This window comes from Moschus berezovskii, chromosome 11 (genome assembly GCF_049115385.1).
Source record: "Moschus berezovskii isolate FMDL1 chromosome 11, NW_MosBer_1.0, whole genome shotgun sequence".
Lineage (NCBI taxonomy): Eukaryota > Metazoa > Chordata > Mammalia > Artiodactyla > Moschidae > Moschus > Moschus berezovskii.
The window spans coordinates 34,191,674-34,295,683 of NC_142470.1; the positions used below are offsets into that span (position 1 = coordinate 34,191,674).

The window sequence follows — 104,010 nt, forward strand, 5'->3', positions numbered from 1 at the left end:
GTTCTCGGGCCGCGCCCTTCGTCCCCTCTCGGACCCTGGCCCCGCGGCAAGGCCTGTCGGGAGTTGTAGTCCCCAGGCGGTGGCCGCGCGCGGCGCCGAGGATGCAGAGCGCCGCCGGTCCCCGCCTCCCCCTAACCTGCTAGTGCGAGGTGGGGAGCGCTGGGGAGGAGCTGTGGCTCCCGTGATTGGCGGAGGCCTCCTCCAGCCCCCACCCAAGTCCCCTCCCCCGCTCGCGGCTTCGGACTTCGGAGCCCCCGCGCGCCAAGGCGGCGATCGAGCGAGCGCGCGTGCAGCCGCGCCGCCCAGAGCACCCGCAGCGCCGGCGCCGCGGCGAGACAGGAGGAGAACCCACCCACCGACAGAACCCCGCAGCCGCGGCATCCCGGAGGAGTGGGTGATGGCAGGGCGGGCGGTGGGCTTATTCTTCCCGGGCTGGGACGTCCATCTCACACAGTCTGTTTCTCCGGGAGGAGCACAATAGGGCTGGGGTCGGAGTGCGCCTAGGGAACCGGCTGCTGGGAACGCGGCGGGAGGTGTGGTTTGGAATTCGGGGCAGCCTCTTCGGGCTAAACTGGGACCCGAATCGGTTCCTCTTTGTAAGCCCACAGAGCTCCCGGAGCGCCGAGCGGTACCTTATTCATAGTAGGCGTTTAATAGATGCTCGTGGGATTGCAAAGAACTGGGGTGAGGAGGCTGACTTGGTGGAAGGGGTTCGCTCCTAGCACACAGTAGACGCCCAGCCTCGTCGAGGTGCAGTGAATGGCTGGAGGGCTGGGCGGGGGCTTCTCTGGCCGTGGGCCCGTCCTGCCCGATACCTTAAATCGGCCCCGTCCTCTGCCCGCACGGATCACCGCCCACCCAGCCACCCCCGCCATGCCCCCAGCATATACACACACCCACTGTCCCTCTCGCCTCCGGGTTGGAGTTTGCCCAGCCTGGACCGGACCCAGCGGCCCGTCCACGTCCGGCTCAAGGGTGGACTATTCGCCAGCCGCCTCTGGAGGCACCTGTCTGAACCACAAAGGCCGCCTTTCGCTGCCCAGCCCAGAGCGGGCGCCAAGCTGGGTCCCTTCGCCCGAGCCCAGCGAGGGAGCCCTCCCGGGGGCATCGATCTTGGCGGGCGACGCCCCAGGCCGGGGGAGGAGGCAGGAGTCCGAGTTGGAGAGGAGCTGAGATGGAGAGAGGCGGAGGCGAGGCCTCCGTTTGAGCAAAGATGCGAAAGGATGGAACATAGGGATGGATGGGAGGAGGGGGAACTGGAGACAGGTTTGAGGAAAGAGAAGGGTCTGAGCAGGGAGGGTCGGAGCTCGGAGCAGGTGGTGCGAGCCGAGGCTGGGGCTGATGAAGAATGTGGAGGGGAGGAGGGATGCGGGAGGGCGGAGACTGCCTGGGTTAGAGAAGAGTAGACGCGGGGGAGGAGGAGACCCACGCGATGAAAGGCAGGGGTCTCCCTGGGGAAGGAGGTCTCCGGGGAAGGGAGGGGCAGGCAGCTGGGGGGTGGGGGGAGGCGAGTCTCGGGTCCGAAGACCCTCAGCCCCGGCGAGGGGCCCGGCGGTCCTGTGGCTGGCTGGGCGTGGCTCTTGGACCGGGCGACGAACTCGGGATGGCGGATCGGGGACCGAGCCGGCTGTCCCTGCGAGGAGCTTTGTCTCCCGGCTTGACACCAGCCCTTAGGGACTCGTTTAGGGTTTTGTGATAATCCGCAGCGCCACAGGCACACCCTTTTCTTCGCAGAGCTGAAAGGCTTGGTCCAGCGGCAGGTGATGCCAGGGAGGGAATGGGGGCCGTCTCCCGCCCGGGAGACCCGGAGAACAATAGCCAGCACTGGTGTCCTCCACACCACGAGCTAGGGCACCCCTCGAACTCGACTGTGCAGTTTTCTGGTGCAGAAAACACTCCCGGAGAAATCAAAGGGCACGTGCTCTTCTCTTGGGGTTTGTGTTAGGGCAACAAACCCCACTGGTAATTCTCTGATGTGAGTCGCTCATCTCCGCCCCCCAGACTGTGGGATCCGCAGACAGACGCCGCCCCTGGCTTTGGTACCTTCTGGCTGCGGCGCCGCCCCCTGCCCCTTTCTGCTGACCAACCACCGAGACGGTCGGGGTGGGGGAAGACCTGTGGAGGTCGCCTTGGTGCCGAGCGGGCTCGCAGAGTAGCCGGCTTTGTCTGACGAGAAGGACGCGTGTGCTGTGCGTTCTTAGCGGGAGCAATCAGGGCTGGTGCGGCTTGTGATAAAATGGAGAGAAGCAGTAGTGGAGATCACCCTCTATGGGTGCATCTCCTGGCCTTAAAGCCGGCAGCTAGGGGACCAGTGCTTCCCTTTGCCGGTGACCACACCCAAGCCAGTGTATCCATCCTTTGCAGATTTCACTTGTAGTGTCTGCTGACCTAAGAGAGGGACAACTCTGTGATTGGAGGCGTCTCCTTGCCCATGGGAAAGCAGATGGACAGAAATGGAAACACAAAAAGGAGCTCAACAGAGCTTTCCACGCGTTCAGTCTTGCTTGCTGTCTAAGCATCTTTCACACCAGGCCAGCAGCGTCTTAACATGTGAGATGACAGCCAGAAACCAACATTCAGTTTTACAGGTTTTCTTTGATGATTGTTTAGTTGATATTAAAGGTGACTCTTTAGCATAGACTTACACTTTTAAATGGTCGTTCATTTTAAAAAGACAAAGCAAATAAAAACCAAGACAGACGCATTTTTATTCCAAGAGTGAAGGAAGAAGCTTGGCTCAATGACAAGCAGACCATCATAGGAAAAATCGCTGTGACATATTTGGCCTGATGTTGACTGATGTGCGTTTGGGCTCTCATGACCTGGCTTTGAAACCTCAAGATTTTACTCGGATTGATGTATAAGGTGAGGGACTGTGATGTGACTGTTGCCTATTGCCCGGCACATATGGTAGCTGCCGATGTGAATTCTTCCTACCTGGGCTATACCCAGCAGTAGCAACAGTAGGCTCTGTCCTGATACTTTTATTCAAGGATGATGCTTTGCGGAGGTGCCTCGCGGTATTTACAAAAGACTAGCTGGAATGTTGTTCATTGGATGTATTTAACTAAAATAATAGAACTATCTATCTCCAGAGTAAGTGAAAACCAGGAATCTCTATATTGGATCCATGGTGGCTCAGACAGTAAAGAATCTGTCTGCAATGTGGGAGACCGAGGTTCAATTCCTGGGTTGGGAACATCCCCTGGAGAAGAGAATGGCTTCCCATGCCAGTATTCTTACCAAGAGAATTCCATGGGCAGAGGAGCCCAGAGTAGGTGAAAACCAAGAATCTCTATATTAGAATACCCAAAATCTGGTACTAAAGGTTTTTTTCTTATGAAAAAAACTCTCAATGAGACGTATTTTGTTGGTTTATTCTTCTTGAAAGAATTTTATGGACTTAAGGTGTAATCCTATTATTTTGGAGCACTGTGTGAACATCCAATCCAATTTTTTCCTCATGGGGAGTCAGTTCATAGATAAGGAATATTAGTATGACTGGCCCATTTCTGCAGGGAAGATAGAAAGCAGTATCCTTCTACCTGCCCTGTGAAAATGCCTGGGAGACAGTTAGGAGAGGAAGGTGGCCGTAGAAAAGGACTTTATGTCCCTAGAATTCTAGAGTGCCCACGTGGGCAGCATGTAAGGTCTTAGTATCCTGACCAGGGGTCAAACCAGCACCTCCTGCAGTGGAAGCATGGACTCTTAACCACTGGACCACCAGAGAAGTCCACAGAGTGCTAATCTTAACTCCCATCCCCCTGACTTTGGGAACCTCAGCTAGGTATACAAAAGATGTTTGTGGGACATGAACACTTGGCCGTTTTCAACATAGCCTCTTCAGATTTAAGTCAGGGTAATAGTATTCCAAATACATTGCAAGTTTCCACCACTGGAAGCAGTTACCCAGCTAGGCAAGTGTGTACAATTGGCCAAAATCAGGTTTGAGGACTTGGTATAGGCTTCATCTGTGGTACCTCTAACTCTTCCTGTCTTTCTGCCATGGATATCTGAGAACTCTCCCTCTTTGAATTATCAAAAATTCAAAATTTGACAAAAATTCAGCTTCAGGGAATGGAACTGTAAGTCAAAGACCATCACAACTGTGGATAATTTTCTGGAGTAAATCAGCATTTAGTTTAATATTGAGAACCAGGGAAGTTGGTACTGTTAGAAAAGAGTATGTAAGATCTAGTCTATCTTTCTGGTGTCAAAACTAACCAAATTCTGATAGAATATAATCCTGTTCACACAATTTTGATTTCTGAGTTATAAGAAAATATTTCAGAAAAGTTTTCTAAAGACTTAGTTGACAGTCACCTAGAGAAGAACGATAATACAGGAAACCTTTGTCAATGTGAAAACCTGTAAGGAGAAGTTGGTATAAAATGAAATCAAATGAGAGTGAACAAGTAAGAAGGTAATTGATTTTCTTGTACTGCTAGTGAACAAATAAGAAATAATTTCAAGATCACTTTGTCTTAAATTTTTATATGAAAATGAAAGGTGCAAATACTGTGGTATGACTCTTTAATGAACGTTGATATTTATGTATAAAAGCAGACACATTATATATTTAAATGAATTTCATGAAACAATATTGTATATGGTTTGTTCTATTTCAATCTTGGAAATTTCTTCCATCTAAAATAAATGGACTTAACCATAGCATCCCCTGACCCTCGCACGCCCTCCCATCAATCACAGCCCAGTTCTGTGCTGTTCCTTTGCCTCCTCCCACATGGACTCCCTCCTTAAGATCCAGACTTAGAAGCAATGTACACAGGAAGGAGAGCCTGGCTCTGAGCCAAGAAGCTGCAAGTTGAGTCCCAGCCCTGACACTTGCTGTCTGTCCATCCTTGAACCACTAATTTTTCTCTTAAGGACTCAGTTTCTTCATTTGTTCAATGAGGTTTATATGAGTTAGCATATGGATAGCCTGAGAACAGAGTCTGGCCCCTAGGAAGTGCTCAATAAACGTCAGTTATCACCATCAGCACCATCATCATACTCTCAGAATGTGTGCCTCTAAAAACATTTCGATTCCCTGTTTAATCTTTCATCCCTAGAGGTCAAGGTAAGCTGCTATAGGCGTATCAATAATGGGACTAGAAAGAATGATTAGGACTCTATTCTGAAGGTCCCACTCTGTAAATAGTAGGAATAGCTCTGTGTTGACTGTCAGCCTCCTTAAGCACAGCTGTTTTGAGCAGCTGAGGACTTGCAGAGTTAAGAATGTTCCAGAATTGCTTTGACCCAGCTTTGCCAAAACTTCCTTGTGTATAGAGTTGGCCTGGCAACTGCTCCTGCTCCTACATCATCTAAAGAACAATCAGGCATCCATAACTGGTTGAGACGGCTGTTGTTCTGAGACTGTTCTGTTGTTGGTGTGGGAAAGAGTGATCATGTTTGGTTGATGGCAAATTGTTGGGAATAAAAATATCTCAAGTTTTCTAGCTAAGAAATAAATTCAGCAGCACAGAATTACCCATTTAACAAAAACTTTCAAAGTACTTGCTCTGTGCTAGGGGTTGTTCTAGTTCCTATGAGTTGAGTACAGTACTGTTATTATCCCCATTTTACAGATGAAACAAATGAGAAGTGACAGAGAAAAGCTTTGCACCCACAGACTCTGCTGAGAGTCTGTATGAATCAGGGTTCTCCAGAGAAACAGAACCAATAAGGGTTGGCTTATGAGACTGTGGGGGCTGGCAAGTCTGATGTATTGTATGTAGGGCAGGCCAGTGGGCTGTAAGCTTTCAGGTGGGAGCTGATGTTGCAAGGACCCCATAATAGTTAGTCTTAAAGCAGAATTTCTTCCATTTCTGGGAAACCTTGGTTTTTCTCTTAAGGTCCTTCAGCTGCATTCGACTACATTGTATGAGGCCCACCTACATTATTGGGGGAAATCTTAGTCAACTGGCATAACCATACCTATAAAATACCCTCCCAGCAACACATATAGATGTGTGTGTGACTGAATGACTGACTAGCCTAGCCGAGGTGACACACACACAAAAAAGCTATCACAGGGTCCGTGCTTTTTTAAACACTACCCCAAGCTAAGAGCCTTACTTGCAATAAACTAAAGAATTAGCAATGGCCTATTTATCCCACTACAAAATGCTGCTCCTTACCTAGTTGAAAATACAGTTTGGATCTCTCTTTTTCACTCATGTATCTTCTAGCACAAATTGTTGCCCACAGCAAGCATTTAATAGATAATATTTCATTTGACTCAAGTGAGTTTGAGATTTTACGAATGACTAGATTCTAGATTCTCTTGAATCAAGGTAAGAGAGGTACTTCCCTGGAAGTCCAGTGGATAAGACTCACTTCCCCAGCAGGAGGCACAGGTTCAATCCTCAGTTGGGGAACTAAGATCCTGCATTCAGGACTGGCCAAAACACAAAACAAAGCAACAGGAGAATATCTGCATTCTGAATTAGGTATTGTGTCACTCTTCACCTCCCAACAGCTGTCCATTTTCATTGGCTCAGCAAAGATTTTGGGGTCTGTCACTGTCTCCACTCCTTGTGAAAGTGTCTTGTACACAGTAGCAGTGCCCAGGACTCAGTCACACTACCTTTGTGTCCGTTCAGTGTCCCCTGACAGGCACTCCCTTTGTTGATTTCAAATTCACCATGGGCTCCCTCCAGTTTCTCAGGCCTTTGGTCTTTATTCTCCCTGCCTTTGTCTGGTCCTTTCCTTCCCTTTGTCATTCCCCAGAGCATGACCCACTACTGATGGAGAAGTCACCTCCTTTCTCATTTTTAGCACTTTAACCAGATTTATGTCTTTGTGGATCGATACATTCATTCTGTTATAAAATGCAAATGTAGTCCGCGATTTTTTTCCTTTACTGCTTTTTTGTTCCTTTACTGCTCTTTTTCAACAGATGTGAAACTCAACTTTAAGGAAGTTACTCAGAATGTTTTAAGTTTGGCATGTTGCCGAATATGTGGACCACACACATACATAAAATGGTAGTTTGGGGGGCTGAGTGTGTATTTTTTAAGTATTTTCGTTTTTTAAACTTTTTAGTAAAGTGTAACAGATATATATACCTGGAGTACTGCAGTCCCTGGGGTCGCAAAGAGTCGGACACGACTGAGCAACTGAACTGAACTGAACAGATATACAGAAAAATATACAAATCATAAGTGTCTAGCTTACTGAATTTTCACAAACTGAACCTGGCCATGTAACCTCACCTGATCAAGAAACGGGTTACTAGCACATACCCCAAAGCCCCCCTTCAGTCGTCTCCTAGTCACTACTCTTCCTCCAGGGTCTCTAACCACTATCAGCATAGATCAGCGTTGCCTATTTTTGAACTTTTTACAGATGGAATCATGCACTGGGTACTCTTTCAAAAAGTGGCTTCTTTTGCTCAGTGTTACATTTGCTGCATTTCATATGCTCATTTTCATCGCTATATAGCATTCCATTGTGTAAATATACCACAATTTACCATCCTTTATGTTGTTAATGGGTGTTTGGCTAGTTTTTGTTTGATGCTACTGTGAATAGTTTTATTGTGACTATTCTAGCACACATCTTTTGGTGAACAAACATGTGTTTCTCTTGGCTATATATTTAGGAGTAGAATTCAGGTCAAGGATATGCGTATGTTATGTCTTAGTAGACCATGCCAAGTAGTAAGACTAATGGTGAAATTTTTTTAAAAAGTCAATCCCAAGGCATGCAATGCTGTGATTAAACTGTTTTTAGAAGCCCTAAATGCTGGCATAATTTTGTGGTTTGATTAGAGATTGGTTTTAAACTCTTACTCTTTGGTAAAAAATAGAACTCTGGCTGTGTCTGACTCCACAGTAGCTGAAATGAACATTTTAAAACTAATGGTTGTGCTTGGGCTTGCTACAGCTACTTCCTTACTTCTGTTTCTTAAGGATAAGCTGAGAATCAGTTTATAGTTGCAGTGTGGGTCCAAAGATCATTTGGGAGATGACCAGTCAGATTTGAACAAGATTAACAAGTGATTTTTATTCTGTTAACTATTCTTATATTGGGTCAAATTGCAATTTTGAATTGTGTGATTTTGGTGACAAAAAATTCCTCAAAAAGTACCACTTGGAATCAGAAAGTCCAGATTTTTTTTATTACAACTATTTTTTGGTATTTTTCTGTTTTTCTTTTAATTCTATTTATTTATTTATCGTATTTATTTGGCTGTGCTGAGTCTTTATTTGTCTAGTTGTGCAAGCTAGAGGGGGTTACTCTCTGCTGTGCTCAGGCTTCTCATTGTGGTGGCTTCTCTTGTTGCAGAGCACAGGCTCTAGGTGTGCAGGGAGAAAGTTCAGATTTCTTATTTGGGAATAAGAATTATAGCATATATCCCATTTTTGTGGGTTTTTAAAAAAGATTTAAACTGCACAGTTTTGGAGGGATGTTAATCTTATTTAGGGTTTCTCTGGTGACTCAGGTGGTAAAGAATCTTTCTGCAATGCAGGAGACCTGGATTCGATCCCTGGGTTGGGAAGACCCTCTGGAGAAGGGAATGGCTATCCATTCCAGTGTTCTTGCCTAGAGAATTTCATGGACAGAGAGGCCTGGCAGGCTACAGTCCATGGGGTTGCGTAGAGTCGGATACAGCTAAGCAACTAACACTTTCACTTTTCACTAATCTTATTTCTTTTTTCTCTCTTTTTAATTCAAGTATAGTTCATTTACAATCTGTGTTAGTTCAGGTATACAGTAAAGTGATTCAGATAGATCTCTATCTGAAAAATATATATATATATAATATACATATATATTCTTTTTCAGATTCTTTTCCTTTATGGGTTATTACAAAATATTGAATATAGTTCCCAATGCACATTATTTTTACAATAGGATTATAATGGAAAAAAACCTCTGTAAAACTGAAAAGCAATACAGATGAGGCACAAAGGCATGAACAGTAGCCTCCAGACTGTGGGTATAGGCAAATCCATCTCTTCTCCATAGCCGGTCTTCACTGTTGGCCCAGGAGAGATGGCAATGATAAATGTGGCCAATGCAGATCAATGGCAGCAGTTTAGGTACAATTAGAGGATGGTGGTAAGAAACCTTTGCCACCAAAGGAGTGTGACGATGTGGTCATGAACCCCTAACTTGCCTGGTTTTTTCTTATGACACTCATTCACAGCCCAAGTTGTTCCTAAAAAAAAATTTTCTCTTGCCATGTAGCCTGCCATGTTTGATTGGTCCTCATACAAGCAAGTGAGATCAGATTTATCCACTGCTTTAAAATATAGATTTACTGCTTAATCTCTGAGTCCTGTAAGCACTTGGATATTTTTCATATCTCTTTTAATATAGGACATAGTTTCACACTTTAAAATGTATGCTCCTCCAATATTTAATCAGTTATAAAACCACTTGTTGACCATTTTGCTGATACAGCTAGTGAAATGTTTGCTTGTTTCATCCAACTCTCATCCATATACTCAACATGATTTTTACAGAGTTGTAACCACATCATGGATCCGCTATTGTGAATACTGTATTTTGTTCTTTCATTTGACATGTGAAACATACTTTTCTGTGTCTCTGCCTAATTTAGAAATGTAAACTTTCGATGACTGCCTGTTGTTTCATTGAAATGTGCTATATTTGAGTGTTTACTTATGAATATTTAGATTATGGTTGATTTTTAAATTTTTAGGTAGTATTTACATCATTGTGAACATCACATACATGATTTTTTATTACCCAGCTGATATGTTTTTGAGAATCAAGATTCCCTTTAAAAAAAAAAAAGGAGTGGTGTGGGAGATGCAATTTTAGTCATAATACCAGATAGTTTTCACGTGAGGAGAAATGCATAAATGCATTTAATTCCTGGAAATGAATAATACATGTCACAGAATTCCCTGATGAGAGAATGACTTCTAATTAGTCTTAGCTGGCAAGTTGTTTATCAAAGAATTTGTATAAAGGTAGGAATAATGTAAGAATTTGTATAAATGTAATCAATCATTTTACAAACAGTACCTGTAACAATAATTTGGAAGACAAGACTCCAAGTAAAGCCAATTTTACTAATAAATTTTATAAAATTGAATTATCTTTTAGTAGCAGATAGCACCAAAAGTTGGCCATTGTGGAAGAAATCAAATGGTCACCAAGTTGCGAAGCGATGAAACTGTTGTGAGAGGCATCCAATACGTTAAATTCTAAATATCTGCCAGTAGAGTGCAAATAACCAGGACCCAGAAATGACTGTTGGAACAGCCTGGCAAGTGAGAGGTTTACTCACAACCCAGTAACTGTACTTAAATTGCACTGAACTGTTATTGGAGGTGGGCTCAAACTTCCTCTCACGTATTTTCTGAGGGCCTGCAAGAAACAGTGCAGTTTCCAGGAAGGAGCTTGCACATGGAAGAGAGATGGAGTTTGAATCCTGTTACTTTCTAGACATGAGAGACCTTAGACAAAGTCACCTGATCGTCCCAAGCCTTGGTTTCCTTGTGATTTAACGATCATAGGTTTATGAGGAAGACTCGGGAAAATACGCAGGGAGCCTGGGGGTCACATTGTAAGTAGTACTCAGTAAGTGGAGCTAATGTATTCTCTGGATGCTCAAGTTAGGTGCTTTTGGATACATAAAGATATATAACAATATTGTCAAAGTACATGCTTGTCAAGTGAACAGGCTGGACAACATGATAGCTGGTGCAGAGGGAATAGAGAGCACCCGAGAAGTTTAGTCACAAAGGCTCAGTTCCCTCCTCTGTTCAGTGAGGGGGTGGAGACTAGATTCTATCTGGCAGCTTAGATGTTCTGTGCCAGCCATACTGTGCTGCTGCCGAGACCACTGTGATTCCTTCCCAACTCAAACTAGCAGACTTGCAGCACCATCTATCAAAACGAAAACTGCTTACACCCTTTAACCCAGCAATACCGCTTCTGGGAATTTATCCTAAAGATGTACAAGTGTATGTGCACAATGAAATACAGGAAAGGATATTGTTGCAGCAGTATTCAGTTCAGTTCAGTTCAGTTCAGTCGCTCAGTCGTGTCCGACTCTTTGCAACCCCATGAATCACAGCACACCAGGCCTCTCTGTCCATCACCAACTCCAGGAGTTCACTCAAACTCATGTCCATTGAGTCGGTGATGCCATCCAGCCATCTCATTCTCTGTTGTCCCCTTCTCCTCCTGCCCCCAATCCCTCCCAGCATCAGCATTATTAGTACTAGCAAAAAAAAACTTAGACCCAATCTAAATTCTCAAAATTGGAGAGCTAGTTAAATACATCATGATCCATCCTTACAAAGAATTTTTTCGTCCCTCCATATGTGGGATCTTCGTTCCCTAACCAGGGATCAGATCCATGTCCCCTGTATTTGAAAGGCAGAGTCTGAACCACTGGACTACCAGGTAAGTCCCAAGGCAGATAATTTCTGATCTGATAAAGAACAACCTCTAGTACATATCACTGAATAGGAAGAAAGCAGGCACACCAATATTAAAAGCATGTTGCCATCTATGTAAAATGTATGTGTATATAAATATATGGACTTCCCTGTAGCTCAAACGGTAAAGAACCTGCCTGCGATGCAGGAGACCAAGGTTCAATCCCTGGGTTGGGAAGTTCCTCTGGAGAAGGGAATGGCAATCCACTCCAGTATTCTTGCCTGGAGAATTCCATAGACAGAGAAGCCTGGCGGGCTACAGTTCATGGGGTTGCAAAGAGTCAGACCCAACTGAGCGACTAACACACATGTCAAATATAAACATATGGGCTTCCCTGGTGGCTCAGTGCTAAAGAATGTGCCTGCCAATGCAGGAGTCATAGGTTCTCCTGGGTGGGGAAGATTCCCTGGAGGAGGGTGTGGTAACCCACTCCAGTATTCTTGCCTGGAAAATCCCATGGAACAGAAAGAACCATGGGGGCTACAGTCCATGGGGTTGTGAAAGAGTCAAGCACAACTTAGTGATTTAAAAAACACCACTACCATGGTTGGCCAGGTGTCAGCATAGGATATTAGGGCTAAACAGAACCATGCTGCTGCTGCTAAGTCACTTCAGTCATGTCCGACTCCGTGCGACCCCATAGACGGCAGCCCACCAGGCTCCCCCGTCCCTGGGATTCTCCAGGCAAGAACACTGGAGTGGGTTGCCATTTCCTTCTCCAATGCATGAAAGGGAAAAGTGAAAGTGAAGTCGCTCAGTCGTGTCCGACCCTCAGCGACCCCATGGACTGCAGCCTTCCAGGTTCCTCCGTCCATGGGATTTTCCAGGCAAGAGTACTGGAGCCATAGACAACACTTAATCATTTCACAGAGGAAGGGCCTCCAGGGCAATTTAAGTCCAGTGAGCTGCGTCAGTGCAGACGGTTTCTGATAATCTTTGGTCTCCAGTGACAGACTAAGAGATCGCTGGATCCTCCTACAGAATTAGTTCCCTTGTGTAGACTGTTCGTTCCATTCTGCTTTGCATTCTGGTTACCTGTGGGCATGTTTTCTCTGCAAGGACCATAAAGACAGACTCCTTAGTTCACACCTTGGTGTGGTCTCTTCCTGTGACTTGCTTTTAACCAAGAGAACGCAATCAACATGATGGGGATATCATTCCATGACTGTTACATGATTTAATACCCCGTCTTGTGAGCAGACTTGCTCTAGAGACATGACTTGATGAGTAAGTGGCTGTGCCGGGAAGGCCCACTTGGCAAAAATTATGTAGCCCCTGGGAGCTGAGTGGCCTCTAGCTAGAAGCCTGTGACCATAAGGAAATGAATTCTGTCAACCTGAGTGAGCTTGCAATTGAGTTCTTCCCCGGCAGGCCTCCAGATGAGAGCACAGCCTGTCCAACACCTTGACTGTATTCTGTGAGCCTCTAAGCCAAGAACTTAGGACTCTTGACCCACAGAAAGTGAGGTGGTAAATAGGCGTTGTTTAAAGCCACTATGTTTATGGTAATTTTTAAACAGCATAGAAAAGTAATTCACCACTCTCCTGTATCCCTGTTTCTAGTCCATGTTTTCTTCACCCATCTTACCCACCATGAACCCACTGCTTTTTTATCATTATCTTTCTGAGTCTTTGCTCCCCACCACCCTACCACCCCATGCCTCCCTCCCCCACTACATGTGGAATCTTAGTTCCTAGACCAAGGATTGAACCACGTCCCCTGCATTGGAAGGCGGGTTCTTAACCACTGGGCCACCAGGGAAGTCCCTTTTCAGTTTTCATAGTTAACATTTTTCCCTTTGTTTATTAAAAATTAGACTCTCCCCTCCCCCATTTCCTCTCTCTCCCTTTTCTCCAATTAAATACCACCTCCTCACCCTCAGGTAACTCCAGTGTTTTCTCTCATATTTCATTCCTTATACATTACTGTGTATAAACATATATGTGCCTGTATGCTAAGTCATTTCAGTCATGTCCAATCTTTGTGACCCTATGGACTGTAGCCCACCAGGCTCCTCTGTCCATGGGATTCTCCAGGAAAGAATATTGGAGCAGCTTGCCATTTCTTTCTCCAGGGTATCTTCCCGACCCAGGGATCAAACCCTGACTTAGGTCTTCTGCATTGTCAGGCAAGTTCTTTACCACTAGTGACACCTGGGAAGTCCATATTAATATATATACCTAGGTATTTTTCACCTTTGTTCATTTTACAAGAGGATCCTTTTATGTTTATGTATATGTGTAGATATCATGGATAGATAACTTTTATTGGTAAAATATATCATCTATACAACTTGTCTTATTACATCTTGGAAGAATCTTTAAGCCAATTGGTATAGATCTGACTTTAAAAACTGCATGATATTCTATGGCATGGATAATATGATATTGTGATATAATAAGAATATTTGATTGTCATTCTTAGTTGGCACAAAGTTCATAAAACTCTTAATTTTCTGAGTGATTGGGGTAAGAGGAGTGTCTTTCTTGTTATTCATAATAAGCCCCTTTCAACCTTACCTGAGTTTATGCTAATAAGGTAACTCTGAGGCTGGGAGCTGGTTGTCAAGGGAACCAACTAGGTGATTGATACTGGAACTTTCAGTCCCACCCCTCAGCCCTCACCCCACTTCCAGAGAGAGGAAAAGGAGCTGGAGACTGAGTTAATCACCAGTGCCCAATGATTTATTCACTCATGCCTTTGTAATGGAACCTCTGTAAAAACCCAGAGGAGTTTAGAGAACTTCCATATCGCTGAATGCATTGAGGTGCTGGGAAGGTGGTACACCAGAGAGGGTATGGGAACTCCAAGTCCCTTCCCCAGACCTGGCCCTATGCGTGTCTTCCATTTGGCTGTTCCTAAGTTATATCCCGGAGAAGGCAATGGCAAGCCACTCCAGTACTCTTGCCTAGAAAATCCCATGGATGGAGGAGCCTGGTAGGCTGCAGTCCGTGGGGTCGCTAAGGGTCAGACACGACTGAGCGACTTCACTTTCACTTTTCACTTTCACACATTGGAGAAGGAAATGGCAACCCACTCCAGTGTTCTTGCCTGGAGAATCCCAGGGACGGGGGAGCCTGGTGGGCTGCTGTCTATGGGGTCACACAGAGTCGGACACGACTGAAGTGACTTAGCAGCAGTAGCAGCAAGTTATATCCAGTGCTCTGCTGTGCTGTGGTTAGTTGCTCAGTCGTGTCCAATTCTTTGTGACCTCATGGGTTTGCAGCCCTAAAGGCTCCTTTGTCCATGGGGGTTCTCCAGGCAAGAATACTTAGTTGTAAGTTAAGTGTTTCTCTGAGGTTTGTGAGCTGTTCTAGTGAATTAACAAGCTTGAGGAGGGCATTGTAGGAACCCCAGATTTATATTTGGATGGTCGAAAGTACAGGTGACAACCCAGGACAGGGGACTGGCGTCTGCAGTTGGGGACAATCTGATGGGACTTAGCCCTTAACCTGGGGAGCCTGCACTAACTTCCGGTGGTTAGTGTCAGAAGTGTTTTAAGTAGAGACACAGTTTTCCTTTGGAGAGTACCACAGGTTTTTCCTCCATTCCGCACTGCTGGGTATTCAATTTGTTTCCAGTTTTCTTGTTTCACCCTACCAGCCACGCTGCAGTGGACTTTCTGTATATGTCTCCTTGTGTTCTTGTGCTTTTATTTCTATGGATGAAACCCTGAGTGAAGTTGCTGAGTCAGAGATCTTTTTAAAATTTTAATAGAGACTTTCAGACTGTTTCCCGAAAGCATGTAATAATTTACATTTCTATCAACAATGTCTGTCCAAGCTCTCCCAGCCTGCACCCTCCACCCCCAAGTCCTGCCAACATCAGGTATCACCCTGGATTTTTTGCCAGTTCTAATGAATGTGAAATGACGCTTTACTGTGGCTTTTATTTACATCTCCTTGATTACCGGTGAGGTTGAACATCTTTTTTTAAGTTGTTGGTCATTTAGATTTGCTCTTCTATGTCACTTATCCGTGTCCTGTGGCTATCTTTCTCTTGGTTGTATTTTGCTTATCAATTTGTAAGAGTTATAGCTGTCATATGCATTCCACATGTTTTCTCAGGCTATTTACTGCTTATTGACTCTATTTCTCTATCATTTCTATATCAAATTATATCATTTTCTGTAATATCACATTTAAAAATTTTTGTAAAATCAGAAATGTGACTTTTATGGCTTCTTGGTTTCTAGATTGATATAAAAGGTCTCCCCTGCTACTAGGTTGTACATGTATTTTCCTGTCCTTCCTTTTAATATTTTTAATTGCTTAATATTTTACATTTAAATTAAAACCAGATGGATTACAGATTTGGATATATGCTGTAAGGTAGGGAGCCTGCTCAATTTTCTTCCAGACAAATAGCCAATGATGCCAGCCCCATCTATTATCAAGTAAATCATATTTCCCCTGCTGAACTGAAATATCTCTTTTGTTGGATTTAATTGAAACCTGCTACCAAGCACCTTACTCTGTTCCACTTATCTGTCTCATCATATGCTGATACCATACAGCTTTAATTACAGTAATTTCATATAGTATCTTTTATTATTCCAGTGAAGTCTTTTGTCTACCCCATAGTGTTTCTTTTCACAATTTTTTGACTCTTCTCAATTCCATTGTCTATTTCAAAATAAACCCTTTGGGAATTCTAATAGGAATGCTGTTGCATTTATCTATCACTTTGCAGAGAATTGACATTTTATAATATTAGCTTTACCTGTCTGAAAATATATTTGTTTCATTTTATTTAGATCCTATTTTATGTACTTTGAGAAGTTCTACAGAAGTCTGTGCCTTAGTTTTTTTATTCTTGATCTCTTTTTGTGTGAATTTATATTGAGATATAACTTGCATACAATAAAATTCACGCATTTTAAGTGTACAATTCACTGATTATTAGTGTATTTAAAGAGTTACGCCACCATCAGGCAATTTAATTTTAGAAAATTTCTATCACCCCAAAAAAATTCATGCCCATCTGTATTTACTCTCATTCCCACCCTCAACGCTGGGCAGCCTCTAAACAAAATAGATACAAACAAATAAAATACTTTATATTTAGATTTGCCTTTTCTCAACTATTCTGTCTTTTTTTTTTTTTTTTATGCTTAAGTGTTTTCCAGTGTTTTTCACTACTGTGAACACAACATTTTTTCTTATTTCTATTTCTGGCTGGCTGGCTACTAGCATAGGAAATAATATTTTACTTTTATTATACTTGCCTTATAATTAGTTATTTTCCAATTTTCTTAGGCTTTCTAGGTATACAATCATAGTATGTGTGTGGTCACATCAGTCGTGTCTGACTCTTTGTGACCCGAGAAACCTGTATGCAGGTCAGGAAGCAACAGTTAGAACTGGACATGGAACAACAGACTGGTTCCAAATAGGAAAAGGAGTACGTCAAGGTTGTATCTTGTCACCCTGCTTATTTAACTTCTATGCAGAGTACATCATGAGGAAGGCTGGGCTGGAAGAAGCACAAGCTGGAATCAAGATTGCCGGGAGAAATAGCAATAACCTCAGAAATGCAGATGATACCACCCTTATGGCAGAAAGTGAAGAGGAACTAAAAAGCCTCTTGATGAAAATGAAAGAAGAGAGTGAAAAGGTTGGCTTGAAGCTCAACATTCAGAAAACAAAGATCATGGCATCTGATCCCATCACTTCTTGGGAAATAGATGGGGAAACAGTGGAAACAGTGTCAGACTTTATTTTTTTGGGCTCCAAAATCACTGCGGATGCTGATTGCAGCCATGAAATTAAAAGACGCTTACTCCTTAGAAGGAAAGTTATGACCAACCTAGATAGTATATTAAAAAGCAGAGACATTACTTTGCCAACAAAGGTCCGTCTAGTCAAGGCTATGGTTTTTCCAGTGGTCATGTACGGATGTGAGAGTTGGACCGTGAAGAAAGCTGATCGCCGAAGAATTGATACTTTTGAACTGTGGTGTTGGAGAAGACTCTTGAGAGTCCCTTGGACTGCAAGGAGATCCAGCCAGTCCATTCTAAAGGAGATCAATCCTGGGTGTTCATTGGAAGGACTGATGCTAAAGCTGAAACTTTGGGCACCTCATGCGAAGAGTTGACTCACTGGAAAAGACTCTGATGCTGGGAGGGATTGGGGGCAGGAGGAGAAGGGGATGACAGAGAGTGAGATGGCTGGATGGCATCACCTACTCGATGGACATGAGTTTGAGTGAACTCCGGGAGTTGGTGATGGACAGGGAGGCCTGGCGTGCTGTGATTCATGGGGTCGCAAAGAGTCGGACACGACTGAGCGACTGAACTGAACTGAGACTGTAACTCTCCAGGCTCCTCTGTCCATGGGATTCTCCAGGCAAGAATACTGGAGTGGGTTGCCATTTCCTTCTCCAGGGGATCTTCCCAACCCAGGGACTGAACCTGCATCTCTTAAGTCCTGTGCATTGGCAGGCAGATTCTTTACCACTAGCGCCACCTGGGTACCACATAGATTGTGTGATTCCAGTTATACAATCATAGCATAGCTTACCTCTTTTTCCATGTAAATCTTGAGGATTTAATTATCTTATTCGCATTCTTTAGGAAATTGCAAACATCATTCAATAACTGTGGTCAAAGAAGCCATGCCTGCTTTTTACCTGATTGTAATCTATGTGTGTGTTAGTCACTCAGTCATGTCCGACTCTTTTCAACTCTATGGATTGTAGACCACTAGGCTCCTCTGTCCATGGGATTCTCCAGGCAGGAATAATGAAGTGGGTTTCTATCCCCTCCTCCAGGGGATCTTCCCAACCCAGGGATTGAACCCAGGTCTCCCACATTGCAGGCAGATTCTTTACCATCTGGGCCACGAGGGTAGTTTTCTTTAATTTTGGAACAATAAGCTGAGGGGAGGGCGGTGGGGAGCATGAACTTGGCTTAGGGATGGCTGGGGATGGAATGACCTAACTAGAGGAGCAATATTTAGACATCTTCCTTACCATTACCAGTTGGAGGATGTCCAATATATATTTGTATTCTTTTTTTAGTGTAGGTTAGGGCACCAGATGTAAATTTATAATTGGACTATATCACTTTAACCTCCAAAGAAATGTCATTGCTAAGTTGAAATTTAATAGTATTTCCCCAGCCTTTTATTGATGTTTGCTCTATATTAAAAATGGCCATTGGGAAAATATTTCTGCACCTTCTGCAAAACTACAGCCAAATACATCTACGCTTATTTTCCTCAGAGTAATCCAATAAATTCCTTCTAGAATTATCTGCATAGAGAACAGAACTGCTTTCTGTAAAACATTCTGACTGAAGCCTTCTTTTGACTGTTCCATTAGATAGAGGGGAGCAAGAAATTATGGGGGATTCAAAGTGCCTTTCCTGGTGGGTGAATCTGAGCTGCCCTTTTATTCAATAATGAGAGTTTTCACCTTCCCTCCCAAACCATTTCCCCAGTTACTTGAACTGCCAGGAAGCTTGGCATTAAATATAACTGCTACTAAATTACATTGCTTCTTTTTCTGAGTTCCCTTTAGCAGTCCTCTTTTTTAATGTGTTTTGTTGCTTTTAGGTTAACTTTGCTGAGGTGTAATTTATATGCAATGGACACAACCATTTTTAACGTTCATTTAACACATATTTATGTACCTGAGTAATCACTACTAAATTGAAATATGAAATATTTCTATTACTACCCAAAGTTTCCTTATGCCATATATATATATATACTTTTTTAGCCACACTGCATGGCATGTGGCTCTTAGTTCCACACCAGGGATTGAACCCATGCCCCCTGTGTTGGAAGCAAGGAGTCTAATCACTGGTCCACCAGGCAAGTCTCCCCTTGTGCCTCTTTCTATTCAATCCCCTTCCCCTCTCCTCCCCAACCAGTGATGTGCTATCTTTGTAGATCTGTGTTTCTCTACCATGGGAGTGGAGAAGGAAATGGCAACCCACTCCAGTATTCTTGCCTGGAGAATTCCACGGACAGAGGAGCCAAGCAGGGGTCAGTCCAACTCAGGGTCACAAAGAGTTGGACACAACTGAGTGACTCACACACTCACTCACTACCATGGGAGAGTTTGCCCCTTTAGGGGCCATATGGCAATGTCTGGAGACATTTTTTTAGTTGTCACAACTGTGCAGGTACCACTGGCATTAGTGGGTAGAGCCCAAGAGTACTGCTGAATATCCTACATGCACACGGTAGTCCCTACAACAAACAATTAACCAGCCCCGAATTTCAGTTGTGCCAAGACTGAGAAACCCTACTAAATCTAGAGAATGGGCACACAAATGATAGCCCACTGCTCAAATCCAGTCTCATTGCCTGTGTTCATACAGCCCATAAATTACAAGTGGTTTCTGTATGTACTCCAGTATGAGTACTGCCTTCACTAAGCATGATGTTTTCAAGGCTCACCCATGTTGTATCATGAATCAATATTTCTTCTCTTTTTATTGCTAAATAATGTCCCACTGCATGGATTTGTAAACAGAATGCTGCTATAAACATTCTTGTGTGTAAGTTTTTGTGTGGCCATATCTCTTCATTTCTCTTGGGTATAAACTTAGAGTGGGGTTTCTGGGTTGTAGGGTGATTCTTTAACTTTTTGAAGAATCACCAGATTGTTTTCTAAAGCAGTGCATCACTTTACATTTCTACTGCAGTGTATGAGGGTTCCAATTGCTCTCCACATCCTTGCCAACACTTCTTATTATCTGTCTTTTTTATTATAATCATTCTAGTGTGTGTGAAGTGGTATTGCACTGTAGTTTTGGTTTGCGTAGCCTGATGGCTAAATGAACATCTGTTCATGTATTTATTGGCCATCCATGTATCTTCTTTGGAGAGATATTGATTCAGATCCTTACCCCATTTTTAAACTGGGTTATGTCTTTTTATTACAGAGTTGTAACAATTCTTTCGGAGAAGGCGATGGCAAGCCACTCCAGTACTCTTGCCTAGAAAATCCCATGGATGGAGGAGCCTGGTAGGCTGCAGTCCATGGGGTCACTACAAGTCAGACATGACTGAGCGACTTCACTTTCACTTTTCACTTTCACACCTTGGAAAAGGAAATGGCAACCCACTCCAGTGTTCTTGCCTGGAGAATCCCAGGGACGGGGGAGCCTGGTGGGCTTCCGTCTGTGGGGTCGCACAGAGTCGGACACGACTGAAGTGACTTAGCAGCAGCAGCAGCAATTCTTTATATTCAGAATTTTCTTCCATTCTCTGGGAGTTAGTTTCTTTATTATTATTGTTAGTTTTATTTGGAATTAGTAGTGTATTCACAATTTGTTTGTCCATTCACCTCCTAGTAGATACTAGGGTTGTTTCCAGTTTGGGGCTATAATGAAAAAAGTTACTACAAGGATAAGTCTTTGTGTGCACATATCTTTGTATCTCTTGGGCAACTACCTACAAAGTGGGCTTGCTGAGTACTGTTAACTTTATAAGAAATTGCCAAAATATTTTCCAAAAGAGCTGCACCATTTTAAATTTCCACCAGCAATGTACAAGAGTTCCAGTTGTTCCATATCCATTCTAACCTTCATACCATTGGTCTTTATAGTGGGCAATGATATTTCATCATGGGCTTCCCTGATAGCTCAGCTGGTAAAGAATCCGCCTGCAATGCAGGAGACCCCAGTTCAATTCCTAGGTCAGAAAGATCAACTGGAGAAGGGATAGGCTACCCACTCCAGTATTCTTGGGCTTTCTTGGTGGCTCAGCTGGCAAAGAATCCACCTGCAATGTGGGAGACCTGGGTTCTATCCCTGGGTTGGGAAGATCCCTTGGAGAAGGGAAAGGCTACCCACTCTAGTATTCTGACCTGGAGAATTTCGTGAATTGTATAGTCCATGGGGCCGCAAAGAGTTGAAAATAATATAAAAACCTTCATATTATTGGTCTTTGTAATGGTCAATGATATTTTCTTATGGTTTTAATTTGCATTTCCCTGATAATCAATGATGTTAACATCTTTTCATGTGCTTATTTGCCATCTGTACCTTCTTTGTGATGTGTCTTTTCAAATCTTTTGCTCATTTTAAAAAAAAGTTATTTATTTGGCCACATCAAGTCTCAGTTGCAGCACATGGGATCTTTGCTGTGGTACACAGACTCTAGTTGTGTGCTCTGGAGCGCGAGAGCAGTAGTTACCTCCAGCTTAGTTGCCACCGCTGGCAGGGAACCCAGGCACATGGCAGAAAACAGCAGGTAGGGGACAGTGACCGGAGTGTGGGCATAGGTGGTGAGAGGAGGCAGTTGGCGGCAGGAGTACCAACGGGCGGAGGGGCCTCAGATGCAGGTGAGCAGGCCCCAACTCCCAGAGAAGGTGATAGGCAACAAGAAGGATGAATGTGCCAACCTACTGGGAGTGAGATAGCGGGCCCTTGACCAAGCCAGACTTGGGCATAGGGCATTGAGTACCTAATGTGGAATCTGGGGTTCTGACCTCCAGCAGCAGAAGAGGTGGAGCACACAGTCAGGGCTTGTCCCGAGCCAGGCGTCCTAACTGGGTGCCTTAGCATGTTCAGCTCCAGTCTTTAGTCCCCAGAGGTAGCCAGGGACCGGGAACCTAGGGAATCTGGCCAAGCCTTCTGGGAAGGAGACGGGGAGATTAAATTGTGTTTATAAAGGTAATTGGACATCTATCATCCGTTCCAATCCCTCCTCTTTTCTAGAAGGAGCAGGTGAACAAGAAAAAGAGGAAATGCTGGCATTCAGGGTGAATTAGATGGGCAGACAACCAGACTTCCACTACTCCCATTTATTTGCTTTCAGAGATATAGACTTATTCATCCCTTTTGTTGGCAGCTACTCAGCAGGTGCTCCACAGCCCAGCAAGGGCTGAAGGAAAAGCTCATTACCTCTTTTTGTTTAAGTGAATGAAGGTATCTCTACTTTTTCAGACTCAGCCACCAGGAAAAGCTTTTGAACCCCAAACAATCCATCATTCCCTCTCTCCAACTGTTCATTCAAAAAAGGCAGCAGCCAGATGGGCTGGGTTAGAGAGGGTGTTGAGCTCCTATTTTGCAGCCATTTGAAAAGATGCTGTCTTGTCTGGGGCCCAGGTGAAAAGAGTGAAAGAAGGGGGCCATTCACTATTGCCTGTGGAGGTGGCCCCCATCTGCTCACCTCCCTGAAGATGCTGCCCCTGATGCTGGCTTGGTCCCAGGGTGGGAGATGGGGTGTCTTTCACTGAGATGGGGGACACTGGGAGAGGAGCCAGGTGCCGACAAAAGTGTGATGAGTTTTAGATGCAGTGAATTTGAAGGGCCAGTAAGACATCTGAGCAGAGCAATCCCATAAGCCACAATATACTGTACTGATGAATGGTAGTTGAATAAATGTACAAGAGATGTTGACTTGCTCACAGATGGCCCTGGCACAGACTTCCTCCAGTGCTCCTGCCCCGTTGACCAGGGCTATCATCATTTCCACAGCTAGTTTTTTATTTTAAAAAATTTAATAATCAAATAGTACAAAGAGATTGAGTCCTGATACAATTCTCTTTCTCTAAGACTGTAGCAGTTAATAGTGTTTTATGCAAAAAACTCATTATGTGTGAGTTTATGTACATATATATGAATATTTATAGGTGAGATTTCATATATATATATGAAATTTCATTTATATGTAAATACAAGTAAATAACATACTATGGTCCTGTTCTGTAACCTAGTTTTCTTCACTTAATGCTGGATCATAGACAACCTCCCCTGTCAGTGTTTAGAGATCTACACAGTCCTTTACAATGGCTGCATAGCCTTCTGTTGTGTGAAAATGCCATTATTTATTTAAACAGTCCTCATATTGACAGACCTTCAGCTTGTTCTTAAAATATTTGCTATTATAAAAACAATGCAATGAAATACCCACATTATACATTTTTGTGCGATGGTCCAATTATTTTCTTAGAAGAAGTTTTTGGATGTGAAATGCATATTTCAAGTTTTCATATAGATGTTCAGATTTCCTTCTGGTAAATTGTACCAATTTGAACTGCTGTCTGAGTGCATGCTTTTCTCATTTGTTCGGGGCATTGTTCTCCCTTATTTGTGCCATTATAGTAAGTGAAAAATGTGATTTCATTGTTTTAATTCACATTTCTGTGATTATTAATAAAAATGAGCGTCTTTTTAGCTGGCTGTATTCCCTCCCTTCTGTGGGTTACCTATTCATATCCTTTGACTATATTTTTATACTGGAATACTTGTCTTTCTCTTAAGATTTATAAGTGCTCTTAGGTATTATAGGTATCCTTGGTTATATGTTGCAAACATGACATAACCAGCTTTTATTTGTCTTTATCATGATATCTTTTGCTGCAACACAGTTTTTCATTATTTTAGTCATATCCTTTTCAATCTTATGTTTTATAGTCTCTGGCTTTGAATTATGCTGAGAAAAGCTTAACCTATCAAAAAATTTATAAAAGTATCTTTCTATATTTCTTCTATTTTATACTTTTATTTTTTATGTAAAATGCAAATATAACGATGTCACTTCCTTGCTTGCCATATCAGCAAGCCTTCCTGCTGCCCTCATCATCTAATCCACCCTCTTGGCATAGCCCACCAGACGGTGGATGATCCCAGCTTTGCCTCTTCTTCATCCTCATACATCACATATATAAACCATCCCAGATGTACCTCTCTGCTTCTGTTTGGAATTCGCATGCTTCTCTTCTCCCCCACCTTGCTGGTGAACTCCTAATTAACTATCAAGACTCCCCTCAAAGGCACGTCCTCTGAGAAGCAGTCCTTTATCCCAGTCAGTGTTAAGTGCTTCCTGCCCCTCCTGGCACTGACACAGCTATCCTCTTAACTCTTATTGAAGTTATCCATTTATGAGTTTCTTTTCCATACAGCCTTGTGAGCTCTGGGGTTGGAGGGTGGGGTTTGGCATCTGGCACTTTAATACAGTACTATTTAGCAGGTGCTAAGCCTGCCCCTGTGATGTGATTGGCATCTTAGCAAGCTCAGTTCACCAACACTGTGAAGGCTGGGGGACCAATTAGAAGTATTCTGGTAACAGTGATGGCCCATCCAGGTAGCTGACAAGGGCCTGGACTCAGGGGATGGGTTTGGAGAAAAGAGGATTAAAAATAGACTTAGTGGTTAGAATGGACACTGTTTGAGTAGAGTGTTTTGTTTGCCGTGTCTCCTAAAAGTTCAGCACACAAGTGAATGAAACTGTTAGCCCATTAGCATGGCCCACACCTTTTCATTCTACCATTTTTCAGTTTAGATTTACTCCTATCCCAATTCCTTTCCAGGAAGCTGTGTCACCTAGGCTAATCATCCCCTCCAGTCTGTCTAGGGAGGTAGCCTATCATCTCCAAGGGCAAGTGTGACATTGTTTTAACTAAATGCCCTGTGTTAAGAGCCTTCACAGCCCCTATCACATAGTACTATTGTTGCTGTTCAGTCATCAAGTCATCCGACTCTTCACAACCCCAAGGACTGCTGCATGCCAGGCTTCCCTGTCCCTCACCATTTCCTGGAATTTGCCCAAGTTCATGTCCATTGAATTGGTGATTCCATCCAACCATCTCATCCTCTGTCACCCTCTTCTCCTGCCTTCAATCTTTGCCAGCATCAGCACTCAGTAAATATAAACTCACACTCTGGGCTCCTCCACCTCCTTACCTTGGGTGACTGGGTCAGTGGCCATCTTCTGACTGATCTAAGAGATTCCTAGAGAGAGAGGCTGAAATCACTGTTTATTATTGTGTTTCCACAAAGCACAGGCGTGCCCTGACAGCTGGGCTCCATCTGTCCACAGCTCTCTGCTCGTGGTTTGCCCAGGCTGCCATTCTTACTGTCACCCCCACTCTGTTTTCCTTTTCCTCCAGAGACCCAGCATTTGGTCCTTTCCGAGCTCTGCTCCTTCCTTTTCTATTCTATGAGCATCTTGTAATTAACCTAGTGCATCCTCATGCCAAAATCACCACCACTATCACTGTTCTCCTAGCCTCCATTTAGCCTGTGACAGGTAAGAAGCAGGAAGACCAGCCCCCACATCATGGTTCTATCCCCCAACTGTATTTGGCACCCTTCCCTGAAGGCTTCAGGGCCCCCCAGGCCCCCCAGGTCTCATTCAGAAGCCAGAGCCTCTTCCTCTACACTCCGTGACTTCACACCCTGGCTCTCCAAGCCGCTTCCTCATCCCCACCTAACCTCTCAGCCCCAAGGCAGTTCCCCAAGTGCCATTCCCAGCCCATCCTTGCTTGCTTCTGCCTCTTGTCATTTTTTTCATCCCCAAGAATGCCCGCTTTGTTCTTCTGCCCCCAGGCTTGTGCCAAACACCCTTACAACCATCACAGAACTCTCTTTTGAGACCTTTCCTTGCCATCGCTAGCAGCTGGTTCCCGTGGCTAACGCTTCGTACTTGTAAAATGCTTTCCCACCACTATCTCGTAAGACCAGTCCTCCTGCTTTCCTTCAACTGACATTTAATGAGACCGCTCTGCGTCCCAAGCCCTGGGAAGGATAAAATAAGGTATAGGCTTTGCTTTCAAGGCGCTCCAGTCTAGTCCGTTTGAATTCCAACCCAATTTCCTCTGCCATATAATGGGGATGATAATGTTTAATGACCTCATAGGGTTGTTGTAAGATTTATATAAAATTGTGTGTGACCCTGACACAAAAAGAGCTTCATAGCGCTGGTGTGTGGGTGGTGCTGATGGCCACTTTACAGCTGGGAAGAGGGGCTTGGAGCAGTGAAGGATGTGCCCGCAGTCACACAGCTAGAGGGACAAACCCAAGTCTGGTACTTGTGGCACTGCTCTACCCATTCCCCACTCCATCTCTTCTTCATACCCTCCCGGCCTCCTTTGTGTCCTACTCACTCTCAGTTGCTGGTCCCTTAAACAGGTCTCTGAAATGAGGACACAATCAGGTTAATGGGGTCACTGCCCCCGTCAAGGGGAAGTTGGTCCTTTCTTTTAGCCTCCTAAGTAGGCCCACTTGGCGCAACACTCGTAGTGCACGGTGCTTCCCGCAAGTGCCCAGCTGTTTCACCCATGTGAGCTCGTCTCCAGCAGGGAGTTGGTAAGCTTGTAGTGGCTCACCCGCCCTACTGTGCCCATCTCTGCAAAGTTGGGTTCCCTTAGGCACTCACGTCCACAAACACTGATGAGCTTTTCTTCTCAGGTTCCAGGAATTCTGGATCGGGGTAGAAAAATCCATTTGCCTCATGATGGTGATGAGTTGGGTCCTTGAGAAGGCAGCTGGCAGAAGCAGGCACGGGAGGGGTGAGCTCATTGATTGAGCGGAAGCACTAGTGGCGTAATTCAGTGGCTGGTAAAAGCATCGCGTTTGGGAGAGAGGGCTGGAAGCACATTTTAAGCTCAAGATGGAATATCTGACTCCTCTTTAAAGGAGTCAGAAAAAAGAAGTGTATGTCCTTCTGAATCTACTTAAGAGTCAAAATAAAGGAGGAGATTGGTTTGCCCTAAAGCCTGGTCATTTTGGGCTTTAGGTGGCAGGTTGATGGCAAGACTTCTTAAAAAGAGGAACTTTTTCACCTTATGTCAATTTTTTTTCAAACAATACAGAAGCATGTTTTTTAAATTACCATATTTATTTTTCATTATAAAATTAATATGATATTATATAGAAAATTTGAAAAATTAGAAGGGGAAAATCACCTATAATCCCATAACAAACCTTGTTGTTTATTTTCATCTGGTCTATTTTTTGTATATATATTTTCACCCAGTTGTAATAATTCTTAATATATCATTTTTGTGTACTAGCATGCAGTTCAGTTGTTTATTTTTTTTTTAATTTTTAAATATTTTGTGAGATACATCCAGAAGAGCACAGAAAATACATGGACGGTTTAAAGAATAATTTAAATTGTCTTAGTTCCCACCTTAGTAAAATACTAGAGTGTTTATAGCTCTCAAGAAAGCTTGTGGTTGTCCCCACACATAGCCCCTTCTCCAGGAGTTCTTCCCGACGCAGGGATAGAACTGGCTTCTCTTGCATCTCCTGCATTGGCAGGTGGATTCTTCATCACTAGCGCCACCTGGGAAAGAGTCTACTACTATATGCTTATAAATCATTTTTGCCTGTTTTTGAATGTTAAGTGACCTTACTTTATGTGTCTTGCTTCTTTCCTTATTGTTTTCAAGACATTGTATGTGGCTGTGGTTAATTCATACTTATTTTCAAAAAGAAAAAAGCATTTTTATTTTCCTGCTCTATTTCTCAATCCAGACTTTATTGGGTAGCCCAGGTCTGTGATGCTTTTACAGTTGGGAAAACTCATTCCTTTCCTCTGTTTTTCTTTCCCATCCGCCGCAAGAGAATCTTGGTCTCAGTGAGAAATGCACTGCCGCCTTCTTCTGGCCACAGACCTGGCCCTCTCTGCCATTTGGCTAGCATTCTAGGCAGCAGCCACTCTGTGGGCCACTGGACACCCTTAAGCTGCAGCTGCTGTCCTTCCACAGGAGCTGATGGAATTATTTCTGGGGACTAGAGACAGCTGGCGAGAGCATAGACAGCACAGCAGAGCTGAGGAATCTGCCAGAGAGGGGCGACCAAAGCTGGGAGGGTGGCAGTAGCGGTGGTGACTCTACTGGTCATGAAGAACCAGGTGTTCTCTGGCTAAAGCCTCAATCAGGAGGCAGGAAGTCATGTCTCCAGTGGGTGCACCCCTTCCTCTGCCCTTCTTCCAGGGCCCTGGAGCAGCTGGGCTCATGGAAGGGAGATTTTCATATACTTCCTAGTGGATCTCACATGAACTGCCTGACCTCAGTGAGTCAGTGGGTGCCTGAAAGGAGCTGGGTTGTTGCCCAAATGCAAAGACTGGTCATGCCAGGCCAGGATGCCCACAGCAGGCACACGGAGAAGCCCGTCCTAGATCATCAATACACACAATCACATGCGCACTCGGCTTTGCCTTCTAACAACTGCTCGATTCTCATAGCTAATCTCATTGAACAAGTGGCCTGTAGCTCCATTTCTTACCACCCTCTCATGGCTAATCCTTTGGAATTTCGCTTTTGCCCTCTTACGCCACTCATGGTGCTTGATCAGTAAGCCCACCCCGCAGGGCCAGGCTGGGCTGATGAACCTATGGGATTAAAAAGCACTTACTTGATCTTAGCTTGTTAAGGACTCACCCCTGTTGGATTCATATATGCCTTCCCAGAAGCCAGGCCCACCCCTTAGCTCCACTCATGGCACCTTCCTGGTCTAAGCTGGTAATTCACACTTTCTCAGGAGCAAGCCCTTCCTCGGTCATCACATTCACATCCATCACTTGACAGGTTGCTTACTGAAGAGGGTGCCCTGGTGCTGGGCTCTCACCTGTAGTCTTGCCCTGTCCTGTCCTACCTGTCCCGTGCCACCTTTTCTACCACATGGTGACCAAGGTGGTGGTGGTATTCCAGATGCAGATGCTTCATGGTCCCCAGTTACAAACATCCTGGGCCAGCTGGCACCTGCCACCCAGAATCTAGATCCTGCTCAGCCCTTGGGTTATAGAGTCCCTGGGTTGTTAACAACTTCCTGCCTGGCCAGTTAGATGCAGAAATAGTGTGTTGCTACTGGATGAAGGAGCCATTGTGTCTTGGTGGGAAGGGGGGGTAACAGCGGCTACAACCACTCTAGCCTCTGCCCTCCCTGTGCTACCCCTCAGCCTCACTAGCTCTTCTTCCTGTCCAGGCCTGGAGGACCCAGCCTCCAGGTCCCCACTAGTCTTTGATGAGCCCCAGATGAGAGATGGAGGACCTGCCCTTTTACCTTTCCCAGTTCTTCTCCCCATGGTTGGCTTCTACTTCCAGAATCCCGCAAAATATTTTGCACAAAGCTCCGAGCTGCACACCAGCCCTTCTGAACACTGATACTGGCCTAGGTTGGAGAGGAATCCAGGAGAAGTCCCAGATTTCTGGATGGGCGATGGGAACAGTGCAGTTGGTTTTGAACTGATTGGGACTGAGTTGCCTTGGGACAACTCAGCAGAATGGTCCAGTGGGCCTTTGGATGATGTTAAAATGCCCCATGTGTGCCTGCTCAATCACTTCAGTTCAGCTCAGTTCAGTCGCTCAGTCGTCTCCGACACTTCGCGACCCCGTGAATCCTAACACACCAGACCTCCCTGTCCATCACCAACTCCCAGAGTTTACCCAAACTCATGTCCATCGAGTCGGTGATGCCATCCAGCCATCTCATCCTCTGTTGTCTCCTTCTCCTGCCCCCAATCCCTCCCAGCATCAGGGTCTTTTCCAGTGAGTCAACTCTTCGCATGAGGTGGCCAAAGTATTGGAGTTTCAGCTTCAGCATAAATCCTTCCAATGAACACCCAGGACTGATCTCCTTTAAGAGGGACTGGTTGGATCTCCTTTCAGTCCAAGGGACTCTCAAGAGTCTTCTCCAACAACACGGTTCAAAAGCATCCATTCTTTGGCGCTCAGCTTTCTTCACAGTCCAACTCTCACATCCATACATGACCACTGGAAGAACCATAGCCTTGACTAGACGGACCTTTGTTGGCAAAGTAATATCTCTGCTTTTTAATATGCTATCTAGGTTGGTCATAACTTTCTTTCCAAGGAGTAAACATTTTTAATTTCATGGCTGCAATCACCATCTGCAGTGATTTTGGAGCCCCAAAAAATAAAGTCTGAGACTGTTTTCACTGTTTCCCCATCTATTTCCCATGAAGTGATGGGACCACATGCCATGAAGTGATGGGATCAGATGCCATGATTTTAGTTTTCTGAATGTTGAGCTTGAAGCCAACTTTTTCACTCTCTTTCACTTTCATCAAGAGGCTCTTTAGTTCTTCTTCACTTTCTGCCATAAGGGTGGTGTCATCTGCATATCTGAGGGTATTGATATTTCTCCTGGCAATCTTGATTCCAGCTTGTGCTTCCTCCAGCCCAGTGTTTCTCATGATGTACTCTGCATATAAGTTAAATAAGCAAGGTGACAATATATAGCCTTGACGTACTCCTTTTCCTATTTGGAACCAGTCTGTTGTTCCATGTCCAGTTCTAACTGTTGCTTCCTGACCTGCATATAGGTTTCTCAAGAGGCAGGTCAGGTGGTCTGGTATTCCCATCTCTTTCAGAATTTTCCACAGTTTATTGTGATCCACACAGTCAAAGGCTTTGGCATAGTCAATAAAGCAGAAATAGATGTTTTTCTGGAACTCTCTTGCTTTTTCAATGATCCAGCAGATGTTGGCAATTTGATCTCTAGTTCCTCTGCCTTTTCTAAAACCAGCTTGAACATCTGAAGTTCACGGTTCACGTATTGCTGAAGCATGGCTTGGAGAATTTTGAGCATTCTTTACTAGCATGTGAGATGAGTGCAATTGTGCGGTTACAACTCAGCGGAATGGTCCAGTGGGCCTTTGGATGATGTTAAAATGCCCCATGTGTGCATGCTCAGTCACTTCAGTCATGTCCAACTCTTTGTGACCCCATGGACTGGAGCCTGCCAGGCTCCTCTGTCCATTTTTCTAGGCAGGAATACTCAAGTGGGTTGCCATACCCTCCGGGAGTCTTCCTGACCCAGGGATCAGACCCACTTCTCCTGAAACTCCTGCATTGCAGGCAGATTCTTTACCCACTGAGCCACCTGGGAAGCCCTAAGATGCCTCACTCCTTTGTTATTAGCGTAGTGGAGGTTCTCCGATTTCTGCTTCAAGCAGAGAACTAGGTGGTAAAGCAAGCAGTCAGAAGTAGGTGAAGCGTGACTGCAGGATATGGGGAGAGGTAGTCATGGGGTGGGAACATCTGTGATCGTGTCCTTTTTTTGTTACTTGTCACCTAATTGTTATTAGTCATTAGTTCATACAAATCCACTAGAGGAGTAATTACCTCTGAGGAAGGGGATGTGAGCTGGGATGAAGGAGGGACCAGGATGAATGGTAATGACGATACTGAGTTCATTATTCTTTATATTAATACCTTACACGTAGGTTATAAAATTGCTTAAAATCTACTGAAGAGTTTATAAAGCCAGTTAAGAATTAGTTATAAAATTATACTGCACTTTAATATTAGTTAAGAATTGTTTAGTGCTTTACTATGTAGAAAGCAATTTACATTTTTTTAAAACCAAACTTATTAATGTAAACACTTAGCTGTTTCCCACTCACCTCAAACTTCCCTTTTTGGTTTTTGTGCTGTGTTGAACCTTTAATTTGTTCTCATTTTTCAACACCAAGAAACCAACACCCCTTTCAGAATCATCCCAGGATGCGCTAAGCCCAAACACCCCTCCAGGGTTGGCTCTCTCATTAGTCTGTTTCTCTTCCCCATGTGCTGATCAGAAAAAGAAAAATAGCTGCACGGTTTTCTTTTCTTTCCCAAACCCCTCACTTATATTACCTTTTGATCCTATAACAAGTGTTATCAGCTTGGAGCAAGGGACCAGCCATTGCTGTTCAGCATGTCCCCCATGACCTGAGTGGCTTCACCGCCCTTCCAGCTTCCACCCCAGGTTGCTCTTAGGGTCAGCTTAAATGCACAGGACCTTCATGTCACAGGGCAGTTGTGTAACTCTTGTATATTACTGGCTGTCACAGTGACCAATTGTCTCTAAAGATCACATGGTTTCCTGTGGATTCTGCCCAAAGGGGAAATGTGAGTCTTCAACCAATGCCTGTTAAGAGGGAATGTACATCCTAAACCAATACCTGTTGGGTTAGTTTCAAGGTCTTCCTGTAAGAAGTGTCCCTTTGCGGTGTGTCTTTTGGCTCGGATGTTTGTGCTGGGAGCCAGAGCCACTCAGCTTCCGCCGGCTGAGCGGCTGGCAGGAGGCAGCTGTGCCGGACAGACTGCCACTCTCCTCGTCTCACACCTCCCTGCAGGCTCGGGGAACTGTGGAAGGTGTTGACAGAAGCAGGCAATTCCAAACGCAGTGTTGGGGTTGGCATTTCCTTGGCAGGACTTACACTGTGCACCTTCTAGGAGTGTGGGATGTGTGCATTTCATGAATGAGAAGCAGAGCTGCTGTAACCTTGACGGTCCACTTGGCAAAATTCCCCCCCTACCCCTCACCCAATCATGCATTTCTTTGCTGGAGCTGCTCAATGACAGTAAAAATGGCAGGAAGGTGGGCAGTGCAGGAAATTTACTGTCATCCCGAAAGACTGTTGTGGGAGAGCAGATAGCAATAATTGTTACTATTTTAAACATGAAGAAGCTTTCTTAAGAAAGTCTCGGCTCCCAGCTTACAGCATTTTCCCTCCCCACCCGGAAGTCCCTCTTTCCCCAGCCAGCACATCACTTAACTCTGACCCACTACTGGTTCAGGAACATAAGGACCAGGAAACTGGGGAGATACGAGCTGTGTACACTTGGATAAATCTTTACATGTTGGAGATATCCACCGTCTTTCTGAGGAAGGCATCACTGCTTCCCTGAATATACTGTAAAATTCTTAAGATCTCTGATATTTGTAGCAGAACACCACCCCTTTAGTCCTGGACTGATTCCCTTCGATTCAAGGTCCCTGTTGGTAAAGTACTGGAGGGAAAGTCAGGGTCCACTTGATGAATCTGTACAGCTCTAGAATTTCATACCTCTGAATTATTTTTTCTAGTAGCATTTAACTATCTGGTGTTTTTCCCCATTTCTTTCTGGGAGGACAGAGATGTGATTTGAATGTTTTTGTTTGAATAGACAGAAGAGCTAGATGATCAGTTTTTGGTTAAACCAATGGGAGTGTAGGATATAGCCAGAAGTCTTTAAAGGAGGTGTATTTATTTTAAGGCCCAGTTGTTACTTAATGATGATTTGGCTGTAATGTTTATTACTATCTAATGTATCTTAGTCAGCTTGAGCTGCTATAATAATACCATAGACTGGGTGCCTTGAGCAACGGAAACTCCTTCCTCATAGCTCTGAAGGCTGAGAAGTCCAAGATCAATGTGCCAGCCAGTTCAGTTCCTGGCGAGAGAGTTTCTTGCTTGTGGACAGTCTTCTCTATGTGTCTTCATATGGCAGAAAGAGAGATCTCTTGTGTTTCTTCTTATTAGGAAACTACAAGATCATCATGACCTAAGTAGCTCCCAAAGACCCCAGCTCCAAATACCATCATGTTGGGATTAAGGCTTCAACATATGAATGTGGGAGTTCAGTGTGGGAGAGGTGAGCCTAAACATTCAGTCCATAGTGTGTAATAAGCCAGTGGGCCAGACTGGGTTTCTTTATACAGTTATGGGGCTTCCCAGGTTGGTGCTAGTGGTTAAGAACCCACCTGACAATGCAGAAGACATAAGAGGGTTCAATCCCTGGGTCAGGAAGATCCCCTGGAGGAGGGTATGGCAACCCACTCCAGTATTCTTGCCTGGAGAATCCCATGGATAGAGGAGCCTGGCAGGCTACAGTCCATAGGGTCGCAAAGAGTCAGGTTTTGGAATAAAATCAGTGACTCAAAGCATCATAAATGAGTAAAACCAATCCTGACCTTTTTGACCATGACCATTGATAAGGATGTTCTCTGAATATGCTGCCCCACTAGAGCAGAGGGAAAGACCATCATGGCCTGTAGTATTTGCACTGTTTAAAAGCATGAGTTTGAACAACTGTGCTCAAATCCCTTCTCTTTGGGGGGACTCTCCTAGGAGGTCCGAGGTATCTCCCCATTCACACACCCCCTCGCTTTGTTATGTACATATACATGTAGTACACACATAGACAGCAGGAACACTGGGAAAAGATGCCAGTATGTCTTTCTTTCAGCAAAGACTAGCTGGGAAAACTCTAGGAATGAGGTGCTAATGAGGCTACTGGAGGAGGTGAGAAGCATAATGAATGTCAACCATCACACAAGTCAACAGCAAGGGGGGACCAGGAAGAATGAGACATCTTGGTGATGCAGACCATTTGGAAATGTGGAAATGTGTGGGAGGACACTGGTGTAACCAAAGACACCCCTCCCATCACCAACCTGCTGGTCTCACCCAGTCACAGCTCTGGCATCTGGTACCTGGTGAGAGACACCTAGTCTAAATCAAGTTAGATTTGAGGTCTTTACACAAGAAATGTCCCCTTGACACTTTAGCACTTAGTAATGCAATTATCTGTGTCTCTCTCACTCACTAGACTGAGTTTCTTTCTTTCTTTTTTTAATACTTACTATTTATTTATTTGTAGCGTGTGGGATCTAGTTCTCTGACCAGGGACAGAACTCAAGAGCATGAAGTGTTTGCCACTGGACCACCAGGGAAGTCCCAAGACTGGGTTTCTTGACAGCAAGGCCTGTGTCCTTTCAGAGTTGTCCCTAGTGCTTGACACTGGGGAGGAATGAAGTTATAGAATATTTTCATGCACACAAACATTCATTTTAAAAAGATATTCTACAAAAACACCTTGGGCAGGGAGCTTTAAGCAGCCATGCTATATTATTATCCAAACACACCAGTCTAGGACTGGAGTGTTCCAAGGCCTTGGTAACCCCCAAAACACTGAAGATTTTCAGGTAGTTGAGATGACAACACCCCCCAATCTGAAGCTGTAAGTCCACCAGAGGGTTGGAGGGAGCTGACACTTCTGTGCCAATCAGACCCATCAGTCGGGACACTATTTACACTGAAGCCATTATTTACAGGGTTGGTTTCTGGTGAGGACTCTTTCTGGCTGGTAGCTGGCTGCCTTCTCGCTGTGTCCTCACATGACCTTTCTTCTAGGCATAAGCACGGTTTATGGGGGTGAGAGTGGGTAGGGGAGAGAGGGAGAACCTTCTGATGTTTCATCTGATGAGGACACTAATCCTATTTGATCAGGGCTCCACCCTTATGACTTCATTTATCCTTAAAAGCTTCCTTGAAAGCCCCATCTTCTAATATAGCCACTCTGGAAGTTAGAACTTCAGCACATGAATTTTGGGAAGACACAAACATTCAGTTCATAACTGCTCTAAAAATGATTGTCTGGCTTTCAAGCCCTACTCTGTTATAAATTAGCTGTGTGACCTTGAAGAAGTTCCTTTAACTTTCCTAAGCATCAGTTTCTTTGTGGTAAAACTGGGGGCAATAATAGTATCTATCTCAGAGCATTGTAAGAATCAAATAAGATAATGTATATGGTGGGCATTGGGGAGGGTCCAGTATATAGTAGATATTTGCTAATTGTTAAGATTATTATTAGAATCCTCTAAATTCTGAGAATGAGTTTCCTCTAAGGTAGTCCTGGGAATCCAGTCCAGTCTGGAGTTCCAGGACTAAAGCAGGCTTCTGTCAGTGGGATCCCCCAACCAGAGAGGCTGCAGGGCTCCCCAGATTTGTGGGAGCCCAGCCTCTTCAGAGCCTGGTTAGCCTTCAGGAATTTCCAACAAAGAAGTTTAAAACGATAAGGTGAGTCATGGTGGCAGCCGGTGTTCTAGAGAAGGATTCAGCATTACAGCTGTCGGGAGCAGGTCTTTTTTTCATCTCCTCACATCGAGGATGGCAGAGGGAGGGACTGACCCCACTGGACATTAGTGAAGGGTCAAGTTGGATTCTTTCTGGCTTCTTTGTAACTTAAAAAACCTTTTTAACACAACATTTTAGATTTTAAAAGGTAATACAAGTTTAATGGATAAAATTTGAAAAATATAAAAAACTGTCAAGAATGTAAAAATCATCTGAAACTCTTCTACCCAGAGTAACTCTGATAACCTTCCCTGTAAGTCCCAGACCCTGGAGTTGTATGACCTCTGATGGGTTACCTGTTGTTTCAAAACCTCTATTTCCTTCTCTTAAAATAGGGCTAATACTTCCCGCCTTGTTCTTACTCCTTGGGGTTGCCGTGTGAATTAAATTCCAGGCACAGGGTGTTAGCTTACTAAGAGCCTTGTTACTATTGAAGAAGACGCCCTTCCTTGGCTTATGATGATTCCAGCATCACAGCTCAGACAAGAAACCCCGGTAAATCATTATCACATCACTCTTCCGGGGTCTCCACCCTCCAGGTGTGTGCTGTGAGTATGTGTTGTGGATTAATAAGCAAATCAATATTCTCATTTACCACACTGACATAATGACTGTGCAGCAATTTTCCCAGCAGAAATAGTCCTATTTTCCATCTTACTTAAAGTTCTTTTTAAAGGTGAGGATTATATATTCGCACAGAGGATTGTGTGTGTCTTATCACAATTATTTCTTGCTGAGAACTTGCATCTCTCCTTTTGTGGTCACTTCTGGCCTTGGAAGAAAGAGATTGCCTCTCTGAAGGCTTTCTGGGCTTCCTTTGGCCAGAAAGGTTTTGTCCGTCACCTAAGAACCAGATTGATTTCTTGATTATTCTGTATTCAATTAAAATTCCAGTTTTCAGATTTTAGGACAAAAGTTCTCCTGACATATGTCAGCTTTATCCCAGCTTCAGACAAAGGGCTTGTTGCTGTGACAGTCCCGGTCTCCGCATCCCTCTGGCTTCCCTGATTCCTCCCCACTGTCTCTACCCAGTTCCTTCCACACTAGGGGAGGGATCCCTTCTCCCCAAAGGTCAGAATGATGCCTGGCAGGGACCAGATGTTCATGGGAGACAAGGTAAGGAAAGGAGGTTTACTCCCAGTCACTTGTCTTATTTCTCAGCATCTCCCAGCAGCAGACCCCAGTGGACCGACCTCTCCTAACAGCAGGAGGACCTGACAGTCTAAGCTGAATTCAGACTGTAAACTTTCTTGGTGTGGAGACTCCATGCACTCCAGCCTGGTCAATTTGACAAAAAAAAAACAAACAAACAAACAAGCAAAAAACAACTGCCTAACCAAGTGAGTTCAGGAGAGCAGGTTAAGCTCTCCAACAAGCTGACTTATTTTCTTACAAGAGTTATTCCTTCAGCAAATTGTAAGACCTTTTCATCCTGGGACACAGGCTTCCTGTACCTTGGCTGGTGGCAGGTAAAATAAAATGATGAGGATGAGAGATAGTGTGTCACTTTCTTTGCTCTGTTCACAGTGATGTGCCGCATTGGAAGAGGGATGAAAGTTGAGCATTATCACATATACAGAGTTGCCAAATGTCCCAGACAACAAATGTGGAATTGGCCTAATGCTTTAAACCATTTGATTGTTGGGTGCACAAGTATCAGTAGAGGTGGTCATTCATTCTTTTTTTTTTTTTTTCCACAGTTTGAATTTCCTGTACTGGATGCTGGGGGTGAGGATTGGGCAGATATAGTGCTCACTGCTATGCCTTTGATTTTGAGGACTTAGTCCAGAGGTGGAGACAGATTCCAGTGCCGTGAAGTCAGTGAAGGTACAGAGGGAGTCAGGGAAAGCTTCTCAGAAGAGGGGACAATTGATTGGATCCATAAGAATGTTTACTGAGTAAAAATACCAGCTTTCTTTGAGCCCACAATGACGTTGCAGTGTCATTGTGGGAGGGAGGTATATCTCTCTCTGCTTGGTGAGATTTATATTTTCTAAATCTAAATGAAAATAATTTTTATTCAGATACTGAATGGTCAAGAGAGTTGCCAAAATCAACCTGCATTAAACATGTGTATCAATTAGGGGAGAACTGACATCTTTTCTATGTTAAGTCTTCCGATCCATGAACATAGAATGTCTCTCCACTTATTTAGATCTTTGATTTCTTTCACCAGCATTTTGTACTTTTCATCATACAAATCCTATATGCATTCTTAGATTTATGCCTAAGTATTTCAATTTTCTTGAGCATCTATGTGTTCATTGCTAGTATGTAGAAAAACAATAGCTTTTTGTATGTTGATCTGATACCTGTGACCTTGCTGAATTCACTTATTTGTTCTAGGAGATTTTTTTGTAGATTCTTTGGGATTTTCTGCATAGCCCTTATCACGTCACCTGCAAATAAGAACAACTTTTTTATTTTTCATTGCTATGTCTTTCATTTCATTTTCTTTTGTCATATTGCTAGCTAGGATTTTCTCTATTGAATAATAGTGGTGAGAGTCAACATCCTTGGCTTATTCCCAGTTTAGCGGGGAAAATGTTCAGTCTTTCATCATTAATTCTGATATTAGCTACTGTTTTTTTGTTGATGTTCTTTATCAACTTGAGGAAGTTAACTTCTATTCCTACTTTCCTGAGAGTCTTCATCACGAATGGGTGTTGTATTTTGTCAAGTGCTTTTTCTGTATCAATTGATATGATTGTGTGATTTTTCTTCTTTAGCCTGTTAATATGGTGGATTACACTGATTGATTTTCAAAAACTGAGCAAGCTTTGCATTCCTGGAGGTAATCCCATTTACATGGGTGGGATTTTTAAATTCTTTCACATATTGCTAAATTCTGTTTGCTGAGGTTTGTTAGAAATTTTTGTATCTACATTCATGAGGGATATCACTTCAGAGGTTTGTTTTTTTTTTTTTTTTTGGTACTGTCTTTGTCTATCTTTGGTATCAGGGTAATACTGACTTCATAAAATGACTTGGGAAGGTTTCCTTCTCTATTTTTTGGAAGGGATTGGTGTTAATTCTTTATGCGTATGGTAGAAGTCTGTGGCTTTTGAAAAACAGAATCTGGGGGCACAGCCTGAACCAAATAAAACTGAGTCTTCAGGGGTGGAGCTTGAGCATGGATGCTTTTCAAAAGCTCCTCGGATGAGTTTATCAATATGCAGTCAGCTCGGGAGCTTCAGTGTGGTAGTGGACTTCTTGACGCAAACCTAGGAGGGTGAACTGCAGCAGAATCCATCTGAAGAATGGCATGAATTAAAGCAGCTGTGAGGCCTGGAGAATTTGGCCCTCTGAGACATGCCCCAGGAGCCTCCAATATCTCCAGGACCATATATGGTTTAGTGGGCACATTCCTCATGGAAGACCTTTGGGTTTGACTTGGGTAGTTAGTAGCCATAAATTCCTTAATAGCAATTTCACTTTTCTCATCTGTGAAATGCCACTTTTTGGACTGTTGTAGTAATAAAATGAGAACCCAGGTCTCCCACATTGCAGGTGGATTCTTTACAGTCTGAGCCACCAGGGAAGCCCAAAATGAGATAAGAGATATGAAAATTCTTTACAACCCCCACAACATCTTGAGAAGCTGAAAACTGATGTTTCTTTGGGTTCTAGCTTCACCTTAATTGCCACAGTGTCATGATTCCCAAGTAGTCCTGCTGTGAGGTTAGCGGGAGGCCTGTGACCCCAGCTGGCTGTAGGACCAGTGTCCTCAGGCTATGGAGAAACTTCTTCCCCATCTCTGCTCCCTCAACTCTGCCCACTTATTTTAGGCTCTCACAGGAAGGGGTGGGACCTTGGTGACCATGATAAGGGACTTTGACTTTGACCAATGCCCCCCTCTCACCTTTCACAGGAACATGCTTGCCAATTCAGCCAGCGTGCGGATTCTCATCAAGGGAGGCAAGGTTGTGAATGATGACTGCACCCACGAGGCTGATGTCTACATTGAGAATGGCATCATTCAGCAGGTGGGCCGTGAACTCATGATCCCTGGAGGGGCCAAGGTGATTGATGCCACGGGGAAGCTGGTGATCCCTGGAGGCATCGACACCAGCACGCACTTCCACCAGACCTTCATGAATGCCACGTGCGTGGACGACTTCTACCATGGGACCAAGGTAATGCTTCTGGGTGCTGAAGTTTCTTCCTCGGTGGCTTCCTCTGTTTCTGGGCCTGCTCCAGGCTAGACCCTCATGAACAGGGTGCTCCCACCGTATTGCTCAAAGAAGAAATTTGGCCTTGAAAGGGGCCACTGTGCAACTGAAACAGGAAATTTTGGGCTAAATGTCATAGATTTCCATGATTGTGGAAGAAGGAGGCATTTAGGCCCATTTTGCCCATCACATCACTTAAGTGAGGTACTGAGGCCAGAAACTGATTTTATTTTTATGTTCTTATGTCATGTAGTGCCGATCTAGAGGAAGAGGAGAATTAGCTGGTGTTTGTTATTGTGCGTGTATGTGGGGAGTGGGGGGAAGGGGGTTGGTCTAATGGACTCCTTTATGTATGATAAGCTAAATTAATTTCCCCCAAGTTGTGAAAAAATAGATATGCTTCTTCTAGATGATTTTAATGGTAGAAATTATGAAACAGACATAGTTAGCTATCTTCGATTATCTTTCCTAGCTTGTTATTTTTAAAAACAGCTTGAAAACCACTGGTGGTGGGCCCTCTTTCCAGAGGGAATTATCATGGACAATATTTAAGAATTACTGAGCTGGGCTTGAGCTGCTTCAATGCAAAATACAAAAATTCAGACCTGTGAAGTAAATGAATCAGAACGAACTTATATTTTCTCAAAAGCATCACAAATAGGTTTTTTTCACCATTTGTCTGTGCTCCAGAATCCTGTCATTGCTGTCATCTCTGCATTGTAATTATCTGTCACATGCAGGCTTCTTTCTGAAGCTCAGACTATGCGCTCCTTAAGCGCAAGGCCTGACCATATTCTTCTGTGTTTCTAGAGCCTGACCCTGACCTAGAATTAGAGTAGCTGACCAGTAAATGTTTGTTGGATGAATAAGTGATTGATATTTATCCATGTGGGTCTCTACATCCAACTGTGCATCAGATTCATCTATGAAGATTTTTTTCAAATGCAGAATTGAATCAAAATCTCAAGGGCCAGAAGTCCCTAGCCTCGGCAGCAACCCTTTGTACAATCTGATCTATAAAGGACTTAGCCTCTAATGTTCCCTGGATAAAAGGAGTCCACTGGCCACTGGCCCAGTGGCTATAGTCCTATGTCCTACTTTGGCCCACTTCTGCAAATCCCCAGTGGCCCTCTACCCTAAAATCTCACCTTTCTTCTCTCTGGGGTCCTCAGGGAGACCCTCTCCCATGTTCAGTACTCTCTCTGGGATCCATATTCCTGGGGGCTTCAGTGCTCCTCCTGCTGCTGCTGCTGCTAAGTCACTTCAGACTCTGTGCGACCCCATAGACGGCAGCCCACCAGGCTCTGCCATCCCGGGATTCTCCAGGCAAGAACACTAGAGCTCCCCAAACCCACCCTGAAGAGCCAGGTTGGGGCAGGCAGAGGCTGACAGGCTAGCCCACCTCAGGCAAGTGGCCCTGAAGATCTCCCTGAGGATACGCCTCCTTCCCAGTCCTGGAGCAGCAGATCAGACCCCTGAAGGCTGAGCTGTGAGGAGTCACAGTGGCCATAGCCCAGCCTGTGCTGAGGCGAGGATGATATCCCAGGCCACAGCTGCCCAGAGGTGTTTTGTGAACCCTCCCCAGTTTCTCCTCTGAGAATTACTCTGGGGCCATGCAGGTGATACCTCACTCATGAAGTGGGGAGCCCCAAACACACTAGCAGTGTCCTCTCAAGGGGACCCAGGTGGCAGACAGGGCCTTTCTGAAGTGAGTGAGCACTTTCAGCTCACCATGTCCATGCACTTGAGCCCTGCCAGGCCAGGCCTGCTTTGTTTGTGGTTAATTTTTAAACTCCTTTTAGGTTTTTTTTTTTCTGCACTGAGTCTTTGTTGCTGTGTGCAGGCCTTCTCTGTTTCGGCAGGTGGGGGCTACTCTTTTGTTGTGGTGCCCAGGCGTCTCTTGTTGCGGAGCACGGGCTCTAGGTGCACAGCCTTCCGTAGTTATGGCACGTGGGCTCAGTAGTTGTGGTTCATGGGCTTAGTTGCCCCACAGCGTGTGGAATCCTCCCAGACCAGGGATCGCACTCATATCCCCTGCATTGGGAGGCAGGTTCTTAACCACTGGACCACCAGAAAGCCCTCTGGTTATTTTTATGGAAGTATAGCAGACATATAGAGAAATGCACAGATTCTAAGTACCAAGAATTGTCACAACTGAACACACCCTGTGACCAGCACCCAAATCAAGAAACCAACATTGCCAGCACCCAGAATTCCCCCTTGTGTCCCCTCCCCAGTCACTACTCCTCACCAAGGAGAACCACTGTCCTGACTTCTAACACCAGAGTCTTTTTGTTTTGTAAATAATGGCTTAATTGAGATACACACGCCATACAACTCACCTATTTAAAGTGCAGATGTCAGTGGTTTTCTGTATATTCACCATAGGTTGGTTTTGACTGTGCTTTATGTAAATGAACTCAGGCAGTCTGTCCCCTTGTGTTGGCTTCCTTTGCTCAGTATTATTTTTGTGAAATTCACCCATGTTGTTGCACATCAGACTTACTCCACTTTCACTGCTTACTAGTATTCCACTGTACGAAAGCCGTATAGTACCCAGCCATTCCACCATCAACAAGGTCATTAGTTTGGGGCTATTACAAATGCTGTGGCTGTGAATATCGTGCACATGTCATTTAGCAAACATGTGTACATTTCTGCTGGGCATGTTCCTGGGGGTTGAGAGTGCCGGGTCATAGAAGACACACATGTTTAGCTTTAGAAGATGCTGCCAAATCACTTTCCAATCTGGTTGTAACAATTGATACTCCCAGCCCGATTCTAAGAGAGGACCCCGTACTTATCATTAGTATAACTCTGATTACCACACCAATCCATGTCAGGGCCTATTCTGCAGTGTGTACCAAAAATTGTGTGCAGGGTGCTACCTTGCTCTAAAATTTTAACTTGCTGGTTACTGCCCCCCCTCCCTCTCCTTGAGAAATCTTTATTCCAGAGTCAGATGCCATGCTGTCACTGCGCTGCCTACCAGCCTCTGGGAGGGCAGGCTGGCCTTCTTTGTCTTCTTTTCCTCATTGTCATCTGCCAGGGCCTCATTAGCCAGGAGTGACAAGTTTTCCTCTGAGAGCCTGCAGCTCTTTATGGCCAGTGAAGACCTTTGCACGTGTATCTTTGCACAAGGCGGTGGGTAACTTTTCATCTTTTCCAAGCTTCTCATCCATGGAAGCAGCTGCCTCTGGAAAAACATATAAAAGTCCCTGTGTGATGTAGAGGTCCCACTTCTCCCAGTTCCTGCAGGTTCAGGCACCCCCAATCCATGCCAGGTGCTAGTTATAGAAAATGTAAGACCCGTAGACTCCAAGCCGGTCTGACTGCTTGTGTCACCTAAACTAGGCCTTTGTTATAACCACCCCCTAAGCAAGATCGGACTTTTTTGCATGTTTCTTCTTTTGCCCCAGCTCGTATTAAGTGTCTGTTTCATAACACAGCCCCTGACCCAGTCCTCCCCAGACCCCTTCAGGAGACCCTGCCCAGAGTCCTTCCTCAGACATCCCAGCCTCCTAAGACCTGGCTTCCTGCCCTGGTCCTCACTCCCCTCCACTCTTGGATTGCTCCTCCCTTTTGGTACACCTGCAGCTGGATTTTTTGGCTTCCTCTTACCTCTAATTCCTGACAGTCTTCTAGGGCAAGAAATGCTCTGAGGCAATGCTGATCTCCGGGATGTGTGGGTTTAATTATTCATATAGCCTGTGGCACTCAAGCCAAGCCTGTGTACCCAGGTAGATCGTCACTGACCTACTTTGTACCTTCTAAAAAGGTAGCAGTTGATTTGCTGTAAGCAGCTGGGTTTATAATAGAATAATAACCCAAGGAAAAGCTCTCCTGTGTGATTAGCCTATAGAGAAAGAGAGATCAAGTTGCACCTTTTTGTTCTTGTCCGACAGATCCGCAGGGCCTTGAACTGTGCACCCCCTGAGCTACTGCATGCTTGTCAATTTGGCGGCAGCAGCCAGGGCTGGGAAAACAAAACAGTTGAAAGGCTGGCTTTTCAGCAAGCATCTGGGACTCCATTGTATTAGGTCTAAAGGGATTTCTCTAGCACTTCTTTAACAAATGCTTTGCCCGCCTCTGCTTCTGTTAGAGGCTGTGGCAGGCTCTGCCTGGCTCCCCAGCCTCTGCACCCCCTTGCTCACAGCCCCGTCACTTGATCCTCTTGATCCTCCTGTCCGCCTCCTCCACACCCTCCCAACCTGCAGGCCCCGTCCTCTCAGAGGCCCAGGACCCCCTGCTTGTTGAAAATGCCCCCATTGAAGAAGGAGGTTATCTCCTTGGGGAGCCCGGGACAGGAGGGGAGGGAGGAGAGCCAGTGATACCAATTGTGTTAACAAAGGTGTAGGATTTCACTTGGGTCATGGGGGTCTTTTATTATTATTCTGCTTAGCCTACTTATACATTATATTTACTCTTTTGTGTGACTCTAATATTACATAAGAAGAGTGTTAATGCAGGCCGTTGGGCTCCACCCCACCAATGGCTCTCCATGGTCCGGTGGGAATATCAGAATCAGGCTTTTTCAGCTACAGGCACAGCCCCTTCACTGAGACGGTGTTAAAGGGGGCAGCCATGGACAATGGGAAAAAGCTTCCTGAATGCCTTTTCTGCCTTCCACTCCTCCAAAGATATGTTAAGAACCACTGTCCAGGCCAATGGTTTTCAACCTTTGGAAGCAAATTACAGTAAAACTACTCAGGGAATTTTAAAAAAATATATGTCCAGGCCCCTCCGTTCTGCTGCCCCCCACCCTCCACTGCAGACGAATGATATCAATGTCTTTGGGTCTGCCTCTCCCCCATCAGTATGTTTTTTGAAGCATTCTTGATGATTCTAACACTAGCATGTGGATTATTAAGGAACTTTCTCAGCTGTTTTAAATGGCATGTTGTCCTGGCTATTAGCCCTGTTGCCTATCTAACCCTCACCTTATGTGTCAGGCTGATACCTGAATCACCATGGAAAACTTGGGCCTGCCTCGCCTCACCCTTCACAGTGTTATTTATTTGTTTCTCTCCTTCTAGTTACATTATAGGGTCCCATGATTAGGCTCCCAAACCCTAGCCTGGGGCCTAGAACCCCTGTACTTGCTAAGTGTCCCTTGTGCTGTGTTCTGCCCTCCTGTCTGTATCCCAGGAGGCAGCATCGGTGAGCTGGGAGCTGGCCATAGTCAAGTATTGTCACCGGAAGTCCAGCTGGGCCTGTCCCTTTTCTTTGAGGACCCAGAATCTCCCTCTTGTCTGTGCCAGAGCCATCTGGTCACAGAGACTGCCTCCCACGAACTCAAAATCTGCAGCAGCAGGATATCTATTCTTGTAGTCAAGCCACAAGGGGAGCCAAGTCCTAACTGGACGAGTGCTTGGCCAGCATGGACTCAGCCTAGTAGATGTTCAGTGGCACAGGTTAGAATGGCCTCTCACGTCCCGCCCCCCAGTGGAGGGTCCTGACCCTCTCCCCTTCTCCCTCTGCAGAGGACTAAACCTGTCAGAGTCCTGAAATACGACACACTAGGACATAAATAAATTCCCTTTGGCGTCCAGCCTGCCAACATTCTTACCAAGCAGCCCATTTATCCATTGGGCAGATTGTTTTCACTATTATGCCATTGAAGTTTGCTCCTTTGGAAACCTTTAAATGCTGCTCACTTCCTTTCTTCTTGACTCCAGTATTCTGTCCATTTCTGTTTAATTCTAGTTAAAATGTCTTTCTAGTCTTTTAGCTTTGCAGTAACACTTCCTGCTTGTTGAGATGCAGACTCATATGGTCTTGCTTATTAATTGATGTTCCCAAGTTCACTTCATTCCTCTAAAAAGCTGGAGAGACCTTAGAAATCTATCTTAGAAATCTTAGACGTCTCCTACCCTGCTATTGTAGGGAGAGAAAGTGAAGGAGTTGCCCCAAGTCCCAGACGTAGTTGGACCAGAATGTGAGTTTCTTAGTCTGAGGCCCTTTTTACCCTATCAATCAGGGGCTCCCGAAACCCCAGATCTAGTCAGTCACCCCTTTCAGACAGCCTAGGACCTCTCTGTGGGCTGCATGCAAATAGTTAACTCGACAGTGTATGGCTCCAAACTTGCTTGGACCAGATAAAGGCATCACAGAACTGACACATCAGGCAGACCGTGGAATGAGATTTCTGCCTCTCTGAGATGGTGGCTTTACTAACACGCCACTGTCCCTTGAGGAGTAACATTGATGCCAAGGCCTTAGAGCTGACTGTTTTTACCATCTGCAAACAGTAAACAAGATGATGCATGAAAAACACCTCACCCAGACTCTGGCACAGAGGACATGCACAATAAATGTCAGCTCCCAGGCCGTGACTTCCTGCTTCCACCCTAGGCCTGGCCTTGGCTCTCTCTGGTCTCTTGGGTTAGTTGATCCAGCCACTTGGACTTTGCAGTGAGACTATTCTACTGTCCGTGTAGTGCCCATGCTGCCCGTGTCCCCGGTTTAACCAACATGTCCTGCTTGTCCTGCTTGAGAGCTTGCAGTGGCTCCCTGCTGTCTAGTCTGGAATCCTAGATCTTCACCCTGGACGGCTTCCCCCATCTGACCTTCCTCTCCATTCAGTCCTCACTCCCAACATGTGCCCATTCACCAGGAAAGGGGTTTTCTCAGCCCCCTCCCCTATGGACATCCCATGCTCCCCGCTGCCACCCCTTCCCGCCCATCCACAGAAGACCTTCACCACCTACCAAGCTCATGTCATGTCTTTCCTCCAGCTAATTCAGCTCCAGGAATCCACTGTTTTCTCCCCAGCTGAAATAATGGGTTATCCTGGGGCTTTCTAATTACTTCCCGTGTAATGTTTGTCTCTTGACTGATTTGAAAACTTCAAGGGGCAGAGACCACAATTTGTATCTAACTCGTGACTCAGCACAGACTCATTTAGCTGTAAACATGGAGAAGATGCTCAAGAAATAGATGAATGTCAGCATAGAGTGGCAGTAGTGAGCACAGACTCAGACACATCGGAGTCTGAGTTTGAATTTCAGCTCCATATTTACTAGCTGTGTGATTTGGACAAGTTAATCTCTCTGTGTCTCTGTCTCTGTTTCCTGGAAAGTGGAAATTATGAAAATGCTTAATGGGTGTTACTACTGGTAAAAAATTTAAAATATTACTTCATAGTTCCCTCGTGGTGCAGTGTTTAGGATTCAGCGCTTTCACTGCCGTGGCCTGGATTCAGTCCCTGGTAGGGGAACTGAGATCCCACAAGCTGCCTGACCAAAAATAAAAAATGAACAGAATAAAAAATATATTTAAAAGATAGTACTTGGTGCTTGCTGCTGCTGCTGCTAAGTCACTTCAGTCGTGCTTACTAAGCACTATATGACTGTTTGTTCAATAGATTCTGCCAATTGAGGACCAACCCCTGGAAAATCCATTTGTACAGTCTCCTCAGAAGCTGTTAGACATCAACTAGGAACCTAAGAAAAACTGGTTTCCATCTCTATAGTCAGGGTTGACTCTGTGTTGCAGATTTCAAATGCAGCCTATATAGTACTGGTGATGACTTTCAGATCATTTTCTCTCTCCTTTCTTTCTCTTAAAAACAGAGACAGCTAGTCATAAACTCAGCAGGTAGCAGACGCTATTTAAAGATGTCCTGCTTCCAATCAGGTATCTCCTGTTAGGAAAATTAGCTGACGACTTTCATTCTAACATCTACATTAACCAGCAGGCCAACACGTAGGCCAGGTGACCCTTCTTAGAACAAATGTGGGAGAAGAGATCTATCGTTTCTCACACATTTTTACATCTAGTTTGGGAAGAAATCTCCTATGGTGACCAAGCAGCTCCTCAATTCCTAGAATAAGAATGTTTGCAAAGAATTGATCTATACAGAGAGATTGTTGCTTTTTAAAACCTTTGGTTCAAGAACAGAGATAAATGTATCCTTTGTGATTAAACCCACGCATATTGGAAACCTTTCATACCTCATACAGGTTCTGCTTTTATACTCTCATCCTCTGGGGTTTAAAAAAAGATCAAGAAAAATACATCGTGTATTATGTGTATACTTTGGTGATGCTATAGTATATGTATATGAATGCTGTCTTTTTCTTCTTCCTTTTTTCTTAAAGCTTGCATATTTTTTAATATTTTAAGAAATATTTAAATATGGTCTTATAGAATGGTTCAAAAATCTCAGCGGGAAATATCTCTTCTCCCAACCCTCACTGAGGTTGCCTCCAATCTGAAGTTGCCATATGTCTATGTTGAAGGTCAGGTGCATGTCTTAGAATGGTCCATTGGCAGGTAGAAATGTGTGTAGACACCACATTTTTCCCCTTGGTTGTTTCTGCCTCATTTTCCCCTAAGCCTATCCCTGCCACCAATACATTTTTCTCTCCTTCAGATCCTTTTTTTATTTCTTGTTAATTAAAAATTAGGAGCTATAAGATCCCTAATTAGTGACTACATGAGGATAAAGCTGCAGGCCAACTATAGTTAAGAACTTTCTCACTTACCAATGTTTATCTCTTATACTATACACACACTCACACACTTAGACACTCTCACATACTCTCACACAGTATCACACACACACTCACTCTCACATACACACTTTTAGAGTTGGAAGTGCCATTGCAGATGAATTCATCCTCTATAAATAACTTTCTGCTGTAGATTTAAACTCTCTACAAGCAGAGACATTATTTTGCCAACAAAGGTCCGTCTAGTCAAGGCTATGGTTTTTCCCATGGTCATGTATGGATGTGAGAGTTGGACTGTGAAGAAAGCTGATTGCCGAAGAATTGATGCTTTTGAACTGTGGTGCTGGAGAAGACTCTTGAGAGTCCCTTGGACTGCAAGGAGATCCAACCAGTCCATTCTAGAGGAGATCAATCCTGGGTGTTCATTGGAAGGACTGATGCTAAAGCTGAAACTCCAATACTTTGGCCACCTCATGCGACGAGTTGACTCACTGGAAAAGAGTCTGATGCTGGGAGGGATTGGGGGTGGGAGGAGACGGGGACGACAGAGAATGAGATGGCTGGATGGCATCACCGACTCGATGGACATGAGTTTGAGTGAACTCCGGGAGTTGGTGATGGACAGGAAGGCCTGGCGTACTGGGGTTCACGGGGTCGCAAAGAGTCGGTCACGACTGAGCAACTGAACTGAACTGAACTGGTGGTTCAGTGGTCTCAATATTTAAAAATAAAATTAAACTTGATATATGTTGGTGAACTTTGTTCTTGGGAAGAATATGTATAGAATGAAGATCATGATTGGGTAACCCAGGAAGCCACTTAAAAAAAAAAAAAGGAGACACAGATGCGATTCCCTATCCAAGAAGATCCCACGTGCTGCAGGGCAACTAAGCTTACTGGGCACAACTATTGAGCCTGTGCTCTAGAGCCTGGAAGTCATAACTGCTAAGCCCATGTACAGCAACTACTGAAACCCGTGTGCCCTAGAGCCCGTTCTCCACAACAAGAGAAGCCACCACAATGAGAAGCCCTCGCACTGCAACTATACAAAGCCCCTGCTCACTGCAACTAAAGTCCACCCAGCAACGAATACCCAGCACAGCCATAAATAAAGAAAAATTTTAAAAAGAGAACTAATGGAGAATATACCTTGATTCCTTTCCCACTTAAAAAAAATATCTGATAGAAAAATTATTTTCAAAAATTAAAAAAATTTTTTTTTTAATTTTAAAAGTGTTTAACCCTTTTTTTTCCAACAACTTGATTAAGGTATAGTTGACATATAATAAGTCTCATATGTGTTTCTGGCCATGCCTCGAGGCATGTGGGATCTTATTTCCCCAACCAGGGACAGAACCCATTACCCCTGCATTGGAAGCTCAGAGTCTTAACCACTGGACCACCAGGGAAGTCCCCACACATTTTTTAAATGTATACTTTGATATGTTTTGAAATATGTATATACTGTAAAGCCGTCACTATAAATATAATAAACATATCCATCACCCCCCAAAAGTTTCTTTGTGTCTCTTATAATCCTTTCCTGCTCCAAGTAACTACTGATCTGTTTTTTGTCACTATAGATTAATTTCCATTTTTAATATTTATATATAAATGGAATACTACAGTATGTATTTCTTTTTTGGTCTGGTTTCTTTGATTTAGCATTATTAAGTTTTTGACTATTACAGATAAAGCTACTGTGAATGTCTGTATCCATATGTTTGTGTTGACATATGCTTACTATTCCTTGTGTAATTAGAATATATGGTCAGTATACATTTAGCTTTTTAAGAATTGCCAAACTGGTTTCCAAAGTGCTTGTAACATTTTCTGTTCCTTCCACATTTTGTCATCACCTAGTTATGGTCAGTCTTTCTCATTTTAGCCGTTCTAACAGAGGTATCAGTGGTAGTTCACTGTAGTTTTAAACTGCATTTCCCTAGTGTTGCATGTCTCTGCATTTGCTTATTTACCCTCTGTCTTTGGTGAAGCATTTGCGTCTTTTCCCTATGTTTTGAGTCATTGGGTATTTTTTTATGAAATGTAAAGAATTGGTAAATATATTTTTTTCTTTCTGAACTTAGTTGATCAGTCATGTCCTACTCTTTGTGACCCCATGGACAGTAGCCGCCAGTCTCTTCTCTCCATGAGGGATTCTCCACGCAAGAATACTTGAGTTGCCATTTCCTCCTCCAGGGGATCTTCCCAATTCAGGGGTTGAACCCAGGTCTCCCACATTACAGATGGATTCTTTACTGTCTGAGCTACCAGGGAAGCCCAAATATTTTTTTCTTTCTAGTTTTATTTAAATATTGTTGATATAAGCACTGAATGAGTTTAAGATGTATAGAATAATGATTTGATTTATATATGGCATGAAATGATTACCCCCAATAAGTTTAGTAAATATCCATCATCCCATATGTTAATAAATACAAAATAAAAGAAAAAGTTGTTTTCCTTGTGATGAGAATTCTCAGGATTTACTCTCTTAACAGCTTTCATTTATAATATTCAGCAGTGTTAATTATATTTATCATGTTGATATTACATCGCTGGGCTTCCCAGGTGATGCAGTGGTAAAGAATCCACCTGCCAATGCAGGAGACGCAAGAGATGTGAGTTGGATCCCTGGGTCAGGAAGATATCCTGGAGGAGGAAATGGCAACCCACTCCAGTATTCTTGCCTGGGAAATCCCGTGGACAGAGAAGCATGGAGGGCTACAGTTCATGGGGTTGCAAAGAGTCAGACACCACTGAGTGACTGAGCACAAATATTTGCACAACATTACAACCCTAGTACTTATTTACCTTTTAACTAAAAAATATGGAATGCTTCACAAGTCCGTGTGTCGTCCTTGTGTGGGGACCATGCTAATCTCCGTGTTATTCCAAGTTTACTGTTGCTGAAGTGAGCACTGTGTGTCTTCTTTTTTTGTTTGTTTTTAACTAGAGGATAGTTGTTTTACAGACCGTTTCTGCCATACACTAACATGAATCAGCCATGGGTATACATGTGACCCCTCCCTCTTGAACCACCACCACCCCACCTCCCACCTCATATCTGTCTTCTTTTTAATGGGTCATCAGAGTTGTTTAAACATTCTAGCTACAAGTCATTTGTTGGGTGTATTTTTTGCAAATATCTTCTCTCAGGCTTTCCTCTTGATTTTCTTAACACTGCCATTGGAACAGCAAAAGTTTTTCATTTTGAAGTCAGTTTATAGATTCTTTCATAGTTTGATTTTTGTGTTGTAATTGAGAAATTTTTTGCAAAATCCAAAGGTTGTTAAGATTTTCTTCTATGTTTTCTTTTGGAAGTTATATAATACTAGCTTTTACATTTAGGTCTGTGATTCATTTTAAGTTAGTTTTTAAATATGATATTCAGCTTTTCACATATGGCTTTCCAATTTTTCCAGTATCATTTGTTGAAAAGATCATCCCATGTCAAAAATCAGTTGACCATATATGTGTGGGTCTATTTTAGCACTCTTTTTTCTATTCTTCTGTTCTATTAACCTAACTTTTTACCAATATGACATATAGTTTTACAAGTCTTGAAAGCCAGTAGTACGTTTTCCAACTTGCCATTTATTATTATTATTACTTTATTGCCCTTTATAATAATTATTATTACTAATATTTAAAAATTTTATTTATGTATAATTTATTTGGCTGTATCCGGTCTTCATTGCAGCAAACAGGATCCTCAAACTTCCTGTGGCATGTGGAATCTTTTTAGTTGCAGCAGTTGAACTGTTAGTTGGGGCATGTAGGATCTATTTCCCCAACCAGCAACCAAACCCTCAGGTGTTCTGCACTGAGAATGCAGAGTCTTAGCCACTGGACCACCAGGGAAGTCCTTGTCCTTTTTTTTCAAAGTTGTTTTGGCTATTCTGTCTCCTTGGAAGCAAACTTTTTTAGTGCTGGCTGGTCCCATCACTTCATGGGAAATAGATGGAAAAACAGTGGAAACAGTGTCAGACTTTATTTTTTGGGGCTCCAAAATCACTGCAGATACTGATTGCAGCCATGAAATTAAAAGACGCTTACTCCTTGGAAGGAAAGTTATGACCAACCTTGATAGTATATTAAAAAGCAGAGACATTACTTTGCCAACCAAAGTCCGTCTAGTCAAGGCAATGGTTTTTCCCGTGGTCATGTATGGATGTGAGAGTTGGACTGTAAAGAAAGCTGATCGCCGAAGAATCGATGCTTTTGAACTGTGGTGTTGGAGAAGACTCTTGAGAGTCCCTTATACTGCAAGGAGATCCAACCAGTCCATTCTAAAGGAGATCAATCCTGGATGTTCATTGGAAGGACTGATGCTAAAGCTGAAACTGCAATACTTTGGCCACCTCATGCGACGAGTTGACTCACTGGAAAAGACTCTGATGCTGGGAAAGGTTGGGGGTGGGAGGAGAAGGGGACGACGGAGAGTGAGATGGCTGGATGGCATCACCAACTCGATGGACATGAGTTTGAGTGAACTCCGGGAGTTGGTGATGGACAGGGAGGCCTGGCGTGCTGTGATTCATGGGGTCGCGGAGAGTCGGACACGACTGAGCGACTGAACTGAACTGATAAACTGAAAACTAAAGAGAACTGTAAACTGAGTGTATGAACCAAGCACTTGATAAACATTTTCAGTCCTTAGCATGGTCCCTTTCTATTAGCTAAAAGTAAGGAATTTTCTCTAAATTTTTCTAGTTATTTGGAGAGAAAAAAATCTGTGATATGTGTGTGTGTGTGCTAAAAGAAACTTAATTGGGTGCTGGGGGGTTCAGATGAGGTTCATAAGGATGTTGTCTTCTGTGGCACTTGGCTACATATTGATTTTGATGTATTATCTTCACAAGATCCGGATCTTTTTGTACAATCAATTGTGATGATGTCATAGGGAAGAGTTTGCTCTGCTCCTACTTGCTCCCTCTTTGTCTTACATTTAGAGTCAGCAGAGAAGAGACGCAGACTAGATTAGGGTAAAACTTCCATGAGCTGAAATTCTATCCATTTAGCTGTTGCCACTCTCAACCTTTCCCTCTGTCAGGTTTCCATTCTGTTTGGCACCCTTGTTATCACCAGGCCTAGACTGTATCTCTTTCCTGGTATGCTGCCCTGACTCTCACTTTGCCAGTCTTAAGAAGCTGCATTTTATTTTATTTTTATTATTTTTTGGCTGCACTGTGCAGCCCATGGGATCTTTGTTCCCCAACCAAGGATTGAACCCACACCCCCTGCATTGGAAGCACAGTCTTAACCACTGGACTCCAGGGAAGTCTCCTGCCAGGCTTAAGATAACTAGAGCACATATTTAGGCAAGCAGTCAAGCTCTGAATCTCTAAGTGCCAGACTTAGCGGCCCATCAAAGAGTCTATTTTTCCTGCTGTGTGGAAAATACAATGTTCAGAATGGAGCCTGTGGAGCCTCTGGTGGGTTCGGGGCTCCCAGACCCCCAGCTGGCACCTGGCAGTGCCTGGCTCTCCGTGGGACCTGCAGCTAAACTTCCAGCCCTGTCCCCTCCAGTAGGGCTGGTCTGAGCTGTCAGTTCAGCACTTCTGTATTCCTTACACCTTTTCATGATCTTTAAAGTCTCCCACAGGCAGGCCTTCTTTTCCTTCCTTTCCAAGTAAGGAAGCTGAGTCTCGGAGTGAAATACCGTGCCAAGTTTTTAAGTACAGGCATGGGCCTTGGTACCTCCCCAGCCTTGACTCCAGCCCACATTCCCCAACATCAGTGACCAGGGTGGCCACTGGGCAGCCTTCCTCAGCAGTTTGACACTGTTATCACTGAAATTTGGGACCAAAATGAAGACTCACCAACATTGGAGTAGATGAGGGAAGAAGAGCAAGTGGGGTTACATGTGGTTTATTTCTGGACTGATGATAAACCCCTCCTCTCCGGCATCTGTGGGTAACCTGGGCTTTTAAAGATGGTCATGCCCTGCTTGCCTGTAAACTTTCCCCCTTTGGGTTCAGAAGGGGCTTTGCTAAGGAGGAGGATGACAAAAGGCGTCTCTGGCCTCTATTTTAGAACGGCTTTCCGAGGCCCCTTGCCTTCTCAGAAGCTGGCAGCCACTTTCTCTCTGCCACATAACTCCCTCTGAGAATCCTCTCCGGTCTCCATGGTAACTGCATGTCGGGAGACAGCCTGCTCTGTTCTGTGGCTTTGTATTAAACACAAAGAATTTAAATCGGGTGCTCGGCAGTGAAGATAATCATTCTGGATTAGAGAGACGCCTGGAGCTCCTCGTTTCATAATTTTAGATGTTGGCACAATTCACAGCTTTCGTCCTTGTAATTCAAGCCCAAGCCCCACCTACCCCTCTGTTTCTAAACTGCAGTTAGATCCAATTTCACTTGGGCTTTCCTCCAGCCTTTGACAGAGGAATCTTGGAGCCCGGGAGCCCCGCAATCTTGCCAGGGCTATCCTGAGCCCTGGAAGGGGCGGTATCGTGTGAAGGAGACATGGGACTCCAGAGACAGATGGACACTCATTCCGTCTGGCTGTGTAATTTCCTCTGAGCCCCATTTTTCTTTTCTATAAAATGAGAAGAGTAGGCTCTACTCTACAGAATCATGTATTTTTAAAAATTTTTATTGTGATAAGATATATATATATATGGGGCTTCCCTGGTGGCACTAGTGATGAAGAATCCGCTTTCAGTGCAGGAAACGCAGAGACTCGGGTTTGATCCCTGGGTCAGAAAGATCCTCTGGAGGAGGAAATGGCAAGCCACTTCAATATTCCTGCCTGGAGAATTCCATGGACGGAGGAGCCTGGCAGGTCACAGTTCACGAGGCCACAAATTCAGTCTCGACTAAGCACACACACAAGATACATATAACGTAAGATTTCTCATTTTAACCATTTTAAGTGTACAGTTCAGTGACATTAAGTACATTCACAATGTTGTCACCACAGTAATCCATCTCCAGAACTTTTCCATCGTTCCCAACTGATACTCTGTACTCAGTAAATACTAATTTCCATTCTCCCCACTCCTCCCAGCCCCTGGAACACACCATTTTACTTTTTATCTCTATGAAGTTGATTACTCCAACTTAGTAAAAGTGTGATCATACAGTTTTTGTCCATTTGTGAATGGCTTATTTCACAGAGCATAATGTCATCAAGATTGAACCATGTTGTAGCATGTGTCATGATTTCCTTTTTTTTTTGAGGCTGGATAACATTCACTTCCACTTTATGTACATACCACATTTTGTTTATCCATTCATCTGTCGATCGACACTTGGTCGCTTCCACATTTTGTCTATTATGAAAAATACTGCTACGAACATGGGTATACAGATATCTCAGTCCTTGCTTTCAATTATAGAGTCATTTTGAGGACCAAATAAGATAATAATATTTAAGAACATTGCACAGAGCAGGCTGTCAGTAAATGTTCATTTCACTCCTGAAAGTGAGTTCAGCCCAGGTGCTACCTGCCACAAGGGTCCGATGGCTTCTGTGGGAGGGGGGTCACCTTGTGCTAGCGGGCTGCTTCTGGGACATGTGAATCTGTTGAGCCTGGGGAATTAACACAATTCATTTCAGGGTTTAAAGGGCCTGTCTTACCTATGGAATTGTGTGTCGTTTCATGATGAAAACCATGCATGTATTTACATTTCTCCCATTTGGTATTCATGTATTCCCGATTACGAAAGTGAGAAAATGTTATTCCCTATTTCTGGTCTATTTTAAGTATAGCCTCTGGGAGACCCTGAATCTGTGATGGGATTGCCCCAGGCTATGAGGCTCTGCCCTTAGTTGCTATTGGTTGGTATCAGATCTATGTTACCCAAGAGTATGAGATTTGGAGTAAAAATACCTAGATCCCAGTCTTGTTTCATCTCTCAAAAACTGAGGTGGTGGAAACATCTGTCCAACCCAGTGTTTGTGAAGATTAGGTGAGGTCTGCCTTTGCTGTGCAGGTGACTCTCCTCATGCACTTGAGGGCCAGGATGCCATCTTGGTCTGCATCCCTCCAGGAGAGTTTCTCTGGGTCTAGTTTCTTCCTAAAGTTTCCACGGTGGGCATTACTCTCTTGATGCCTGGAGCCTCTCCAGGGATGGGAATCCCAGAGCCGAGGAAGCATCTTTCTCTGCCGGGTCCTCTGAAATTAGCCTTTCCAGATTCAACCAGAGCTTCTGCCACCAGCCCCGGAGAGGGCCAGCACCTCTTTGTCTTCAGAAATTTGCAACAGAGGGAAAGGGGAGCAATGCACAGCCTCCTTCTGACCGGTGCCTGACCCAGCTGCTCCCCGCAGCTCAGCGATCAGGTCTGCTCTTTATTGATGGGGCTGAAAGGGGGGAGGGGATGTGGGATTTCACACTGAATCTTGGAACTTTCTCTCAGCAGGCCTGTTCTTGCTTGCAGCTGGTTGTGTTTTGTGCGCCCAGGGCCTACCTGTGCAGCAGGAGCCAGGCCAGCTTAAATCGGGCTTCTTGAGTGGATATGCCCACTGTCCTTGAGAAGTGCAAGTTATCCTGGTCTGCTCGCCCCTGGGAGGGGGCCCTGAGTTTCCTGCGAGGGCTTCTTAACTTCTGGGCAGCTCACCTCTGCTTGAAGCCAGTGAGCCAGGAAGATGCTTGCTTTGGTGACAGGGTTTTCTTGGCTTCCATAACCCCATGCCAGCCTGCCCTTCCTCCTCCCTCTTGGCTCTCCTCCCCGTGCTCTTGTCTAGCTCCTCTCCTCTGTGGTCGCCTCCCGGGATCCTATCCCAGATTGCCTTCTCCTCTTCCCTACATTCTCTCCCCCAGATGATCTGTTACTGATGACTCCCATGTCTGCAGCTACATCTTAGGCACCTCTGCTCACCTGCCCGAAACTCAGCACATCCACCACAACCCCACTCCTCTACTGGGGACCCCTCATTCCGGGAATGGCACCCCTATCGTCCCAAGCCAGAGTGCACTTGCTCAAGACCACAGGACTCCTCAGACCCAGGTCTGCCAGGCTCCAGAGTTCAGGCCTCTCCCACCAGAGCCTCCCACCTCCACACACTATCAGTGAATAGAAACGTATCTTGAACAAATGCAAAAATTCAAATGTCACTCTCAGCCCCAACCTGACTCTGCTCTGGGACCCCGCCCCGGTTTTGGCTGTGCTGGACCTCACCTGGACCCCTTTGTCGGCCGTCCCTGGCCCCTGGGTGCCCACTCCCTTGGCAATCCCAGCCTTATTTCTCTGTCCCTTCTCCTGACGTCACAGAACTGGCCCCCGAACATGGCATGTTCAGTTCAGCCCTCCTTTGTTGATTCTGTAGTGCATTTCCCATATGCTTTTCTTTACCTCCATTTTGGCTCAGACCAACACTTCTAATTTTCCCAGAACTTTCCCTCTGTTTTGCTGAGAAGTCTGGGACCAAGGGCCTGGGCACCCTCAGCTCCCCTCCATGTCACCTTGGATCACCTCCGCCTCTATCTACCTCCCGCTAGAACGGACGGGGAGAGACGTCCTTCCCAGTCTAATAGAAGTGCAGCCCTCAATTCCCTCATCTGGACAATGGGGATAAAGCATGCATTTCACAGGAATGTTGTGAAAAACGAGCACAGTGTGTGCTCAGTGGATATTGGGTATAATTAGCAATTTTCACCTCTGCTCCAGTGACTCAGTCCGCTCTACCTTAAGATGTCTAAAAACTCTCTTCTGTCCTAAATTTGGTGGCTCCTCTCCTGATACTGTTTTTTCAGCCATAAAACCTCCCCTGTTATTTACATCACGTCCTCTTCTGTCAGTAAACCTGGCTGCTGCTTCTTCCTAGAAGGGTTTCACATATGACCTATCCCAGTCCCCAAGTTGAGGTTCATCATCTAAGCACTGCAGTTGAGTTTGCACTGCATAGTCAGAGTCATGTTATGGAGTCTGATTTTCATGTTCTCTCTCTGCCCAGAAGCCTGCCATGACTACAGACATGTCCAAGGATGGGGGTGACCAGAGTCCTCTCTGTAAATGTGCTCCTAAACCCCCACACTCCCGAAGCCCCTCATCACCACCACCTCCACAACAAACTTTGCTGACCGATGGAATCCAAGGTTGCCAAGGTCCACCCACCTTGGTCATAATCAGTCCTGCCTCAACCAAACCAGCCAGGTCTTTTCTCTGTCCTCCAGCGGTGTCCCTGGCTCTGCCCACATCATGTACTGCCCCAGAGGGTCACGTCCTGCCACTTCCAGCCTTCGGCCTGCCCATCCACTGCGTCCTTCCCCTCCCCTTGTCTTTCGTTGAACTTGATGATCGCCATTGAGGAAAGTTATCTTGTGCTGCTTTGTACTCCCGTTACTTTGAAGTCATTTCTATTAGAAATGAACCTTTTTGCCTTATTTGGTTTGCTAACTGTACTTGTATTTCTCACGTAAGCATCTTAAGGTACTTATATTTCTCACTTCTTCTGGGGCATCTGATACACTTAACACAGTGTACACATTCATGTTACCCAGAAATCATGCTTAGTGTTCATTCACTATAATAGTTATAATAGTAGTGTAAGTCACTCATATTTACTGGGCTCCTACTATGTGCGGGCCTTGGTGCTTTACACACATTATCTCATTGAATTCTCATAGTAACCCCACAAGCGGTGTATTATTACTCCATTTTACCAATGAGGAAAATGAAGCTCAAAGAGATTAAATAACGTGCCCAAGGTTTTATAACCATAAGTGATGGAGCTAAGATATAAACCTAGATCTGTCTGGCTCTTGTCACTCTACCATTTTACCTCTTAATATAGCATTAATGTGCTTTTAAATGGCAGGCAGATTACGTGTGGGAAAATGTTCTTTTCCCAAAGTATATCGCAGGTTGAATGTTGCCTGTCTTCTCTGCTGAAAATTCGAAGAATGAAGGGTGAGTTTTAGATATGGTAATGCTGTGAGAGCACAGCAAGGTCAGGAAGTGGGACTGTGCCCTGGGTGAGGCAATAGAGGCTGGGACCCAGAAGGTAGGAGTAAAAAGTAAAAGGAAGTTTAGAAGTGCAATTCATTATAAATGTGCAATTTAGAGAAAACCAGTCAGCTGCAGAATGTACTCAACAGGTCAATAAAAGACCTGGGAGCTATGTACAGCCGGAGGAACAGTGGGTGGCCCCAAGGAACAATCATGCATTCCTTGGTATCTGGGAGCAAAGGTGTTTCAGGGGAGGGTTTGTGTTGTCTTATTTATTTTTCAGAGAAAAGGAGCATTTGATAAAAAGTGTTGGGGAGACTCTAAAAGAAGACAGAAGGGGACTTCCCTAGTGGTCCAGTGGTTAAGACTCTGTGCTTCCACTGTAAAGCACACGGGTTCGATCTCTGGTTGGGGAATAGGGTGCAACCAAAAAATATAAAAATAAATTTTAAAAAAAAAGAGGATGGAGCAGTGGTCAGCATTCCAGTGGCCTGGCAGCGAATTATAGCAGAAAGAGTCATGGTCCTGAGCCCTCAACATGAGCTGGATGAACTGACAGTAAAGCCAATATAAACTTGTTAAAAGCATGATCTCCCTAGATCAGGTCAGTGTAGCTGATAAAAATGTGGGACTCCTCATTCAAAAATTATTGAGAATTTCAAGATGACAGCAGGGATTAAACCATGAGAGAGCCCTTCTAAATGCAGGGCACTGTGGGACTGCACAAGCCATATACCCATGGAGCTGACTTTGGCTGGTGGGTATATGTTTCAGGATGAGAAAGGTGTTTACTGAGTGCCAGGCGTGGTTCTAGTTACCATCATACATCATCTCATTTGACAAAATGCTCAGTCCTTCTTTTCAAGTGTCTCTTGAATCCCAAGGAGTGCTGCTGCTTAAGAGCTGGCTTTCCAGAGGGCCTGTACAAGCAGCCAACAGATATCTGAAGATGAAGCAAGTTATTCAGCACAAGGGAGAAACCACTGAGCTGGTTATTTCTTTTCTCTGTACTTCAAGCAAATATGAGTAAAAGATGGAAGATAATTTCAATGTGAAAAGAAAAGGAAACAGTTCAGCAATTCCAAGAGAAACAGATCCATTTGAACAAGTGATGACTTTCTCAGTCATGTTAAGAAATGTTAAAGTGTTTGCATTGGACTTAGTTTACAAAGCACATACAAACACTTGTTATTTGAGGGACATCCCTGGTGGTCCAGTGGTTGAGAATCCGCCTAGCAATACAGGGGATACAAGTCTGATCTGTGGTCAGAAAGCTAAGATCCCACATGTCTTGGGGAAAGTAAGACCATGCAGCCAAAAAAAAAAAAAATTGTTATTTGATTCTCAGTACAGGATTGTTCCCTCTATGAAATTTGAGTTGCCCTTAATCTGTACATCTAGATAGTAGCAGATCTAGCTCTTCTGATTCCAATAACCTCCCCCAGACATACTCCCCTTTTCTGCGCATCAGTATGAAAATACGTTCCAGGAAGTCCTTACCTCATTCCTAATGAAAAACCCCACAGATAAGTTCAGGCCCAAGTGCCTTCTCAACATCAGGGTACCAAGTTTGTGTCTTGACCTGTTGGTTCTTGGCCTTGGAGTTAGAGAATCAAACTTTTTCCTTTGAGGTGCGCAGTGGAGGGGTAGAGAAAAAAAAGAAAATCATTGTTACTGGGAACTCAGCAATGTGTGATTACACCCGTAGCAACGTAGGAGATGCTACAGACCCTCCAGATCTGTCCTGACAAAATCCTTAAAGGCCAAGGCACTATTCTTTCCAACTCTGTGATATCAGCAAATAAATTACATATGAAATTTCTTTTCAACTTGCTGAGCAGGTCCATGGTCAGTACAAAGACCCCCGAGTGCCCACAGTGGTCTATAACTTCTGAAGCATAAAGATGACATTTATAACAACAGGTTTAGGTTGAGTTCAGTTATGAGTTCCTGCCAAGTGCATGCCTGGAAACTGTGTCATAAAACGGATCACTATTACGTAGACTGGTTTTCCTCAGGGGGCAAGTGGAAGTGACATGACTGGGCATCAGATCAATCCAGATTTACCCAGCAGTATGTCATCAATATCAAAAACAAAATAATGGCAAGCCTTTGAAGTAGTAAAATTCTGTTTCATATCCTGCCAAATGGATGTAATGATGCTCTGTCTGCTGGTTAAACAAATGATCCTGAAGTCCATGTTAACTCAGTAGTGAGAGATGTCAGGTCTACATTCACAATAGAAAGGAATGCCACATGCACAGTGGGGAATGCTTGGCTGGAAAGTAGTTTATGTCAAAAAAAGAAAAAAATAAGGGCTTGGGTTGATAAGTGGGCCATTCTGGTCAGCCACCAGGTTCCAGGGGGCCCTGCTGAGTTAGCTGTTCCATGGTCGAGTCTGATTGGAGATGCTCACGTGTTGGGAAGCAACAGTTCCACTTCCTGGCAGCGTATACCCTGAATGCGGGGACTGCCTCGGTGTGGGTGAGGATGCTCCAGGACCATGCATAACAATGTCCTTGAACTCAGAAATGAATACGTGCCTGGAGGAGTGTTCATACAGTGAATTAATTAAAGTAAATGAAATATCTGTACTTAAATGAATCTTAAAGATATCAAATTAAAAAAGCAAGTTGCAAAAGAACATGGAATTTATAAAACCATTTGTGTACCTTTTTTTAATTTGCAAAGCAAATATAGCGAAAGCATAAAACATGGATGAGAGAAGTTTATATCAACCTCGGGGATGAGGGATGGAAATAAGATGAAGAGCTCCTATTATACTGAAAATATTTTCTTTCTTTTTTTAATTAAAAAATGTGTAAGGTAAATACAGTACAAAGTTAACATCTGTTAAATCTGAGTAATGGATTCATGGTTATGTGTTGTATTATGTTCTGTACTTTTACTGTATGGTTGAAATGTTTCATAACTTTAAAAGAAAGTATTTTAAGCACATAAACATAGCTGACTAAATTTTAAATAGCTTTCAGTTCAGTTCAGTTCAGTTCAGTCGCTCAGTCGTGTCCGACTCTTTGCGACCCCATGAATCACAGCACGCCAGGACTCCCTGTCCATCACCAACTCCCGGAGTTCACTCAAACTCATGTCCATCGAGTCGGTGATGCCATCCAGCCATCTCATTCTCTGTCATCCCCTTCTCCTCCTGCCCCCAATCCTTCCCAGCATCAGAGTCTTTTCCAGTGAGTCAACTCGTCGCATGAGGTGGCCAAAGTATTGGAGTTTCAGCTTTAGCATCAGTCCTTCCAATGAACACCCAGGATTGATCTCCTTTAGAATGGACTGGTTGGATCTCCTTGCAGTCCAAGGGACTCTCAAGAGTCTTCTCCAGCACCACAGTTCAAAAGCATCAATTCTTCGGTGATCAGCTTTCTTCACAGTCCAACTCTCGCATCCATACTAGTTTCCCTCAAATTTATTTTTATGTATATTATGAAACTAATATAGTCTAAAAAAAAAATTTCAGAAAATTAGAAAAAAAAAATTACTCAGAATCTCATCATCCAAAAACAGTCATTGTTAATGTGTTGGTATATTTCCTTCCATTTTGTTTCTTTGTGTGGGTGTGTGTGTATTTAAACACACTTCTAAAGCATCTTGGGTACACATATTGAATGCTGCCTTTTTCACTCATTATAGCATCACCCTTGTTCCCTGTTGAGACTTAGCCTCCATGAACATCATTTCTACCGAATTCTAAAGATCTTTCACAGCTTCCTTTTCTTGCATGAACACAGTTCTGAACATTCAGCAGTCACACAGTCACATTTCCTTTTGATTATCGTAAACATCATCCTTCTGAAAGCCTTCGGAACAGGATTGGGTCACGCTCTGCTGTTGATTTCTATAAGGCTGTTTTGTGTGGGATGACAGTAAAAAGGTCTGTCACATCTGTGATACCACATTCCCGTGAAGACTGAGCTTGTCGGCATTCATCCCGTGGGTGGGAGCTGTGCATATTTTAGAAGCCAGCTCTGTGTGTATCTTGCCTGGGAGGAAACCAGAGCTCGTGCATCCAGCATCTGCTGTGGGCTCCAAACCTGCAGCTGGAGGAATGTTTACTCCCGTTAAACTTGCTTTGAGGCCTGGGGTAACAGCAGTAATGACTATTCCAGCTATTTATGTGCCCTTTGCAGCTGATAGATGCTCTCACATCCATTGCCACCTGACCTTCTCTGAGCTCCCAGAGGTAAGGTGCAGAGCAGAGTAGACACACAGGATTACAACCAGTAAACGTGATGGTCAGGACCACTGTTGGGTGCTTCTGACTCCTTCCAGAACACTTTTCAGTTACTACCCTTGGACCCAGGCAAGAGGAGTCTCTGCCATGAGCTCTGGACTCCAGGTGACCTCCCTACGTCTGCCCAGAGCCCACTGTCCTAAAATCCTGGACTATACTCTGGGGCCATGGAATCCACTGACAAAGGGTCTCAGCACTGCCAGGGCCTATATTAGCCTGTATCTGTCTGCTTGGGGGCCAGACCCCTGCTGTGTGCACACCAAGCCCCAGGGCAGCATCTTGCATGGGTGAGCAGAGCTTAGATCTGTAGCTGCAGGATGGATTCAGGGTTGGGGGGGTGTTAGCTGGAGGCAGACACAGAGGCTTGAGGCCACCATCTCCTGCAGTGTATCTCAGAACTGCAAGGACTCTGAGAATTGCAAACTCAAGCCTGGCCTTCTCAGTCATTATGAAGATGTATCTGTTAGAGTAGGTGCCTGGAATATATTCTATGTAACAGTTTGTTAGCTTGATCTGAGCCAACCTAGAGATTCAGCAGGTAGATCTTTTCTACTCTTAGAAACCCACAGATATTAAGAACTGTCTTGGCTCTCTTATTCCACTGGGCTGTTTCCAAGTTCCCTTCTTTTTGACGCAAGGCCACAGATGGACGAGGGAGTGCAAAGGAAAACAATCTAGAACCCCAGAAGAAGTAAAACAATTTAGTGTGTAAAATCCCAATATACCAGACACCCCCGTGTCCACACATAAAAGCAAGAAATGCATTTCAGGACAAAATAGACTACAACCACCTGCTATGAGGGTGAATCAGCCTGGCACCGTCCAGCCAAATCCGAAATAGAAGCCAGCTAGTAAAGCTACAATCTGGTGCTCTTCCCCTTCCTTCATCTCTCTGCCTCCCACATCACGGGTCCTACATGTGAACTGAAGAACTAGCACCCTCTGTTGGTTACTTCAAGTTATGAAATAAGTCAGGCCCCTGCATCTCCCAAGACAACAGGGCGACAAGTCTCACCCACCCAGCCAGAGTCAACATGGAAAATCAGTGTTGCAAGAGCTTTCATTTTAATTGTTTGTTGGCCACTGAACTAATTTTTTTCAGTTCCTTATTCCCCAGCAATATTTCTGATTTGTGATGAAGGATTTAACTAAATAGAGAAGCATGGAATCATCAAGACAGTTTCATTGTACTGATTTCCTCCCATACAGAAAACAGAGATAAACAACTAAATTCTGAATAATTACACACACATATTAGGACAAAACTTTACAAAGTGATGCTTCTCTTGACTTTCACAGCCATCCAATGAGGTAAAGACTCTGCATCAAAATATTTTTTAAATGATAGGGATAATGTTAGTTGCTCAGTCATGTCCAACTCTTTGCCACCCCATGGGCTGTAGCCTGCCAGGTTCCTCTGTCCGTGGGATTCTCAAGGCAAGAATACTGGAGTGGATTACCATTCCCTTCTCCAGGGGATCTTTCCGACCCAGGGATCAAACCCTGGGTAATTTTTCACTGATAAATCAGACAGGGACCTAAAATTCTATCTCAAACAAGTCAAATGGAAATAAAGTTAATGTTCGTGGAAAAACTGAAAACAAAGATAACGATTTGAAAATGTCTATAAAAACTTTGACCAGACTTGCTTAATGAAATGTGAGAGAATAAAAGAAAATATATTCAAGTTAATATTTTATTCATTATGGCTTACATATATATCTGTAACTAAAATAATATTGTAACTTCATTATGGTTTACATGTGTATCTGTAACTAGATAATGTTGTAAATAATATTATAAAATTACCTCATCTATATATTCAGGGCTTCCTTTGTGGCTTACCTGGTAAAGAATCCACCGACAATGCAGGAGACCTGGGTTCGATCACTGGGTTGGGAGGATCCCCTGGAGAAGGGAAAGACTACCCACTCCAGTATTCTGGCCTGGAGAATTCCATGGACAGTATAGTCCATGGGGTTGCAAAGAGTCGGACACAACTGAGCAACTTTCACTTCACTTCACTCATATATTCAAGTTGGTCAGAAATCATTTGGGGGGAATCGTCTCATTGGGAAATAGAGGCTGAGGAAACACACTAAGTGGTTTTTCCAAAGCACCAAGCCACAACCCAAGACAAGGAAGAAGCAGGTTTGTGTGCTGCATCCACAGTAATGATGAAGGTTATACACTGGCTCCTTGTGTTTAACACAGGAACTCCAGCTCCTCGAAGTTTCCCGAACACTGCTGCACTTGGGCTTCCCTGCCTCCTGTGTGGGAGAGTCAGTGGTTGTCCTGAATGTCTACCTGAGCACCCAGTGTCTCCCCATGCAGAGACTCAGATGTGGGTAGAGATGTAACCAGATGGCTTTTCCCGTCTCCCTCAGGCGGCACTCGTTGGAGGCACCACCATGATCATCGGCCATGTCCTGCCTGACAAGGAGACCTCCCTTGTGGAAGCCTACGAGAAGTGCCGGGGTCTGGCCGACCCCAAAGTTTGCTGTGACTATGCCCTCCACGTGGGGATCACCTGGTGGGCTCCCAAGGTAACAGTGCTGGGTGGAACCCCAAAAGGAGAACCAGTGCTCCTGTTGGCGGAGGGGCCATTTGGTGGGAGCCAGCTGTGGGTGATGCTTTCCTAACAGTGAGAAATGCCCCTCCCATCACCATCCTAACTCCCCCAAATGCCAAAAGGAAAGCACTTAAGATTCTATGGAGCAGGGGCTGCTTGCTTAATTTAAAGAGCCAGTTTTCCAGCACATAAACAGGGAGCACCGGCTGCTTGCTCTGACCACCAGGCTGTCAGCGCGTCCTGACACTTTACATTAGGTACCGCTGACACCGAAGGGGTTGCTGCTGAGTAGCGGGGTCAGCCCCCAAGGTCGAATCATTTTGTGCCGGAAGTAACAGCACTAAGATCTCAGAACAGAGGGTCCTGTCCTGGCTCAGTGCCGCCTGGTAAGAATGGATCTTACCATCTTACTTAGAAAGAATGGGTGCTTCTTTCCTGCTGGGCCCCAGCTCCTGCTCTAAGCTCCTTGAGGCCACCTCCCACTGGGCCCTGCCCAGTTCAGCCTCTGTGCCCCTGGCTATCCTGGCCTCCCGTTGCCCAGGCCCCAGGGCCAGAGTCCAAGCCCCGCTCCTTGGTTTCCCACTTCCTTATTCTTCCTGAAAACAGATTCACAGGCGTTTAGATTTTGCTTCACTTCTGGAGTTTTTACTGCTTATTGCCCCTGGGGAAGCAGCCCGAATATTCATTCTTTCATCAAGTGTTCATTAATCACCATGTGCCAGTACTTGAGTGGGTGCCCTGGAATCTTAAAAATAAACAAGCATTAAGAGATTTTACAAAGTTCTCCAGCTGGGGACCCTGACCTAAAGAGCCTGACTCCCTTCTGAGCTGGTAACTAAAAGCCTGACTGCACTTCTGCCCTCAAGTACAAGCCTTGATCGTGAGATTCACCCAGTCTCGCCCATTACTTCCAAAAGGGTGCTCATGAAAGGCCGCAGAGCCACCCACCTCCCACATGAAGACTCCCCTCCTGGTACCGGGCAGAAGATGCCATCTATACTGAATGTCAGCCATCCCTTATCTTAGATGGAGGTTTTGTGCAGTTTGGACACCCTCCTGGGTGGGTGATCCCTCCTACCCTGAGCCTCTCTCCCTTCCCTCCCCCAGCAAGGGACTGGAATCAAGGATCCACTCAGATCTTCAACATTGAGGCCAAGCTAGTCATCCCTAAGTCCCCAGAGATTGTGGGGATTTTCATGTATCTAGAATATTAAATTATTTTCTATGCTAATCAAAATTACTTTCTAATTACAGATTTTAAAAATAGAAAAGAAAGGAAGCTCATAATCCAGTCACCCCCAATACAATGACTATTGCTATTCTAGCTCATGTCTTTCTGGTCTTTTTTCATACCTGCTTTTTACATAGTAACTCTTGCGCTTTCAGTTCAGTTCAGTTCAGTCGCTCAGTCATGTCCAACTCTTTGCGACCCCATGAATCACAGCACGCCAGGCCTCCCTGTCCATCACCAACTCCCGGAGTTCACTCAAACTCATGTCCATCGAGTCGGTGATGCCATCCAGCCATCTCATTCTCTGTCGTCCCCTTCTCCTCCTGCCCCCAATCCCTCCCAGCATCAGAGTCTTTTCCAGTGAGTCAACTCTTCACATGAGGTGGCCAAAGTACCGGAGCTTCAGCTTTAGCATCAGTCCTTCCAATGAACACCCAGGACTGATTACCTTTAGGATGGACTGGTTGGATCTCCTTGTGGTCCAAGGGACTCTCAAGTGTCTTCTCCAATACCACAGTTCAAAAGCATCAATTCTTCGGCAATCAGCTTTCTTCACAGTCCAACTCTCACATCCATACATGACCACTGGAAAAGCCATAGCCTTGACTAGATGGACTTTAGTTGGCAAAGTAATGTCTCTGCTTTTGCTTTAAGTATGATCATTTTCCATTTGGCTGCATGGTCTTCATGACCATCAATGCCATGGCCACCTAGTGTTCTGTCAAATAGATGAATCACAATTTATTTACCTATTGTCAGACCAATGTTTCTTCCATTTTTTTCCCTAGTATAAATGGTATTGGGATCAATCTCCTTTTTTCCATAGCTTTATTTCATGTTTGGCTTTGTCCCTAAATTATATTTTTCCCCTAGGTCTCTGGATTTTTAGTATTAGTAACACCCCTTCCATTATGGAGACGGAGGGAACTGACCAAGGTATGAAAGTTATTAGCGCATTTACCAACAAGGCTGATTTGGAGACAGAAGCATAGACAAGCTTATGTGATACGAGAAACATGCCCAGATAGCGTTTCTATATTTGTAGCATGCTGGACAATTTTCAAAGCACTTCCGCGTCCATTTGCTCACGTGACCTCACAGCAGCCTGTGGAGTGGGATGAGAATGACATACTATGAGGTTACGGGTGGCCATGTGGCAACTCCATCCACTGAGCTACCTCTCCTCCACGCTGGGCCAGCATCCACCAGCCAACCTCTTGATAATCTGCACTCACGCTACTTTGCCTTTGCATTTTGCTCTCCAGGTGAAAGTGGAAATGGAGACCCTGGTGAGGGAGAAGGGAGTCAATTCGTTTCAGATGTTCATGACCTACAAGGACTTGTATATGCTTCGGGACAGCGAGCTGTACCAAGTGTTTCACGCTTGCAAGGATATTGGAGCCATCCCCCGAGTCCATGCTGAAAATGGGGAGCTCGTGGCTGAGGCAAGGCAGTAGAGAATATTGGGCGAGAGGGGGTGGGGCACCAATTTTCAGGGGAATTCCTGACCACCCGTGACCCATCCTACAGAGTTCAGACAAAACAAATTCTAAAAGAAAGTGTGAGATGTTAACACCCCAGATGACAGATCTTTGCCCAAAAATCCAAACTTTTCTAGCATCTATAAAAAAAAAAAATCTTCCTTTGTAGTTCAAAAAGGTTTTTAAGTCTTGAATGATGATGTCTTCATTCTAATATGCTATTTAAATTTGGTTACCACAAAGGAATGTGGAGCATCTCTAAGAAATATTTTTAATGAGATGTGACATACAGAATAAATAAGAGTCAGCCTTCCACTTTCCTGGACTTCCTCAGAGGAGCAGAGGTATTAGAGAGATCTTCTCACTGGGACTAAGACAGACAAGCCCCATTTTACTCCTGGATCTTAAGTAGGACACTTGGGGTGAAGGCTAACCTGGGCATTTCTAGAAGCTGGAGATTTAACTAGATTTCCAGTTCAGAAATTCTGATTTTTCAGATCAATAAAGAGTGCTTGTCTTTAGTGTCCCAGGCCTGCTGGCTGGTGACTGAACTGTATTTCTAAGAGGAAAAAAATATTTTCAATCATTATGAAGTGAGTCTCAGGGGAGCCCTGCATTAATCCTGCCCTTTTTAGAAGATGAGTATTACAGAAGTGAGAAAAGCAGCAAGCCTATTGACATGGGCTGGGCTGAGCATGTTTTATAGTCCCTTGGGTTATGTTTTTTGTATCTCTCTGATTCTATTTTCTCTCTTTTGCTATTATTCAGGGAGCAAAGGAAGCACTAGATTTGGGTATCACAGGCCCAGAAGGCATTGAGATCAGCCGTCCAGAGGAGGTGAGAAAGACGTCTGTGTTCTTTGTCAACATCCTTCCTATAGATTCATAGAATCTTTAGGATGCACAAGACATCAGTGAATACAGGTTGTATGGTACTGCTTTCTCCATGGGTGAAGTTCCCATCTGGAAGCTTCCCAAGGAGGAGCCTCCTCCATGCTTCAGTTGGGACTTCACTGGTGGCTCAGATGGTAAAGAATCTGCCTGCAGTGTGGGAGACCTGGGTTCGATCCCTGGGTCGGGAAGATCCCCTGGAGAAGGGAATGGCAATTCACTCCAGTATTCTTGCCTGGAGAATTCCATGGACAGAGGAGCCTACCAGGCTACAGTCCATGGGGTCGCCAAGAGTTGGATAGAAGTGTGCAACTAATACTATTCCTACACTGCTGCTATGCTACAGCTGCCCCAGGCCTTGAACTTCCTTGGAGAAGACCACTGTGGCGAAACAGACCCACCTGGGTTGGGTTCTGATTTCAAAGGTCTGAGTGAGGCCATGTGAGCATGCCAGGGGTTGCAGTGGCCAAAATTAAATTGGGAGAGAAAAGACAGACTGAAAGAGCCTTCAGATGCTAGAAGAAACTCCAGGCTGTAAGCCAGTGAATCAGCATTTGGGGGCTGAGATCCCTTTGAGTGTCTGAGGAAAACTCTGGACTGTTTCCACTAGAAACAAGAGGCACATGTGTGTGTTCTCTCCCTCTTTTCCTATTCATCACTGAGAATGGTGACTGAGGCCTGCCCTTCCTCTGCCCTCTGATTTTACCCTTGCATGGTTTTGCAGGATGTTGACACAAATGCCTTCCAGTTCCCATTTTCTGAAGAATTTGACTCTGGAGGATCACATTAGATAAATAATGCATTCTTGCCCTATGGCCCTGTTCAGATATCCCCCACCACTGGTGAAGAGAAGGCTATTTTCTGTTTCTTCAAAGCCTTAAATGCAGAGTGGTGGTTGGATGCCCATGAAGGATTGATGGGGAAGCCTTGAGGGATGAAAAGCTGGAGACAGGATGTGATGGTTCTACCATCTGACAGGAACTAAGCTTATACTGGGTCAGCCCTATATAAGCCTTACTCCTGCCCTGGGTCTGTCCCTGTCTGTCAGAGCCCTTGAATGTAGCTCCAATCTGGGCACCTCAGAGTTGGCAGAGAAAGACACACCAACTTCAATAAAGACAATGCACTGAGAGTGCCTGTGAGAACAGGGGTGGGTGGGTGATGGGCACAGGATTGCACTTTGTGGAGTTCTACCAGGAGAGGAGCAAGGCACTGACCGTGTGCCTTGGAAGTAAAAGCAAGAATTACCACCATCATCATCTACTGATTAAAAGGGAGCATCTGGAGAGATTTTTGCTCCCTAGGGACATTTGGTGATGTCTGGAAGAAGCACAAGCTGGAATCAAGATTGCCGGGAGAAATATCAATAACCTCAGATATGCAGATGACACCACCCTTATGGCAGAAAGTAAAGAGGAACTAAAAAGCTTCTTGATGAAAGTGAAAGAGGAGAGTGAAAAAGTTGGCTTCTAGCTCAACATTCAGAAAACTAAGATCATGGCATCTGGTCCCATCACTTCATGGGAAATAGATGGGGAAACAGTGGAAACAGTGTCAGACTTTATTTTTGGGGGCTCCAAAATCACTGCAGATGGTGATTATAGCCATGACATTAAAAAACACTCCTTGGAAGGGAAAGTTATGACCAACCTAGACAGCATATTAAAAAGCAGAGACATTACTTTGCCAACAAATGTCCGTCTAGTCAAGGCTATGATTTTTCCAGTGGTCATGTATGGATATGAGAGTTGGACTGTGAAGATAGCTGAGCGACGAAAAATTGATGCTTTTGAACTGTGGTGCTGAAGAAGACTCTTGAGAACCCCTTGGACTTCAAGGAGATCCAACCAGTCCATTCTAAAGGAGATCAGTCCTGGGTGTGCATTGGAAGGACTGATGCTAAAGCTGAAACTCCAGTACTTTGGCCAGCTCATGCAAAGAGTTGACTCATTGGAAAAGACCCTGATGCTGGGAGGGATTGGGGGCGGAAGGAGAAGGGGACGACAGAGGATGAGATGACTGGATGGCATCACCGGCTTGATGGACATGAGTTTGAGTGAACTCCGGGAGTTGGTGATGGACAGGGAGGCCTGGCGTGCTGCGACTCGTGGGGTCACAAAGAGTCTGACACGACTGAGCGACTGAACTGAACTGAACTGAGAGATATCTTGTTGTTCAGTCACTCAGTCATGTCCGACTCTTTGCGACCCCATGGACTGCAGCATGTCACACTTCCCTGTCCTACACCATCTCCCAGAGCTTGCTCAAACTCATGTCCATTGAGTCAGTGATGCCATCCAACCATCTCGACCTCTGTCGTTCCCTTCTTCTCCTGCCTTCACTCTTTCCCAGCATCAGGGTCTTTTCCAGTGAGTTGGCTCTTTGCATCAGATGGCCAAAGTATTGGAGCTTCAGATATTTTGGGTTATCCCAACTCAGGGGGAGGATGTTACTGGCATCTAGTAGGTAGCGGTAGGGGCTGCTACTGAAGAGCCCATAATGTCCATTCAGCCTCCACCACAAAGAATTATCTCACCCAAAATGTCAATTGTGTCAAGGTTCAGAAATCCTGATCTAGGCTAATTTCCAGCTTGAAATCAATCAGTGTTGCTCCTTTGCTACAGTTCTGAGATGGCTGTGAAGAGAAGGCACCAGAAACCAGGGGAGGTGTTTTTGTTTGCCCTTGTTTTGTTGCCTTTGAATTAAGCCCTGAGCAGCATCCAGCAAAGACACGCCTGGAACACTAAGTCCTGGGATGCTCTCGAGGTGAACAGAGGTGGCTGGAACTTGGTGCCCCTGCTCAGGGTTTCCTCCCAGGCCAGTGCCCGTGGGTGCAGTTGGCCCCTCCAGCTCTGAGTCGACATTCCAGCACTTTATACAGGGTGGGGTATCAGGCAGAGGTAAGCTTACTTGGGGAGATGATGAAGTTTGTTTTCTTCCTGTCCTCTGTTCCTAACAGCTGGAAGCAGAAGCCACTCACCGAGTTATCACCATTGCAAACAGAGTAAGTAGACTCCAGCTCACTCTCAGCCCATTCTCAACTCTGGGGTCAGAAACCAGCCTGGACAGTGGAGTCCAAATCTGCTCTGGGCGCTAGCACCAGGTCTGGCTCACAGGACCCCAAATGGACATTGTTTGCTGAATGAACGTTGTTATTCCCACAGCCATGACAGGAGCACTCCTTGCCACTGGCTCTCTGTTCCACCCCACTGAGCTTACTGATACCTGGTTCATTGCTCAAGTGGTAACAAATCCCAAGGGAGGCAAGGCAAGGTGGGGACCACAGAGCTTCATGGCAACTGAAATCTGTTTCTTCTAGAGGAACAAAGATGTTTACTTAGAGATTCACAATTCAGACCTCTAGCTCTCAGCCATTTGTGACTTTTTTTCTTGGTACAGTTCAGGGTAAGGGGGCACTGATGCAGTGTGGTGGTGGGAACCAGCAAGAGACATGGGGCCTTGACCAAAGACAAGCTTCCGGTCACATGCCAATCAACCATTCCAACAGACTGTTTCATTGAAGTGATGTTATCACCCACTCCTTACAGGATGGTTGTGAGCATCAAAGGAGTCATGGAAGGAAAAGCACTTTATACAAAGCAGAACACTGTATCAAGGTCATTTCCCCTCCTGAACTGTCATTAGAGGGTTCCCTTTGCTCAGATAATCCAAACTACCTTCTCTAAAACACTAGTTTTCTAAGTGCAGTCTCTGGACTAGCTGCATCCACATTGTTTGTTAGAAATAGGAACCCAGAAACGCAAATGCTCAGGCTTGTCCAGACCCACTGAATCAGAAACGGGGTGACGCCCAGCAATCTGTGTTTTAACAAGCCCGCTAATGATTTTAATTGGCACTAACACTTGAGAACTTCTCCTCTGGAAAGACCTGGGCTACCTTGAAAACTGTGAGCAGAGGGTGAAGGGTGTGGTGTTAGGGACACCAGGGGTACACAGAGGTCAGAGGTCCAGTTGGTCTCAGAATTAGTCAGGAAATTTGTACCAAGCACATCAAATGTCAGGCCAGTTCCTAAATTCTCTATCCTCCTAATTTGATAAGAAAAGAAGGCACTAGAATAGCATTTGGGGAAAGTTTTCCATTAGCCCTTTATAAGTCTAGAAGCTGGACAAGGACATCATTTTACTATTATAACAACAATTATTCTAGCAATTACTTCCTGATGGAAACTTACCCCAGAGTAAGGAAAGATCTGAACAACAAAAGGGCAATTCCTCATTTTTTTAGCTCAAACATATTCCCAGAGAAGTGAAACCGTGGACCGTGGTTGCACAGTTCAGTAGAGGAAAAGATAATCAGTGTTATAATCCAGGTTTCCATTTGCAAGACTGGTCCTGTCTGATGTAGACTGAACACTGAACCTCTTATGTAACATTTCTTCTCTAGGGTAGGGTACATTCTCTCTGCTGATAAAGTAGCCTTCAGATGGCAGGCATCATAATTTTAGATATGGGACATAATACACAACTATATCTAGGTCTTCACATTCATGAACAGGAAATTAAAAGTCCCTCATTTTAAGTTGTAAATAGTCTTGGTGTTGGCTGGTAGAAAATGTGAGGTTCAGCACTTGACATCTTACCCAGATGTTCCCCTTGTGGGCTCTGGTGCTGGGCACCACCTGTCCCCTCCTTGTTTTGTGGGGTTTTCCTAGCCTGCAGCTGCCAAGCCTGCATTCTGTGCAGAAGACCATCAGCCTAAGGAGGGTGCTGAGCAATGAGGGGGGAGTGCTGGGGCCAGGACCAATCTGGTCTGGTCATCTTGATGCTTGTTAAGTTACAGGGTTGATGCTCTCTCCTTCCCACCATGTTTCCTGTGTTTAGACTCACTGTCCCATCTATCTGGTCAACGTGTCCAGCATCTCAGCCGGTGATGTTATCGCAGCTGCTAAGATGCAAGGTGAGTCAGTAGGGTGGGCTGGGCAGTTAGCCCTTGTGTGAGGGGTGCCCAGCAGCTCCATGCACTTTCCCTCCCGGCTCCTGAGGCCAGGCTGAGCCTGCCCTGCCCTTCTCTTTCCTGCTGTCTTCATGCACAGGCCTGGGGTCGGTCCCTTAGAATCAGTGTTTTCCTCTGCACATTTGTATGCATAACAGCTTTACAGAAGTGTCTGTCACCTCTCCTCAGACTGGTACAATTTTCCAAGTTTTTCAATCAACTCATTAATTGGTTTTGGGTTTGGTGTTTTTTTGGTCTCTTGGGTTTTGCTAGTGGTTGCCTTGGTAACCAACATAAAATCCTGGATGAGTTCCAGCGGACATTTCAGGGGGAAATGCCTATGAAGTCCTTGGCGAAATGACAGTGTCGGAGCTGGACATGCCCTTCAGGAACCCAGTGTACCAGCCCCGGGACACCTGTGTGTCTGAGCACCTGGCCACACCTGAAGGCTTTGTCCATGCTTGTACCCCCGGCCCGGCTCGGGGTGCCAATGAGAGCCTAATAACAAGTGTAAAAGATCACAGTCACAAACCTGGGGATGTAAATCAGGGCCTTCCAGCCCTCCCACCACACTACCTTCCGCATCCCGCCTCCTACCTCTCGTCTAGCCAGACCCCCTCCAGGGTCTCACCTGCGCTGTGGACCCAGCCTTCCACCTCTGTCTCCTGGGACGCGGGAGCACTCTGGCCTTGACCTCAGCTGAGGTCTCCAACGCCCAGCCAAGCTCGGGCTAGTCCCTTCCTTTCTGACTTCAGCTCCTTCCCCTGCCCAGTGAGACACTCAGAGCGATGCCCCCCCAGGCTCACTGGCCTCCTGGTGACGGTTGGACCCCCCTCTTCTTTCAGGGAAGGTCGTGCTGGCTGAGACCACCACTGCACACGCCACGCTCACAGGCTTACACTACTACCACCAGGACTGGTCCCACGCAGCCGCCTACGTCACGGTGCCTCCCCTGAGACTGGACACCAACACATCCACCTACCTCATGAGCCTGCTGGCCAAGTAAGGCACCGCAGCTGGACCATGATGCAGCCTTGTGTCATAATTCGGGCCATGCTGGGCATTTGTAGACCTTTGAGGTGATATCATAAAAAGCAGAAACATTACTTTGCCAACCAAGGTCCGTCTAGTCAAGGCTATGGTTTTTCCCGTGGTCATGTATGGATGTGAGAGTTGGACTGTGAAGAAAGCTGAGTGCAGAAGAATTGATGCTTTTGAACTGTGGTGTTGGAGAAGACTCTTGAGAGTCCCTTGGACTACAAGGAGATCCAACCAGTCCATTCTAAAAGAGATCAGTCCTGGATGTTCATTGGAAGGACTGATGCTGAAGCTGAAGCTCCAATACTTTGGCCACCTGATGCAGAGAGCTGACTCATTTGAAAAGACCCTGATGCTGGGAAAGGTTGGGGGCGGGAGGAGAAGGGGACGACAGAGAATGAGATGGCTGGATGGCATCACCAACTTGGTGAACATGAGTTTGGGTGAACTCCGGGAGTTGGTGATGGACAGGGAGGCCTGGCGTGCTGTGATTCATGGGGTCGCAAAGAGTCGGACACGACTGAGTGACTGAACTGAACTGAAGGTGATGTCGTAGAGGCCCTGAACCCGACCTAAGTTTGGTTTCCTTGTGTCCAGAGGATGAGTTTTGCTTTTGTTACCTTCCCCAAAGCTCCTGCCATGCCATGATGCTCCTATGAACACTTGATTGGAAGTGAGAGCTTCTGAGGTGACAAGTAAAGAGCGTATATAAACCTGTGAACAGTAGCTATTCAGAATTTCACAGGACCTTGCTATCATACCCTGAAGATCACTGGGGAGCTATAGGATGTAGACTCTGACTTATCTGAGAACATTTGTGGATCCTGCTCTGTTTTCCCTTCACCTCCCCCCGTCACTGTTTCCTACGTGGTTTACTCTCACTGTGGGTCCCTCCCTTCTGTGTTGCTCCCTCCTTTCTTTCCTCTTTTTCTTTTTCTTCCACATCTTCTCCCTCTTCCTCCAGACCTTCTTTTCTCCAGTTCCTGTTTTTCCAAAACTGCTTTTCCCATTCAATCTGAATCTAGATAATATGCTTCAATGGATAGTCTGATTTTGGTGGGACACAAACATGGAAAGATTTTGTTTGGTTCCAGTTCAGTGCAGTTCAGTTCAGTCGCTCAGTCGTGTCCGACTCTTTGCAACCCCATGAATCACGGCACGCCAGGCCTCCCTGTCCGTCACCAACTCCCGGAGTTCACTCAAACTCATGTCCACCGAGTCGGTGATGCCATCCAGCCATCTCGTTCTCTGTCATCCCCGTCTCCTCCTGCCCCCAGTCCTTCCCAGCATGAGAGTCTTTTCCAGTGAGTCAACTCTTCGAATGATGTGGCCAAAGTATTGGAGCTTCAGCTTTAGCCTCAGTCCTTCCAATGAACACCCAGGACTGATCTCCTTTAGAATGGACTGGTTGGATCTCCTTGCAGTCCAAGGGACTCTCAAGAATCTCCAACACCACAGTTCAAAAGCATCAATTCTTCGGCGATCAGCTTTCTTCACAGTCCAACTCTCACATCCATACATGACCACGGGAAAAACCACATCCTTGACTAGACGGACCTTGATTGGCAAAGTAATGTCTCTGCTTTTTAATATGCTATCTAGGTTGGTCATAACTTTCCTTCCAAGGAGTAAGCGTCTTTTAATTTCATGGCTGCAATCAGCATCCACAGTGAATTTGGAGCCCAGAAAAATAAAGTCAGCCACTGTTTCCACTGTTTCCCCTTCTATTTTCCATGAAGTGATGGGACCAGATGCCATGATCTTAGTTTTCTTAATGTTGAGCTTGAAGCCAACTTTTCCACTCTCCTCTTTCACTTTCATCAAGAGGCTTTTTAGTTCCTCTTCACTTTCTGCCGTAAGAGTGGTGTCATCTGCATATCTGAGATTATTGATATTTCTCCTGGCAGTCTTGATTCCAGCTTGTGCTTCTTCCAGCCTGGCGTTCCTCATGATGTACTCTGCATATAAGTTAAATAAGCAGGGTGACAATATACAACCTTGACATACTCCCTTTCCTATTTGGAACCAGTCTGTTGTTCCATGTCCAGTTCTAACTGTTGCTTCCTGACCTGCATACAGGTTTCTCAAGAGGCAGGTCAGGTGGTCTGGTATGCCCATCTCTTTCAGAATTTTCCAGTTTGTTGTGATCCACTATGCTTTGGCATAGTCAATGAAGCAGAAATAGATGTTTTTCTGGAACTCCCTTGCTTTTTCGATGATCCAGCGGATGTTGGCAATTTGATCTCTGGTTCCTCTGCCTTTTCTAAAACCTGCTTGAACATCTGGAAGTTCACAGTTCACATATTGCTGAAGTCTGCTTGGAGAATTTTGAGCATGACTTTACTAGTGTGTGAGATGAGTACAATTGTGCAGTAGTTTGAGCATTCTTTGGCATTTCCTTTCTTTGGGATTGGGATGAAGACTGACCTTTTCCAGTCCTGTGGCCACTGCTGAGTTTTCCAAATTTGCTGGTATATTGAGTGCAGCACTTTCACAGCATCATCTTTCAGGATTTGAAATAGCTCAACTGGAATTCCATCACCTCCACGAGCTTTGTTCGTAGTGATGCTTTCTAAGGCCCACTTGACTTCACATTCCAAGATATCTGGCTCTAGGTGAGTGATCACACCATCGTGATTATCTTGGTTGTGAAGATCTTTTTTGTATAGTTCTTCTGTGTATTCTTGCCACCTCTTCTTAATATCTTCTGCTTCTGTTAGGTCCATACCATTTCTGTCCTTTATCAAGCCCATCTTTGCATGAAATGTTCCCTTGGTATCTTTAATTTTCTTGAAGAGATCTCTTGTCTTTCCTATTCTGTTGTTTTACTCTCTTTCTTTGCATTGATCTCAGAGGAAGGCTTTCTTATCTCTCCTTGCTATTCTTTGGAACTCTGCATTCAGATGCTTATATCTTTCCTTTTCTCCTTTGCTTTTTGCTTCTCTTCTTTTCACACTATTTGTAAGACCGCCTCAGACAGCCATTTTGCTTTTTTGCATTTCTTTTCTATGGGAATGGTCTTAGTCCCTGTCTCTTGTACAATGTCATGAACCTCCGTCCATAGTTTATCAGGCACGCTATCTATCAGATCTAGTCCCTTAAATCTATTTCTCACTTCCACTTTATAATCATAAGGGATTTAATTTAGGTCATATCTGAATGGTCTAGTGGTTTTCCCTACTTTCTTCATTTTAAGTCTGAATTTGGCAATAAGGAGTTCATGATCTGAGCCACAGTCAGCTCCTGGTCTTGTTTTTGCTAACTGTATAGAGCTTCTCCATCTTTGGCTGCAAAGAATATAATCAGTCTGATTTCGGTGTTGACCATCTGGTGATATCCATGTGTAGAGTCTTCTCCTGTGTTGTTGAAAGAGGGTGTTTGCTATGATCAGTGCGTTCTCTTGGCAAAACTCTATTAGCCTTTGCCCTGCTTCATTCTGTGCTCCAAGGCCAAATTTGCCTGTTACTCCAGGTGTTTCTTGACTTCCTACTTTTGCATTCCAGTCCCCTATAACCCTTAGTTAATGGTAAAACCATTGCTTTTTCTTCCCTTTTGGTTATTAAAGTTCAGTTCAGTTTAAAAGTCAGTCTCCTCTCCTCCCGACTCTCAGCTTGGGGAATTTGTTGGGGGTTAGGATTAAACGGGTGGGGGACACTGCTCCACACCCAAGCACAGCCTGTACCCCTGTACTAACTGATGCTGCTTCTTCTCTGGAAGAAACTGACTGGCTTTTGGGGCCCTCCTTGTGCAGGGTATGAGCCCAGATAAGGGCTTTCTTGAGCCACTCTCATGCCGTCCTCTGACACAGGAGATGGAATCCAGCTTGACTTCTTCTTTCAAAAAATAAAAAATTATTTCTTTGGCTTTGCTGTTTCTTAGTTGCAGCACTCGGAATCTTTGAACTTCCTTGCAGCATGTGGTATCTTTAGTGGGACCTAGTACCCTGACCAGGGATGGAACCCAGGCCCCCTGCTGTGGAAATGCAACGTTTTAGTCACTGGACCACCAGGGGAGTCCCCATCTTTACCTCCTCTAATCTACCCCTTCCCAGCTTCCCCGTGAACAAGAACCTGGGCCGGCAGCATAAGCCCCATCACCTTCTGCAGAGTCTGGGCCAGAGGAAGCTCACATGGCTTTGCTGCTCCTTCTGATGGGATTACAGGCTGCCCCACCCCCATGACATGGCTCTCCTCATTCAGAGGAGGCCCACCCGCCCATCTTCCAAGCAGGAGCCTGCTCCTGTCGCCTCTGATCTCCGCAGGTGAACCTCTTCAAATGTCCCCTCTTGACTCTGAGGTAGACTAGTTGGGGGAGAGGGAAAGTACCATTCAACTCATGCAAACAGGAAGAAGGGCAAGACCACAGGACCCTCCATTTAACCAAACACCTCAGTTGCCCTCCCTGTCTTCTGCTTTTGTAGACGTGGGGATGGTGATACACTTCTGCTAGGATCATGGTTGGGGGGGTTGAGGGAAGTGGCCAGCCCCAGTTGGGGTGGCTGTCGTTAGATAACGGGGCATTTATCTCATCCATGTCCTTAGTTTTCAGTCTTGGTTGGTTGACTAACAGCTGGAAAATTTCCACTCAACATCTTGCTCTGTTAACAACCTAAAGAGCACTGTGTTGCTGCTAAGTCACTTCAGTTGTGTTCGACTCTGTGCGACCCCATAGATGGCAGCCCACGAGGCTCCGCTGTCCCTGGGATTCTCCAGGCAAGAACACTGGACCGGGTTGACATTTCCTTCTCCAATGCATGAAAGTGAAAAGTGAAAGTGAAGTCACTCAGTCGTGTCCGACTCTTAGCAACCCCGTGGACTGCAGCCTACCAGGCTCCTCCGTCCATGGGATTTTCCAGGCAAGAGTACTGGAGTGGGGTGCCATTGCCTTCTCCGAAAGAGCACTGTGGGGCTTTCCAAATATGACTGGAGTGCAGGTGGTAGGGTCCTGGGGCCACGGTGGTCCCTGGAGGGGTAGGATATGCTGTGGCACAGTGGCAGTAATTATAGTCTGTCCCATAAATTGCTAAGATTCTGAGCAGTGGCAGCTCTGAGAGTTTCAACCAATTTGAGAGAGTAAAGGGAGAAATGCTAGATCAGCTCTTACTTTTACACATGCTTGTTTGGGGGAAAACCCAGCTTCTTCTTCACTATTATCAACACAACAAAAACAAACCAGTATCAAGAACCCATGATAATAGTTTGGCTCTGTTCCAAGGTCAAAGAATCTTTTGAAATACCTCACAAGCAAACTTACAGAAAGAGCAAAAAGGTAATGAATTCCCCAACCCACCCAAATTACAGTGCCCAAACCCACACAAATTTAAATAAGCAGAGGAAGAAAAGTATTATTAATTGAATAATTTCAAGTTTTTATTTCTAGCTCATTTTGTCAAATTTATTTAAATTATTCAACTAAACTCTATTCATTTAAATAGAATTATAATTTCATGTGAATAATTATGAGAATAGTTTGAATCCCTTTTTTAATCAGTGCATATTGTAAACTTGTATAATTTTATAGAATTTGGAGCACATTTTTAACATTTATAGGAATTCATGATTACTATAATTTTGCTTTTATGACATTTTAGTGATAATTGGTATTATACAAAGTACTTGATAGAAAACCCACGCACTAATTAACGTATTTCTATAAGAAAATATGAGCTGCTTTATAATGATCTATTTTAGGATATGATCTTTTCGGGCATATCAGGGTAAAAAGTACACTCTGTAGATGTCAGGATTTGTCCTTTATTTAAAATCTGGCTTCTTAAAGAGACCAGAGATTCTTTCGTTTGAACTTAAATCTTTTTAAAGTGGGCTTCCCTGGTGGCTCAGATGGTAAAGAATCCACCTGCAATGTGGGAGACCTGGGTTCGATCCCTGGGTTGGAAGATCCCCTGGGAGGAGGACATGGCAACCCACTCCAGTATTCTTGCCTGGAGAATCCCCATGAGCAAAGGAGCCTGGCAGGCTTCAGTCCATCGGGTCACAAAGAGTCAGATACAACTCAAAGAGCCAGAGCAACTAAGCATAGGACAGCACATTTTTAAAGTACTTAACAAAAGTTAGTGATGTTTTAAAGAATAGGGATGGGTGTGTCATAACTCCCAGATTCCTGGCAGCACTGGGGGTCCCCAAAAGCCCTTCTGGAATGTGTCCCCCTCATTCACTCCTGCCTAGCGAACACTTACTCGTGTGTGGGCCTTTTAAGAAAGGCAAAGGCTCAGTTAGACTTGTCAGTTAAAGCATGAGGTCCATGGGTCCTCAGCCCCTGACTCTGATGAGCATTTTCTGAGCTGAGCGCCACCCAGGGGTCTGGAGAATGCCCAAGAGAAAGTGAAAACTAAAGATTCTGTTCATCGCTGGCAGGTTCTGTGCATCTGGGGGAGGTGGGGGTGGGTCTCTGGGAACACTAAAACAAACCCTCTGCTCAGTGGAGGAGCCCCTCCTGCAGTCTCTCAGGGGGGCCACAGCAGCATCTTTGGCGCCAGAAGCTGCCAGCCCCTGCCATGGAGGAGCTAAGTCATGTCACTGTGGATTTTGCCAAGGATAGTAGTCATTTGGGGAAAGCCCTTCCAGGCCCCCAGTGGAGGCAGCGCCGTGTGCAGTCTGACCCTGAATGTCTGAGAGCCTTAAGAATATGCCTCCTCACCAAGCCAAATAATGCCTTCTGCTCAAAGATTCCCCTCTGAGGATTGCATCTTGGTTGGCCCACATGCATACACAAGGCTTGGTAACTCCTACAAGTTAAACTAGACTCCAGGGTCCCTGCTGTGCTGTCCCCTCTCCCACCAGGCCCCCAAGTTCCAGCCAGGCCCCTCCCTGCCCTCTTAGGGTGTTTCCTCCTGAGGCTGTCCTGGCCTGGGCAATGGAGGCATCTCTCCCCGCTCCCCCTCACCACCTCTGAGGCCTACACAGATCTCTGAACACGGGCCAGCCATCTACCTGCCTCCTCAGGCAGAAGGTCTGCCACCATGTGAACTCTCACCGACATAAGTCTCCGCCCCGAGTTCTGAGTTGGCTCAGGAGCCCCTCAAGAGCCCGGCCATGGCTCACCCACCACAGCCTCAGCAACCATCTGAGGACCATGGTCATGGATGGCAGCAGCGATGACCCACTGCCATGTCATTGCTGGCTCATCAAGCCAGACTTCTCTTCTATCTTGTCCATCCTCTTCCCACAAAGCTTAACATAGAACTTGAGTATTTCACCAAGCACGTACTTGTTGCCAGCAGGGCCTAGTGGGGGTTGAGCAGGGAGATGAGAGGGAATTGGTATATGTTTCTGGGGAAGTAAAACTACCTCCGCCCTCTCACTTTAAACTCTTCAGTTTATTTTTCTCTGTTCATTCTCTTAACTCTTAAAGTCAACATCCCAAAGACTACTCTCGATGTCTTCTATGACCCTGGCATTCTGTGCCATGGTCAGCACATAGTCCCATTCTGCAGATGTATAAACTGAGGTTCTCACAGATTAACTCATTAGAGGTCATGCAGCTCTGAAATATCAGAGTGGAGACTGAAACCAGCTTTGCTGGGTTCCCAAGCGAAGGCTTTTTCCCTGTCACTGTCCTCACCCTCTGGGACCCTGGCCTCCCCTCTCCTTACTGGTCATGTCCTTCTCTTTACCCAGTGATACTTTGAACATTGTGGCATCAGATCACCGGCCTTTCACCACGAAGCAGAAAGCTATGGGCAAGGAGGACTTCACCAAGATCCCACATGGTGTGACCGGGGTTCAGGACCGCATGAGCGTCATCTGGGAGAGAGGCGTGGTACGTTCCCAGGACCCCACCCGGCGCTGGGCAGCAGAAGAATTTTCACACTTAGTAGGGCTGGGTCAACCACAGCTCCTGTTTCACTCAAAAACAAAACAGAAAAGGTCTTTTTTTTTTTCCTGATCGGAAAGTAAGAAGTCCTAGCATGACAATTTGGAAAATATAGAAAAGTACTAGAAAAAAAACATAATTCCATACTGAGAAATTATTAATATTTTGGTATATTTCTTCCCAAGCTCTATGCATACAGCGTACATTATTTTAATTACTGGGTTTATCTTTTTTTTTTTTTCATATAACAGTGTATTCCTATATCAGTAAAAGTTCTTTAAAAATGTCTTTGTTAATAACTAAACAAGATTTCCTCCCATAGAAGCACCATATTCAGTTATGGCTTCCCTGATGTTTGGAACTTTCAACTGCTTCGAATTTTTGCACTTACTGATAACACTACACAGAATTTCTTTGTTCATGAGTGTGTGTCAGCATTTCTAATTGTTTCCTGAGGACAGATTCCTAGAAATGGATTTATGGGCCAGGGGATATGAACTTTCTTTAAGGATCTTGGTATCTTTCATCCAATAGTAAAGATAGAGACTAGGACTTCATTTGAATACCACCTGTTCTGCCCCTCAAGAATAAGTACTTTGGTCTTGACCTATCGCAGATTAGATGCAGTTTTAGGGGATGAGCCTGAAGAAATTTGAAATACACAAGGCTAAGCCACCAGCTCAGGTAAGACCCTGAGGCAGCTCAGGAATCCCTTTTTAAAATTTATTTATTTATTTGGCTTTGCTGAGTCTTAATTGAGGCACATGGGGTCTTTCGTTGTGACTCACAGGTTTCTCTTTAGTTGGGGTGGACAGACTTATTTGCTCAGCAGCATGTGGAATCTTAGTTCCCCAACCAAGGATCAAACTCATGTCCCCTGCATTGGAAGGTGATTCTTAACACCTAGACCACCAGGGAAGTTCTAGGAATCCCCTTTGAAGAATGTCCATGGTGTACTCGTGGGTGGGGCAATAAGATGCCTTTCCAGCGCAGAATATATGTCCCTTCGTGGATGTAGGAAAGCTCCCAATTTATCCATAGTGAGCACATGAGTAGATCTGGTTTTACAAACAGGAGGTAGATTTGCCCCAAGAAAGCCACCATTTGGAAGAAGGGTCCACCCACCACTGTTACTAGAAGGAGAGAGGAGGAAATGAGCACGTGGGAACCAAGCCATGCAGATCGTCTCATCCGAGATGGTGCCCATGGCATTGTCCTTCTCAGCACCATTGTTCGGACCAACTAAAAGCTCACAACGGTGACGGGGGTGTGAGGCACACACACAGGACCTTGGTTGACCTGACCCTTTGGCCATGTTTCAGGTTGGAGGAAAGATGGATGAGAACCGTTTTGTGGCCGTTACCAGTTCCAACGCAGCCAAGATTCTCAACCTGTATCCCCGAAAGGGCCGCATCATCCCTGGAGCTGATGCCGACGTGGTGGTGTGGGACCCCGAAGCCACCAAGTAAAGCCTGCTACTTGTCTCCAGGGCTGGGGGATGGGGTTTTTAAGGACCTTGTGTTACAGAACTCCAAAGCATCATCTTTGCCCTACTTCTCGCATAGAGCAGGATGTCCCTGAGATGTTTTCAATTCAACAAATACTTGAGGGTTTGCCATGGTCCAAGCACTAGAGATGCAACAGTGAACAAGAAGATCTGAAGACTTGCCACAGGGCAAGCTCCATGTGCACAGCACTTTACAGTTTTTCACAGCTGCGTCACATCAGTGATTTCATCTGCTTATCTCACAGCCCTGAGGAGCACTCAAGGCTGGAGTTCTTACTTCCATTTTACTATTGAAAAAACTTGGAGAAGGAAATGGCAACCCACTCTAGTATTCTTGCCTGGAGAATTCCATGAACAGAGGAGCCTGGCGGGCTGCAGTCCATGGGATCACAAAGAGTCAGATGCAATTGAGTATCACTCACAAAAGAAACTAAGAACAGAGAGTAGAGGGACCCCCCATATCACACAGCTAATAAGAGGCTGAACCAGACAGACGTCGTGACACTCAGTTCCAGACTCTTCCACTGACCCTCTGCCTCCCTCGTTGAGGGTGTGCATTCTCTCGAGCACACAGCACTTGACACCCACAGCTTTTATGAATACAACTTGAGTGAATAAGTGAAATGCATCAGGAATTATCAAGCTGCAGGATACAGGGCATCGTCTTTTCTCAGAGGTTGACCAAGGGAGATGGGAATTGTTTTTTAAGACTAAACTTCATTCAGTCACTCAACAAATATCCATTAAGTGCTACCATTTGCCAAGCACTTTTCTAGATGCACAAGCTAACAGTGAACAAGACAAAAATGTGCTGGGATTTTGAAGGTAAAAAGTTGAACTGCAGAAAAAGTTCTCCTTGTGCACCACCGCCCAGCCCCTTGCCCAGATCCCTGCCCTGCTTCTCCATTAGGGCACTTGAGAAGTCAGATTCTGCATCCAGCCTGGGGCTGGTCCCTGTTGCTCTTGTGGGTGTGGCTGTTAGTGACTGCTGTTGGCAGAAAGACCCCTAGAGTGTAGGCCAGTATGTTAGTCAGCTAGGGTGCTCCCATAACAAAATACCACAGACAGGAGGCTTGAACAACAGAAATTCATTTTCTCACAGTCCTGGAGGCTCGAAGTCCAAGATCAAGGTGTCAGCAGAGCTGATTTCATTCTGAGACCCTTGGTTTGTAGAGGTCATCTCTTTCCTGTGTCTACATGGCACTTCCTCTGTGTGTGCACTTCTGGCGTCTCGATTTCCTCTTATAAAGACACTCATTTGATTGGATTAGAGCCTCCCATATGACCTCATTTTACTTTAATTAGTTCTTTAAAGGCCTTATCTCCAAATATAGTCACCTTCTGAGGTATTAGGGACTGGGACTTCAACAGATAAACCTGTGGTGACGTAATTCATTCTAGCCTTTGGGAGTCCTTCCTTTCCACTGAGCATCATCACCTCTTCCCCTGAGCACCTTCCCTTCCATTGAGCTCTGACATCTTTACCTCCTCTCATAGCGTTCTCTCCCACCACTGCCTTCCCACCAGGACCATCTCCGCCAGCACCCAGGTGCAGGGAGGAGACTTCAACCTGTACGAGAACATGCGTTGCCACGGCGTCCCACTGGTCACCATCAGCCGAGGCCGGGTTGTGTACGAGAATGGCGTCTTCATGTGTGCTGAGGGCACCGGCAAGTTCTGTCCCCTGCGATCCTTCCCAGACACTGTCTACAAGAAACTGGTCCAGAGAGAAAAGGTATGGTGAGGGAGAGGGGAGAATACACATGGGAAGGGACTGAAGACCCCTGTTGGTGACTTCTTATATGACTATTGTAAATCTCAGAGATGTTCTCACTGTTTTTCCCACCAGAATCCTATTGCCTGAATAGTCACTTTGGGAACAATCAAAATAGTAGAAAAGGAGTGCCTGTAACAGAGAAAAATTTATTGGGAAGGGTCCCCAAGCCCCTTGGAGCCGGGGACACTATGAGGTGCTCACAGCTACTCCTGACACCCAGGTTTCTTGTGGTCCCTCAGGGGAGGTGGCTCCTGGCTTAGCCAGGGTTATCATATTTGCACTGGAGATCCTCTTTCCCAAAACTCCCCACAATTGCCCTGTGTCTGCTGTGGAGTGGGTGGGCTTTGCTGAGTCTCCAACACTGGAAGGGATCAGGGCAGGTCTGGAATAGCTCACTGCCATGTGGGGGTAGCCTGAGGTCTTATCTTGAGAATTTCACCCAGTCCTTGGATTCCATTAGCACTCTAGGTGTTCAGTGAAGCTTGAGGTGCCTTCCTCATCTCCAGGGATACCGAACGCTGGGGAGAGTTTCACCCAAAAGAACTGGCTCTTTCCTCACTGCTCCGGGATTGACTGTCCAGCCTTATCTTTGAGGGCTGCCCTGGCCTTCCTGTGCACCATCGCAGCTGCCATGCTGCTGTGGCGTGGCAGAAAATGAAGAACTAAAGAGCCTCTTGATGAAAGTGGAAGAGGAGACTGGAAAAGTTGGCTTAAAGCTCAACATTCAGAAAACTAAGATCATGGCATCCAGTCCCATCACTTCATGGCAAATAGATGGGGAAACAGTGGAAACAGTAGCTGACTTTATTTTTCTGGGCTCCAAAATCACTGCAGATGGTGATTGCAGCCATGAAATTAAAAGACGCTTACTCCTTGGAAGGAAAGTTATGATCAACCTAGACAGCATATTAAAAAGCAGAGACATTACTTTGTCAACAAAGGTCCATCTAGTCAAGGCTATGGTTTTTCCAGTGGTCATGTGTGAATGTGAGAGTTGGACTATAAAGAAAGCTGAGTGCCAAAGAATTGATGCTTTTGAACTGTGGTGTTGGAGAATATTCTTGCGAGTCCCTTGGACTGCAAGGAGATCCAACTAGTCCATCCTAAAGGAGATGAGTCCTGGGTGTTCATTGGAAGGACTGATGTTGAAGCTGAAACTCCAGTCCTTTGGCCACCTCATGCAAAGAGTTGACTCACTGGAAAAGACTCTGATGCTGGGAAAGATTGAGGGCAGGAGGAGAAGGGGACAACAGAGGATGAGATGGTTGGATGGCATCACTGACTCAATGGACATGGGTTTGGGTGGACTCTGGGAGTTGGTGATAGAGAGAGGGGCCTGGCATGCTGCGGTTCTTGGGGTCTCAAAGAGTCGGACACAACTGAGCGACTGAACAGACTGACTGACTGACTGACCTTCCTGACAACTCCAGGTGCTGGGAACCAATAACAGCCCTGGCCTCATGGTGGAGGACCCAAATCATCAGAAAAGAACAAGTCTGACAAACTGACAGGTGGAAGCATCATGCGGTTTCCCCTCTGGCAGAAAGAATTATCATCATGATTCAAAATGCTGCTGCCTAGCTATTTCCAGATTCTGTCCAGAAATGGTGGGTGTTCTTAGAAACACCATGACCAATGGCCTAAGGAGCCCCAGCCCCAATCCAGGTCTTCTGTTGGGAAGCAGACTTGGACTACCCAAACAAAGCATGACTGGAGTTGTCCCAGTATTCAGTCTGAAAGCAGACTCAGGATCTCTCAGGTAGGTGAAGGGTCCCATCCCCACTGTGCTTCCCAGATAGGGACAATGGCAGGAGGCCTCAGCCCCACCTCTGGAGGACATGCCAAAAAGAGATGGAAAGTAATGCATTCACACACAAGATTATCTGACAGAGGGTGGCAATGATTTAAAATAAGAAAATGGAAAAAGTGCCAGTGATGTAGAGAAATCGGAACACTCATTCACTGTAAAATCAATGTAAAATGGTGCAGCCACTTTGGAAAACAGTTTAGCAATTCCCAAAAAGTTATAGAGTTGCCAAAATGACTCAGCAATTCCTTTCTTGGGTATGGACATACTCAAGAGAAATGAAAATACATGTCTGCAAAAAATCTTATCCATGAATGTTGATAGCAGGATTTTTTTCATAATAGCCAAAAAGTGAGAACAACTCAAATGCCCATGAACTACTGAATAAACAAAATGTGGTGTTAATATAGCTATACAATGGAATATTATTTGGCCATGAAATGGAATGGAATGCTAATATATGCTATATACAACATACATGAACCTTAAAAACATTATGCTAAGTGAAAGAATCCAGTCACAAAAGACAACATATTATATGATTCCATTTGTTGGAAATGTCCAGAAGAAGCAAATCCATAGACAGAAAATAGACTAGTGGTTGCTTAGGGTTGGTCAGAGAGAATGGGAGTGATTGCTCATGAGTATGGGGATTTTTGAGGGGTGATGAAGATATTTTGAATTTACACAGTGGTGATGGTGGCATAGCCTTATGAATTACACTAAACACAACTATACTGTATACTTTTCAATGTTGAGTTTTATGGTATGTGAATTATAGCTCAATTCAAAAAAAAAATCTGTCAACAGTTCTGTGACTTCCCCAAAAAAGAACATTTTAGTCAGGAAATAGGGTCAAAAGAGGGCAGAGAAAGTGTGTGAAGCCCTTCTAAAAGCCAACCTCACAAAAATGTCAGACAGATACCAGTTTGTGCTGCTCTGAGGGCCAGCCACAATGAAAGAGCCCAGCTTCTAGGGCTGACATAAATTTAACTCAGAATCCCTTTATCCAAAGCACTTATTATAACGACAAAGTAAGGTCCTCAAGAAAAAGCCATCTCTATTTCCTATTCTCTGGTATAGCCCTTACATAACAGAATGCAGGGCTTCCCCAATGGCTCAGCAGTAAAGAATCCACCAAAAGAGAAACAAGTTCGATCTCTGGGTGGAGAAGATCCCCTGGAGGAGGAAATGACAACCCACTTCAGTATTCTTGCCTGGGAAACCTCATGGACAGAGGAGGCTGTCAGGCTACAGTCTATGGGGTCGCAAAGAGTCGGACACAAGTGGGTGACTGAGCACACAGTAGAATATAGGTATGCAGAAAACCTCATTTCCCCCTAAATTATAAATAAGCAGTCCGTACAGAGCAGGGTCATCGGGGAGAAACCAGCCCTGGGGTTGGGACTAGTATCTAAAGCCGAAGCCAGGGGCTTCCAGGACCTGCCAAGGTCACTCACCCAGGGTTCACCAGGTCCATACTCCCACCTACGCCACCTGGACCCCAAAGTGCAGCCTGGTAAAGGCTAAAACACTCCAGACCAGCTTTGACATTCTGAGGGCTGAGCTCAACTACAGATCTGTTGGAGAATACAAAGGAATCTGTAAGCTGAGGCGCATTCCAGAAATCACCCATATCTATTGTTTCTCTCAACAAGGTTTTCAATAAGCATTGAGCAGCAAGGAGATTGAGGTTCTGTCTCTGATGAGTGCCTGGGATGTAGATTATATATGCTGGTCCTTCAGACCTTATGCACACACTCCAACACACTTCCTCTCCCAATACCACCCTTTAAAATGATAAAGCCCCATAAATGACCTCTGCAATAATAACAACTGTTGGTACTTTTGTGTCACTCACCATGTGCCAGAGCTTTACGTGTTCTATTTCATTTGATCTCACAACAACTCTGTAGTCTTACAAATGAGAAAACAGGCACAGAGAGTTTATGTAACTTGTATAAGGTCACACAGCTTCCAAGTAACAGAACTGGGAGTGAAACATAGGCAGTCTGGTTGCAGAATATGGGCTCTTAATTCTCCTGCCTTTGAGAGTACAAAATTAACTACTATTGCTACTGGGGGACTCTAATCTTCAAATCAGCTGTATTTAGCCTCTATTCCCACAAAGTGTCGGATCGGTCCCAGTAAAAGCTCCAGTACTTTGTCCACCTGATGAGACGAGCCGACTCATTGGAAAAGATACTGATGCTGGGAAAGACTGAAGGCAAAAGGAGAAGGGGGAGACAGGATGAGATGGTTAGATAGCACCACCAACTCAATGGAAATGAATTTGAGCAAAGTCCAGGAAAGAGCAGAGGACAGGAAAGCCTGGTGTGCTGCAGTCCATGGAGTCGCAAAGAGTCAGACATGACTTAGCTACTGAACAACAACAACAGCTTGAAAGCCTGGCAAGTGAAGGGATCACTGCTCCGTGTGAGGGATGCTCTCTAAAGCTGAGTATCTCCGAAGCCTACCTGCTGCCTTGGAAAGCATTCCGCCAGTGTCAAGGGGGAGCCAGTGGATATCTCCTTTATGCACATACCTGCACATGCTCACAATTATGTCCTGTTTAGGAAACAAGAGGATTCTTTACCCTTGGGCTCAGATGTAGGAAGGCTTTGTCACGTGCAATAATTTGTGTTTTGAACAGAATGGAAGTGTCTAGACTCTCATCAGCCATCAGGGAAGTTCTGGTGGTGGTGGTGGTGTCTTAGCCCTGATGGTTGATGGTGTCCGTTCTCTGATGGTATCATCTTTTCCCTTTTTCTCCTTCTCTACCATCACTAGACCTTAAAGGTGAGGGGAGTGGACCGCACACCCTACCTGGGGGATGTAGCTGTCATTGTGCATCCTGGGAAAAAAGAGATGGGAACACCGCTGGCAGACACTCCAACCCGGCCTGTCACCCGACACGGGGGCATGAGGGACCTTCATGAATCCAGCTTCAGCCTTTCTGGTAAGAGCAAGGGCCACTTGTCCTGGCACTTGTGTCTCCACCACAGTGGGGTGTAGGGAGACCGGCAGAGGGGCCAGGAGTCCCACCCAGGTGGTGGGGCTTACTCCACCTCCTCCCTCCGTCTCCCGTCCCCTGCCCAGTGATGAGTGCTGGGTCCCCTGTTGCTGCTGCTAAGTCACTTCAGTCGTGTCTGACTCTGTGCGACCCCATAGATGGCAGCCCACCAGGCTCCCCCGTCCCTGAGATTCTCCAGGCAAGAACACTGGAGTGAGTTGCCATTTCCTTCTCCAATGCATGAAAGTGAAGTCGCTCAGTCATGTCCGACTCTTCGCGACCTACTGCAGTCTACCAGGCTCCTCCATCCATGGGATTTTCCAGGCAAGAGTAGGGTGCCATCGCCTTCTCCGGGTCCTCTGTTCAGTTCAGTTCAGTTTAGTCGCTCAGTCGTGTCCTACTCTCCACGACCCCATGAATCACAGCAAGCCAGGCCTCCCTGTCCATCACCAAATCCCAGAGTTCACTCAAACTCATGTCCACAGAGTCGGTGATGCCATCCAGCCATCTCATTCTCTGTCGTCCCCTTCTCCCCCCGCCCCCAACCCTTCCCAGCATCAGTCTTTTCCATTGAGTCAACTCGTCACATGAAGTGGCCAAAGTATTGCAGTTTCAGCTTTAGCATCAGTCCTTCCAATTTACACCCAGGATTGATCTCCTTTAGAATGGACTGATTGGATCTTCTTGCAGTACAAGGGACTCTCAAGAGTCTTCTCCAACACCACAGTTCAAAAGCATCAATTCTTCGGCGATCAGCTTTCTTCACAGTCCAACTCTCACATCCATACATGACCATGGGGAAAACCATAGCCTTGACTAGACGGACCTTTGTTGGCAAAGTAATGTCTCTGCTTTTTAATATACTATCAAGGTTGGTCATAACTTTCCTTCCAAGGAGTAAGTGTCTTTTAATATCATGGCTGCAATCAGCATCTGCAGTGATTTTGGAGCCCAAAAAAATAAAGTCTGACACTGTTTCCACTGTTTTTCCATCTATTTCCCATGAAGTGATGGGACCAGATGCCATGATCTTTGTTTTTTGAATGTTGAGCTTCAAGCCAACCTTTTCACTCTCCTCTTTCACTTTCATCAAGAAGCTTTTTAGTTCCTCTGTTAGAGACACACAAATACTGGGGATGGGAAAGGAGGGCTCTCCCAGTCCACAGTCACCTGCCACTCCACACTGCCATGGCTCTTCTGGGGCTTGCCCCACAATTACTAAGTTCAAATGTTTTCATCCCTTGAGACATCTTGAGGGCCCAGCACATAGGGTGTCCCTAGAGATGATCAGAGCTCAGAAGGGTTAACTCTGTGCCACATGGGTCTGCACCCCCATTTCCCACCCCATCCTCACCAGCCTCTCTGAAAGACATGGTGTTTCCCTTATACCCTTTCCTCCCTCACCTTAGCCTGTTTGCTCCTCTGCCACCTTCTTTTCTTGCCAGGAGTTGTACTGCATAGAATATACAAAGCAGAAATATATGGGTGTGTCTGTGCTTAGAGACTTTATTGTTGATAGCTGCATGCCTCCCACGGAGAAGGCAATGGCAAGCCACTCCAGTACTATTGCCTAGAAAATCCCATAGATGGAGGAGCCTGGTAGGCTGCAGTCCGTGGGGTCGCTAAGGGTCGGACACGACTGAGCGACTTCACTTTCACTTTTCACTTTCCACTTTCACACATTGGAGAAGGAAATGGCAACCCACTCCAGTGTTCTTGCCTGGAGAATCCCAGGGACGGGGGAGCCTGGTGGGCTTCCGTCTATGGGGTCACACAGAGTCGGACACGACTGAAGTGACTTAGCAGCAGCAGTAGCAGCATGCCTCCCAGGTGCTCGGTGGTAGTTAAAAGTGGGGTTTTTGCGGGCATAAACCGCAAGCTCCCTGGAGAACAGGCAGAGGCCCTAAGGTGCTCTGGACCTACAAGCAGCTTTGCTGGAAAGTGTGAGCCCCACGTGAAAGGGGTCAGGGCTGGGTCTTGCTGAACGGCCTCCAGGACTAGCCCAGGTGCAGACCGAGCCTCTGTTCTGCAGGCTCTGTGCTGGGGCCAGAGGGTGAGAGGACCTAGATCCACATGCCTCCGCACAGAGCATGGAGTCTCCTGGGGACGGGGAGACACCACCACAAACCAGCCTAACCTGAGAGGCAAAGAGCTACACACAGGGCTGCCAAGGGGCACGGCTGGCTGCTGGGCTTCCTTTGTGCCCAACCATGTGCTGAGAGCAGCTCAGGTGACTCCTGTCTGAGTTGCTGACCGGCCTTTGGGGGTAGAGGTCCTCTCCACACCCCTCCCCCATCATCTCAGAGGCAGTCTCACTAGAGAGATCACTTCTCCCCCACTCCGAGGGCCACTGTTCAAACTCCCACCAGTGACGGGACCGAGTGCAGTCAGAAAGAGGTCCGCCGTGTGGAGTGTCCGTGGGCCCCCCTGCCTGGCCAATCCAGGAGGTGTCACTCTCCACGGCTGCCTGGGCCTGGCCCCTCCCGCAGGGGTCAGCCCCAAGAGAAGCATCCAGGCCCGAGAGGCGCCAGTCCCCTCGGACCCCTGGCTTCTGCTCCCACCCAAGTCTGGGTAGAGCCAAGACTGGACAGAACCGCCCTCAGGTGCAGCAGACACCAGGCAGCTTCTCACCTTCCCTCGCCTCAAACCCTGTCTGCTGTGCGACAGGCGGAAGAATGTTCCATGGCGCTCCCTGGGGCACCAGGACTTCTTTTCTAAGCCTCGAGATTTCAAGACGTGGGGGCCTTTGGGGGTGCTGTTCTATGTTTTTCCAAGACAACAGCACCCCCTCCTCCCTCTCTTGCTCACTGAGTCATATGTACAAAGACCCACTTGCTAACAGGCAGCTCCATGGTCTATGTGCTTGACAAGAGACGGTACCTCCAGGGCTGGGAGTGGTGAAGGCAGGTGTAGCAAGGCAGTTGGTTAACCGTGGAGGCTCTGTATCAGGAAAACCTGGGTTCAAGTCCAGGCTCTACACACTCATACACTATGGGACAGGGAGCACAAGTTAACTTCCCTGAGCCTCAGTCTTCCCACCTGTAAAATGGGATGTTGTTGTGTTGAGGATTAAATTAGATCTAAGCACGGTGCTGACTGCAGCCATGAAATTAAAAGACGCTTACTCCTTGGAAGGAAAGTTATGACCAACCTAGATAGTATATTAAAAAGCAGAGACATTACTTTGCCAACCAAGATCCGTCTAGTCAAGGCTATGGTTTTTCCCATGGTAATGTACGGATGTGAGGGTTGGACTGTGAAGAAAGCTGATCGCTGAAGAATTGATGCTTTTGAACTGTGGTGTTGGAGAAGACTCTTGAGAGTCCCTTGGACTGCAAGGAGATCCAACCAATCCACTCTGAAGGAGATCAATCCAGGGTGTTCATTGGAAGGACTGATGCTAAAGCTGAAACTGCAATACTTTGGCCACCTCATGCGACGAGTTGACTCACTGGAAAAGACTCTGATGCTGGGAAAGATTGAGGGCAGGAGGAGAAGGGGATGACAGAGAATGAGATGGCTGGATGGCATCACCAACTCTGTGGACATGAGTTTGAGTGAACTCCGGGAGTTGGTGATGGACAGGGAGGCCTGGCGTGCTGTGATTCGTGGGGTCGCGGAGAGTCGGACACGACTGAGCGACTGAACTGAACTGAACTGAACTGAAGTGAAGCACGGGAGGACCCGGTTTTATTACTCAAGGGAACTCACCCTCTGCTTCCTTTCTTCCAGGTTCTCAGATCGATGACCATGTTCCAAAGCGAGCCTCGGCTCGGATCCTCGCTCCCCCCGGAGGCAGGTCAAGCGGCATTTGGTAAAGACACTGCCCAGCCCCCCAAGTGAAGATGCTCCGACGCCACCAGCCCCACGCCCTCCGGCCGCAGCTGCAGGGGTGGGGCGGGAGAGGCCGCGTTGGGCAGCTCACCACCTGAGGGGCCCCGGGACACAGGGGCCCTCCCCATGTCTGACACGTGATTCACTGTGCTTCGAGCCAACCCTAACAGGCACTTTGAGATGTGTTCCTCCTGCTGCAGTCCTTTCCTGCCTCGGCCCCAGCGGGCTTCCGTGGGGCCCAGGAAGCCCATACTATGCACAGAGCCCACTTGCATAGAACCTGGCCCCGCCCCTCCCTCGCCCCGCCCCCTGCTGGCCTTGGGCAACCTCCGCCCTTAGTGCCCTGCCCCTGGCTGACCCGCCAGTTGTCCAGAGCACTTTAGCAGATGTGTTTTAAAAGAAAAGGACCCCCTCCCCGATCCCCTTCGGCCCCGCGGTCGTTTTCCCCAAGTCAGACGGGTGTCCGCATCCCAGCCGTGCCCCAAGACCTCCCCTTTCTCCCGATTCAACTCCTGCCCCTGTTTGGGAGTGGCTGGGACACGCTGCGCCCTTTGCTGGCTGCTTCCTCCCCGAATCCCGGCAGTCCCAGGCCCGGAAGGGCTGGCCGGGCGGGCATGAGGCTGGTGCCAGGCGCGTGTATATGATTTCGTTTTGCACGTTTGGTTTGCGCAGTGGTTTGGTTTGACTTGTTTGTGCATCCTGTGAAAACTGACGGTGCTTTGTGTCACTAGCATAGCATAGAAACAGGAATAGATGTGGACCTTAAGAGATGCTGCATCGACACCAACCAGACAGCCGAGGGCACTGAGAACAGGGACCAGAGGGGTATACTGGACTCTCGGGGCCCTTCTCCTCCCTATCTGGAGTCTTCCAGTCCCCCTCTCCCCTCCTGGTTTCCTGCATCCTGAGAGGGTGCCCGGAATGCTGGCCCTAGAGACCTTCAGGAAGCAAGGTGGCCTTTCCCATGTGTGGTCCTGGTCACTCCCTGCACTAGCCCCCCCCACACACACACACCCCAATTGCCTATAGGTATCCCCCTGCTGGACAGAGGCCCAGTTGCTCCTCCTGTGTGATTGGCAAGAGGCCTCATGCCTGCTGGGGGGCGGCGCATGATAGGGGGAGCAGGCTGGCTGTATGCCAGGTAGGAGGCCAGGCCAATAGCACCTGGCTCTAGCCAACAGTGCTACACAGGGTCTGCGGTCTCCTGTGGTCAGCACCTCGCCCTCACCTGCTTGTGGTCTCCATCTCCACTCAGCTGGGCCTCCCCTGCCTCCAAAACTCCAGGAGGTTTCCATGGAAACACTAGAGGCTGCCCTTGCTAAGCCTTGTTCCCCGTTGGGGAGTGATGTCACATTGCACCTGGGCTGACACGTGCGGCTTCTGGACTCTTGGGCCGGTGGTCATACCCTGCACATTTCTGCAGTGCTTTTCATGTTTTCAAAGCCCTTTCATGTGTGAGCTCTCAGTTGCTCCTCACAACCACAAAGTGTGCATTATTCTCCCCATTTCTCAGATGTGGCCCAGAAAGCTCAGGCCTTCTGACTCCAGAAAGGTCCAGACTGCCCTTTTTAGAATTTGGCTGTCTACCCCAGCTGTGGACAGAAGGAGTGGAGTGACATCTCTTGCAGATCCCCCTTGAGAGTTTAACCAGCTAGACGACTTACTCCCCCAGTAGGCATTCTGCTTTGTTTTGCACAGGTAGATAGATTTTTCTTGTAAACAAACTAATGCATATTCACTATTTGAGCCAGAACTAGTTACATGCCGGAGGCTTGCCATGTGGTTTGAGCTGCCTCCACATCCTCACCCCTCCCTTCACGCTCCCCTTCCTCACTTAGGGGCTGAGAGGACCCAGACGGTAACCCAGGAAGCAGAGACAGCAAGGCACTCATGGAGAGTGGTAGCCATGGGGACAGTCAGTAGGGATCTAAACCTGGGAAACTGTGACACTGATCCCTTGGTACAGTGCACATCATCTTTATCCCTTTCAGCCCTTGCTGGGTCATGGGCCTTGGGCAGATGCCAAAGAGCCAAGCAGTGGTGGTAGCCAGCGGGCAGAGCATCCCTGCTTGGGCCAGGAAAGCTTTACCTTCTCTGAGTGCCTCCGCCCGAGAGATGCGTGGTCCGTGGCTCTGGGAGACCACCTGTTGGTGTGGTCCGTCGAAGGCCTTCCACTTCATTCACCCCCGACCCTTACACAGACCCACCCTTGCCCAGGAGCATCTAGATGAAAATCAGAAGGACGTTCAAGGAACCAAATGAAAGGTCAGCTCTGTCACCCATTCCCTGCCCCTGTGCTGAGTTCCAGCCAGCCCCATCACCAGCCCCACCGGCTCCTGGTTGGAATGAAAAGGGTCTCTGGTTGCACTGAATGCAGCTCTCAAACTTGGTCTTGTACTTGCTGAATAAATACTGTTGTTCTTGCCTTAGCTGCTCTCTAGGTTTGTGGGGTTAAGTTACCAGAAAATTGTGCTACTGTGTGTGCGTGTGTGTGTGTGCGTGTGTGTAGTGCTAGGAGCCCACAGTAGGTCTCGGTCAAGCCAATGCCGAGATGAGGGCTTTTCCAATACTGACCCAGAAAGCACTCGGAAACCCAAACCCCCTCCAGCTACCCAGGTGGCGAGCACAGCCTGGGGTCGGGATGGAGCCACAAACACCCCAGCACCCAAGTGACTTCCTCACTCCTCTGTAAACGTCATGGTGCTAAGATTGTGTCAACCCCAGGACGACACATGGTCTTGTGCTTTGGCCACCCGATTAAGGCAAACACAAAACAGCCCAACTCATTGTGTTCTGGTGCAGGTTTGTATTAAACTATAGCTACTTCTCGCTTCGTCTCAGTTGTGTTTCTTCAAAGAAGAGGGAGTTTGGTGGGGGGACCTCTTCTTCCATAGTGGCTGGGGTGAGGCGTTAGCCACTAAAAAAAAGGCCAAAAAACTCAGCGTTGATTCTTCACTTGTGTTGCATGGCAGATGGCAGTTCACTGGGAGGCCTGAACAGAGTTTGAAGATTAAAAAACCACTGAATGCTTCCCTGGTGGTCCAGTGGTTAAGACTGCGCACTTCCACTGCAAGAGTCACAGGTTTGATCCCTGGTTAGTGAAGTTCCACATGCCTTGCCGTCTGGTCAAAAAAAAAAAAAAAAATGTTGAGAGATGGGAGCCTCAGTGACTCAACAGCTAATAGTCAGTCCTTTCTCCTGGTGGGAACAAAACCAAGTTTTATGGTGCCAGATTTCCCAAGACAAGATTGGGTTGAGTTATCTGAAACAGGAATAGTTAGAAGAAGACATTAGATACAGAAGGAGGGCGGGAGAGAGGGTTGGACTAGGCTTTTCCCACCCACCATTGGTCACTTATTTCCTTGGCTACCATTTTGGAACACCATAGCCTACTCTTCACATTGGAACCCTTGGCTGTTGGAAACATGGACTCACAAAATCACATTTCAAAGGACTATACAAGGCCAGTGTGTCTTTGAGGACTTCTCAGGCTGCTCTCCGGCTCCACTGAGAGCCCACTGTGCCTTCAAACCCTTTCATCTGCATCAAGGCTAACTCAGGCAGAGATTGGGGGGTTATCTGATCAAACACGTTCACACTAAAGAGTGAGTGAAGTTATTGCTACCAGTACTATGGGGTCATGGGTGCATGCTAAGTCACTTCTTCAGTCATACCTGACTCTTTGTGACCCTATGGACTGTAGCCCGCCAGGCTCTTCTGTCCATGGGATTCTCCAGGCAAGAATACTAGAGTGGGTTGCCATTCCCTCCTCCAGGGGATCTTCCCAATCCAGGGATCAAACCCGCATTTCATATCTCCTGCATTGGCAGGCGGGTTCTTTACCACTAGCACCACCTGGGAAGCCCACTATGGGGTCGCTTGTACTTATTTCTTAGCCTCCAAAATAAAGCCTTAATGAGGGAATTTTAGGTAGAATTGGGAAACAGTTGGCTGCAGGGGAACTTTCACAGCTCTACTGCAAATAAGGCAGTCCATGACCTAAAGAAACACCCAGAGCACTACAGTTAATAATGAAATGATCTGTGCATAAAAGTTCTACTGGGGCTTCTGAGCCAAATGGAAACACCATCGTCTGATTTGTGAAGGATGCTGAGTTGCTGGGATGGTACTAAGCCAAAACGTCTGTTTCCCCATAACATGGGAGCACATCAGAACATGATTAAATGCCAAAATTCCCTTGTGTAAGTGTTTGAATGAAATATGGCATGGCCACACATTTGGCAGACCGTGTGCGTGGTATCAGGTAGTTCATAGAAAAAAAAATAAAACAAGATACCAGGAAGACACTGGTCTCCTTTGTACGCAGTTGTGGGAAAACAAAAGACCACAGATTCAGACTTTAAGGCTTGGTCCTTTATAAGAATCTGCATTTGAGGAAACCTGAACCAGCCAGCAGTCAAGCAACAGTCACTCTCAAATTCTTAACTCCAATTACAGGTTGACTTTTAGATACAGGTACAACCTAACACTAAGAATTGCCTTGCAGTTAGTGAAGGAGGAAGAGTCTCATGACACCTGAGGCAAAGAAACCTCAGAATACACCAGGATGGTAGACCTCATTGTCACAAAGAGTTGGACACAACTGAGTGACTGAACTGAACTGAACTGAATAACACATTTGAAAGGGTTCTTAGTGTTTTTCCAGTAAAACATTAAAGGATCTAACATTTGTTGATACTTGATACATCTTACAAAGATGGAAGCTGAGTTCTTCACTTGCTTGCCTTCATATATTTACAAACCACACATTTATACCTAGAGGGATCTTGTCTAGGTTTGCCCAAACTAATCCTGTTTTAAGTCTGTTGCCCCCAGAATAATTCTTAATAGCACCTTCTTTCACTTTCAAATATGTCTTGGTTTGGACAATAAATTGTATGGTCACCTTACATATACCTATACATTAGGCTATTAAAATGTTTGTCATGAGTCAAATGCTTTTCCATCACCAAAAGAAGGGGGACAGGGAAAGGAAAATGGGTCCTTTTTCATGAGTGAGGACCAGGGTTTCCTATGACAAGCCCTGAGGCTCCACACAGCCTTGGAGACCTCATGAGACCTCGGTGGCTGTGGCTATAGCAGAGGGTGAAGGCTTGGGGGCACCTCCCTAAGCTTTTCAGTTTAGCTTATAGACTTTATTATTCCATTAAAGACTGTAAGCCTACCAAATTTTATCATTTACTTTTAAGGGGGCTTTGATTCAATTCATAAACTTAAATACTTTACAATATTTTAAACTACATTTAAAATTCTACTTCCTTTCCAAGTAACTTTCCCAAGCATTAAATGATTATTACCAATTTAATATACTGACAAATATAGTGATCTTAGAGGTTTATTAGATATGTCTTTGCCAAGCATAAACATAGTAAGATTTCAACATAACTCGTAAGTCTAAAGTTACACATTTAAAGTTAGTTCTGGGGCACTCACTCTAATAAGCCAAAATTTCTCTTACAAGTACATAAACTACCAAATATGTGCAGATCCTCCCTTTTTTTTATTGAAGTATACTTGATTTACAATGCTTTTTTAGTTTCAGTTGCACAGCAGAATGATGTATGAGTGTCCAGACATCATCAAGACATTTCTAATGAATGCAACTAATGCTTCAAGAGCTAGCAAGAGAAAGGCACTAGCTGCGCACAAAGATTTGGACATTAAATGTCTGTCACCTGGTTTGTCAACAAAATGCTAGAAGATGGAAGATCATGGAATATGTTTTCTAACTTTTGAGGGAAAATAATTTCCAACCTAGAATTCTGCACACAGTCAATCTGTCAACCAAGTATCTGTGAAAAGTCATTTTCAGGTCGGTCGCTCAGTCCTGTCTGATTCTTTGTGACCCCATGGACTGCAGCACACCAGGCCTCCCTGTCCATCACCAACTCCCGGAGTTTACTCAAACTCATGTCCATTGAGTTGGTGATGCCATCCAACCATCACATCCTCTGTCATCCCCTTCTCCTCCTGCCTTCAATCTTTCCCAGCATCAGGGTCTGTTCAAATGAGTCAGCTCTTTGCATCAGGTGGCCAAAATATTGGAGTTTCAGCTTCAACATCAGTCCTTCCAATGAACACTCAGGACTGATTTCCTTTAGGATGGACTGATTGGATCTCCTTGCAGTCCAAGGGACTCACAAGAGTCTTCTCCAGCACCACAGTTCAAAAGCATCAATTCTTTGGCACTCAGCTTTCTTTATAGTCCAACTCTCACATCCATACATGACTACTGGAAAAACCATAGCCTTGACTAGACGGACCTTTGTTGACAAAGTAATGTCTCTGCTTTTTAACATGCTGTCTAGGCTGGTCATAACTTTCCTTCCAAGGAGTAAGCATCTTTTAATTTCATGGCTGCAGTCACCATCTGCAGTAATTTTGGAGCCCAGAAAAATAAAGTCAGCCACTGTTTCCACTGTTTCTCCATTTGCCATGAAGTGATGGGACCAGACGCCACGATCTTTGTTTTATGAATGTTGAGCTTCAAGCCAACTTTTTCACTCTCCTCTTCCACTTTCATCAAGAGGCTCTTTAGTTCTTCACTTTCTGCCATAACGGTGGTGTCATCTGCATATCTGAGGTTATTGATAGATATTTCTCCCGGCAATCTTGATTCCAGCTTGTGCTTCATCCAGCCCAGCATTCATCATGATGTATTCTGCATATAAGTTAAATAAGCAGGGTGACAATATACAGCCTTGATGTACTCCTTTTCCTATTTGGAACCAGTCTGTTGTTCCATGTCCAGTTCTAACTGTTGCTTCCTGACCTGCATACAGATTTCTCAAGAGGCAGGTCAGGTGGTCTGGTATTCCCATCTCTTTCAGAATTTTCCGCAGTTCATTGTGATCCACACAGACAAAGACTTTGGCATAATCAATAAAGCAGCAAAAGATGTTTTTCTGGAACTCTCTTGCTTTTTCGATGATCCAGCGGATGTTGGCAATTTGATCTCTGGTTCCTCTACCTTTTCTATAACCAGTTTGAACATCTGGAATTTCACAGTTCACATATTGTTGAAGCCTGGTTTGGAGAATTTTGAGCATTACTTTGCTAGTGTGTGAGATGAGTGCAATTGTGTGGTAGTTTGAGCATTCTTTGGCATTGCTTTTCTTAGGCATTTTCAGACATGTAAGATTGAAAAATTTGACCTTCTTTGTAACCCTTTTTTGGGAATCTGTTTGAGGGTGCATCCCAACAAACTAAACTGCAAAAAAAAAAAAAAAAAAACAGAAACACATGAGATAAAGGGAATAGGAGAGTCAGCATAAGTAAGAGGATCAGGAATGGTGTAGAGGGAACCCCCTGGAAGACAGCTGGGCAGCAGCCTGGAGGATAGTTGGACCTGAGGAAGCAGTCCTGAGTAAATCCTGACCAGGAAGCTAGAAAAGCCATTGGGGAGACTTCCCTGGTGGTCCAGTGGCTAAGGCTACATGCTCCCAAGGCAGGAGGCCCAGGGTTTGTTGACTTGCCAGGGAACTATATCCGACATGCCACAACCAAGATCCAGTGCAGCCCAATAAAATAAATAAACACTTTTTTAAAGAAAAGCCAGTTAGTCCTTTATTTGCTCTTTTGTAATAATATGCTATAAATACTTAGCTGAAAGAGGTTCTCAAGACAACCAGAAATATTGCCTTACTCTTGATAAAAGAGAACTTAAGAAGGAAAGATGACTTGCAAAAATGAATGAATTATGGATTCTCTGAGTTTAGGGATTCTTTACACACATCTAATTTAACCTCTGCAGAAATTTCTACCACATCCGTGACAGATCGTCTAGCCCAGGAACCAGGACATTTAGTCCAGGGACAGAGACCTACCTTCCCCAGGCATCCTTTCCTAGTCCCCCAGAGCTCTGTTTGTTCAGTATAACTTCCTTAATTGAAACTGAACTCTGTCTCTTGGCTACTCATGCCTTTTGCCCTAGCTCTTGCCTCTGGAGGCACAAAGAACAAATAGCCACCTCAATCATGTACCAGCTCTTTCTCTATGTGCACTTCAGCACGGGCTCCACCCTGCTCACCCACTTGTGTTTCCTCTAAGCTGGTAGTTCTCCAACTTCAGCTTTGCATCAAAATTACCTAAATGGGGACTTCCCTGGAGGTTCAGAGGCTAAGACTCCATGTTTCCAAAGCAGGTGGCCCAGGTTTGACCCTTGGTGGGGAAATTAGATCCCTCATGCTGCACCTAAGAGTTCGCATGCTGAAACAAAGGTCTAAGATCCCATGTGCCACAATTAAGACCCAGCACAGACAAATAACTTTTTTAAACTAATAAAATTTTTAAAAAGAAAGAATCACCTGGAGGACTTATTTAAATGCAGCCCACTGGACCCCACCCCCACAGCTTCTGACTCATTAGGTCTACTGTGGGGACAAAGAATTTGTCTTATAAGACAAAGACTCTCTGGAGACTGCAAGGAACAGCCTGGGAGGCAGAGGGCCCTGGA

The 104,010-nt window shown here is 45.5% G+C and overlaps 1 protein-coding gene and 1 pseudogene across 1 annotated transcript; one reads left to right on the forward strand and one right to left on the reverse strand.

Moving 5' to 3' along the window:
- Positions 1-266: 266 nt before the first annotated feature.
- Positions 267-98,326, forward strand: DPYSL5 (dihydropyrimidinase like 5). Its single transcript, XM_055399107.2, has 13 exons — positions 267-390; positions 39,679-39,943; positions 65,986-66,144; positions 68,667-68,846; positions 69,651-69,719; positions 72,732-72,776; positions 74,614-74,689; positions 75,571-75,727; positions 83,401-83,542; positions 84,919-85,061; positions 86,631-86,838; positions 91,478-91,646; positions 95,433-98,326. The coding sequence occupies exons 2-13, from the start codon at positions 39,683-39,685 to the stop codon at positions 95,516-95,518; spliced, it is 1,695 nt and encodes a 564-aa protein (XP_055255082.2). The 5' UTR covers positions 267-390; positions 39,679-39,682; the 3' UTR covers positions 95,519-98,326.
- Positions 51,260-51,359, reverse strand: LOC129540111 (U6 spliceosomal RNA; annotated as a pseudogene).
- Positions 98,327-104,010: the final 5,684 nt, after the last annotated feature.

Coding starts and splice junctions, on each gene's coding strand:
- DPYSL5 (XM_055399107.2), top strand. CDS start 39,683: ATGCTTGCCAATTCAGCCAGCGTGCGGATTCTCATCAAGGGAGGCAAG. Junction 74,690..75,570: donor CGCAGCTGCTAAGATGCAAG/GTGAGTCAGTAG, acceptor CTCTTCTTTCAG/GGAAGGTCGTGCTGGCTGAG. Junction 75,728..83,400: donor CTCATGAGCCTGCTGGCCAA/GTAAGGCACCGC, acceptor CTCTTTACCCAG/TGATACTTTGAACATTGTGG.